We start from the raw sequence: 117,468 nt of genomic DNA, 5'->3' as shown, positions 1-117,468 counted from the left end.
GCCTGTGTTTATACCCTTTAGTGACAGCCTCAACATAATCTGAGCTTGCTCTACAGGCATGGTGGGATGATACTTCAAAGTAAGTACCTGCTAACAGACATTAGTCCATGTAAACAGGGCATACTCTACCTAAGCTGGGTGTGTGCTAGTATGTGTGTGTTTGTGTCTGTGTGCACATATATCTTGTTTGTTTGTGCGCAGGTAGGTGGAGTGGCATATTAATGTAATTATACACTGTTGTGTGGTGGTAGTTTTCTATCTGTGTGTAGTTGTAAAATTATGTCATGCTGTGCTGGACACTTCAGCGTGCACACACAAGAGTGTGTGTGTGTATGTGTGTGTGTGTGTGTGTGTGAGTGTGTGTGTCTGTTTGCATGTCATTTTGCCTCTGTGGTGGCAGGTGAGGGAGGCAAATGTAATGAGGCTGTCTCCCTTATGGTTTAAACATGAGCAAGGAAAGATGACACAGAAAGACAGAGAGAGAGAGAGAGAGAGAGAGAGATAGAGAGAGAGAGAGAGAATCAGTTTAGTTTCCTGAGACAGAGAAATAAAGAGGGGCTGAGTCTTCACCTGCATAACAGTTTTCCACATTTTATTGCAACGAAAACCCAGTGGTAAAAAGGTGCATTTTTACATATTTGCATAGATTCATTTTAGTAGTCTTTTATATAGTCTGTGTCGGAGTTCATAAGACATAAAAACATCATAAACAGCAGCTTACACTGCATATGGCAAAGGTTGCATTTTGGATTTTTGGGGCTTTTGGAACAATTTGAGATCACTCGTGACCCTGATGACCCTTTCATGTGTCACATATCTTGTTTTATCTTGCAGAATACATTTATATACTGCTGATGGAAAGTGAGGTTTGTTGAAATTGGGGTTCATGGAGGACCCTGTACCGCATCACTATCGTGCAGGAGACTGGAGTTTACTACCTGTCACAGACCTGCAGTTGAAGTAATCGTAACCACAATTTCTCCACAACCTTAATTTGTTTTCCTACAATATATATTTTATATTAATATGTTTAGGCATCTGGTCAAAGTGCTTGGTTAAGGTTTGGGAAAGATTATAGGCTTGGTTAACCCTCCTGTCGTGTTCGGGTCAAATCTGACCGATTTACAACTTAAAACAATCATAAATATTGTGTTTTACATCTGATTGCCTCAAGGCCTTATGATATCCTCCACACTATGCACTTGAACATATAAAAGTGATGATCACCTCTTTCATTGAATTTTTAGTGTTTTAATCAACCTTGTTACACCTGTGGTGTTCCCGGTCAAAAGTGACCGCCATAGGAAATGAATGGGTATCCAGACTATATTCATCCATCAGACAGAAAACATCCCCATACACACTACCCCAACTCACTCACTCACTCACTCACTCACACACTCACACACACACACATTTCAGACTGAACAATGTCTTTTGCAGGTACACATCTCTTTCCCGCGCTTATGTGCCGATCCTCCCACGTGAACCAACCTCCTGATGAAACAATGTATCATATCTTCACACAGACTAGACAGGTGTCTGTTATGTGAACCGATCTCTTTCCCACGCTTTTGTGCCTATGCCCCACGTGAACCACACCTTCCGGACTAATCAATGTATCTTCTTCACACAGACCCCATATATATAGCTTAATGTTTACCTTGCACTTCTTTTACTCTGAGCACAATGAGTAGGCGACTGACCAAGCGGTTCTCTGTCGAAGAGGTTCTGGTCCAGGTTTTTGGACATGATGAAGAGGGCACTGAAATTGAACCAGAGATAGAGGAGGATGCCTCGGAAGTGGAAGACAACACAGATTTTGATCCAGACTGACCAGTCAACAGATGGAAAGGTAGAGACACCTGAAGAACAGGCACCTGAGGAGACATTCCAGTCCAAGAGTGGACACTTGCTCTGGTCTTCATCCCCCCCAGGACCGAGGAAGTAGAACAAGAGTGGAAAACATCATAAAGATGATGCCGGGGCCAACACGGTATAGAATAGAAGAATAGAATAGAATGCCTTTTATTGTCATTGGACATCTTTTACATGTACAACGAGATGGATGACATCTCGTGTGGATGACATCAAGTCCAGCTTCCAACTTTTTCCCTCTTTTTCAACTCTTTTTCCCATTGAGGGAATTATACTGGAGTTGACAAACCTGGAGGGGAAGCGTGTGTTTGGGGACACCTGGAGAGAAATCCTTGATGTGTCTGCTTTCAACGCATATGTGGTGTGGACAGCCATCGACTCAACCTGGAATCAGGGGAAGAGTTTCAAGAGGAGACTTTTCCTAGCAGAGCTGGGGAAAGCTTTGGTGACTCCTCTTATTCAACGGCGCCAGCATATTGTGATGCCTATGTTTGCAAGGCCCACTCTGACCTGAGTGTCACATGCCACTCATGTGCATGAATTCAGATGCACACACACACACACACACACACACACACACACACAAACTTCATGGTGAGTTTGGTCTTTGGTTTTCCATTTATTTTACATTACATGTTCATTTTGTAATATATTTTCAGTGCCTATTTGTATTTTCACTGCAGTTAATTTATGTCTAATTCTATAAATTCATGTTAAACACTACTTTGAGACACCGTTCACAGCTAAAGAATGTTGAACAAAAATTTGGTGGTGAAAAATGGTTTTTGTGCTAATTTAAGAGCAGTTAAAACAGACCGGTCAATTTTGACCGGGAACACTAAAGTAAGGGGCGGGAGGTGAACACGACAGGAGGGTTAAATACTGAAAAAGCCAAAGTAGACCTGAAGAATCATCCATTACCTGCTGACTTTTCCAATTTTTTTCAAAATTTAACCAAAATCGCAATCTTACATTACCAAGTGTTTTAGTAGCCTAAATATAACAATACAAATATATTTAATGCAAATTAATTGTATATAAACATCATTTTTAGGAGGCAGGATCTTGCTGAGATAAACCCGTGTCAAATAAAACAGTTGTTTCTTTGAAGAATTTCCACGGATCAAGTAAAAGGAGAAACACTGTCCTGAAACAATGAAAGTAATCAAGTGAAACTGGTCCCGAACCAAATCAAATGATCTCATCCCTTTGTCATTTATTTTCACTTTTTCGGAAGAGAAAATTAGATTTAAGGTTCAATATGATTCACTGACTTAGATTATCTGTTAAGACAGATAACCTCCAAGTCCAGCACCTTTACCCTATACTTCCCAATGCTGCTGACAGGATATATATCAAGTGCACTTATCAAACACCATTATCACACCTTTGGATGCATTGATGGTCACCCAGCCTGTCCAAACCAGCCGGTTCATCCCTCACCACATCACCACAAATGTTTTTTTTTTTTTTTCTTTTTCACTGATAGAAATGAGACAGCCGATGATGAGAGGGTGTAAAAAAATCACCCTTGCAGACATCATTCCCACACTGAGACCTTTTTTTTTCTTTTTTTATATGATTTGCCTTTGTGTGTGACTTCCAGCATCCACCGTACTTTTGCACTTTTCTCCTTTGAATCCCTCCTCTGTTCTTCTTTTCTGTCACTTCCCGGTTCCCTCTATGTCCTGGCTCGTCCCTTATCGCTGTATGTTCAACATAGGCTGAGGGACTCCTCTCCCTTTCTCTGTCCTCCCTCTCTCTTTTCCCTCCTCTTTCCTGCCAAGACAATAGGCGGGCAGGATAACCCCTTACTCTAGAATTAATTATCTGCCCCTTTAATTCTGGGCCACGCTGATTAGCTCTGAATGTAAAATGGAGTCCATATTAACATAATATTTGGCTATCTCCTCTAAGCTGAGGTCCCTTGACCTTTTTAGCCTCCCAAGTCTCTCTCTCTTCCCCTCTCTCTCTCTCTCTCTCTCTCTCTCTCTCTCTCATCTTTTACTCTCAGGAGGTACCTGACAGTCCCAGCCTATGAATGTGATTTGAAGGGGTAAATTAGATTTTGCCTCTCTCTCTCTTTCGCTCACGTTTCCCATCCCTCCCTCCTCCTGTATGTGTATGAAACTAACGACAGTTCATTTCGAGGCCCAGGTATAATTATGTGTGCTTTTTTCCCCCCTCTCTCTATCATTGACTGCTCTGATGGCAAGGCTGATATGCTGTGTTAATATAAACGTTTAGCCGGGTTATTATGAGCCTTGAGAGTCGTAAAGGACAGCCAACCTCCGCGCTGAATGTCTCCCATACAGGATGTCCACCTTCACTGCCTTCTGCTATTCTTCCCTTTATCGCCGTCCCCCGTCTCTCTGTTCCCTCTATTTATCGCTATCTTGTGTCTTTTTCTATCTTTGTCTATGTCTGTTGTAATGTCTCCCTGGCAGAATTAGAGTGCTTTCAAATCAACTTTCTCAAATGGTTATGAGCGCTTGCCACAAGTAATATGGCTGCTGTAGGACTTGTGATAATGTCATTTGTGGAAATGAACATTGATGTGGAGCCTGAGATCAGGAGAGCACACTATTATGGCTTATTCATCACGTGGATGAGAACTGTAGCAGGAGTTCCAACCTTAGATACTATTTAACTATTAGACATGTATTTATCACTCTTACTAATATAAAATTTCTATATTAAATTTCTATTGACATCAACCCAGGAAAAAGCAGATGTTTGATCAATTTCTTAAAGGATATATTTGTATATTTGTTGTTCTAATATGAGCTTCTGCTGCGCTTACTCACACAGGGGCAGGATATATGTTCTTTTTTTTTTTTTAAATCTGTTCACAATGTCAGTGGAAAAATGGGTGTCAAATTAAAAAATTCTGTAATGTTAGGGCAATATGTTGACTGCATAGCCGACGTCTGTTTGTTGTGCTGTGATCTATTATTGTGTAGTCAGAAGCATCTTCTTCTGGTGCTTGACAGTCAGCTGAACAGCCACTTATTTAGTAAAAGTTTCCATTTTTGTTTTTTAGAAGGGTGTTTTTTTGTTTGTTTTTAGTTTCACATTAGTTCATCACCCTCCACACAAAATTACAAGCACAGGGGCCTTTGCCTTCAGAGAAAGCTCTGAATTAGACTATATGGCGTATCACTGTGTATCTCTGTGTTGGCTAATATATTTGATTTGATTGTAATTTCTTCCTCCACATATTAGCCTGTTGAGCATCACAGTTCACTCTTGACCTTGAAAGCACTGGTTTACAAAACTTTCTTATCTTAAGTTTCACTTTGTTCAAATTAGCTTATTTTTAATGTGGTTGCAATTGTAAAAGAAAAAAAAAAGACTTTTTATACAATCACCTACTTTTACCACCGGAATTGTGTGACTTTCAGGACCAAAAGGATTAGATGTCAAAATGTTTAACAGTAGATTCATTGTAGTCACAAATGGTGAGTTCTTCTGCTGCTTTCATCAAACACACACACACACAAACTACAGGCCTTTTTCACCACCACTCTGTCACTCACTCACACAGAATTAGCAAGCTGTTACAACATCCACGATATCAGCTAAGGAAATAGGCCTTTATTTGCTGAATAGTGTGTGTGTGTGTGTGTGTGTGTAGCTACACTCTACTTCCTCCCTCTCCTCCTCCTCCCCCTCCTTCTCAGGCTATTAGATATGGTGTGTGTTGTTTCAGCTCTAGGCAGGTAAACAGTCAGAAGGACATTAGCTTCCAATCAGCCTCCGCTATATCACCTAGAAGTTTAATTAATTTCAATCCATAGGGCATGCTGTGTATGGAAAGTCTGGATTTCTATGTGCGTGTGAGCATGCACGTGTGTGTTTGTGTGTGTCTGTTTCCATTTAGACTCCCTTATAACCCTTTCACGGTCAGGGTATCTAAAACTGCTGGAAAAGGTCAGCACATAATCACTCTCTTTAGCCTGCCTCACATTTTAATTGACTATCTCCCATGCCCCCTCCCCCCTCCACCCCTCACCCCACCTCACACACACGTACTGTACATACACACACAATCCCCCATCATTACAGCTGGTATGGATCCCAGTATGAATTGATGATCTCCTATCTAAAGCCTAATCACTCTGCAGGACCTTAGGGAGGCTCAGTGATCCGTTTCCCTCTACTACTCCACGGGAAGCTCACACTCACACGCTGAGCCTGTTGATGAGTAGAAAATGAGCATTCTACCTGGTTTAATATTGTCGTTCATCACAAATTCCTGTGAAAAATTGAAAAGGACATAAAATGGCGCTGGGAGACAGGCATCAAGATTGGAAAGATTGGTGGAAGTGAAGGATTAATAGTGGCATGCAGAGTCAAATTTAGATAAAAAAAATCATGATGATTTTCCTTTTATTGGCAAGTAATCACATGTAATGATGGCATATAGATATAAGATCTATGAGGCGAGGTGCATGGCGCATGCAGAGATATGTAGATCATGAGATTGCTTTGATCACTGGCATCCTTGTTAAAGTACCAGTGATTTGTGAGTCAAAAAAGAATAGATTTATTCCAAAAAATCTATATTTTTCTTATTTCTTTCTCGAAGTACATTCATAGTAGATCACATAGGTTTAAAATGAGTTTATTTTATTCAACACGTTGCAGGTCGTCCTGCGATGAGGCTCCCATATTCTCCACAAGACCAGGTTGCTTGCCCCAGAAGGAGAGAAGCTTTGTCCCCACAGGGTAAAGTTGCTGTTGACAATAGTCCATTGTGTGTTCAGTGCAGGCCAGGGAGTCAATCATGGGCCATCATCATTAGACTTTACTGGCAGTCGCAACAGGAGAAACAATTAAGCCAAACAAATAAGAAAAGTAGACAGTCGAGTGTGTGGGCTTGTCAAGTTTTAAGATGGACAAAGGACTTTTGAATGACACTGAACTAGGTGGAGTTCTGTTGGACAAGTTAAATAAACAAATTAACCATTTTTGATCATTACTCAGATATGAGTCAGTATAGTCCAAGAAAAAAGTCAAATTGTTGTTATAGTGGACACAAGAAGCATTAGAGAACATTCATTTGAAAATCCCGTAGTCCTCCTTAAAACCATTTAACAACAACAGGTAGATCTTTCAGGCATTGTCAGTTTGTTTTTTAAAATCTTTAGTTGTTAAGACAGATTGAGAGACAGACAGAATTCTGGAGACCCAGATATACAGACAGACCCTGGGTGGCAGCTATTCAAACATCTACATAATGCCCATTGAAGCACTATTTCCTGAAGGAGCAAGACAGGACACATGGACACTTACACATACACATGCACATGCACACACACACACACACACACACACACACACACACACACACACACATATACACAAACAAAGTGGCAATAACACAGGCCTGCTTTTGTCTCAGGCTTTTGGAAGTAGAGAAAAGGGGAGTGTGAAAATGAGTGAGCGAGAGAAAAGAAGCCCAGGATGAGGTGTGGTATTCAGCCTCGCCACAGGGGGTTAGGACAACTAGGAGACCAGGAGAGTCTGCCCATTGTCCACACATGCCACACGCAAACACACATACACACATACTGGACAGAAAGCAGGCTCCGCCACAGCAAAACCCAATATGTTGCAACATTTTGCCAAAGAAAAGTGAAAATGAGTGTAAATTGAGGTTATTTTCTCCACCTCTCCCTCACTGCCTCACACTTGTTATCCAGTCACCCTCGGCTGTGATGGGGGTTCATTCTACACCCCTTTCTGTGTCTGAGGTTCAGCACAGCCACCATATGCAGGTGCCACCAGAAATGTAAGTAAAGAACAGGGAGCTGGAATTACTTTTTGCTCAACTTGCCTGTTTTCTTTCAGATTTTTCATCCAATATCCATATTTGCATTAGCATGAATTGTATGGCCAATGTCTTACTCTTCTAGACTGCTCTCTTTGACAATTATTGGCTGCAAGACTGCTGCTACATTTTGAACAACAATGGTAACAGCACTTTAAGTTTAAGTAACTGATTTATTGCATATTTCTCAAAACAGCATGCAATAAACCGAGCCGGTCCCAAGGAGCAACTGAAGGCATGGATGAGGGACACACACTTTAATATAGTTATCATAACTCCTCCTAATGTGAAGCTCAACTAATGACCATTTTCTGATTACTTCTACCGAAGTTCTGTGAACAGTGGTGTATAATGTCTTCCATTATTTGTATAAAAAAAATACTAGTAATAACAAGTGATCAGTTTTATATACCATTATAACTGATTCCATAACATCTCTAATTAAATAAATAAAAAAGACATGGTATATGAACAACATATCTTCCACTCATTAACAGCTGTTTACTGTCTAGTCTAGAAGAAATTTTCCAAGTTTACCATCAAACTTCATTTCTTTACTTGCCAAGAGGCATCTCCAGCCATGGAAAACAACACCAATGTTAACTCTTGTCTCTATGACTTTTTTTTTCTTCTCCTGAAGTTAGAACACTAACCAGCCAACCCCCGGTTGGCCCCATCTCTTCACCTTCTGATAGCGAGTCACTGTAGCCTCCAATCTGCCCTAGACAAGTAGCGCTGTTCGTAAGGGCGTATCATAACCTTTTGAACTGTAAAAGCAATGATGTGCTGAAAGCTCTTGGCAATCGACAATCTTCGCTGCCCGCTCTTGGCGTGAAACCACGTTCAAGTGGCAGATGAAACGTACAAATAGCAGTTCATCTCTCTTCCAGTTACATTCACAAGGATGCAACTTTTAATGTCTTAATCTCAGCAGTACAGTCTTGTGGCACAATCAAATCGAACCTTGGTAATTCACTCTCAGCATGTCTGTACTTAGTAGTCTTTGCAAATCGCAGGCATCACAGGCCTTCAAAGATCAGCTTTTCAGCTTGGTGTTAAGTTTAATCTCATACCTGAGAAATAGTATTAATACGCTGTAGTTGGAATAGGAAAATGGCTTTTTAAAAAAATATATTTTCTCGTTTTTATTATTTGACACAAACCTCCTGGAGTGTTCTTGTCTCAGCTGCTTAGAGATGACACAGTCGCTTTCCAAAGTGTTTGTGGCAGCCTTTTATTCCTCTGTTAAGAGAGTCAAATAAAGCTTCTTTTGGCAAAAGAAAATGTCAAGTTTTGCTTGTCAGATTTGGTTGCAAACACTTTGCTGCAAATGTGTAAATTTGTGTGTCTGACAAGTGACTCAGCACGGACCAGATAGGTGCAGGACCAATCAATGTTTTCCTGCACCTACCTGCCTTGATTTAAAATTGGCTCAGTTTGCTTCTATTGCTTTTCCTTTTCTTGCAATGATGACAGTGTCATCTGACTTCACTACAACTTCAGAAATTCGGTAGTAGCTTTAATAGTAGCTCTAAATAATTAATCACCATGGATAAAGAACTCCACAACTGATTTTTGTGCTACTGCATTACAATTTTTTTTATATTCTGATTGAAGTTCAAGAGAGGTTTGGTTCATAATAATAGCAAGGCATTTCTACCAACTTTAGTCCCCAAAAAATATAATAGAAGACAAACTTCATTTTAACAAAAGAGAGCAAAAAAGTAGTGCTTTATTTCTCATGGGCAGTAAATCCTCATTTCAAAATAGTTGCTTTGAAAAAAAAACAAGATTATTATGTCATACAACCTAACCATTATCTAATGTAATAAACACAAGAAATGAATGTTCCAAGCAAAAATGTTCTCACTTAGTTTTCACATCCATCTACAGTTACTCAATTTCACACTTAAAGCAGTTGTTCCTCTCACATATCTCACTCCTCCTCCCACGAGAACCAACTATTACAGCCAAAAATGATGCACCTGTTAGTTATGGGAACAACACAACCGCACATGACTCATTACAACATTGATCAGTTGTGTATATCATTTTACAGATGTCATTCTGTGTTCGCACCACTATAAACGGGAGGCAAAATCTGTGGATGAGGGCCTTGAATAAGAAAACCAAACTGAAGTGATAGAAGAGGAAGCTTTCTGACACTATATTATGATCCAGTGATCAAGTATTACCGTAAATTTGGAACTAAATATGTGTACACTTCAGATCTCCATCCACAACATTATTAATTTCTCAAAAACCACAAAAACCCTATCTTCCAGGCTGGACAACAAAAAGACATTATCACTGTGTAGGAAGTTGATTACTAGTGTTTTGATCCAGTTCATACAAAAAATTTACATTTGTTATTTTGTTACCACTCAGTTTTGCACATTCAAACAGTTTTTTTGTACATTATGTTCTTGTACAGACTCATGTAGAGGTCAAAAAGAATCCAGAAGTAGCTGATACATAGTCACATACAGTATATCTAGGCCTGAGTATATTAAATAATACATTAGATGTACTGATTTCTTTGCAGTTGATAGTCATCTTCGAAGGCAGTCTTTAAAACATGCCTTACACTCGGTACAGTCAAAATCCAGTCAAAACTAAATGTGCAAAAATACTGGGAATGTGTGCTGAGACGGGCTGATCAAGGGATTCTGCATGAAAGCTTCGATCCTTTATTGATTTCACCTTTTTAAACTGCATCTCTCCTGAGGGTGAGATTCAAATTACGAGAAAGACACGGGTTAAAAAAGGATTTGCAAATTGACACATGGATAGGGAGAAATTGGACGGAGCTCATTATTAAAATGTCATTGCTAATATTTTGTACACTCACTGTTTATTAGTGAAGCTGAGGTCCTAATTTTAACTGTCTTCACGCATACATCATCTGACAAGACACAAGCTCCCTTTTCCTTTTGGTGTAAGGTACCCAGTACAAAGTGGGGACATGTAACACATCTGGTTGCTTTGAAAAAAAAAGTTGATAAGGGTTGATAATGATATAGAGAACTACAGCAGAAACTGTCATCATTTGTTCTTTGCATAGCACCTTCCAGTCTCACAAATCAAAACTCCAAACCAGAGGCTCTCCATTTGTCTCCAAGCATTTTGATCATTCTGCTTTATCAGTTTCAAAGACAATATCGCAAAAAAAAAAAGAAAAAAAAAAACGTGTCACAGGAGCTAGGCAATTGTGACACTTGGGAGAGAAAAGATAGAGCTTCGATGAAGGTGTTCATTGTTGTTAAGTGCCAAACATGTCTGTTTGTGTTCTCATTCTGTGCTTTGCTTTGGCTTATTCCGGCTGGTCCGCTGCTTTAAGTAGGTGAATGCAATTTGTAAATGTTGACTCCTGTCAAGTAAGCTTCTGTGTGCTTTCGCTAAGGAAAGAAAGCAAATGTCTTTGAGTTGCATCTGTGCAAATCCACACCACAAAATGACAATTCATTACAGTAATGAATGTTCCACAAAAAACGAAGTAACGTATTAGAAATGTTGTAGGTGTTGACTGTATATGACTCTGTACACACAATTTAAGTGTCATTTTACAAAGCAAATGTACATTAATATTAAGTACATGCTTTTGCTCTGTTGACTGCTGTAGGAGGGACACAAAATGGTTGCTTGAGATTAGTCAGATTGGTGAGCTGTGATGTTATAGAACCAAAAAAAAAAAAATTGTGACCGCTACAACCCAAGTCCTCATCATTTCACATTATGACCATCACTTAAACTGACTCACAACCATTGGCTGGGCAAATGTTCCATAATGTGCTTAACTGTAATGTGTTCATTACAGGTTGATTTGTGAGAAATGGAAACCAGGAAAGGAAATCATGTTCAGAGGGAGACCGAGCTGAGATGCTTAAGAGGAGAAAAATGGTGGTGTCAATCTTTTCTTTAATTGTCAGGAATCAAGAAGTGTGTGTGTGTGTGTGTGTGTGTGTGTGTGTGTGTGCCCCTGCGCACCTGCATCTGTTCCTATATACTCAACCACACAAGTGTTGTGTGCTGTATGTTTATGAGCGCCGTATAATGATAGATTCACAAGCTGCTCCCTTCGGACCGCGGCGGGCTCTGACCTTTGACCTTGAAGTCTCCAGTCAGGTTTAATGATCCAGTCCTCTCACACCCTGGAATATGTTACCGTGGAAACATAGCCTTTTCCCCCTCACTCATAATGCAGGAGAGTTCTCCATCCGTGACTAATTCAGTCTCCAACCAAGTCGGTGACCTCTGAAGAGATGTTTGCAGTCTGATCAGTATATCCACGGACGTACTGTTTGTCTCCCTGAAGCTGATGTTAGGATTTCTTCAGGTTAACTACTGCAGTTAATATAATTGACAGTGACCCCTGCAAAAACATCCCATGCAAAACATTTGCATTACACGCTTTAAAAAAATATCCTTAAAGGCTCTTTAGAGTCTTTTATTTTTATTTTTATTTTTTTTTTACTCTTTAAAAGCTTATTTTACATTGTAGCACATTTAAATCTAAATACATTGAGGGAATATCCAGTGACTTTGGACAAGATGCACCTCTTAAAGTGAATGTGTTGCCATATTGTATTTGTCTGCATTTATGTGTTCCATTAATTGTTCAAAAATATACTTTGTGGCCCGTAGTCATGTTTTACACATAGCTGTTCTCAAGTTTGATTCATATGTTGGGGAACAAGGCCAATTTTGTCATATCCATTAACACTAATGTCCACTTGCACATGACTGCATGACTTTAAATCTGCATATTACATTCGACATTAAAATAGAAATAATAAAAGTCATGGCAAGCTAAATGTTAGCCAGATAAAGTGAACAGTGTATGGATTCTGCATGTCCAGCAATAGAGAGGGAGGAAGGAATGGTCCCTTTTAATCAATGTGAGTAATATTTGTGTCTGTGAGCTGGGGACCAGCCACATTATCATGTCAAGTTACAAATTAAAATGCCTGGCCGCTAACAGACTGGGGATATAAATGGACCATCATGGCCATCTAAGTGTTCTAATGACATTTTTCGCCTGCCAGGCAATTAATTCTATCAATCTGCATAACCTTTCCCAAAGCTCAGAAAACAATGGCATTTTTATGGTTCAAAATGAATGGAGTCCCACTGAAAAGTATGCTTAGGCAATCATTAAATTATTTAACAAATGTATTTAATTGGATTTTGATGCCTGGGTGTCTGTTTCTGGAGCACCAGGGCCAGTGCGCTGACTCCAGCTCCGGCTAATTCAATAGGCTAAATGGAATCACTGGAAACACTCTGCAATCATCACTGCATTAGGACGCTCATTCCCATAATGTAAACATTGCTTAAGCTCTTGCCATTTATCTTCTAGTCTTTCTGTCTCTGTTTCCCCTTTATTTCCACCACTTCTCAAGACATTCTTTCGTCCTCCGTTTTAATGAAAGCTGAGGTTGAGTTCCGTTTTGGACTCAAGTGAATTCACAAAAAGCAATTTACCAAAAAGCTAGCACTTCTAGACGCATGAACTGCTTAGCTCCTCACTTTTCATAAATTAGGGGTGGAAGGCTTCCATCAGACAGGGTCTCAAAGGGATTGGGAAGGTGCTAAGCACGTCTGCCTTTAACGGAGGTGAAAAACAGACTAATTCATTAAGCATTGATCACCCCAAATGACAGCAAAGTGCTTCGACATTTAGCGGGCAAATAACTGACAAATTGGCACACAATTTTTGTACATTTCCAACTCTTTAATGGGTAAAGTATGGAGCAAAAAGGCAATAAAAATGTTAGCAGACAACCCGATGAACCCACACCCAGCCCATTATGTTCACCACTCCTTATGGCTAAACGCCCTTAATGTCTTAAACTGCGGGCAAGGGCTGCCCTAATGATGCATTTTGGTGAGTGTTTCTTACTTTTTGATCAAAATTACATGTTTTATTTGATTCTTTTAAATGCAGTTTGTAATAGGAGCCCCATTATGCAGTGGGCGAATGGACCCATTTTGAAGGGTTAGGCTTAAAGTACCTGAGTATGTATTTGAGTAAATGTGCTTAATCTTGGATGGCCTAATGTCATTTCTATCAACACTCCACCCTGTTCCGGCCTGTGAGATGAATACTGATATGACCTCATTATTGTATTATCATTGGTTGGACTGCATGGCTAGCAGACACACATTCATACACACTTCTGCCCACAGTCTGACATAGAAAAATGCAGCATGCAAACATATCAAATGTTTCAAATTTGGCAGCACACATAACTATATACACAGACACATAAATGGTCACAGACGGATAACTTCTGATTCTGTATTTTCAATAGATTCAGCCTTTGGCACAGCTTCTGCTCAAGGACAATTAAAAGGCGTTAGGTCATGTCAGTCAACACAGGATTTCTAGCAGACTGCATCAACACGAAACGTGTGTGAGCGTGTGTTTTTCGAGAGTGTGCAAGGCTGGAGCGGTGCTAGATGAGCAATGAGCTGACCTGAGCCCCAGCCAGACTTTATTAATCAAGGCAGGAAACGTGTGCAACCGCTCAAGCTTGGCCTAAAGACTTTGCTCGCTGTCTTCCTGTTATGTCTGTTTCTCTGTCTCAATGCTCTTTTCCTGTTTGTGTTGTTGGCCTTTCTGTGCTGGCAATGCCTACCTTACTGTCTCTGTCTCTCTCTGTCTCTGCTGATAAATTTTGTCTGAGAGGATCAGATAGCAGTGCAGGAATTTCAAAACAATACCTCTTTAAGCAGGGACTCTGAAAGGTGGTAATGATTTACAGCATCATACCTGTGGAGCCTCAAGAACTTGTGTCTCAGTGATTCATCTGTTTCATCTTCTCATTAATGGCCACAGATGGATTGATGCCTGGTACTGCTTCCCTTAAAACCTGGCTGTCTGTGGTATTCTGACCTAAGTTGTGCTCATTTGCAGTATTTTGTGGTTGGTTGTGATGAAGTGTTTGTGGCTTCCTGGGGCTATTTTACTATTTGGTGCTTATCGGGCTTTCTTCGTGGTATTTTACAATCGGTTGTGGTTGTTTGTGTTCTGCTGCTCTGTGTGATAAAGGCCATGTTTTCCATAAACCCTTGCTTCCTGCAACAATGAACTACTTTTAACAACTCCCTCATCCTGCCTGTTTGCAGTTATTTACTTAAATGGAAGTGATCGACACTGATCGCAGTCAAAGAACTTTTCTTGCAGATTTTCTCCAGAGTCTGACTAGCTGCACACAGATTCAGACAGGAATCCACCAGGAACTGTCATTCCTCCCAGCAGTAGTCTCATTTTTATACCATGATCATAGGTATGTCTTGAAATTAATGTAGTTAGGATTTATTAATTTATTAAAAGTACAATATCACACATAAAACCCCTGAGCTTAAGTTTTAGACCTGCTGCTAAGTCCTAGATTCCTAAACTACTCTAACTTCTTTTATTCACAAAGAAACCCCATTGTTAGCTTGAGTAAAGCAGATGGAATAAAGAGAAAAATAGCCTTGAAAAGTTTGTTTGAAACTCTGAGAAATCTAATGGCAGTTATAAGTGACTATTGCTCTTACTGAATATTGCTGACACGATTTGAGGAGTCTGCTGTCAAAAGAATAGGCTATGTAGAACCAGATGTAGCTGTAAAGTACATCTCACTCGGGGGGTCTCAAGACTGTTATACCAAAATGACGCAAACAAGGCAGAGAAGAATGATTAATGTGATTGCAAGAGTGATTGCAGGACTGACTGATGGTTGGCCTCTTTTAATAAAAAGTTTGTGACAAATAACGTATTTTTTTTTCGTCACAAGAAAAGGAGCAGAAGTACGGCAGAGTTGGGAGGAAAGTACTCAGACAAGTTGGTGCAATATTGACTGTGCCACCTGTGATGTGTGTGACTTCAAAGCTACAATTACTTTGAGCGGTTTTAAGACTGATACCTGCTCATGTTAAGAGGCAGCCTCTCACCTCCGGAGAGCTGCCTGCCAGACGAGAAATAATTCATTTTTAAGAAACTGAGGCAAGGGCAAATTCTGCTGCACAGTTCTCTTCACATCCATCTTCAAAGAGAACCAAGTTCCTATATGAAACAATGGAATATTTGGCTTCTTATTCATGTCATGGAGCTTTTTTTTTCTTTTCCCTGTGCAGGGTCCTTTAATTCCTCTATTGTTATTGACATGCCCTACTGGGAAGGCCTAAGAGGCTTTTTGGACGCCACTGGACACTCTTAAACATAGACCAATCAGAACTCACAATAACAAGTTGAACATTCATTCCAGAACTGCAGGGATTTTGGTATCAGGATGATCTCCATCTTTAGAGAGACAATAAAAAGTCCCAAAGACATCCTGGGTGTTTCCACGAGAGGCCATTTTGTTCGCTGCAGCTGTTTCCTCATGTCTCTTAAATGACAGCTTTTCTGCAGCCATTAACATGCATGCCACTGAAACAAGTATTATAGTTTAATTCCTACCATGAAAAGCTTCCAGAGGCATAAAAACGGAGCCACGATATGGACGGGGGGGGCAGGGGGGTGGGGGGGGTGGGGGGGGTGAAAAGACAGACAGGCTCCAGAGGCCTCATTGCTTGTGTGTTGCGTTGACTTAATGGCAAATGGATGTCATTGGAATTTCGAGCGAGGCAGCAAGATCTTATCGCGCAGATAAATGAATAAATATTTTACACTTCAGCTGGATTTTTTTTTCTGCTACAAGAAGGCTAGAGTTGAGGGGGGAGTCAAGTAAATTAAGAAAAAGGAAAAGAGAATGAGAAAGAATAGGAGAGAAATAAGAGCTTGGGATGTGAACTCTCCTAATGTTATTCAGAGGCAGTGAGTCATGTAAGAGAAAAGGATCTTTTCTTGTACCAGTCAAGGACATTATCTGCTCCTGCTAGCAGTTATTAGCATTAGCATTTATATATTCAATGCAATTTTGAGGTCTGGTGATACTCTGAGGGGTCAGGAGAGGAAAAAACGAAATGAGGGAGGAAGGATAAAAAAGGTCTTTTCTCTGTGCACAATTGGCACTAACCAGGACAGAATAACCAATGAGGTAAGACACAAGGACATTTCATGCTGGAATTCAATCTGTGATCGGAGCTCAAATTCTCTCCAACAACAGGAGGAGGCCACACCTTGGAACAAAGCAGAAATAATATGGTCAATTGCGGAATGACCGAGGGATGAATGTTTTGATTGTTTGAGATTGTGAACAAGTACTTGAATCTTAGATGATTGTACAGTATATGTTTGTCGATTAAAGGCATGTATTGTGCACTTATTTAGTAAAAGTTCTTAATATTATGCATTCAGTGAATAAAATCCAGACTCCAGAGACATGTGATAACGTTTGTGGGCCAGATTGTATTCGAAGCAAATGGTTTGAATAATTGAAGACTGGGTGTTAAATTGTGTTTTCAATGAAAGAAAAGTGGGGGGAGGTGATCCACTTGATGGACACACACACACACACACACACACACACACACACACACACACAAACACACGGTGTCTGGACGTGTCAGCTAATGGTTTATCCCCCCAGCAACAGAGGGTCAAAGATCATGAGCTCAACCACTCAGACGGTTTGACGCAGTTAAATGCATCATCTGTTCAATTTAAAGACAATAAAAGGCAGTTGAAATGGTCCATACCTCTCTGATAATTTCGAAAATTTGGGGCCATAATGACACAGATGATTGTAAGATTCTTCTTTTGAGACAAAAGCCGTCTTTTAACTGCTTCACTGATCTGTCTCAAAGTGTACAGCTTGATTTAGAAGTAATTATTGGCGTGCAGAAATGGTTAGCCTGTCAGGGAGAGCTACATAAACTGTATATTCCAGTAATAAATAAAATACCAATAACAATGATGTAGATTTGCTTAGTATTCTCGTATTTACCCTCCACCAACCCTCTGGTGTCATCCCTCTGAATAATGCATCAAAAATGCACTTCGCATTGATATTTTAAAATCGTATTATTTTATTTAATTAACCCATGGTAAATTGTTGTGCACTTGGACGTGCCATTTCAAATGCCTAAGCACCATTATACACTGAAGTTTCTTTGACTTGGAAGACAGTAAATACTCCCACCTCAGTGATAGCTCGGCATCGCATGCACCTACATCATTCTGAAGGCAGGTGGGATGTAATGCCCATCATTTCCACCGGTGATGTGCATTAAGGAAGCTCTGAAAACAATATGGGCTTTTTCTGTAGCGACAACAGAGCTGGGAAAAAAAAAAAGAAAAAGAAAAAAAAAAGCTTTGTGACTAAAACTACTTCAGTTCTTCATTTTAATACAGAGCAGAGACAGAGAGAAAGGGAATGAGAAACTGCAATCCATGAATCTTTTATCGACATTCATATTTCAATATACCACCTATGTGAAATATCATCTTTACATAAATTCATCCCTTAGTGTGTCCACAAAAATCATCTAATCTCAGATATAATGAGGCTCTTTATTCTCATCATCTTTGTGTTTGTCCCTCCCGCACCCCCCAAAACCTTCACCCACACACTCATCACACACATACACCCATAGCCCACCTTGTCCTAGACAGTCATTGTGCAGTTGTATTAAGTGGTAGGGGGCAGAAGAGGAGGGGATGGGGCACAGTGAGGGGGGGGGGGAGGGGGGGAGGGGGGGGGGGGGGGGGGGGGGTGCACATTCTCTTCTGAGGCTGACTTTGAGATTGTTATTATCATTTTCAAAGCATCAAAGCTTTCTCTCTCGCTTTCTCTCACTCTCTCTCCATCCAAGCTTAAAGAGATGAAAGTTTGCCTTTGTTCCATCCCCTGCTACATTACCTCTATGCATTAGGCCTCCTCTTTATCCGTGAAATTACCTTTTAGCTTTCTCATTCAGTGCAGGCAGTCTGCATGCGACGAGATGGCTCGCACTTTTTCACCACATCATACCCCCCCTCCACACACCTCTCTCTCTCTCTCTCTTCTAAAAAGATTGTTGCATTTGCAGTTTGATTTTGTCTACACCTCTCTCTCTCCATTTCACTGTATTTCTCTCTCTCTCTCTCTCTCTCTCTCTCTCTCTCTCTCTCTCTCTCTCGCTACTTGATATAAGGTCCATCTGTCCCTTCATTATATGGTTAGTGTTGTTCTTTGATCGTTCTATCTCCAAAGCAAACACAGGGGTCTGTGTTGTTCCCCCCATCACGCAGATGGCTCAGAGATGATGGCTGAGATGCTTCTGTTCTCGCTGCTGTTCAGAGAGCCACTTTCCCAGCCTCTTAAATCACTCTTTGAAGCTGACAGGAAGCACTCTAAGAGAGAAAAGTTGGTTGATCGTCATGCAAAAACACCTTCCTCTCCCCCCTTTTTTTTTGGTTATGAATGCTTTTTCCCCCTCTTTGATTCAGCTGATCTTGCTCTGTTTTTCTTTTTCATATCTATCTATCTATCTATCTATCTGACATTTTTGTGACAGTCTCTAAACTGAAATATTGGGAGCAGGTGAAATTACTTTTTAATACGGATTATATTTTTACAAGCCCCTGTAAAATATTCTGAAACTCCTAACTAACAGCATTACAAGCAGTGGCTGGGAAACAGTGTATAGGTCAGTGCCTTTGCAACCAGTGCCAAGTCAATAGATTTAATAAATGTTCCCATGTCCATAAAATGCTCATATAGGAGTAGCCACTTAGCCTGTGTGTTTGCTTTGCAAAGCAATCCATGTGAGTAAAAGTCCTTTCCACGCTCATAAACTCATCTCCAGAGAAGCACTTTAGACTAGGCATTGTTTGGCCGCAAGACAGAATTAATATACAAATGAGCAAAAGTGTATATGTGTAAGGGATGGGAGATACACACAGACAGAGATACACACAAATATTCTACACAGCTGGAATGACTCTTCGCAGACTAATGTAATTAATAGCTTTTTATCCATGTAGAATTTGAAATGAAGATGTAAATTGTTCGTTTAACATAGCCATAGGACATGGAGTCTTCTGCTGTCAGAGTCAATTACAGACTCAGCATAGTCCCAGACTTTATGAAAACCTAATCAAGATGTGGTCTGTGTGTGTGAGTGTGTGTGTGTCTGGAACCAAGATGAGACATGAAGTGCAAGCTTGTACGCATGCATTTGTCAATGTGTGTGCATGTGTGCGTGTGTGTGTGTGAATGTGTCAGTAGCTTGTGCCGTAGTGTAAGCAGAATGTTTTACACTGATTCTGGGCAGTTACACTGATATAAAAATATCTACAAACCAAATCTTATCAACAGAGAAAGAAGCTAGTTCCACTTTTGCTACTGTGGTGGAGTGGAGGAGGGTCATACAGTGATCTTTTAAAACATTTTTTTTTAACTTTTACTGCCACTTGAGCTATTTTCTGGTCATGCTGCTTTAGTCAGGGTGGTGTAAGATCTAACTAAATTGGCAGTATTTTATTGCAGCCTGATTTCACCAAATGGTATATAAATAACACAATTCTTAAGTCATTTTGTCTGTTATCACTATGCAGTTTTTGCTTTTTGTGTGTTGTTTCCCATGATTTCTCTACCAACTAACGCCAAACCCTCACCCTAACTAAAACAATGTTAAATGGCACGCAAAAAGTGGAAAATATGTAGATGTGTGCTATTTTTACGCCATCCCATGATACCACGTAGTAAATTCACGTTTTACATTACAGCTTGAGATCTGTTGAAGTTTTATTAAAACAGACAAAACAGAAGAATATAATGTTGCTATAACAATAGATAAAAGTACTTAGGGTGAGATAAATAAATTAATAAATATATAGATACAGATATATAGATATATAGATATACATAGAGCTGAAACAATTAGTCAGACAACAACTATACAACTCAATTTCAAAGCCAAAAAGTTTGTTAGGATAATAAACTGTCTATGGATTAGATTTGTCTTTTTTTAGGTTCTATAGGAGAAACCAGGAAACCATATTAACATTTTATGTGAAACATATAGACTCTATTCAGTTTTTCACCTGCTGATGATCAGTTGGAACTTTTTTTTTTTTTCAAAGTTTTCTATTTACCAAACAACACTGTTACTATTACTCAGAAAGTTGAAATCAGTAGTGAAAAATCATGTTAAACTTTCTATTGCGACTTGTCATGCCGATGTACAACTGACACAAATTCTGTTGACAGAACTCAAATACTTAAATGAGCTCAGTGGAGTAAGCCATGCGGGCGGAGGTTTTGCTTCTGCAGAAAGTCATTTATAAACGCCAAGGGTAGCCATTCATGCTCAATGATTTAGGACTTTCAAAACACATTTCTAGCTCATTTGAATAATAATGGTCATAAAAAACATTGCCTGAGGCGCAGCAAGCATACATCAACCAACAACAAATGCTTTCTGAAGTTGTCGAAAGGCCCACAAACACGAAAACAATTAGGACACACAACTTAATTTGCGAAGGGTATGTTTCTTTGTTACGCCATGCTCATTTTAATGAGTCTGGAGGCAGTAGTGTCCTGTAGTTTGTGCTGCTGATTGATTGACTGTTGCAGCCATACAGTGCAGGCTCAGGCAGACCTCTCTTAAAACTTGCTATGTGTATGTAGGTGTGCGCACGCCTGTTCATGCACACATCTTGCTTTCCCTGCTTCCTTATGCCTGACTTAATCGCACCAGGTAGATGATGATAAGACATTCAAGCACCCACATGCGTGGACTCACACAAAGACGGATCAAACAAACCTATCCACTTCAAAAAGATGACCTCATGATTGCTGTACATCAAAACTAGCATGCAATTAAGGTTGAGTAGTGTTCATCAGTCTGGCCTCGCTTTGTCCAGAGGCTTTTCATTGTCCATCACACTTAGTAGAAAACATCATTGTAGAGAATCATAAGATGAGTGCAATTACATATTGTTAGTGTGCTGTTAGAAAAAAAATCAACCTTTAACTCTTAAATAAAAAAAGAAAATATGATTTTACCATACATTCTTGCCATGCTGTTGACTTGACCCCAAAGATTAAAAAAAAAAACATGGGAAACAATACAAGTGTAAACCTCAACATAAAAGAAATAAATACACAGTATAATAACATAAAATATAATATGTTATTTGTTATATGATTGCATGTGACATTGTACTGATGTGCTTCTGTATCCCAGAAGCACATCAGTATCCCACACAGCCTACCACACACTAAAAACTAATTGTGTATGGGAAACATGGTATTATCCAAAGTATCTTTAAGTGCAAGTGGTTACAATAAGTTTGAAAAAGTGGTTGAAAATATAATTTCAACTAGACTGTCTTTTCTCTTAAGAATAGCTAAGTGCTTTGTAGGGGAGCATTTCAATAATCAAAATGTAATTGTCAAGTGCAAAAAAGATATTTTTTCTTTATTATGAGAAAAGGATTTGTAAAATTGAGTGCTTTTTTCTTTTCTTTTTTTCTTTTTTTTTGAAACAGGAATACATTATTTACCGAAATACTCCAGTGTTGGCATTGTCAGCCAGACCAACTAGACAATCCTTATCAACATTTCTGAATTGAGAGCAACCCTAAGTATGATAAATATGCTGGAAATTTTCAAGGGGAATGCTTAATTCATTATTACAACATGCCAAATATGTACATTTTCATGTGTGCTACGTGGAATAACAAGTAATGTAAAATAATGAGAAAAGATTCAGTAACAAGACAGCATCTCATAATTATGACAATGATCTAGCTTCCCCAAGATAACATGGCAGCTTGTTTGCCAGGTGGATGCCGCACACATCTGTAAGGTTTGAGCTTGAATCACAAAATGATTTCTCTCCTGTTCCATAGCTTGTTGTACACAGTGGCCTCAACTGCTGGCTTTTATTGTCTTTGTAAAAATGAAAATCACACATTGTCTGTCTCCGCTGGAGACCATGTACACGCATCCAGACAGTACATGCATCCACACATGAAACAACATGCTGAGACACACACATACACTTGCTGCACACAAGAGGACCATACCCACCGCAGCCTAGGTGGAAGTGACACAAACAAACACGCACAACTCACTGACTAAAAAAGCTCCCAGCAAACAATGCAAAGTGAAAAGATATTAATATTTAAATAGATCATTTGCAACATTGGTATAATTAGCGGTTCATATTCATGTATTCACTTCAGGGATATCACATTGAGACATGTCTACTTATTCAAATAAGATGCAACATGTCAGAGGGTGCATGTATGCAAATGCACATATGCCGCTAATTACACATTGCCTGTCACAAAGAGGGAGAGGCTTTCAGCAAAAATGTTCAAAGTTTTCTATGAACTGTTCAACCAGGCTGCTCAGACTGCTCAGGTCTAATTAAAACATGCATGTCCCCAAGGCCTTATCAAAGCACTGTAGAAATATGTACATCTCAAATAGAGGAGAATTAGCTAAATAAAGGACCTCCCTGGTGCTTTTGTCCTGCTCAGATTCCAGGCTTTGCGCTAACAAACTTTATTTCTGATTGATACTGATAGTCCACCGCAGGGATTTGAGAATATTTTGACCTGAGGCGGGGGACTTTTATTTTGACATCTCCTCCCCTGGCGAAATCCCAGATTTGATACTGCACTTGACACCAGCTGTATTGAAGGCTGTTGTGATGGAGATTGTTATTTTAATGAGGTGGAAATGAGAGGTAAACCTTCTAGGAAGTGTTTTCTAATTAACCAAATGATTTGGCCCACAGGGTTGGCTACTGACAAATTATACATTCTGTACCGCACAAGATTGATAACAGTATTTATTTTAAGGCATCAAAGGCAATTTTCTTTAAAAATTTAAAAAAAGAAAGAAAAAAGAAAACTATTGGAATCTTTACAAATACAGCACAAACATTTGACTGATTCTTACTGAGAACATAATTTCACCTGGGTTTGATTTGTTGTGAAAGACAACAAACCATCAAGGTGTAAAAGCCTTATTTTTCCAAGCTCTGTTTTATAAGTTACAATTTAAATCTTCAAAAAAGCCTTTTTTTTAACCAAACATGAAACAACTAAATCATCAGTCAATTCTCTAAAAGTGGACAGGTGTAGCAAATGCTCCTGCCAAACATGATTGTTGAGAGGGACATTTGTGTCTCACTGTCTTGCTTTCAAAAAGTACACATACATTTATGTTCACATACGTTTACATTTGCACATGGAAACACAATGGCTCAAAGTGCAGAGCTGTCCAGAAGCCTGTCTATGTGAGGAAAATGTATGCAGCCTCAAATCAAAGTGATGTTGCACACAGTAATCTTTCTCTATTAAGGATGTCACTTTTTGCAATCTTTTTGCAATTGCAGTCTAATATCCTTTACCACTCCACTGCTGGGATGGTGAGCTTCTGCGAGCGCGCATACACACACATACACTTACTGTCTCGTCACACACATCCACGGTGTGTAGGTATCCCGCTGAAGGAGTCAGTCATGTGTATCTTTCAGATAGGAGTTGAGAAAGCCCTTGATTAGGACAGGAAGTCATGTGTGTAAAATTCACACTTTTTCTTTTTTTTTATTTTTTGGTTACCACCGTCTTTCTATACATAGTGAAGGTAGTGTGTGTCTGTGTGTGTCTGTGTGTAGCCCACACGTCTGTAGAGATCATAATTAACTGACGTAAAGGTAAATAGTTATATAAAATTAATTACACGCTTACAGTGAATTCCTTTGTACCTTTTAAAGTCAGCTCAGTTCTAATTTCGGGGTAAAATAATTAGATCCGGAGCTGTTTTGGAAATGAAACGCCTTGCTTCTGCTATGAAAGGCAAATTATTTACACTTGGTTTGTTTCTGATGATAAAATTCAAAATGGAGACCCAACAGCCTTGTGAACTGGAGATAAAAGCAACTATTGTCCAATTCTACTGATCTTCCTCAGGTGTATTTAGATCTTTTTTTTCTTTACTTGATTAAACTTCATTTACTTAGAAACGCTCTGATTCCCATTGATAACTGCTAATATTTCCCTCAGCATGCTAATATTGACCATCACCCACCTCCACTGAAGGAACAGAGAAGTCCACCCTATTACACACATACATTTTAGATGTTATTATGGTGTATAGTGTAGTTAGGTAATTGTTTCTTTTTTTCTTTTTGATTTACCCACTCTTCAACTTGTTTCATATGTCTAATTCTGTTTGTAACTTCCTCCATTTTCCAAATGTTTTCCCCTTGGAAACACCCAAAGAATGAGCTCGTACTTGTTGCATCCAGCTGTGGGTTTATACAAGTAGGTGGAGGGAGCGATGAAGATGGAAGCAAAGGGATCAGGCTTTTCCAGTTGAGAAAGAACGTGAGGGTCACCAGTTACTCAAGACACAACAGGTCTTGTGACTGTCCTCTTGCGTTGTGGCATTATGGACTATTAATGCCGTGTCACTGGAGAAATTGCCATCTCGGCCTCTTCTGTGATGGATTTCTCCCTGATTGCTCAACATGAAAATGGTAAGAAAATACTTTTTTTTTGTTTGTTCTCAGGAGATGAAAACAAATGTCTACTATTTGAAGATGATGTTTTCGGTATAGTAGTTTTTCAGCTTCTCTAATTCTATTGTAGTTGTACTGGAAAAATCATTGTCATGTATTTTTCTTTTTTTTTTTCCACAGGAATACAACATAATCAAACTCTACTCATGGTTTTCTCCATGTTCGCAACAGCAATGCTGTACCACTTTGGTCCAGACTGAAAAAAAACTATCAGATGAATTGCCATAAAATTTTGCAAAGACATTCATGAGTTTAGTGATCCCCTGACTCTAACTCTAGCAGCACCCTGAGGTTTCATGTGGAATGTCTCAGCAACTATTGGATAGGTTGCCCTGAAATCTGGTAGACATTTTTTTTGTTCCCCCTCAAGGTGAATTGCAATAACTGTTGTGATCGCATAACCTCTCATCTTAGTGCCATCATCATGTCAAAGTTTCAGTTGGTTAACTATTTTGGTTTATGAACAAATACCGGTAAAATCAATGACATTTCTATAAGCCTCAGCTGTACTTTGTATTTTGGTGCCAATTAGCAAATGGTCAAGTAGCATTTGGCGTAAATACAGCCTCACAGAGCCACTGACATGGCTGCAGACTCTTAGACTTGTTCATTTAGTAAAAAGAGATGCAACATGACCTGAAAGTCATGGGTTGGATCCTTGTATTAACCCAGTGTATCCAGACTTCTATCCAGTCCTGTCAAACTGAAGCTACTGGGTCTGCAACTCAACCTTGCTATGAACGTCATCATTTGAACCAAGCACTAAAGCATCTAATTTAACAGGCAAAAAACACACCTGTAACCAGAAAGAAGAAGAAAAAAATCAGGATCAAGTTTTGTTAGAATGAAAACCTCCAGACTTTTTGGCCTTCATGTCACATGGTTATATCAAAAAAAAAAAAAGTGTAGTGAAGGCATTTTCAAAGAGAGGTATCCAGCCATACTTTGCTTTGATTCCATGCTGCTTAGTATATAAATAAGGGCAGTATTCATGCACCCTTATTACTGTTTGATATCACCTCTTATGGTGCAAAACATAGCCCACCTACATACCACAATTTGCAATACATTTAGTGTTATTGACCAAGGTCCAAAGGCGCCCTATAATTTAAGATACCAAGCACAGACTTTTACTGTGCCTCACTACAGGGTTCCTAATATCCTTTGGATTGAAGGTGCTTTAGTTTATGCTGCGAACCCGTGAAAACATTAGAGGGGTAAAAAGGTAAATATTTTCTCAATGCATATGGAGTTATCTGAAATCATGGCTCTAGTATTCCGTCTTCAAGTCTCCCTTCTCTCCCCTTCTCCTCCTTTCCTCTCTCACCCCTTCTTTCTCAGTTATGTCCCTCGCCTCTGGCAAATGGAAGTCATTTGTTTGTGTGAACTTCCCATAACCCGCAGCGCTTGAGACACTTATCATTCAGAGTGGGGTTGCTTCGTTCCGAGTTGTAATACCTCTTCTCTTCTCTTCTTTTCTCTTCCCTTCTTTTCTCCTCTTCCTTCCTCTTTTTCCTCTCACACCAGTGCCATGTCAGTTCCAGCTGAGTGTCACCATGGTTCATCATGAATGAGTCCCCATCTTTCTCCATTCTTGCACTCCCTCTCATACTCCCTTCTCCCCCATTTTCCGTTCTATAGTATGCCCCTTTCTCTCTCTCTCCCTCTCTCTCCCTCTCTCCAGTCTCATTCCCCACGTAATCTCGGGGTACACAGGGCCATTTTCATTACTGCACTACTCATCTTATCATCCATGCTGCCATCTCCTCTGTCTCCTGTCTTTTTTATATTCCTCTATTCTAACAAGTTCGCATCTCAGAAGCCATCAGTGGCCCACCCCTTTTCATTTCCCTAATGTACCGCCCCAAATGCACACACACACACACACACACACAGACCGTTGCCTGGCCCTAACCCCTAATTTCATTGCCCTAACCTGCTCCCCATCATCATGATGTAGAGCACACCCCAGCTCCCTGCAACCGTGTAAATCACTCTGTGTGTGCGGTGTGTGCATGTGTGTGTGTGTGTGTGTGTGTGTGTGTGTGTGTGTGTGTGTGTGTGTGTGTGTGTGTGTGTGTGTGTGTGTGTGTGTGTGTGTGTGCTGCCAACAGTACAGTGTTTTTAAAATTATTTATCTGTGTGCACATCTCTGGGCAAAATGAGCAGTAGCAAGACAAAACACATAACCTAAACGGGAAATGACAGTATTAAAGAGGAAGAAAAGGCGAGATAAAAAGAAAGATGGAAACAGAAAGAGGGGTGAGACTGAGAGAGACAGACAGAGAGAGGAAAAGAGTGATTTTTAAGGAGGGAAAGCTGTCATTGAAGGCCGAGGTGAGCCCTAACCCTCTTGCTTTCTTTAATCCCTCATTTATGTGAACTCAGCTTTGGAAATGAAGCTGTCACTGTATTTTCCTTCCCTTTACCCATGCTGTGGTATAATCAGAAACCACACATACATGCAACACACACACACACACAGCTGCAGAACGGAGTCACAGAAAATCACTCAGGAGAGGTTTTAAATTCATTCCAGAGCTGGAAGCAGAGATTCATAGAGCCTCACCTTGTCTCCTAGAGGAGGAATCATCGTATATGTTGGAGACAGTGGGGAATTATGGGTAAATGCACCGGTGAGGAATGATAGTCTGCAATCTCTGGCTCTAATCTGGGATGGTTGACACATGCCATTCATTTCAGACTGTACCACTATTTTCCTGCATGGTATAAGGTCTAAGTTTGTGACTTTGCAATCTTTTCTACCTATTTATCAGGTAGAAAATATTTGGATAGCAGCATATTTGGAAGCAACAATGTAACGCTGATAAAAAAAAAAAATGCTGAAACACTATTGTGCTGAAACACCTTTGTTGTTTAAATAATCTTGATGAAACATCTTTAATAGTTGTGTTGAACTGTAGAAAAGCCATATTATAATTTCCAAACATGAAACGTGTCAGTGTGTTTCCCAGTTTCATTGAAAATGAAACGATTGAAATACACAGTGTGCCATCTTAAATGCTGCAGCTAAGTAAGTATGCTCATGGTGTCAAAATGTAATTTAAAGAGATTTTTTTTTTTTTTTTAGTTACATTTAATTTTTATATTCATCTTATTATTTTGACCTAGAATGACAGAGGAAGGGCAAAGTACATTGATAAAGGGCAGCTTGTCGATTGCAAAACCACAGACTTGCACTGCCATCTAGTGGTTACAAGAGAAAGTGAGTAGGTGGTTTGATGGGTGGATAGAGGGATAGATGCATCAGTTACTTGATGGACAGATGACCAGAAAATGGGAAGGAAATTTCTGCTATCCATGTCCAGTGTTTGAAACCTTTGAACAGCTTCAATAATGATTAAATAAATATATGCAAAAAAAAAAAAAACCATGACAACCCAGGTTATATTTCTGCACTTGCTGAATATATTTTCATCAACAGTGTATTTTCATTTAGCATGTGAATTGAGCTTATTTTTTCTTCTTCTAAAATAAATAAATAAATAGAGCCTCTTGATATCTTAAGATGAATTTAGTTTTGATGTTATATAATTTCAAAGTTTTTGCACCAATTTCAGAATTAATAAATATGTGAGAAAAGTACAAAGTAGAAATTAGGATCATTTTGGAAATTACAACAAAGTTAGCCAGTAAACCTAAGATGCAACTTTAAAAAAAAAAAAAGAAAAAAAGACAAAAAAATATCATATTCCTGTCCATCCTTTGCTCCGCCATCCTCCTCTAACTCCTCATCCCTTTATTTCTCTCCCTCGTCATCCTCCTCAGGTGGAGCGAGAGCGCCATGCTGGTGTGTAATAGCGTGCTGTCAGTGTGGGCTGTGGTGAGGTGTGGGGAGGAGAGTGGTGCGTCTCAGATGAGATATGTGACTGGCATGCTAACACACAGTTTTATCTGAGGAAAAAGAGAGAGAGAGGGCCCCCACATCTCCTCACTATAGGCCTTTGATTAAAGCCCCCTGGGTACACACACATGGACACACTCCCAAAAACACACATATAGTAGAAGTGTACACACATGAGCCCATGTAGATTATAAATACATTGCAGGTAGGAGCATACACGCACATACAGTATATATGTAAACACACATCCTCCTGTTGTAGGTGGTGTTGTTTTGACCTAAGCCAGGAAGCTTGTCCATTATAGAGTTGATAGGAGGATTTGCCCATGTTGGTTCTAGACAGCATCATCTCCTCCGCCATAAATAACCAGAGTGTTTTCTCTGAGTCACACAACAATATACAGAGAATAAGAGCTCTCAGCTTTATCCTCTGGTCTCATCGGCTGCACACAAATGCTCACACACATACATAAACCCTGAGAAAATGACTGTGTGCGGATGGGCATAAACAAAATCACAGATTTAAAAGTACAGTTGGTCCCAGTACAGCTCAGTTTCAGCTTAAATTACTGTTTTACATTCTAGTTTGGCTTTAGGGTTTGTCTCAGAGTGTGCTTTCTCAGATGGACGGCGGGGGAAACTAGTTTGATTTTAGATGAGCAGCATCATCCGGCGGTGCAGTCTCAATAGCTTGCCAATAAAGCTTTGGATACAAACTGTACATCCCTGACCAATGGAACTGTGGGGGATCATGATGACTTCCACGAGGGAAGTAATGGACAAACCACACTCGGTATTATTGCATGTGGGGAAACCATATTGAAATACATTTCTGTCAATTTATCATCATCTGCCTGTCTATATTGTTTTCCTTTCAGGATCAAATATGAAAAAAAAAAAAGAAGTCAATTTTACATTTTTTTCTTTTGGCAAATATCTACTGAAATTATTGTTGTGGCTGTAGCAACAGATAAATTGGAAATGAGTCTTTTTTCCTATCTCACACTTTGTTTACTTTTTCCTATTTTACAAAAATCAGAAAAAAGAATGAATGAACACAATCTCATTTCACTGGGTGTACTGATGTGTATACAACATATACTATAAGTAGTCAATTCACAGCCGATGCTGTATTTTTTTTCTCTAGAGCAAGAGGTTGATACTGCACCATTCCATACTGTTTCCACAGAGATTTCAATTAATAGACATGGATCAGTTCATTTTAAATTCAACACTCAGAGAATCTTCAAAATCGCAATTCAATCAGTTTATAAAAATTACAAAATGTACACATCATCAACACAAACACAACCAAATAAAAAAAAAAAACACAGACAATTCAAGAAATTGAATAAAGCAAGATAGTTGAAATGTATTATCCAAACATTTGCAATCATCCACTTGACTATCTACAGCAAGTTATTAAAATATTATAATTTATCCACTTTCCTTTTTGCATTTAACATGAGGTCTTTATCAGTTATTTATAAATGACATTTCTATTCTTATAATTTTGACCTTGGCCACAAGATGGTGTTTTGTATATTTACACATTATCAGAACTGACCATTTGATATGCACAGGTGATAAATTGCACTTGAAGAAAGATGCACTGCATTTTCTGCACAAATCAAGCAAGACATTCAATAAAACCTACACTTCAAAACAAATCTTTGATCTGCAGACAATCTGAGATGGTCCACACCTTTTTCATTTTATCTTGTTTTTAATTTTAATTTACATCATGTTCACTTGCATGCGCTGTATCTTACTGACATGATAGTGTTTTAAAACTGAGTGAGTGAATCCTGAATTGGAAACTGATACATTAGTTGAAGGTGATCACAAAAATGCATGTCTGTGTTTTGTTTGTTAAACCCAACAGTAGTGTGTCATTAGGTCTCTTAATTTGAAACTGACATCTTGAACTTTTAAAGTGTCTTAGTTATCGTTGCATCACCTCGCAGGGAGAGAGGGGGGAGATGCGGGGTAAAGTCTAACCACTGACTAGACATTGTTTTCATAAGTTTTATACTATGGCTGAGATGATGAAAACAGGGCAAAGAAGCTCATCCCATGTCTGTTCTTTAACACAGTGCAGGGAGAAGTCAGGGGTCCGTCTGCGAGGAAGGCGAGGGGCTGGCTGGAGGACAAAGAGGCTGGGGAAAGTGTTTATACATCTCGGGTGCAGGACCCTGTGGGGGCGATGGGATGGGAGTGTCTGGAGAGGCTGCAGGAAGGGAGGCGGAGACAGTGAGACATTTATTTTTTTCTTTTTCTTGCTAATAAAATGTTTTTGTTTGAAAAAAAAAAAGGAATTTCTATATATATTTATAGTCTGTTAAATGCATCTACTCTGGCCCATGGGAAATGGGACATCTATAGCTGCTCCTTTATAAAAAGAGTTCCCATCAATCTTGTGTGGCCATTAGTTGGTGTAATATTGCCAAATGCATTTTTTATTTTAAAACAAATGCATAGAATGTGGCCAGTGCTCATCAAATCTTTGATTCATTCATTTTTTATGGATTTTTTTTTTCACATTCACAGGTTGCCTGTTTGGGTACCTATTTAGTTTCAACTGCTAATGGAAATGTACCTGGCTCACACTTTTGTGAGAAGAGATAAATCATTTATCAGCTTTGCTGTGATGTTTCTTGTGTGTCAGATGATTCGTACCTGTATGAGTCTGTGTGATTGCATGGACATCTCACAGTTGTCTAGTATGTGGCTCTTACCAATCTGTGGAGTGTGAGTGACAGGCATGGTGCCGATGACCAGTGTGTGTCCAGTCATAGGGTCCTGGGCCAGTTGGGGGTGTGCTGGGTGGTGTAGGTGTGTGGGCTCTGATATTAAGCCTGAACACATAACACAGAAACAACTCGTTAATCAACTATCAGCTTTAACAGATAGTGCCAGAGTTTAAACCACAACTCTAACACTCACACACTTAATAAAATGCTCCAAAACACACATTTCTTCTCGCACTGTGACATTTCACCTAACAAGCCCTCATCAGACCAAAAGGAATTGCATGGCTTTTTTTTTTCCAAAACTGCAAGAGTAATTCTCGGTTTTGGAGCTTTTAATTAATTGAGTGAGTGTCACATCAGTGTCACTCACATTACAAACCATTGCATTTCGCCATCTCTTTGTCCAGTCTAATATGTCAAAAAGTGAAGAAAGACCCTAGTTTTTGTGTTTTTAAACTATAGAGACATCATGTAATTTTATCATGAAATATATTTAAATGGGATATAGCATGTAAAATATAATAAAAAAAAAAACTACTGCTCTACTGCTAAAACTGCTCCTCTTTCAGTTCAAGTAATGGTGTCATAATTCTGCAGTTGTTTTTAGCATGTATGCCAAAAATTAACTTACTTTTTTATTTCCATACCTCAACTTATGCTTGATTTGTCTGTCAATGCCCTGTTTATAATGTTTTTGCTGCATTCTAGCTTTAATTTTAGACTTCCCTATTTATATACATTTAGATTTGTTTGCAGATGTCCGCTAGCACCTGTCTGTTTTGGCTTTGCCTAATATGTAGATAACGAAACATCCTTCTTCTAAATCTTTAACATTTTACCCATTGTAGTTATATGGCCAGGAAAACATTTCTGAGCATATATACTTCATTGCTTCGTACTCGCACAGTTCCTCCAGAGCATTTTGTGGGCTTGTTGAAGGTCACTCTATTTTTCTCTCTGCAGGTTTACAAGCACAGACATGGGCCCTGTCTCACCTCCCAGCAACATCTCATGCAGCAGGTTGTCTATCTTGGCCAGGCCGCAGAGCTTAATGAACTGGAGCTGTTCGATCATCTGCCAGGTGATGCTCTGCAGGGTGGGCAACAGGAGTAGCAGCTCTCCAAAACGACCCCTGGAGTCATACTGACGGTCATTAATGTAGTCCTCCAGACTCATCTGGACCTGCACACACACATACACACAATGCCATCCGTCGGTGTGAGCAAACTGCCTTTGTCCTTGTAAGTTGATTGATATATCAGTGATTTACTGGAAGTTTTAAGATACCTGAAAAGAACTGCAGCTCAGAGGCTTGACCTACCTGCAGACGCATGGCCTTGATCTTCGAAGGGTCCCTCAAAGACTTTGCATCTGCAGATTGGGAGGCCAAGGATGGAAGTGAGGGAGGGAGGGGCGGGGGAAGGGATTGAAGGACAGAAGGGTGAGGGAAAAAAACAGAAAGATCAAGGATGGAATTGAGGATATGAGTGGAATTGATGGAATGATTATGGTCAATCTGGGGCATGAAGGCAAAATGAGGGGATTTAGTGAACAGGAGGGAAAAGGGGAGCAGACTAGGCCAAGGAGACGTAAAAAAAAATGTATGGAGGGATTGTGATGTAACTTTGAGGGGAAATGTAGGGATAGGTTGGGAAAGGAGGGATCGGGATAGAAATGGCATTGGGTATCCGACAAGGTATCATTAAAAATATTTTGTTTGCTACTTGAAATCTTTTACAACGCATGATATGTTTCCACTTTTGTAATAGGAATGCACTGCCTTCTGTAAAACAAAACATTTATTTTGCATTTAATATTTATCCTTATTTAATATATTTTTAAAAAGATATGAGAATAAATCTGATAAATTTGTGGGTCATTACCTTATGCCAAACCCAATAATCATAATACATGATTGGGTGTCATAAAGGTCTGTTGAGCTTTCCTAATCCTGAACAAGTAGTTTCTGTAACCTAAAGCTGTATTGTTCTAGCTCTCCAAAAAAAAAAAAAAAAACACTATAGCCAGCTTTTCACTTACTGTAACAAAGAGGTGACAATTTGAATGGCACATACAAACAATATCTCCTTGACAGTAAAGAAAGAGTAAGCTGGAAAATCGGGTAACTACTCATCCCCAGGAAGAGTAAACTAGCACTGTCCCTCACAAATCCCCCAATGGCTAAACTACTAAATATTTTTAATTTTTTTTTTATTATTATTATTACCTGGGTCAAAGAAGACAATAGCCTTGAGCGCTGCATACTCATTGTCATCTATTTGAATATTCTGAAAGGGCTGGACCAGCTCATCCAGCACTCGGTTGGCTACCCTACATATCTCCGGTTCAGGGCTGTTTCTGTGTATCACACAGCCGTTACCTGCAGGCAAAGAGAGTATTGGTCAGTGGCTGTGTTGAAGAGACTTGAAAGGGAGAGAAAGGCATGTGGGTGTGTATCGGGAGGAGTGCTGGTGTGTGATTATGTAGAAGGGTGAGGGGAATAGTTTTAGCCTTGAGAGAAAGATAAGTCGAATCTTGGAGACTTTTGTTTAGCCTATGTAAGGGTTTCAGTCAAGCCTGCGGCAAAAGGGTGTGGGGGAGGGTCCTCAGAAGTATAACAATGCAGAATACATGTGCCTGAGTTCTTTAGTGTAGGCATTTGACAGATCTTCCTACAGTATGATGTTGGGATATGCCCCAGAAATGAGTAATGCTGTTTACAATAGACACTTTTGAAGTCACAGAGAAAGAAATATAAAGCTTTAGTTAATCATTCTCAGCTAACACAACATTTGATCAGTCTTCACTCTTCAGAGCCGAACCACCTAATTGCACCATGTATAAATAAGATGCCATTCTAGTGGTCAGTTTGTACCTAAAAGCAGGAAGTCCTTGAATGGCATTGACCTTTTGGCGACCCCAAGCAAGAGGTGTTCACCTGCGTGAGCCCTGAGCAAGCTCACCTGGAGACAAAGACACACACACCCACGGTTAAACAAAGAACACAAACAATGCAACAATGCCTCCCCTTTTACCCTTCCATTCATCACAGGGGGCCATGCTGCTAGTGTGGTATACTATATTTATTAGACTCTGTAAGCAACTTTGAAGTAACATCTATAAGACACTACTTAATCGTAGCTTCAAATATTCTCTCACCTCCAAGTGCACTGGGTTTAGTTAACAAGGATCTTTTTTCAGTTCAAGAGTGCTTTGATAAAACAAGCCCTTTTAGAGAGCAAAACACATTCATATACCCACAAAAGCTAAACACATCCAATATGGAAAGACAGTTCTGTAATATTGTATTAAATAAATGTGCTGGCGCTTGAGAGGCATTGGTAACATGACACCAAAAAAATGCAAGCAATAGCGTAATCACAGATTACCCATTGTGCATTCTGTTACCTGGTCGTCCAGCGGCAGTTCTCCAAAGGTAGGAATATATTTGGCCCACTCCACCAACACCAATAACTGCTGTCTCATTGAATCACACACATCCCCAACAGTGGCTGATTTCTGCTCTGATATGTCTGCTATTACAACTGGGGCAGTGATCTGGAGAAAAAAATAATAGTTTCCTGGGTCACAATTTGGGAAATGAAATTTCATTGTGTGTCTGCAATTTAGTCAAGCTGCATGATGTGCCGACTGATGAAGCCAACATCAGCTCACATACAACCTTATATTAGATGGAAAATAGGAAATTCACACGAATGATTGTCACCTGTTGGGACAGTGATTCCGCTTGGGCCAGAATAGTAATGGGTGGCAGGTCTTGGGAGTCAGGGATGCTTCTTCGAGAGCTGATCCGATCTCTCTCATTCTGTACAGCTAAAATAAAACAGATATCTAAAGTTACTGTGTGTGAGAATGAGAAAATTAACCGATTTTCAAACAGGAATGTGTCCTGCTAATATTGAAGTCTCTACCCTGGTGTATTGTTTTCAAGATTTTCTTTACATTGGTAGCTCTGAGCGTTGAGGGTTGGGGGCAAAAAGCAATCCTTGGAGCAAACGATGACAGCAGACGCTAGGGCGGTTAATATTTAGGAAAATAGCCATACAGGCTGGCATCAGCAAGAGGAGTCAAACGTTAACTAGTTGCAATCCAGAACAACATGTTTGAATAACACATGATTAGGTGTCATAAAACTCTGTGCCAAGGTTATACCCCTCATAAATACACACACACTAAGTAATCGCCTATTTTATGGCTGAGCCAATTTCAACCATCTTGAAACAGCTTGACGACAGCCTTTCCTTCAGAGCAACAACTTTTGAGTCTGTGCTTTCTCTTGGTGGCAAAAAGAGAAATAAACAACATCAAACATATAAAAATGTATTGATTAATGATATCCCAAAAATCTCTGCATGTACATGTTTTTGGTCATGAGGTGTTAACAATTCCGTGTTTCTACTTTCTGTCTTATCCAGAAGGAAGTTGCCATACCTTCTTTTTTCATGCCAGCTCTGAAGCATTTGTTGAGCCTGCAGAAACGACACTGGTTCCTCTTATCTTTATCCACAATGCACTGCCTGCTGAACCTGCATATGGCGAACGTACAATGATCTAAGTAGCTTTACAGAGTGAGACAAATGAAGACACAGTGTGCTGTAACATACCATAATGTTCTGTAGTGTGACATATATGATGTGATGACTGGATTGAAAAGCAAGTTATAAATACTTTAAGAGTTTTATTTTTATTTGCACAAGAACATATATAAGTGCACACTTATACTTGTATATTATGTAAATTGTCTTACAATACGCATATATATACGTATACATATATACAATTTAAGTGTAACATTCTTTTAAGTGTGCAGTGTTTTTTATGTGTGTATATGCGCTTTTTTTGTTTCCTGTACCTGCACGTGTAGACATGGCTCTTGCGTATGGAGCGTCTGAAGAAGCCTTTACAGCCATCACAGCTGGAGGCTCCATAATGTTTCCCTGTGGCTTTGTCACCACAGATTGCACAGTTACTGCTGACGACGTCTGGACCGGGCAGACTCGACTCTGTAGGCATGCTCTCTGAAATGCATAAAAAAAAAAAAAAACAAAAAAAAAAAACACAGGTAAACACACATGTATATATACATAAATGCACATGCTCGTACAGTTTTATAAATACAATGGTATAGACACAAATATTCAAACAAATAAAAGCAATGTATTGCAGCACACATCCAGAAAATGGTCATTATAATCACAATAAAGCGCAAATCTTATAACATGAGCTCGCTGTCAGCTACATTATTATATCACTATAGAATCTTTCAAATTATTGTGATGGCAAAAGTAGAAAAATGAAACAATTCAATGTACAATCGGAGGAATATGTGAGATCCTCTCATCTGATACCCCAAGTCAGATCTTTTGTGATGTTACATCATGCATTGGTGGAAATAGCCATTTTTCAAAAAAAAAAAAAAAAGAGTCCAAAGTGCACTATTACAATACATTGTAGATGTGTGAGCTTCTATAACTGCAAAGTCATTTGTGTGGTGTTTGATTTGCACCCTACATTACAGTATGTGGATCTCCTAAATATAAATCAGAATACATTGCAGTTCAGTTGTCAAATTTATCAAACATTATTGTCGACCTCTTTATTTTTGCCATCATCTCCTCATTGTTATCATCATTATCATAGTCATCATAATTAGCAGCAGCAGCAGCAGGAGCATCGTCACAATAATAAAAACCATAATCATCATCATTGTCTGCATATTTATTGCTCAGTCACAGCCCCCCAAATGGAATACAACATGAACGCAGCACGTGCATGTGAAAACTTCAACGGACAGATCACACATCTGTTTCAGTCCCACATCAGGCAGCGCCAGACTGAGGTGAGTCAGTGTTTGACAAACTTTCAGTTCACATGCTGAGGTGACATCGGTGTATTACTGAGATGCATGCTTGCTCTTCAGTGAAGTAACTTTATGATACATACGTGCTACTCTGACCTAAGCAGTTTTATTAACAAGCTTTTACAACCTCTACCCAACCTTTTTCTTTCTTCCACAACCACATATTTCAACTAGCATACAAAAAATAAAAATAAAAATAGTAGAAGAGGCGGATAGAATTCATTTCCCCAAAATAAGTGACAACTTACAGACAGACAACTGGATACATGCACTATTGCTCAGCATTAAAATATCATGAGTTTCCCCATCACTTAATTTAGACTTACACAGCATGTTATGTAAAAACTAACTATGTCTGATTTCCCTTTCTACAAAAAGCAGCTAATTTGCCTCCAGCTGGTCTCACTTCATTTCATCTGTAAATTTTTAGTCTCACAGACCTACACACCTCCTCATCCAGTTGTGAGACAGACATGACCCATGACACCAACTTCAGAAAAACACTTAAATAAAAGCTTGTTAAAGTTATTTGTAAACTGGAATCTTTAGAATGGCCTTAATTTCAATGATAGTAACTTTCATAGGTGTAGGTACTGATCTAAGATCAGTATGAATGGACGTGTGTGTGCACGTGCGCGTGCGTGCATACTTACATTTCCTTGAAATTGTTTTATTTTAAAACAGTGTGTCTATGCCCACCCCAATGCACCTGCTGGTTAAAAGATGTTTGTACTCCCATGCATGTCAGTATGTGCACATCTTATTTGTGTTTCCACGTGGGTTTTTGTGGCTGTCTGTCTGTCTGTCTGTCTGTCTGTCTGTCTGTCTGTCTGTCTGTCTGTACGTGTAGGTGTCTGCAAGCACTCACACTTACCTCCTCCTCCACAGAGCACCTCTGCATTCTCAAAGCCCAGTGTGCTGTATGAGGGATCCAGGCCTTCACAGTAGTTAGCTACTTCCATATCTAATAGAGATTTACTCTGAGGAGCAGGATACTTCATTCCTGTTTCCACCTGGTGTTCCTCACACTTCTCTCTTTTTCTCTTCCTTTCTCTCTTTCCAGCTCACTCGAAAGTCTCTTTTTCTCTTTTTCCCTATCGTCTTTCCTGTGCTTCATGTAATCCTTACAGACATGACAAGGGAGATCCCTGGCATAAAAGATCTATAATCCCATCTGATTGGGCCAGGAACAAGGTGAGGGGAGGAGCTGTGAGTAAGACTTCTCACTTTATTACACATTACTTATCTGTCCTTCTCCCTCACACTTATCACTGAGATGGATAGATAGTTCCCTTCTCCCTCTCTGCCTTTTTTTTTTTTTTTTACTATGAGATAGATTTCATCACATTTTAGATGACAGTTTGCACTTTATGTACATGTTGGTGAGCATCTGTGCGCTTGTATTTGTATGCATGATGGAGGTGGGTGGATGGCTAGGGGGTCTTCTTTCAGTCACAGACATTTATGAATGTTTGTGTGTGTGTGTGTGTGTGTGTGTGTGTGTGTGTGTGTGTGTGTGTGTGTGTGTGTGTGTGTGTGTGTGTGTGTGTGTGTGTGTGTGTGTGCCCTTCCCAGGCGTCCTAATCTAATCAATAGTGGAGTAATGGCAACACCACCTCAGCAGATACAATCTATAAAGACACAAAGTGGAGTGGAAAACACTGATAACTTCCATCAACTCTCCCACATATGCACTTCTTGGGTTTACATCTCACCCAGTGTTCATAAAACTTTATTCTACATATTACTAAATTAAGTGGCCATATACTGTAAACATCTCAAATGACATTAACCTCAGTGATCACACTCCAGCTGAAACCTTGCGCTGTAGTTTAATTAATTTAGGTTAGTTAATGCAATATTTAAATTGCCACATATTTTCCATATTTCCCGTAGGATAAATTTAATTTATTGGGTTTATTGTAGTTTTGCTCGCATGAAACCAATGAAGATGCTATTGCTGCTCTTAAGAATTTTCAGTCAGAATGATACATTCACTGTATCATTGGTCTCTTCCTTGAAGAATTATGAAAATGTTCTACTATGTTAAAATAGGGGAACTATGCTGAAACTTCCAATGAAGCAGCATGTAACAGGATGTGAACATAATTGTATACTTACATGAATGTCAAGTCTCTACAGGAAACAGAAAAGTGTTCGTTAGAAATGTATGTGAAAGAGGATCAGACAACATGAAACTCGGAAATCCTAAATACAGTTACAAGTAAACAGTTGTCAGTGAGCTGCCTCCTCTTTCATGACAGGAATGCTGTAAACACACTCAAATTTACTGCCATAAAACCAGTTAAAATGTCCCAACCTACCCATTTTACATCAGGAGTTTCATTGCACTAAATCTTATTGCCTGGTTTAAAGTTGATCCTTTTGGGGCATTGTGTTAGACAAGGCTGTAAAAGACAGCAGCATTGTGGGGGATTTGATGCCCTGCATCGGTAATGAGTGGTCCAGTGAGGGAAGCACCTACAGTAAATGAGCAGGCATGAGGATAATATATTGGCACTGTTTGCACAGTATATCAGAATGCACATTATTATGGCCTATTCAATGGATTTTAAGAGATGGAGTGATTAGTATCCAGTAACAGTGTAATAACAGACATATTAGCTAACAGAGGTTGCTGAAATAAAGGGGCTGAACAACAGAAACAAGAGAGAGGTAGGGGGGAAGAGAGAGAAGTGATAGAGAGTTTACATTTTAACTAGGCAGTGAGATCTGGCCTCTTGACTCATCAGCTTTGTGGAGAGTGAAGAATTTACCCTTAACAATCACACTCACAATCATGTAAAATGCAAAAGGTCTGACAGAAAGCACTGTAGCATGAGTTTACTACATTTACCATCACATTACATGTAGCCATACCTGCATTAAACTAGGATTTAAAAGTATAAACCTGGTTTGAAGGTACGAAAATACAGTATATATTACATATAATTTACGTAAGTGGTTTTCTAAGAGGCTATTATGATATATAGCTGGCTTTAACATACAAAAGCAAAGCAAGATCCATTGTGCTTTGAGGCTCAGAGAAAAAAAAAATCAGTGTTAAATGAAAAATAATAAATTACTTTGCTCCATAGCTATTGGTGAACAGGTTAAAAGCTTTGAAAAGCTCATCCTCCAGTGCAAGGACAACAAGCCTAGGAATTCAAGTCTTTATTACTGTAATGATGAGTGCCTTTTATTACTTTCTTTCTACATTTTGAATACTTGACAAATCATACCCTCCTCTTGATTGATTTGGATAAAGATACAATATACCAGACACTGAAGCTATTTAGAAAGGCAGCTTATGTTCGCTTGTATGGTCCTTTTTTTGCTCACTTTATCAATGGACTAAAAACTTATTCAGCCACCCAGCAAAAACCTAATGTAGAAGCCTACTGTAAAATGTTACAGTTGAATATGACTTAGAAATGTATAAAAAAAAAAAAAACATATCAATATCACATGCACAGAAACACTTAAAATAATAAAAGGTATTATGACTTCTTTAGCTGAAAACCAAGCAGGACATAACTGACAAACCTTGCGTGTGCTTAGCAACCAAAAGCTCTTTGCAGCCATAAAATCCAGCGCGAAGAGGCTATCTTTGTGTGAACTGGCTACAATACTGTCATCTCTGTTTAAATTAGAGGTTTTAATAGTTGCAGATAATGATCAACCTCCCAACTGACTGTAGTAAGCCACTACTTCCTGATATTTGCGTAACAGTAAAAGAAATTAAAAAAAACACAGTTTAGAAGAATATTTTTCATCTTCACTTGTTCAGTTCTTGAACCGCTATGACACAGAATGACACAGAATTTGTGCAAATCAAAAGAAATATATGACCTTAAGACCTTAACTTATACGTATACAACACTTAATAGCAGATGGTTTCCTTAAAGTTAAGAGTGACGTGCAGTCCTAGCAACCTCAACCGTTTTCCCATAAACCCTGGTCCCTGAGGACATTTAGAGAGTGTCATGCTACTGTATTTTTCCTGTATTCACACGCCACACCTCAAAAATCAATCAATAACTCTCTTTCACAGTCTCAACAAAATTTCACCACTGCAATCTACACATAGGTAGACTTAACTTACAGATTGTTGGATTTTTTTTTTATGTTTTATGTACTTTCAGTGGCATTATCGTTCGGTAGCACTGACTGTATCACTATCCTCCTGTTTAGCAATCTGTAGCACTCTAATACTGCTCTTGTTACAGATCATGACCTTGTACAGAATGTGAAATGGGTTATCACATGATCTTTATAGCACAGCATGCATGACAAAGTGAGACTGTCTTATCTGTTTTTACAAAATACTGCCTGCGGAAAGAAGGAGAACACTATCTCAGCAAACACACTCGAAAACACACACACGGATTTGAAAAAAAAAAAAAAAAGAAAGAACACATTAAAGTATATGTCCCACAGTTAAAAGGTACATCAGTTCTAGGTAAGGGAGATTTAGCAGAAACTGAAGACTATGTGAATCAGGAGTATCACCGTATTACCACCAAAATACAATACCACGTGATTTAGCAGAACATGTTACCAAACTTCCTTGAGAAACTGCTAAAGGTAAGCTTCACTTCCTCCACAAATGCAACAGCATAGCTTATAATTCCTCCAGCCAATGTGGATATTTTGTATTTCAATGACAGTATACTTTATAGGATAGTCGTGACTTACCCGTGTTTCTGTTTCTGTCTGGGATGTGCATTTATCCAGGTGTTACCGCTGCACTCCGGTAGTGAGCAGCCCCTCAGTGCCACATTAGCCTAAGTGACACTGAGAATGGGAAAATGGTAAAGGTGTTCGACAACATTAAAAAGGGAAGGTTGGAGAGCTGAGCGGCCTATAATTCATGGAGCAACACATTGGATGGCGCCACCATAGCGCAGTCATTAGATCGATTTACTAAACAAACTCAAACTAGGGTGGGGATGTTAAACAGTAACCCAGCGCCATAAAAACCAAAAGGAAAAGGATCACCAGGTGTGTGTGTTTGTGTGTGTGTGTGTGTGTGTCTAACACTACCTCTGAGGGCAGAAGGTAAGAGATCCAAAAAGTGTAAGGTAATGTTTCACAGAGTAATGGTGAAAAAGCAGTGATTTTAGAGATTTATTTTTCTTCAAGCTGCACACTCCAGCCATGTACACAGGGGTTAAATGTTAGCAAATACAGTATAAATATTCAATAAACATACATACATACATACATACATACATACATGCCTATATAGACATGCTTCTCACATGAAATTATGTAGAAAAAAAAAGTGTGTGGTATATACAAAGACAAGTACATGGCAAAAGTTTATTTATTCTATTAAAGTTAAAGCGCATGACTTTCCAGTCATGTCAAATTCTTTAAATAGTTTGATCCTAAGCCTCCCAAGCACTGGATGATGAACTCAAGGCTCCCCTGTGCACTTTACAATGTATTTCTTGTATGTGTATCCTTGTGTCTGCATTTATGGAGCTGCACCAGAACTCTGACAAGCAATACAGAACAATAATAAAAACAGTACAAAATACAAGTAAAGAAATGCTCCTGACTCCCTCACAAACAAAAAATCTTTCCAAAGACAGACATGTAGCAGCTTCTCCTCCCCAAGAAAGTGAGCATGTCCAAACAGTTAAAAGTGGTCAGACTCAGAAACACCTCATTGATATTCTCCAGCTTGGGGTGTTCTACGTAATAGAACCGAAACATGTGGTAAGGAATGAAGCAGACTACCATGATGAGGGCAAAGCACAAGCTCTTCAGCTGAGCCCCAAAGTCCTGCTGAGAGGTGCATCCCTGTCGATGCTTCCTGTATAAAACCCATAGGACGTTGGCTTGCAGGACTGTCAGCACGGTGGCCACCACTATGATTAGTGTGCTTATGATGTAATTGACCACCTTGGCCTTATCCTCTATGCTGCTGCCAAATTTGAAGCAAACTTTGTCAGTCAACGTGCTGTTGTTTTTCTCATTGTGTTTGCCATAGGAAAAATGGATGATGCAAGGGACCATGACAAGCACCACTATCCACACCACTGCACTGAAGAGGAGTGCATGAATCCTCTGGAAAGAGGCCAGCTGCTCATCTTTGCGGTAGAACGCCATCAGGCGTGTGATGAGGATGATCACGTAGAAGATAAAAGACATGTACATGTGGATGTGGATCATGCCGCTGATCATTTTACACATCCCGAGGCCCAGGTGCCAGTGCTCAGTCGCGTAGTAGTAAATCCTGAAGGGCACAGTGATGAGAAAGATGAAGTGGGCAAAGATGAGGTTGAGCACAGCAATGGACGTGATGGATGTAGAGCTTGACTTCAAGATATGCATCATCAGGCTCAGGCTGATGATCCCAGTAACCAGAACCACAGAGTAGATGGCCAAGAGGATTATGCTGTAGTTTTCCTCCTTATCTTCATTTTTTGAAGTTAGAGGTAAGGAGCTTGTGGAGTTTATGGTTGTTAATGGCATGTCCTGGGTGTCCGTGGACGCCATCTTAAATGGAGAAAGGAAGGCAGAGAGAAAGGGGGGACATCAGGTATCAATGAGAGCGAGAAAGGAGGAGAAACGGACGTTGAAGAATAAGCAATAGAGACAGAAACAGAAAATACACATCAGGGAAAACTGGTTTATCTAGCTCATTTTGGACTCTTAGACAAAAAAACCCTTATATCTACATAGTTTACATATAATATGTTGCTCATATCTGAACACATATGAAGATACGTATGTAATTTTAGAGTGACATGCTACCCTGCGTATCTTAAAGTTGTTACAGTTTTACACAGTATCAGTTTAACAGGAAATAGTAACAAAAACAAGCTCTCTGTACTACATAGTGTACATATGTGTGCCCTATGTAATACACCAGGCACCTAAGTGCTCAAATTAAACAAATTATAGCATTTAAATAGTGTGAAGTTTAGGAATAAAAACATTGTTCACAGTTTAATTATTACCATGAGAGCAATGTTGCAATGGGAATTGCAAACAAAGTAAAAAAAAGTTTACCAGTAAACTTACATACCTTTTAGTCAAAGATGAACCGGTTGCCGAGTGTTCTCATGCGCGAATACACAGAACTAAATTGCGTGAGTGTCCTCTACATTACATCACATTATCTCCATCAAACAATGGTGAAGTTTTCACTGTGTCGACGAGCGTAAAAAAAAGCTGTCTGAGAAAAGAATGTCTGTGTGTGTCCGTTTCTGCTTGGATGCATATGCTTGTATATCTATGTGTGTGTGTGTGAGAGAGAGAGAAAGAGAGAGAGAGAAATCAAGTGCGGATGTGTGCCAACTCTGCGTGAAAGTTAAGGTTGTGAAAATTAAGTGTGCTTGTGCATTTGCGCGTGCGTGTTGTCAGAAACCACAGTCCGGTTTTGCATACTGTGTGTGTGTTTGTTTGTGTGCCTGTGCTCTGTCAGAAACAGGAGGTTATTGTGCACTCATTTCAACATAACCACAGAGCTAGTTGCTTCCTCCTTCTGGTCACCACTCCACATCTAGCCGTTGTTTTGCATCTGCAATATACACTTAAACACAAATCATCAGAACATTATGTGGTACCGTACATAGAGTGAATTCCTAATAGAATTGTTGATTAGAGGAAAGGGGTGGTTAGGTGCATAAGGACAGGTATATGTAGAACATGTAGAACGTTTATAGGCTTATGAAGTTTATCATTACAGATTACCCTTTCCATCCATCCCATGATATTACCACAGGATGAGTGTCATGAAACAATTAAGTACTTTTCCATTACAGAATCCAAAAAAGAAAAAAATACATGCAGATTTGACAGATGCAGATACACTGCCAACACATACAGCCTCATCTGCATTATAATTAAAAAAACAAACAAGACGGTTAGCTTTTAACCAGAGTAACCAGGTTCATTTAACTTATTTATCTCATCTCGTGAAAAAAAAGTCAATAAGTCAATAATATTCTGCAAAAGACAGATTTTACTTGTGATCAGGGTTGAGCTGCAGATCAAATCTTACGTAAATATTAATCATAAATTACTGTCTCAAGATCGATGATACTGATAGATAAATATGGAAAATGCAATTATCTACACTATATCTATTCCATTATTTTAGTCAAAGTACAAATAACTTATAAATTATTATAAAGTTCAAAAGAAAGGAAATGATGGAGGAAGTGGTGGCACTAGCTGTTGTTACTGACAGATGTGTTAAACCCCATGAACATCTCAGTAAGCATTAAGTGCAACTCCAGCTAGCACTCACACAAAGGGGTGACTATACTGACTGTACTGTACTGTATCTGAAAAATTAAAGACATAAGAATTACTTATTGGCATATTCAGAAAACACCCTCCTGCCTAACTTCCTGACAGGGAAGTAGAGCAATCAAATTTGGCCTGGACTGTGTCTAATGCAACATGGCTCCGCATGGTAAGGAATTACCTGAGCCAAGATTAAACTTTTCCAACGAACATGAAAAGAAGCCTGATGCATATTGGCAGTAGATTCTTTGGTGAAACCTAAATGACTTTTGTTGTATAGATCAGATGTGCTTCATCTTGTTTGGTGTGGACCTTCCCAGGGTTACCACAGTGTAACATGGCTGTTTGAGTGTGCTGATATGGGGCTGCATGGATGTAGTCCCTGGTGGGGAGATGACACTTATAGATGGCACTATGACTGCGAGTTTGTATAGCCAAATACCAAGTGAAAAGATGACTCCCGGTCTCAAGAAGCTTGAAGGAAGGAGAGGAATTTTCCAATATGGCAATGATCCCAAACACACTGCAAAAAAATCTCAGTTTTATTTAATAACCAACGCCTTTTTATGAACATTCCTGTTTCCATTCCAGTCTGTTAGTTTTATTGGTTCATACCTAGTCACAATAACTTAAAATAACATCGCTTTTTTGTTTAAACAAGGATATGTTTTAGGCAGCTTTACAGGAAACAATGTTACATACTTCAAGAGTTATCAAGTTACCCTTCTTTGGTGGATCATAAATCAGCACCCCTGGCAAAGACATAATTCACAGTCAAATATTCAAGTAGTCTTAGTCAGTTCATCAATGATTAATGCAAAAACAATGTGCTTGAAACACAGTGTACAAAAGAATAGAGTTCAAACAGTACTGTGCAAAAATTGTAGACCACTCTGCAAAATGCTCTATTAAAACCATCTAACTAAGCAATAAGAGTTGATTACTTTAAAATGATGTGTTACTTGAAATCACATTGTAACACTGAGTAAAAACATGCAACTGCTAATGCCGGGAATACAACGACTTTTAAGAAGAACTCAGGGTGTTCAACTGAGAAGTAGGTTTCTGTGCAAAACCGTCATGTCATTTTCACAGGCAGTCATGTGGTACACTCAAGCAGTTTCTCCGAAGAAAATTTAAAACATCTAACTAATAAGGAGGGGATTTCCAACTTTTCCACTCAATTTAGCAAAGCAGTGTAAGAGTTTTGCACAGTACCAAATAGTAAACTTAAGAGAATTTAGAGTCCTAAAACAATATCCCATATTTTACATAAATAAAATCTAGTTTAATATAACAAATGCTAAATGAAAAGTATCTAAAAGAAAAAGAAAAAAAAGTCAAATACTAAATATTTGGTTTAACCAGCAGGTCTGCATATAAATGTGCACACAAGCACGTGTTTATTTAGGGGAAGTGCAACTTGGGTCCCCTCCACAGAATAAGTCTTTGTGAGGTGAGTATGTGTGTGATCACACTTAGCAACATCAGGAAGATGGTCATCGACATAACGATCACATAGTGGCTAATGCTGCAAGAGAAAAAAAGAAATATGTTTAATGTGTTTATGTGGGAGTTTGTATCAGTTTTTAATTTGTTATTAATTTGGAAACTTACCTTGTACCAATGTCCAACCAGCTGCCGTAGTCCTGCACCAGGAAGAAAAAGTGCTGAGGAAAGGAAGAGTGAGTTAAAGGCCATTTTTCTCTGAGGTTCACATTTAGTCTGTTTCACAGAAAAAGGCAGGCATCTTTAATCCAACTTTCAAACAGCGTCTTGAAAACGGATAAGAAAGGCCTTACCAGAGCCATCAGGTCAGAGATGACGAGGACTATGAGGAACAAACTAGAAAAGAGGAATAAAAGATGAAGGGAAGCAATAAGAGCAAGTAACAAGTTGTAATCAATATCCACACAAACACATTTACTTAATGCAAACCACAGAAGCTGCTATAGTATACACTGTGTAAAGTGTAAAGTCAAAACACATCATTCTGTTGGGAAGTGTGTGATTAAAGGCCGCAGTCAGAGGTTACCTTCTTGATGAAAGCTGCGTTGCGACTTGGATGGTCTCAAATGTACACATTACTATTATGAATGGAATGATAACCTGGATGAATAAAAGACAAATTACGGAAATTTCATTAAAGAGTCCAGATGTTAGCAGCATCATTCAATTAAGAATGATGCTGCTACCATTTTATTTGTCACACATCACAAATTTGGTAGCGATACACAAATGGGGAATGCAAAGAATTTGCGCAAGGCAAGAGAGTCAATATAAGACGAAGGTTAAATATATATTTAAGAATAAATATACTATGACAAGGCACAGCCTGCAAGACTAACTCTCTGGGGAACTGAAAGAAAGCTTGATGATAGGAAATGTGCAGCTACACAGCTGTTAATATAAAAAGAAAGTTTATCATTTGGTACCTTCCACATCATAAGCCCTCCCATGATGAAGGGGTTGAAGACAGTCAGGAAACAATAAACCGACGCAGGGTCAAAACTAGGTTAGCAGAGAAAGAAACAGATGAAGTGACTACAGACAGCTCTACCTAAAATACCAGAGTAATTCTAGAGTTACTACAATCTTTAATCATTCAGAGGACAAAGCTCTGTTCCAGGGATAGATATCTTGATGATCTGGTAGAGTCTTACAGTACAGGCTGACATACTGTAATGTGGCGTATGTCGTAAACAACCTCAGTTAAAGTACATAGGCGACACAAAAGACTAGCTGGTTTAAACAATGCAAATAAAAAGCCCAGACATTATGAGTCAGTTGTGGATTTTTACAGATCACTTATTTCCTTCCTGTATTAAAATGATGCATTGCTGATACTTTAAAAAGCACACATCATCAGTGAGACTCATTCCGGACATTCACTTCACCCATGCTGAACCGTGTGCAGCCACATACCCCCACACACCCCCACACCACTTCCTCCTAGGTACCACACACAAACAAACACAACTATATATGTGTAAATACAAATACTTATATACCTGTTAATGGAAGCTATGTTCCCTGTGCCGAAGAAAGCTGTTATTATAAAAAATACCTGAAGAAAATGTATGGTTAAGGAAAGAGCTCAAGCAATGTTAATTTAATCAGTTCACTGTTTGTAATTATGCACTTCAAGCTTCAAATAATTTTACCTTACATCTAATCTAATCTGATCACAAGTACACTATCCGTGGATACAAAAAAATAAGATCTCCTGATGTCATCCAACTTCAGTTGTCGGATCTTGGCAATGTCAATGTTTGCAGAGAAATCGATAGTGGAGAGCTGAAAGAAAAAAACAGAAACACACACACACGTACAGACATACCCAAGCACACAGTAATGATCTGAGACCTTACGTACATCGTGTAGAGCTTTGTGTAAACCTGCTTCACACATTACAGTATGTCATTTTGAGCAAGGATTTCCTTTGTAGTGGATAGTAAATAAATTGTAACACTGCAATGCTGAAGACCAGTAATACAGGTTCTAGAAATGAATATTGATTTAAAATCTATACAAAATACATGACAATATTGCTGTTGTATACAGCTGATAACACTGACCAACTTGGATCACTGGTTGTTGCAGCAGTTTTCCATTTAAAAAAAAGAATAAAAGTACAAAACTCTGTTTATATACTTAAATGCTTAAACTCTGTTTGTAAAAGAGCAATAGGTGACTTAAATATGGTGCAAGCCTCCCGGGACTAGTTACTTCTGACTATTCAAATTTGCAACCCCTCTTCTCATGTAGATCATGTTGCTCTAACAAATTTTCCAAGTAAACATAAACAAGGAAACATAAACATAATGATGCTACCTCTTGCCTGCCAGAGACACCCTGAGCAAGCATAGCCTCCTGTTCAATGTTGATCCACACAAACATCAACCAAGATAACACAGGAAGGAACAAGGCCTCTGACCTGGGATGGGAAAGAGGACACACATATTAGAAATTTGATTATTTTTCGCTAAAACTTTAAAACATGATTTGATTGTGTTTTTGCAGATGCATAATGTGTAATGCCATGTCTTACCCAGTGCTGAGCAGTAGGTATGTGGCCATGAGAGAGAGGAATATGCTGAGGAGTCGATGGAAAAGACGCGTAGAGCTCAACAACGGGACCAGCATAGAAGATCCTGAGAAAAGAGAAGAGAGAGAAAATGTGTAAATGTGTACTGGATCTGCAAATATAGGATTTGTCATTTTAACTGACTATAATCATTTGATTTATATCTTAAATATCTGATATATATATATATATTTAAAAACTGCACATAAGTAATATATAGATATGACAAATGTGATTATATTTGATACAATCTCTCCAGGAAAAAAAGTTAAATCTCATGTATCTTGTGTTCACTCTCACCCGCCTACCTAATGTGGTCCAGCTGATGACCTGATTAAGAAGTGGCAGGCCCTGTTTCTGCCGCAGACTGGAGTGCGTGAGGGATGGCACGTATGCACACACTGCCACATGGAGCATCTGTTGAATTTGACAGGTTATAATTTATTTTTAGAAAACTCAGTAACACAATCACACGCAGCGTGGCATGATTCTGCAGTTACCTGGGTAACAAACTGCTGTCTGTCACTACGGTGCAGCGGTGCTCTCTGTCCTGATGACCAGAGGTAACAGACTGAAGTGAAGAGAGCGAGTACACCTGCACAGGTACTGTGCAAAAACCAAAAAATATATATACATATGTTAGAGAAAAAATGTGGTGAATACAGTATCGTGGCTTTTTCAGTACATTTTAAGTGGGATTACACCGATTTTACATATCATATTCAGGGTGCTTGTTATAGGAAGCCCTGTTTAGCTTGTCAAAATAGTTGTATGATTGCTTCTGTGGTTCTGAATAAAGTTTTGTTTTTGTGTTTTCAAACCGGTTCCATTTTACTGTCATGATTTGGTCATATCCTGTTATCAATTTACAAAATTTATAATGAAAGCAAATTCTGGTTTAAAGGTGGCAAAATGAGTTATTGAGGTTCTAACAAAACAAGCTAAACTAAACTAAACTAAACTAAACTAAACTAAACTAAACTAAGCTAAACTAAACTATATGTGATTTTGCATACATTTGCTACATTTTGATATACATATATTTATGTGGGGGAAATATTTAGATTAACAGTGGTATTGATTCCAAACATATTCCCTTCTCCGTATTCAACAACACAAATTTCGCCACGCTGTGATGACATTTAGTATTTCTTAAGTGCAGAGAAATGCAATCTTTCCTTGTAATGGACTGACATGAACCTTTAAAATTTTGCAACCTTTCAGATAAATGTACGCAAATAGAGGAAGCACTCACACCAGATGTATGTTGGGCTCTCTACCCACAACAGGCATCAGAGGGAAAAGAGCCAAAAACAGACAGCTCAGGAACCAGCTCACTGAGCGGAACTACACAAGGACAGAGACAGTAATTTCTTATAGTTAGAGGCTGTATGTCAATTCATAATTTAACAAGCCGAGTAGACTGATGATATACAAGTGCAAGGGATGTCATAACATGAGCAAGTTCCCCACAAACCGCTTTGTTTCATTAATTTTTGTGCATTGCTTAACAATTTCAAAAAACTATTTTATTTATGTAATTGTGGTGATAAACCTTTTTGCACTTAAAAGTTAACAGTTAAAGACCAAGGACTCTATGTAAATGCAGAGGACTGTTTTAGAATGAATGAAATCACAAATCAAATGATTACAAATGTTATCAGGATGGTGTGTGTAAAAAACCTAAAATGCAGAAACAAATCTATTCAATCTATTTGATTGTTTTTATTCTGTTATCTATTAAGTAAGGTTATTTTGCATTTGTGTCCGGTAGACTCAGATTTTGTCACTTCCCTTTTTAATTACTGATAAAGGTGATTGGTTTAAAGATAATTTTTCCATGATGTGGCTAAAAATCCATCAGTCAAGAGTTATGTAATTAGGAAACTGTGCTACTGTGTTTCCTTTACAGGAAACTCCATCACCTATTCACTCATTTCCTGGAGACATTATTTTCTGTCCCCGTTTTCAGTTATGGAAATCAAAATATTTGATTACCATGACCTTTCCTGGTGTATGTGTATTTGTCAAGTTTTGATTTCTCAAATGTGCGTATTATTCTTCTTTAACAGTGGGAGCCATGATCTGCGACATAGTTACCTTGGCCTTGCCAAACAGTCCTGACAGGAAGGGCCAAAGAGAGAGGACAGCCAGGCCCACAGTCAGCACGGCACGATAGAAGAAACTCACCACCTGGGGGCAGCAAAGGTAAACTGCTGTCATCCACAGGAAACAATGACCTCATACTACACAATTTGTGACTTGGTGTACTGTATTTGGAGGTCAACTAAAGGCTTATGAGTAATGCTGTATAGCAGAAATATGCCTCTAACTGTACATTACAAGACATTAAAGACACCTACCAATAGCTCGATACCAAATGTCACCAGCATGAAATAGCCAAAACATTTCCACAGTGGAAGAGAGGGAGCGGACTGAATCAAATCTGTCAGAGTTCCAGACCTAAAATGGATTATTAATGGGATTATTTTTCTTGTTAAAAAAATGAAGAAAAAAGAAAGACTGCAAAGACAGCCTTTTTATCAATTTACAGAGGAGGAACATGAATAGATGCAACACCACTTCAAAGAATGTAATTAACACCTCACTACAGCAGTGCTAGACATGCATGAACAAGTGTGTGTGATAAATTAGAGCCACCAAAAAAGTGCTATCTCCATTAATTGTTATCTCTACACAATCATGTTTATATTTGCTGACATCCTGTGTCCGAGAGTGGTGAGAACAGCACACAGGCACTATGCATGTGTAAAATTGTGTGTGTGTATACATATTTGTATAAAATATAGGTGTGTTTTTATTTATTTCCCATTTTCTCAAATATGTGTATTACTCACTCTTTAAGAACAGAGTACCATATAGGGACAGGCAACAGGCAGTAAATATAGTAGGTAACAGGGCTTCTTTGGATGAGCAGGAACACAGTGATTACAACTGCCACACACATGCACAGCCTCGCCAGAGTATGGCTGGGAATCTGCAAATGCACACACACACACACACACACACACGTAACTTAATTAAGAAATTAGATTTTCATACACTTGTTTTGGTGTAAGGAATCGTAAAAGTCAAAGAAAGAGGCATTTTCTTATCCTATGCTCTTATGCTCTTATCTTATCTTATCTTATCTTATTATATTGTATGCCCTTACCTGTTTGAGGAGACTGGGATGTCTGTTGAGGCTGGCATGAGTCTTCAGTATGACTAAGACAACATATGAGGTCCAGCCTACAAATCCCAGAACCACACTGCAACCCAGGAAGAACCTGTCATAGGTATGGTAGTAAACCAGGCCCTCCAGGGAGTGGGAAATCAGAGACTGGCACAGGGAGATCTGATAGGAGACAGACGAGGGGATATGAAAGGCAGTGCTTTAGCAAAAGTGTGGAGAAAATGGAAAGAGGATTATTCAGAAAGCAATGTAAAGTAACAAAACAACAAACATATAGGTTTGTTAATGTAGACTGCATTTACCATAGTTTAGCTGGTGTCAGGCATAACAATGTCAAACATTTTTTTGTAAACAGCAGGTTCAAACATCAGCTTAAGACATAAAAATACACAAAATAAATCTATATCTCGAATTTAATTCCCTTGTACAGCTGTTAATTTGCCTACATTATAAGCTGCTGACTGTCTTTTCCCTGATACTCACAGCATCCTCATACTTCTCCAGCTGAATCAGTATTCTGGCCTTGTGGATGAATTCTGCTTGCTTTGACTCAGTCAGTTGTCTGGGAAAACAAAGAGGTGAAGCAATGAAGACAGAGTGCTTAAAACTGAATTTAAATGTGGTGTTAAAGGTGATGACTAGATAAAGTGCGCTTCACTTGTCTTCATACTTTCACAACCACAAAAGATAAAAAATGCCTTGACCTGCTAAATATAACAATTCATAACTGCCATCCGGTTAATGATCTTACTAAATGCTTTTTAATCTACTCTAACCAGACTAAATACACTAATCACATGATATGAAAGGAGCCTGAAATGAGCCCTTAGTAAATATGTTGTGATGAAAAGTGAATTCACGTTATTAATGCACTTGCTGTTAGTACTAGTCACTAATTCACTAATTGTACTTACTGGTATGGGGTGAACAGAAAAGACAACGTTGTCTCCTTTTTCTGGGTCATTTTCATCTACAAAAAATATGTATATGTCTCAGACACCATAGATTTAAATAACTGAATTAGTGTATTACTCGCCATATGCATCAGAGCAGTTGATAACTTAAAATAACATTGTGTAGCTACAAATAGGCACTGACCAACATGTCAGTAATAGCACGAGGTGCATGCTGTCATACCTTGAACTGCTCTAGTACTTGAACAGCATTAGTGTACATGCTCTCCGCCTTGAACAGGTCAGTGTTGTTAAGGTAGGGTAGAGGTAATACACCCTAAAGAGACACATATACACATAGATATGAACATAAAACATCCATAAAAAACTAATTAGCAATATTTAGAGAAAACAATGAAAATTGACAAATGTAAACTCAAAATGTCTTAACTCACTGATTTTCAACACCTACCAAAATGTACTTCCAAAATCTATTTTTGACAACTCTGAACAGTTTCATAAAACTTAATGAAGTTAAATAAATAAATAGAATACTTCATTTGTCTAGTTCTTATTTCTGAACTTACAACTGAGTTGACAGGAATGGGCACACCGATGAGAGAAGCCATGAGGGGAGCAATGTCAGCCTGCAGACAACAATAATGACTTCATGAATTTCACTTTTACTACCTGTTGTTGTGTTACATCACTGCTTTCATACGCTATGTAAATTTAGAAACACTGATGATTAATGAATCAGTGAGCTCATACTGCCAGGACCATGGGTCTCACCTGACTGACATCAACCCTACGGAAGTGCTCCAGTTTCCAATCTGAGACAAACAGTACGAAAGAACGTAGACCCAATAAAGCATGTGGCATAAAAAATTTAAAGGACAACTTTCTTGTTTTTTCATTAAAACAAAATAAAATACAAAATGTCACTGTCTTATATAGTACACAAAAACAATAGTTTAGTGGGGTGTAGGAGACAAGTCTGGGTTCTAGGGAGGAGTTTAAAAACCTGCTAAGTGCATGAGTTTAGCACCTTGTAGGTATCCATCATTGTACGGTTGCGGTTCAGTGACTCTCTGGGCACTGTTAACTCCAGCTCCCCACACCACTAATGGGGTGAGTGTCTCAGAGGGATGGCCTGCCCCGTGAGAACCTGGAGACGTATGCAAGAACACATGCGCAAATGGAAACATCTACACACTTCAACAAATTCTATAAAGAATCCAATCAATTCACACGCTGATTACTAGATTGTTTTTGTACTTTCTACTTACAGACAGTAAAAACACATCCATGAAAAACAAGAGTCTTACCCCAGTTTGTCATGCCATGATCAGAGGTGAACACATAGGCTGTTCTGCCATCATAACCAAAGAAGTCTTCTACTAGAGACACCAGCTCAGCTACGCCAGTGTCTACTAGACCAATATTGTCAAGGTACTCCCTAATTAAACAAATACACAATATGTTAATTTAATTTTATGTTACGCAGAGTGCAATCACATTTAATGGAAATGGCAACAAGAAATCTTATCTTACTGTGACAGCGGTCTGTGAGCATGTCCATTTGTGTCGATGCCCAGCAGGTGCAGGAAGAAAACATTCTTATCTTCGAGCAGACTAGCCCTCAGACTTGAGTTAGACTTTGCTGACTGAAAGAATGACTGTCACAAAAAGAAAAATGATTGGATAATAATTGGATTTATTCAAGGAAGCAATAATTAAACCCTCACTGATTGTACCAAATAAGTCTGGCACCATTGTACAGCCCATTTTTTCTAATAAAGCTTATAGCAGCTGGACTATAATCTACTCCGAGTGTCTTAACATCTTCTGAAAATGTGTTATTTGACCATAAATAACATAAACATGACACTGGAAAAAAAGCAACCTGCCAACCTTGCTGCATCAAGTGACAATGAAGATAAAAGTGGAAAATGAATTTAACACAGGGAAGTACTGGCTTAGTTTCTGTAAAAGTTACCAACTCGTATTTTCAGTAGGAGGTGAAAGGAAGAAGACTCTGTCTGTTTGTGTTAAATAAGGACACTGAACAAGGAATGTAGGTTGAAGTAAATTCAATTCACAGCGTGTTCCAGCTTTTGTGTCTCAGATTGCTTTCTTTCCTTCACAGAAGTGTTTAATCCAGAACCAATGCAAGCATAACGACAACGATTTCTAAACAAAAATATGCAAAAAAAATTGAACTTAATAAATCAGTTTTAATGATGATTATCATTAGTACTTCTACTACCATACTTTGAATTGAGTGAACACCCAGCTGTCCAGCCTGGAGGCATCGGTGGAGGCAAAGTCCTCCTCCACTGCTGGGTATGTGTAGGTGTACACATGGTCTCCACTAGCACCTGGAAGATGTAAGTGCAAATTTACTAGGATTTTTAAAAGAGATGTTCAACAATATCAAAAAAGCCTATGTAGTAATATGAATTTTTTTAAAAAGTCAAGATAAAATTCAGACTTCATCTGTGGCCTCTCATGTATATTGATTAGGCTTCGAGTGTGTGTGCATGTGTGTGCTTGTGTACCTTTGGCAAACATAGGCAGAATATCAGGGCTGCCCCAGCACCAGGTGTGTCTGCTCTCATTAAACACTGAATCAAACTCTACGGGATTCTCCTTCCAGCCTGAAAACACACAAACAAAAAGGTCAATGCACTTGCATTCACAAACAGGCACAAGAGTAGTCGCACACACAGACACATACAATGTGTGAGCAAAACGCTCCCTTTAATCTTTTACAAAGACTTTTCTGTTATTGGACTCACAAATGCACACCTACCCTTAGCAACAGCACTAACATCCTCATAGAAACCAGCGATGAGAGCAACGTGACCAGGCCGAGACTCAGTGGGCACGCGTGTGTGTGACACACCCCAGGTGCCCCTCTCCTCTATCATATTCCTGATATTGGGAAACACAGACAGACGTGCATAGCCAAACACCAGTTACTCAGGAGTTATGAAGAAATTAAGAGAAAAGACCCAGTATGATAGCAACACACAAAAAAACACTCATCGCAAATACATAGTGCTTCCAGCACTGGACTAATTAATACACACCCAAACACACCACACTCAATCTGAAACAGTTTCCCAACCTCAGGTATGGTGCCCTGGATGAGCCATCAGGGAGTAAGGTGAAGAGACTGTCAGCCCTGAGGCCATCAGCCACCACTAAAACCAGTCTGGAGGCAGGGGGTGCCAGCAATATAGCCTGGGGTGCCATGCCATGGACCAGGGGAGAGGTGAAGTAGATGTCAAAAATAGAAAGGAAGAAGACCACGTGGACTGTCAGTCCAACCAGGAAGAAGGTGATCATCCTCATTTTGAGTGTCAAAACCACACTGGGCCTGCAGAACAACCGGGTTTGGCTTAGATGAGACAGAGGAAGGAGATCCAGATGTGTCTGGAGGTGAAACAAGTTGAGAACAAGAAGACAGACATAAAAACAGAATAGAAATGAATGATGCAAAATTGAACAAACATAAAGTTAGACAGTTTAACTTTATATTTAGGATAAAGAGGTTAGTTCAAAGAGAGAAGGAGGTATTAGAAAGGTTTAGCATAATATAGACTGGTTAAGCCAAAGTGTATGCCAAGTAAAGGCTGCTTAAGGGCCGAAATAATCCTTCTGTCACCATATGCCATTAGCCAATGTACAAAAATAATGACTTTAATAGTTATTTCGGTACATTTAAATGGTAATGATTTGCGCCAGCATACTAAGTCATTAAATCTGTTCAGAGGAGATTGACTCAGAAAACGAGTTGCATCTTTAGGCCATATAAAAAAAAGAAGTCTTACCTGTATATAACGTCATCGGAATCCGACCAGAAAACCGGGGGGCACTGCCTCGTTGATGAATGAATGGGAAAGCAGAACTATCTACTACCATTTCACAAATTCACCTGTTAGGCACATTGATTTAGCTTCCATTTATCTTCGTAACAGGCAAATTATATATACAAAGAACCCGAGAGATTAAGGCTTTGTTGTACGAAACAAGATCAACGTAATCTTTACGTGCGTGCTTTTACGAAACCAACTGTCCCTCTTTTAAGAAGATTAGTTCAAGAAATTAAGGTACCATGAGCATTCACTTCCTTGTTGTGACATTGACGTTTGACGTGTGTGCTTTGCAGCTGCATTATGGGTACTGTAGTACAACATTTATTTCCCAGCGAGCTTCATTTTAAAATTGACTTCACTTAAATCGTTTTTGATTTGAGTTTTACTATGTAATTATTTGCGTTACACTGCAGTTTCACAGGAATTTGTTCTTTTCACAGCTTGTGGTTCACTGGCAACACATTAGCTAGCATAGGCATAAGCTATGTGTTGTCAAATGTACCCTGCCCAGTTTTCCTTTCTGTATTCAGTATCCAATCATTTTCTAGTATCCCATAAAAGAGGCGGGCATTTGGGAAACGTTCCTAAAACTTGGCCAATCGTAGCTTTGCATTCTTTCCTCTTGTCAAAGCTACCTACCAAACCTTGGCTAGCTTACTATCTATTCAGGAAGAGGTGGTTTTGATTAGCCTAGCTGGCTTAGATTGCTAGAAATCTTTATAGTGCAAAAATGGCGTCGGTTAACCCATTTAATCTCAGTGATTCCGAGGAAGAGGCTGAACGGCGCCCTAATGAAACAGTTGACACAGAGAGAAGCCCGAGTGACGGGGCGCCAGGGCCACCGCCAGGCAATCCTTTCTCCCCGCCTGCGGACGCGGAACCTCCGACGCTCCTGCTGTCTAGCAACCGGACGAGCCCCAGCGGTGAGGGCATCTCCTTCTCGGCCGCAGCCACCTCCGCTATGGCAGGCAGCGCCGAGACACGGGTATCAGTGGATGTCATTGCTGCTCAGCTATTACGGGACCAATACATCCTCACGGCCCTAGAGTTTCACACCGAACTGTTGGAAGCAGGCAGAGAGCTCCCGAGGCTGAGGGATTATTTCTCCAACCCTGGCAACTTCGAGCGACAGAGCGGTACTCCGCCTGCCAAAGACCAGGTCCTCGGACCTGGAGGACCACTGAGTAAGTAGCTGCTCCCATGGCTAGCCACGTAGCGTTAGCTTTTAGCTATCACTGTCATTAATGCTGCATTACGCCAAGTGAGCACACCAGCTAGCTAACATTAGCTTGGATTTGGAAACCAATTGATCAGGAGATATCCGCTTGCTGCACCTGCCCTCCCAGTATAGAGCCGACAGCCAACAAGCGGGTTTTGTGGGTCAGCTGTACTGGCTGACACACAGACTAAAGCATCACAGAAATGTGATCAGGCTATACCACAGTATTTAGCTGCTGACAAGAGATGTGCTGTGGAGATGGGTACTATGACAGGCCTGTCATTCTAGTGCAGTTAAGCCCTGTTGGAAAATATATTTTTCCCTTATCTGTAGGTCACATAGAGGTCAGAGGTCAGGATCAGCTACAGAAGAGGACAAAGAGAAGCAAGAGAAAAAAGGCTTTTATAATGTGCATTGCATTTTCAATATTCTATTTAGCTGTCAAGCCAATAAAGCAATTTTGAATTTGAAGGGAAGGCTATAGTTGGTAGGAATTTAATGTTTTGCTAAAGAAAATACGGCAGGACATTACATGCCTTGAACTGAGTTTGAACCAACATCATCTGGCTTAGGAAGACAGTGCCTTGTTTGCTGTTTTGTTGCTTTGTACCAAGTGTTTTGACCACGCCAGGGAAACAAGACTTTGTTTTGGGTTGCTGGTCATCCACTTACAGTGTTGCCTTTATGGAGTAGCCTGCAGTATTATACGGTGGCTGGACCCATAAACAAACATGCCATGCAAATGGTAACTATGGTGATAGCCCAAGCCTCAAATAAATAAAGCCTGCCATAGAGCAGCAGGAGTAGTAGTACCAATATCTACAACTCTGATGTGACAAAGCACGGGAGTGACTTGTGGCCCCATTTCACCCATTTGAGGTGAGTGGAGCAAATCTATTCACACTTAACACAGACCTGCAGGATAAGGCACTATAAAGCTCCCTCTGGTCTGAAAGTAGCAAATTGGCTACACTGAAATAGAGCTAAAATAGAAATAAAATACACCATGAGGATATTGTACCGTGGAGGATGGAGCTTCCAAAAGCCTTGTATAAGGTTTAGAGGATTGTATCCAAATTGAAAGTGACAAAGTTTGCGCTGACTGCACATTTTTAAAAACTGCATCCTCTTAATGACTCTTCAATTTTAATGGAAATGAGTCAGCTTGACATTCTCCACTGAAGCGATTGGATCTGGCTTGTCAAAGATATATATCTATAGATCCAGGAGAGAAAGGATTGGAAGTTAGTAACCCTGGGTGGATGGTGACACATCCACCCTATCTTTAAAACAGTCTGAGACACATGAGCGGAAAGCGCTTTAGTCTATGAATTTTCCTTTCCTTTAACCTGCCACTGAAAACCTGAAAAAAGGCCATTCAAATTAAGGAAATAAATATTACTTTCTGTTTGTGTCAAATCTGACAGTGGTATGTACTCTTAGAATCAGGGCAGAGTGAACTGGAAATGTTTCTTGGCACAGTTTTTAGTAGATGTGCAGGTCATACATTTGAGGACTTCTTCCTCAGCAATTCCCATCAAATCAGTGTTTTAGTTTATGAATGAATGGCTCAGGGAATTTACAGTATGTCGTGACAGTGGCACTGCAGTTGTAAATTTCTGGGGGATTTTTTGTTCCAACCTGAGCAACAAGTCTAGATGATGAATTTTCACTGTATAAACATCTGGCAGTTTACCAACTGAGAGAAGCATTTAAATAAATTCTGAAGAATGAGAGAATGTGGTTTTGTAACCAGAGGATTTCTCTTCCTTCAGGTGCAGTAGCCATGGACAATGACCTGATATCTCAGGAGACTGTTGTATAGTCCTAAGTGAGGGTCAAGGCAACTGGCCTCAGGCTAGTTTCAGCAGATAGCAGCCAGTCAGATTCACTGCATCTGTTGTCTGTCAGTATAAAACCCCACCCTGTAGAATTAAATACAATACACTGACTTTATATATGACTACAGCAGCAGCAGTGATGTTCTAAGGTGGTTGCGTTATCATACAAACTCCAAAAAGGTTGGAACAAGGGAACAGAATAAATGTTTAATGAGGGCGTCATCAAAAGTCATGACAGGACTTGACAGCTCTCCTGTTGTGAGGCAGACAGGAAGGTCACGGAGAAAACAGAATCACGGTCTCATTAGCTGTTGATGACATCAGAGGTTCATAAAAATATTAAATCCTGGACGGCGCTGCAAAGTCAAATCTACCATATGCAGACAGAAATAAATGAAGCAGCTGATGGGAGTCAGGAAAGCACTGGACTCAGCCCGAGGCCACGTCACTTTTCTTTTCAGTATAATCTGATAGCCAAGACCTCATGTGATCACTGGAATGATCTTTTTACTCATGTTCGAAGGGCAGAATCCCCCTTCCTTGCACTGCAACATTAAAATACAGTTAAGTAATTGTTGAAGGGGAAGAGATATTCATACAATGTCTTCTCCTGTTGACAGAGTAGCTATCTGTTCAGCACTTTCAAAACCTTGCCTTTTACTGTGTGATGCTAAAGGATTTTACACCATTATAGCCCTACAAAAGAAACAACCTCTACAGTACCTTTAATTTACTTAGTATTGAAATCAATCCAGTCTGCAGAGTGTTATGCCCTCAGAGGGCATTGAAAGGATGCATGGCGTATCATATGATTAAATGGACTGTGTAACACCTTGTGACATGGCACAGCATGATAACCTCGCAGTTAGAGTCCAGCTAGTCAAAAGCATGATACAAGAAATTATACATAATCTGGTGAGTGTGATGCTAGTTTGCTTGGCTGCTCTGTGCTCAGCCTGTGCAGTGCTATATACACTTCAGATATTTGGTAAGGGTTCTGATCATCAAAAGCAAGAATATAAGCATGCAGCCTTCAGCTGACCAACCAGAAGTGTCACTGATGTGATCATTATGAATACATGACCAGTGTCTCTTACTGCCATAAGCACCTGATTGCACTGAACATGGGTATGGATAATGATTGTGTTACAAGCTGCATTATATCTGCAGCTGTTTCTCTAAGCCACGTGACACATCAAGTCATCTCTCACCACTTTGCTAATATGCGGCAAGGAGGCTTGAAGGTTTTGCTCTCTGCCCCTCATTGGCTAGTTGGGTAATTATTTGCTTCAACGTATTTACAGGGTATCATGCAAGTCACTTAAATTACCATATACAAGGCCAACACTAAGCTGCCATATCTAAGAAGTATGTGTGGTTTGCCATGTAAGACGTAATATGGGATAGCAGAAAGTCACTATATAATCTCAGGGCAAGAATCTGAATGTTAATTTGTAGTTGCAGCCATCTACCATCTGTTACTTCAGATTGGTTGAATATCACGTGATAAGTTGGGTTAGTTAGGCTAGGTTGTTGGTAACCATTATTTATGTGCTCTCCTGTTGCATGTCTGCAAATGTGGCACAGCGGCAATCCAGGTCAACCACACAGCAAACACAGTTTTCATGGTCAGCACAGTTAAGGTCCAGTTACACCAGTTCATTTGATCAAGATTTAGAGGTAGTCATTGTCAGCCTTTTGAAACTAAATTACCGTTTGTACCTCTCCCTTAATAGCATTCCTATTAGCTGGCCCAACCTCACATGCTTTCTCTCTTTTTCTCACTTTATAATCTCTCTCCATCATTTCCTCTGTCTGGGGTAGGGAGTTGGTATTGTGTGAGAAGGTGATTAATGATATTGTTGGAGTGTTGGCCAGGCTCCATGTAGTTCTGGACCAGCTCCGACTGGCTGCCTGTTCATAACAGTGGCTTTAATTAAGCAGTGTGTGTGTGTGTGTGTATCTGCGAACACAGGTGTTTCTGTGCATGTGTATGTTAGTGTTCATGCGCAATGGTGCATATCACAACATGGGTTATTATTGTGTTTTAGTATTTGATTGGCACTGGTGCTAACTAAGCACAGCGAGTGTGGTACCTTTTCCCATTTGTATATACGTATATATTTGTTTATGTGTAGAAGCATGTCCCATGTGATAATCATATGCTCAATTTATACCCTAGGGCCTAGGCTTATTTGTTGTCAGCCTTTGTGGAATATATTTTCAGAACTTTGATATTGTGAGAGAAATGTGCACCTGCCTGTGCAGGACTTGACAGTGCAAGTGTTTCACTCACGTTTGCGTTTAAAAATAGATGTGTGTGAACTGTAAGATGTAGTTAGGGGCACGTGTGAATCAAAAGTGTTAGAAAATTCAACCCAAGCAGTTCCAGTTTTTTTGGTTGATAACACAACGATGACATGGATGCAACCACTGCACAACCAGTGCTGTCTGAAAAAAAATCATGTGATCCACTCATCAGTGCAAAGGACACTCTAGACACCACTTCATAGCGTTGTGTTCATACCGTTTATACAGTTTAAAGTATGAATAATTACATAATTAAATAAATAAATACAATCTGAAGCAGAAAGTCTTTTTGTGTCACTGTGTCTTTGTATCCCTTTATTAAGACTCATGAAAAAAAGAAGTGTGGAGCCCTGCTGTGCATTCTTTAAAACTTGTGCCCCATTGTTTCATCCCATTTCTATAGCTGCATTCTAAACAGCTGACAGTCTTGCCGGAACATCCCCTCCATTTAAAATAAAAGGTTATTGGATACCTGGTAACCATCCGTCCACTCGTCTCTCCTTATCTGCATGTATCTTCGTATTGCACCTCTCTCCATCTCCAGTTTACGGGCTTTGTTTATTCTACTTACCAATGCACAAAAACTATCCTCTGTGTCCATCTTTCCTTTTCCTTGTCTCTAAAAAAACCCCTCTTGTTTTCCTCTCAATCGTTTTTGTGATATATTTTTTAAATCGCAAACTAGCTGAGAGATAAAGAGGCTTACTTACTCAGCACACTGATAAAGGCTCGTTTGTAATGAGTGATTGAATGTGAGATTGAATGTGAGACAGTGACACTCATACTCAAGAGCACACAGATAGAGATTGAGATCGAAAGAGAGGCTGTGCATGGATTTGTGTGTCTATATTTGTGTGTGTTTGTATAGCACAACCTGCCTAGCAGGAGTGCAGTGAAGAGCTGTGAAGAGTCACAGTCTAGACAATGCACACCACAGGCATAGGACTGAAAGGTCAGCCATGAAGAAATACTTGTTTTTTGCAAATTAGGCACACACGCAAAAGACATCTGTACATGCTCCTGCACATTGTTTTTATTTTTTTTACTCTCTCATGCACACTTACAAATGCACTGTTATCCACTGATGCACCAAATAGATTAGAACTACTTACAGCAAGCATTTTCACACATTATCAGGAGGTATTGACAGTTGGAAGAATTCTCTACAGGGAAAGGGATTAACCTGACATGAGCATGACAGAACAATGACACACACACACAGATACTCACAGCAAATTAAACACTGTCACTTCACAGTCACAAGACTGGGAGTGTGTGTGTTGCATGGTCAGACATTTGAAACTGCATGGTCAGACATTTGAACATGCCACACATAATATGCTGGTCTCTATGTAGTGAGTGAGGACACTCACTGACAAAATGCGTTCCCTTGCCCCTTACCTTAACCTTAACCATCACAGCTAAATGCCTAAACCCAACCCTTATCCTAACCTAACCCTAACCCTAACCTAAACCTAATTCTGACCTTAACCCTAAAAACAAGTCTTCACCCTCAAATATCCCTTTGGAGCTGTGAGGACAGTTTTTAATTAAAAATTGTCCACACAACCATAGAAAGACATGTATGCACAATTTTGAGTGCAAAGTCAAAGTTCACCATGCAAATCTACCCCAAATTTAAGGTTGTTAACATCTAGTATTTATTATTTAATAAACACTGGTTTCCTTTGGCATTCTCCTCTAAGTTTCCCTTGCTACTAAAGCCACTTTTTTTCAAAGGCCTCAGTGATTTGAATGATACCAAGTAATCATCTACTCCGAGGACAGTTTGAGAAAAGAAAGGAAGATTGATAATATAAGTTTGTAAGGTAAGCAGGCATTTATATGAATCACCATAGCTTATTCTAACACCCAGACAAAACCCAGGACTTTACCCAGGTCACTAATGGGTGCCATCTAATTTGTAAAGAACCGTAGTGGTTCTTTTTTTAAACTTGTTTTAATTGAGCTCAAAACCGGTGATCTCAATCTGTAGTGTGTGTTTTTGCTCTAGGTTGAATACTAAATCATAATATCCATTTGTGCACCAACAATAGTTTTTGTCAGGTTAGGAAATTATTTCTTGAAAACCGGCATCGTTATTCACTGTCATTGCTCCTTAGCTTTTCTAAGCAATTGCTTTAGGGCTAACAAGACCACATGCTACATGTGGCTTGACCTTTTTACTGTGCCTTGATATCAGAGAACAAATAGGCCAATCTTGCTCTTGTATTGCAGTGGAAGGAAAGCTAACACCATTGGCTAAGCCCGGTCAGCCTAGCTCAGTGAAATAGGATCACAAGTATGTTTATGTGTCAGCTTTATCTTTTCTTTGAGTGAACAATACTTTTGGCGTTCCTACACCCAGGTGTAAGGTTGTTGTTTTGTGCTGCTAGTTTGGAAATGGACGTTTCCATCAAGTGAAGGTCTCAGCAAAGATTGATTTGTTTTCCCCACATGTGCAGTGAGTCAAAGCGTTCTTGGCTGAAGCATAACCTTCCCACATTGTTTTTAAAGGTCTCTGCTTTTAGCTGAATCTAATAAAGTTTCCATCTGTTTTTTTAGAAGGGTTAGTCACCATCCTTTAACTTAAGTGTCAGAATGCTTCCAGCCTGGTTAAGAGTTCTTAAGCAAAATACTGAATCCTTACTGCAGTGGGGCTACTGTGTAACTGACCCTGTCCCTGCAGAGCTCCTCTCTGTGTATAGCAGTATTTCTTGAGAGTCAATGTATTGTCACATTTTTACGCTAAAGGATTCAACAGTGGACTTATCTGTGTGGTGGACTTGTCTCACTGCTGTCTCTGTATTTCTGTTTAGATCGAGCAGGCAGCATCAGCACTTTGGATTCGTTGGACTTCGCCCGCTACTCAGATGATGGCAACCGAGAGACGGACGAGCGAGTGGCGGGTAAGATAAACCGTGCTGTCAAGGGGCTGAAAAGCGAGAGACCTGGCTTACCTTGGGCAAATAAGAGATGCACAGAGAAGATAACAGAATGCAAGGGTGGCATAGAAATAATATGATTGACACCCCGGCAGCTGGATCATAGACTGTAATGGTGATGTCAGTTTAATGCAAGCTAAAATTTTAATGTGTTTATATTCTGTCACAGTAGCACTGCATCTGCTTAAGTAGTAATTACAAAATAAAGAGCACAATTTTAAACACATTTGATCCACTTCCAACATGAAAATCCAGTATGTTTCTTTAACTCAGTAGAGGTGTCCTCGCATCCTCAGCTGTCCCACTATTGAGTCAGTCTGTGGTATTTTAGGTACAGGACGTGTCTCAGCATCGTTTGAATTCACACTCCCTTCCCACCTGTGGCTCTGTCGTGACACAACATTAGATAGTTTAAGTCAAATACATTAACAGTTGAGTCTGACACTGATGGCACCTAATTGCAGAGCACTGGGTTTAACAGCTGCTGCTAAAATACAAGCAGCATCTTTAAGTTAATTATTTCACTTTAACGTTACTGCAGAAGGGACAGTGCTACCATGCAGGGACCATTCATTTCATTTGAACTTATTCTCCCTCTTGTTTTCGTCTTTGTATTTTATAATCAGTAACATGAAAACATTACTTCTTAGCCATAGTACAATGGTTTACATTATCCATTGCCAGCTTTCTGTAGTCATCCACCCATCTGGTCAGTGTTAGTCAGTGAAGCCCTAATCCATAACTGTGGCATGGATTTATTGAATTGTGCACAAACTGTTTAAACACTGGCATACTTTGTGCATTATGTTTTCTTTTTCTTTCTTTCTTTCTTTCTTTTTTTTTTTTTTTTTTACTGTGGTTTTACAGAGAGATTCAACATGACTACTGTAAAAGAATTAAATCTATGATTTGTAAATGTAATGTGTATATTGCATAGTAAATAAAGGATTTTGTACAGGGCAGACTCTCAAGTCAAAGACGCCTAAAATGTAAACAGTGAAATAACTTGCTCATGGTTTGGGGCTTGTGTCAGTTGATGGATAGTAAACATACAATAGTACAAGGGCACAATTTAAAAATCATGCAGCAGAGATTTTGGTTCCATTCTCCCAGCTACAAATTATGCACCTTTTCAAAAATGACTATTATTAACACACTGCCCACTTTCCCAAATTGGCACCCTCCTCCCCTCCTTCACCCCCCCCCGACTCTCCCCCTTCCCCTCGCCACCCCCCCCCGACCCGTTCTTCTTGTCAAGATGCCTGCCCCCAGCTGTCTGACTCTGGGTTTTCTGGCTTTCTCCTGACGTTGATCAAACCCCAGTGAACAATACTGGACAAGTCACTCCATCCAGACTAGCTTTTTTGCTTTATTTTCTTTTTCCTCTCCCCGTTATTCAGTTCTTGGTTTTCCATTTTTGTTGCGCTTGCATGCTGTGCACTCTTGATCTGCTGAAAATGTTAGGGATGAGGGAGTCAGGATAGGTGAATTGTGTTGCTCAGCCTGTATTTGTGACATTTCTTTTAGTAACTGAAAATTGAAAATGACCTTTGGAGAAAATTACACAACCTAGCCTATCATTAAAAAGGACCGATAATTACGTTAACCTGCTCTTCATATTTCCGTTGGTAGTGGCTTAAGACCAGTTGAACCACAACCCTAGAAATTAAACAACGGATTTGGGGGACAACAACAGGATCAGATCAGATCTTATGGCAGATTTTCAGTGCACAGCTATGCAACATAGTTTTCCAGCTCCATCGCTTCTTACTTTTTGCGTGTGTTTTTTATCTTAACGTGTCCAAGATCTTGTGTGTTCTTTTTCTTTATTCAGCGTTAGTTTAGTCTTTCAATTTCCTTTGTACAAATGAAAGATTTCATCCAAATGTCTGCTGCTTCTGATTGTACAAGAAGTCAGAAACAGCTTTGTTATGTTATTATGAATTATGTTAAAAACAATAACATGTTCTCAATGGCATTTTGATTCATACGTTTTATAGCTCAGACTGTGTTGTTCATAGTATGATGGCCTAGGTTATTGAGAAGTAAAAACCTGAGCAATGTCCTTTGAGTGGCTTGAAACCAAATTATTTAATTGCTGGTTAGTAAGGCATTTGCCTGGAAGAAATCCTGTGTCAGACAGCTCCTAGATTGTCAACGCTACATTTCAGTAGCATGAATAGATTTATTCACCTCAGCTACAACTGAAGTAATTTGACTCCCATTTTATTTAAGTCAAACACATAAGTGCTATAAATGGGAGAAAAACAAGGGCAGGAAATCCTACTGTTGAGAAATGTCTCAATGCATTACACACTCTTGTCAAACAAAATTGTCATACAGCCGGCTTTACCATGATCCTCTGCTGCATGCGTTCCTTAGACCCATGATTTGCATGCATCCTTTTTTTGGTTGTTTTGTTTTATGACTCTTAAGAACTTTTGTGTGGTTGTTTTGTTTTTCATGCCCATCTTTGTTTTATTTGTTTGTTCCCTGTCTTTGGTTGGATGCACTTCCTGTGTGTGTGTGTTGTCACTTCCTGTCCAGTGCTGGAGTTTGAGCTACGGAAAGCAAAGGAGACCATTCAGGCTCTGCGCGCCAACTTGACTCAGGCAGCAGGTGTGGCGTACTTTTAACTTCTTCTCCACCTGAACCCTCTTTTGTTACAGCTTTCTTCCTTTCTGTTTCAAAGAGAATTCCTTTAGCTGAATGGCGCCTAGCATACTTTCAAACTCATCCGACATTTTCTTAATTTTCTCAGAGAGCGAAGTGCCCTCTCAGGAGAGAAAAAACTTCAAGTCGAGCCCTGAAATTCAGGTGGGGAATTTTATTTTTTAAGTGCTGAAAATGCAAAGATTTGTGAATTTTCCTTCCTCATCTCAAATGAATCAGAAGATTAGATGCGTTCCTTGAAACCCCTGTGAGGGTATCGCTGCTAGGCCTTGAGTAAATAATTTTACAGCTTCTCTTTCCTCTCTACCTCAGGAGCCCATACGCCCACTGGAGAAAAGAGCCTTAAATTTCCTTGTGAATGAATATTTATTAAAAAACGAATACAAACTTTCATCCATCACCTTCTCCGATGAAAACGACGATCAGGTAAAGGTTTTTCCTGGCTGCCTCATGTTTTAAAGACAGAATAACAAATGTCTAAATGGAGTTTAGACATTTGACTTAGACTTTTTTTATATAATTTATTTCTCCCTACTTTACAGTAGAGTCTTTATACCTAAATAAGAGCTATCCGACTTACATGAGGACACTAGTCTAAGAGCTGGGGTAGGGTCATGTGACCATAAATAAATTCAGCAAATGGGATCAACTGTCCTGTTCTTATCTTGCATTGTGCCCTGCATTATCTATGCAGAGGACACCCCCCACTTCTGCCACATCTTAGTACTATTTACTTAAATTTTGATTTCTGTTTCTTTCCAGGACTTTGAGTTGTGGGACGATGTCGGCCTCAATATCCCCAAACCCCCTGACCTATTACAGCTCTACAGGAACTGTGGCACCCCCCTCCCTTCGCCTCGGAATGTGGTTGATGTGTCAGTAGGGGTGGATTTGGGCGATCTTCCAGGAAACTGCATCACCCAAGATCCCCCAAAGAAGCCTGACCTCTTACAACAGGTATGCACATACACACACGTATAGGTGGAATTCTTTGAAGTGCTGAATATTTCATCCATGTTGGACTTTTGGTGCTATCTCTGGGATTCTGTGACATATTTTGCTTTTGCTTCATGAAATGCTTTGTGATAATAAAATAGTTGCAGTTCCAAAGTAAAGTTAGCCAATTCATTATCACAGACACGCAACCCTTTTCTTTGTATGAGTTAAAGTTCTAGACAGAAGGTGGCTGAAATATCTGTGCATTTTTGAGAAGACAGTTTCCCCTGAAGGTTAATTGCTTTGAGTCATCACAGTCACATTGTTTCAAAAAAGGCTGCTCCGAAAAGTGGCTGCTTCTTCCAGTAATTGCTGAGATATCACCAACTCATGAAAAGTTTTGACTTACTGGAGTAGCAGCTCTTAAGCTGAGGTTATAAAGTGTCTGTGTAATTTTTTTCCCCCCTCTATAGCAACAGACAGAAGTCGTGCAAGAGTTGGAGTACCAGATCAGCCTCCTCAACAATGAGAAGCAGAGCCTAGTTGAGCAAATCAAGAAACTGCAGAGGTGTGTGCATGAGTGCATATTTGTGGTCATATACCAATAAATGAGTCTGTATGTAAGAGTGGTGCAGTTGTGCTACATATTTTTATAGTCATATGACCACTGTTAGTATGCCATGTTGCTGACATGGTTTCCTTTATTTATGCAGCATTTATGCGCTAAACCTGAACATGTTTTCATCACTTGAAGTCCACATTATCACCATAACTGTGACCAAAACTGGCCATGAGGTGGAATCAGTATGAAAATTTGGAATCAGTATGAAAAGGCACTGCAGCTGCATGTTATTACAGAGGAAACCCTGCTCTGATACATAAGTGCAGCTTGTTTTCCTTCCATATGGAATCTTTAATTGCCACCGTTATGCTTCAGACAAATTTACTTTACAACAGTACATAATAGTCAAGGCATTTTACAGAACTGTTTTACCACTACTTCTGGATGGTAGACCTTTGTTTCATTGGCTCACATTACATTAATAAGAAATATGTAGTGGTTTTTTTTTTTTTGACAGGCTCTCTCATTTCCTCTATCTCACAGTGAGATTCAAACACTGAAAAGGACTGTGTCCTCCCCACCTCTGGCCACTCTGGACCTGGGCTCCCAGAATACATCTAATCCCCCCTCCTCTTCCGCAGCTGCCTCCACTACTTCCTCCACTGACCCGCTTTCTGTGGTATGTGGTCAGTTTGAATATGCACAAAATCATAGAAAATCTGCAAAACATTCACATGATTCCAGTGTGTTTGCACATTTGTTGAGGGACCCTTTAACCCTAACTTAATCTTGTCTTACCCTCAGCCTCCTACAGACAATGGCCAGTATCTCGATATCCGGGGGGTTTCAGAACCAGAAGCTGAACCGGAGCCCCCCTCTACACAGAGCACATCACAGTCCCACCCACAGTCCCACAGCAAGCTTAAGAGTAGGCCTCCTGTTCAGTTTGATAAGCCAAACAGGTGAGTGGAAAGTCAAGGATCTTGGAAAACAGAGAATGTCAAAGAATGAACTAAATATAGTCCTTTTATCAGTGATTTTATATTTGTCTGTGTGTTGCTTGACAGTTATGGGTTGTAAAGTAGAGTCTCCTTTTTAATCCTTTCAGATTTTGCCATCAGTCACTTGACTCAAGAGTTACAGAAAATAAAAATATTTAATGTCTATGTAGTTACCAAACTTCACCACTAGATGGAAGTAGTTAACAGACTATGTAGACACGGTCAATACAGCTTTTATTAGGCGAGTTGCTGCCCTCTTGAGGAAAAATGTTTTTGGCATTTGCTTCATTTCCTCAGATCCCATGGTAGCTCAAGTGGGAATTGAACTTTTGGTCATGTATAAACATTTCTTGCCACAATCCCACCCATGCTGTAGTATGTTTGGAGTTGATGACTAGTGGTCAAAGGAATACTCTGTTTTCTCTATACACTCATATATTTCACCTTTGAAAATGTCCAGCTCATGCTGTTGAACAGGCATGAGTGCTGCTATAATGTTTTGTGGCCAAAATCAATCTAGCTATATTTCTTTTTTAACTTCCCTGAAGTACACAGCAGTTACATTGGAGAGTTGCAGAAATAAGTTCTCAGGGGAATGTCCAGAGTTCTTGTGCAGTACAGGTTAAGCAGTGTGGACTGTAGTGACTGTTATTCGTCTCCTGTTGGTTGCCGTGTCTCAGGAAGTTATCCCCGGCCTTCCAGCAAGCCCTGCTGTCTTTCTGCAGAATGTGCTCAGACAGCCGCCTGGGAGCAGAGGTCAGCACACACACACTCTTTCACTTGGATATAAAAACAGTTCATTCACGACAGCTCAGTATATAACTCTCCCTCTCGTTTACAGGTGTCTCGTATAGCAGACAGCGAGGAGAGTGTGATGTTAATGCTGGGCCGCTGTCTCCCTCACATCGTCCCCAATGTCCTCCTTGCTAAACGAGAGGTAACCCCACTTTTGCTGCTCCTTTTGCTCCTCATCTCCTCCTTATATCCCCTTCATTAATGCCATCATCACAGGCTTCTTGTCTTATTGTCCAATAGATACACACACAACAGCAAGGCTAAGCAGGGTGGAAATTTAGAGAGAGCTGCAGAGAGCACAGTCATCTTCATCTTATAAATTCCCATCTAAACTACACCTTTATTGATGAGCATTGAACCATTTTTAATTTCTTAATAATAAGTGTCATGGTTAAAGGTGCTATGTGTTGCATAAATTATCAGTATGTTTACTTGTGATACTAGACTAGCAAGTTAATGTCAATATAATGTCAAGATCAGCTTGACATCATAATTATCATTAGTATTGCCATTCTGTTTTGTCAGCTCAGTTTCAGATACAACGTTCTCCATAAACCGCATAAAAAACAATGTTGCATCTGTAGTCAGAATTTTTGTCTCTGTAGCTTCGCTCAAGTTGAAAGTAATTTTTCTGTTGGTGATTCACCGATTTCACCATCTGCTATTGTGAGAAAGATTTAGTTCTGTTTGCACTGAAGGAACACCACCCTCTTCTTGATTTGTGCCACAAGGCATTCCCAAACTTCAGCTAACATGCAATGTAGTGTCAAGCACAGTGTAGAGGCTGCCAGTCTTCTTGGCAGTGCTCAAATTGGGGTGATTGCTGGTTTGTTTATGATAATCACACTAATGTCCCAAACCTAATCAACTAATTCTGCACCCGGCACTTTTATCCTTTTTGCCATTGCCAGTTTTGACTGTGTCTTCTGCTCTTCTGCCAGCAAGCTCTGTAAATACAGAGCTCATTAAGAGATTTACACGGAGACTAACGTAACCTGCAAATATCCAGCTGACTTGTGTCTATCTATTGACTTGGAATTTCACCTTATTTTATGATGGTGTTTTTTTTTTTGTTTGTTTTTTTACCAGTGTCTTCGTCATTTCTCCTCTGCTGTCTTTGCCCCCCCCACCCGACACTCATGTTTGCTGTCCTTTTTGCCCTCACTGGTTTTGTTTTTATTCTTCTCTTTTCGTCTCACTCATTCTCTCACTCTCATGCATGCCTCTCTTCTAGAGAATGGTTGCACATCTTTGCCAGGTGAGTCTTTCACGCACTCATCTGCATGGTTCTCTCATGACCTATTGACCAAAAATATGTAACAAATGCCCAGCTCCTGTTGGCTACAACTGATGTTGCTTAGGCTCTGACTTGCCTGAATGTTTCAATTTCTTTTAAATTATTAAAAGCTCAAGTGCTAATGACTGTCTTAAAAGCAAATATGAAAATTAATTTGTAGCCAAAATATTAATTGACATGCAATGATGGCCTAAGGTATACAGTTTTAGCCTTAGGTGGGTCTTGTACTGTACGTCTCTTAAACCCAGTGTATCTTTATTGTTTTCTGATTGGATCCTTGTCTGTTTTATTTGCTGCAACTCTAATCACTTTAAGTGCCTAAATGGCTCTTGAGATTTTGGAGTTATCTTAATGAATCTGATAACACTTTCTGGCAGTCTATTTAAAAGTAGCTTTATACTATATTCTTGTGGCTAAATGAAACTAAAGAATGAGATGAGGTGTGCAGTGACTCCAGGTCACTATATGCAAATCCCCCCCTTTCTTTCTAGAAGTGTTGAGGAAGAGGTTTTCTTTTGTTTTCACAAGCTGAATGTTAATGTCTTCTAAGGAATGAAGAAGAAGTAGATTTTGAAATAGATTAGAAATTGCCAAGCTCTTACTCCTTGCAAGCTATAATGCAGACACCTGCACAGGTGTTCGCTCTACACATAACTGCTTGCATGCAATTTGTATCTGTATGTGTGTGTGTGTGTGTGTGTCCGTGTGTATACAAATGTTATGTGCTTAGGTTTTGCACACAGTGTTGAAACATGACACGAGATATAGACTGGGGTGTTTGAAAGAAGTACATCTGGTTGGAGTAGTTCTCAGTCAGGGTGCTTTGCATATCATGGTTATGGCAATTTAATCAGCTACCAACAGTTATAGAGAACTTAATCTCTTTGTGAAATCAAGATAAACAAAGAAAAAATTCAGAACACAGCAGAACACTTAGGCCTCGGAGGGCTTCTTGAGCGGTGTGGACTTTGTACTATGTCCGTTAAACTCATGACATCGCATGCGCACACATTTACACGTACAGCTGCTCACACTTCCACATTGCAACTTGAAGCTTTCTAAACCCCATAAGAGACACACCTTTAGTTGTTAGAATGTGACACCCACTTAAGAACAAAAGGTGTTTGACTTGAAACGGTAGAATGATGCATTGCGACTGTGCCTGCCACCTGGCTGTATTATCATACACTGTAAATCATTAAACATTATGTTTTTTTTGTCAATATACTGCACTTTAAAGTAGCTTAATGAGATGTGCATTTTTTTGTCTAGCTCTGCAATCTTTGTATTTTCCTTTCTATGCAAAAAAGACTTAGTTGTGGTCATTTGCTCTAGAACTGTTTCCGTAATTCCATTTAATATACAGCAAAGGGTGTATAGGCTTTCAAAGAAGTGGCATCAATATAAAGAGAGTAAATATAATCCTCAATGATTGACTTCCTTTTTTCTCCCAGCCAGATTAACCGTGATCTTTAACAAACTACTGGCATGATAAAGAACAGACTGTTAAACAAAAGATCTTTTGACAAAAGGTTAGGGGTTCAGGTATAACTCAAATCACAGAAAAAACTCTGAAATATAATGCATTTTATTGTTAGAATGGAACTGTAAATTTAAAACATAAACCATTAAAAGAAGAATAGACAGGAGAGACTTGATGATAATGATTAAAACATTACAGAAGCCCAAATCTTGGAATGTGACAAATTTGTTTCCCTCACTTAAAAGGGTGGGTCACAAAGTTTTTCATTGCAATCCTTTTAGTATGTATGTAGAAGAAAGAACATGACTAAGAGTCTGCAGCCATGCTAGCAGCTCTGAGTCTGTATTACAGTGGCGCTTTAAGCTAAACACTAACGCCATTATGCTAACATGCTAATAGTCAGCAGGTGCAATGTTTGCCGTTTACACTTTAGCTTGTTAATGTTAGCATGCTGACATTTGCTAATTAGCACAAAATACGAAGTACAGTGGTACTGGTGGAAATGGGGAAATGAGGATTACCAAAGTTATTACAGTTCATTCAGAGGGGGACATAAAATTGTGTACAAAATTTCTTGCCAATCCCGTCAATAGTTGTTGAGAAACTTCACTTAAAAACACAAATGTCAATCTCATGGCAGCGCTAAAGGAAAAGTCAGGGGATTATGTGTCTATCAGTCCTGGATATGTTGAGATAATTCATAGAATAATTGAAAACTTTGACCTGTTGGTGGCATTAAAAGAAAAGTCAGGTGATTAGGATTCATTCTCTGGGGACCATGAATGTCTGCACAGGAATTCATGGCAGCCAGTCGTTATTAGTTGTTAAGTCTGGACCAAATTGGTGGACTAACTGACATTCCTAGAGCCTAGCATGGCAAAAAAAAAAAAAGATCAGAAGAATAGGCACATAAAAGACAGAAGCCTGTGGATGTCAATGGATGCAGGCTCTTGCACATAGTGGTCCTTTGGTTGAAATGTGCAGTAGCTCTGCGCTTTGAAGCAGAGCATCAGGCCCCTTGGCCTCTGGGTCCTGGCGTCGTGCTGTCCACCCTACCTGCCCACAATGTTTACCCAGAACTGGTCAGATGTTTAACCTCCTGAAGGAGTCTTCACATCAGAAATACAGGAGTTCACACAGAAATAGAACAGGGTCAGCGTGGGTTCTGGCTTTTCAGATGTGTGCTCTTTATGAATTTCTTTATTTGTTTTATCAGGCCTGTGCTGTTGAGTCTCCAGAAATGTCTCTTGTGAAGACATACGGTATTTTCAGAGTCCCAGGACAGACATTTATTGAATGTGACAGTTAAATTTGGCTGAATTCAGTTAATTTGCAGGTTTTTGCCGCTTTTGCTCGCTTGAACTGATTTCACCCTCATTGAACTTGTCATGAAACCACTTAAAATGACCCTCTGATACTTAAATGCTATATTTTTACTTTTTTTAAAAGATAGCCAACATGGCACTGACTTCAGAGTGTTGGCCCAGGATTGAGTGAGTGACTCATCACAGCCTATCTTTACCCAACTCTCTCTGTCAGGTCCATCTGTCCATCCAGCGTTGGGGTTTTGCACTTTCTTCCAGCACTTGGCAGGAAAATATGATATCTTCCCTGAAAAACAGTTTGTTTGAAAAAAAAAAAAAACAACATATTTTTAACTCTGTATGCAGTCTTTAATTTGGGTGTGTGTGGCAGGAATGTAGGGCTGACCACAATTTGGTCATGGAGGCCCTATATCAAGGGCAGCTGAGTTCTCTCCCCTCTGTCTGGAAGGCCCATGAACTCTGTCCGAACTCTGGGATAGAGCTGTGTTTTAGCAGGGTAACTCAGCGCATTAGGTATATGTGTGTCTGTTTGTGTGCAGCTGTGTCCTGGGTGTGTGCATGCGCTATTAAAGTTTCTACAGGATGTGTCTCTAATTGTGCGTGTGTGTGACTCCAAAGCCAAATGAGACAAGGTATTGAAGGTAAGCATGTTTTCACCAGTGTTGGCAGACTCCTGTTGGTTTCAAAGGTGGCCCCTGTGTTTCCTTTTTAACTGTGACTCTCCTTTTTTCTCTCCTGTTTTTAATAACCCTCCTCCCCATTCCCCCTTACTCCATAGACTTCCAGGCCTGCTTGACTGCTACCAATCATCCTTTCCCTGTGTGTTTCATCCTCACTCTGCTTTTGCAAGGTAGCCTAAACTGATGTCACTTCTTCCTGTCTTCTTCCCCTTCTCCTTCAGGAGTTGATTCCACTCATCTTGTGTACCGCCTGCCTTCACCCAGAGCCTAAAGAGAGAGACCAGCTCCTCCACATCCTCTTTAACCTAATCAAGAGACCAGACGATGAGCAGAGGTGTGTTTAAACAGGATGATATGCCAATAGATTAAAGTGCTGACCGACTTCTCACTGAGATGTCAGTGTTTAGCCTCAAGATAGGCAAACTACAAGCATGTGTTCTCATATGTTTCTGTGTGTGCGTGTGTCTTTCCAAAGACAAATGATCTTGACGGGGTGTGTTGCATTCGCGAGGCACGTGGGTCCAACCCGCGTCGAGGCTGAGTTACTTCCTCAGTGCTGGGAACAGGTACGGTAGACGCACTGCAGGTGCCCTTTTGTTATTGCATGCTGCCACTGACTTTCACACCTGCTCCAAAACAAAAAAAAACAGACCTTGTTCTAACTTTTGAGCTGATATAAGTTTTCTAAATCAACTACTCCATTTTCATAGATAGAAGTTAATGATTCATTTCCAGTCAAGACATGTTACGTTATGCCTTTATAGAAAATGTATTACTAGAGAACATAAGACAGCACTGTATATTCAGATTTTTATTTCTGATTTCCAAGTTTAATTTTAAAATTATGTATTCATTATTAGTGTGTATTATCTATCTTTACCTTACTTTTCTTGGCATAGTTAGGACTTGGTAGGATTTCATTGCTGTTGTATTTTTTTTTCTGATGTCTCTTGTGACACTTCCTTATGGGGCATGTCTCAGTAATCTCAGAGAAATCTCAGTAATCAGCCATGGCTACTTGTTGTTTTTACTCGCATATATAGATTTGACAATTTTGTTTTGTGACCACACCATTCAGTACTGTTGTAATTGCATTCTGTGATGCGGAAATTCACTCCACAGTGTCCCTGACTCAAACATGATAGCAGTTTTGTTTTCATTGCCACCTGTGTCACCTCGTGAAACATATTTATGACAAACAAAATCTGCTGCCATGGCAACAACAGCTGCCAGCAGTTTGGAGGCTGAGAATCTGCCCAGAAAGATAAATAGTGGTTTCTAGAGGGTCAGCGTGTTGATGATACTTGAGTTGTTTCCATTCCACGGTGGCTGTACTTCTGTCTGCTTCTCTCCTCTTTTCAACTTCTGTTCCATTATTGCTTTCAACACTTTTTCCTCTATATTTTGTTCTCTTCTGCTGCAGATTAACCACAAATATCCAGAGAGGAGATTGTTGGTGGCGGAGTCCTGTGGAGCCTTAGCACCATATCTGCCTGTAAGAATATCTTGCACACACAGAAATGAAAGGGGCTGTACATGAATATAGATGAATAAAATATAGGTTGCTTATCTGTCCCTGCAGAAGGAGATCCGTAGCTCCCTGGTGTTGTCCATGTTGCAGCAGATGCTCACTGAGGATAAGGCTGACATGGTCAGAGAAGCTGTGGTCAAAAGTCTGGGTATTATCATGGGTTACATAGATGACCCTGACAAGTACTCCCAGGTATGTGTGTTTGGAGGGGAATCTGTGTAAAGACTCTTTTTGCTACCACCTGGCATTTAACTGTCATGATTGCTCCAGGAGTTTGGAACAGTTCCTCTTGCTGTTGAAACATTGTTCCGGAAACTTCTGTGTGTTCCTTCCAGGGCTTTGAGCTGATGCTGCTATCCCTTGGGGACCCGTCAGAGCGCGTGGTCAGTGCAGTCCACCAGGTTTTTATCCCTGCCTTTGCTGCCTGGACCACAGAGTTGGGTACCCTGCACACTGCACTCATCCCTTCTCTGTTGGCACGAATAGAGAAACTACTTATGGTAAGGTCCTGTGTGTTGACATTTCATACTGTTGTTTGCAGCACATGTATGTATGTGGGCATAGCCTGTCATTTCCAGGCCAAAGATCTTAAGTTTAAGTTTATACTTTAGTGATCCCTCTTGGGGAAATTACTCTCTGCATTTTACCCACACAAAGTGAACAAAACACACACACAAGCATGCACATGCACTAGAGACGCTGTGGCAGGGGGCTTTCCTAGAAGGAGCCCCACACATGCAAATAACTGTAATACCTCACTTTTGCTCTTGTCATGTCTACCTGTACCTCCCTCTTTCTCTAGCAAGGAGAACATGGTCTGGATGAACACAAGTTACACGTGTTCCTGTCTGCCCTGCAGTCTCTCATCCCTCCTCTGTTTGCTGTGGTGCTGCAGAATGCGCCTTTCACCAGCAGAGCCAAACTCCATGGAGACATACCTGCAATAGAGGGTATAAGAACTGCACTCAAACACAGACACACACACACACACACACACACACAAAAGGCATGTAGATGTAAAATAGAAGATATTTACTTTAGATGCCAAAGCCTAAGCCTATTCTCCAAATTCCAACTGTTTAACAGTCATACATTTTCTACTGGAGTATTGGTTTTTAATGTTTTGATTGATTGATTATTAAAGCAATACACTTTCTGAGTTTCCATTCTTATCCTGTGTCTTGCAGTGACACGGTTCCCCAGGCCAGCTTCTCCCCTCCAGGATGTGGCTACCATCATAGGCAGCAGGGAGATGCTGAGTGCCCTCCTGCTGCTCTATGACCACCAGCTAGAGCACGAAGGAACCACTGGCTGGGACAGCCTGTTATGGGTGGTCAATCAACTGTGAGATATGTGCACATACACGTACATGCTTACTTACATGAATATAAATAGGCATCTGTTGATACACAAATATGAACACGTACTGATTTCCATCTGTCTGCTCCGGTTCCAGCCTTCCTCAGCTCATAGAGATTGTGGGTCGGATCAATGTGACATCATCGACTTGCGTCCACGAGTTCTCTCGCTTCTTCTGGAGGTTCTGTCGCACCTTTGGCAAGATCTTCACTAACACTAAGGTAAAGCCATGTGACTTGTCAAAACTAAATATTGTGCCACAGCCTTGACTTTTCCCATCTTGTAAAGATTTCCATCAAAAGTCTATTTTACCATAAATGTTAATGATGGTAAGTGGATAAATAAATAGTTTATTTATCCTCATGACCTTTTCAGGTTAAACCACAGTTCCAGGAGATTCTCAGACTGTCTGAAGAGAATGTTGGTAAGGGACAGCTTCAACCTTCACACACCTACACACACACACACACACACACACACACACACACACACCTACACACACACACACACAGCGTTCTGATATTTTCTCAGTTCTGCAGAGAAAATGTTGGTAGGTGGAGTTCAGACACTGTTGATGTAAACAAGCAATTTGGAGTCAGTTATGGGTGTTCCCCTCTTTTTTTTTTTTTTTTTTTTTTTTTTAAATTCCAGGCATGGTTCTGTAGTTTAGTGCTTGGTTTCATCTGGCTGCCAAGTGATTTATCTTTGGTATTGTGGCCGTTTATGAAATGTGTTTTGTATTGATGCCCGGCCTGTGTTTAGGTCATCGTGACCTATACATAGCATTTGCCCTTTTCAGTAGATTTTTGAGAAACCACAACGTTATAAGTGGTAGAAACAATGTTACACTCACAGTCACGGCACCAAATGCATAGCACAGCGTAGTAGTCTGTACCTCATCTCATCATGTCCTGTCATGTTCTGTTGTATGTTGAGGTATTTTTAATTTCCCTAATTAACTGAGCAAAAAAGATTATTGTGGTTCACAATATATCATGATATGCCCAGCACAGTTGTGATAGTGCTTAATAGCAGAAAAATAGTGTGAGAAGAGCATAAAAAGTAAAATCTGGACCTACAATTGTTCATACATGGACAGAAAAATGTCCATCTCATAAAAGGTGATGGAGATGGACATTTCTACACTAAACAGTATCAATGGACAATAATGCAATGCATCCACAAGATTTAAAGGTAATGGCTTGATGCCAAAAAAAAATTTAAAGGCTGCAGTTGAATTCGGATGTATCACTCATTCTCTTGTCACCTAACTTCTTCTCATTTTATTCCTCCGTCAGATGCTTCAGCGGGGAATGGTATTCTCACCAAAGCCACAGTCCCCATCTATGCCACTGGAGTGCTAACGTGCTATAACCAGGTAACTTAATAGCAATCCTCAGCCCAGTTGTAACTGTTGAAAACAGTTGAGGAGATCACTTTCCTTGATGGAGGAGGTTTCAAAGTCAAAAATAAAGAATATATGGACATACTGTACAGCCAACAGTAGGGTTTGTTCATAAAATCTTCTCAGCCTCTTATTGCGGCTGATGTTACGCTAAAATGGCTGCTTGATGATATAAGGACTGAAAACAGTATAGATCTATTAATAAGCATAATTTAAATAGAGCTAAGCTAGAGTACCTCAGGGTTCCATCTTTGAACCTCTTGTTTTTGACTTACATGAATTTCTGCTGATGACATGTCTCATTTCGTCTCATTGTCTCTATGAAACTTTTAACACATTGATTCAAGAAGCAAATGAAGAGCTGTTATCTATTTCTAAGTGGTTTCAGGCTCTCTCAGTGTAAAAAAAAAATTCTAATTTTTAACATTTTGTAACAAAAATAAAAAGTACACAAAGGAAAGGCTAAAATAATCATGGACAGTGTAGAAATAACTCTGGCCCCTTATTTTAAATTCCTTGCAGTCACAGTACATGAAAAATTAACATTGAAATAACATATTGAAATTTACTACCAGATGATTCAGGTTTGTTCACTAATTAATCATTCCTCTACTTTATTGTAGTGCTGGTTACTGGCTGCCACATGTCCCACTTATCGTAACAAGATTTTCCTAATTCAAAGAAATTTTCTCTTCAAAAGTACATTTTTATTTTTACAATTTTAATGTTAACATAACCAGGCTTGTTTATCCATGTATAAATGTGTACATGTACCTCATGACTAGCCTAGGACTTTCCAGAATTTTTTGAGAGTTTGAGAGTTTTCCTCAAACATTCACTCATACTCTACACCTTACTGTTTTTTTTTCTTTCTTGTTTTTTGTGCAAATAAACAGAGGAATCATACCTAGTGTTTTTTATAGTATCTATGTCAATAAGTTATTTAAATGATTTCTTCTATATATTGTGCTTAGTTGACTTGTTGAGTTGTTTTTGTTTGGACCATTATTTTTTTCATCTATGAACGTAGAGTGTGGACCACATTGCACTTTGGGTTATTGTTCTGTGTCACAAGGGAAAATCCACTCCAACAAACAACGAGCCACCACATGTTGTTTGTTTTGATTTTAACAAAATGATGCAGCACTTGGAGTGCTATTTTGTGTGTTAACTTTCAGCACATATCAACAAAACACGTTTAGAGCAGGCCATTCGTCTGATATTGAAAGTGATAAAAGATGCCCCAAAATACATTAACTGATCTGTAGAAAACTATAAACACTTGTGCATGTACCAATGTAAATGTTTTTGTTGCCCACATGACGTTACTCACATACATGCTATCATTTCCCTAAAGGAGGAGGATCGCAAGTTGTTGGTGGGTTTCCTAGAGGATGTTATGACAACCCTATCACTGTCCCATGCACCTCTTGACAGCCTTAAGGCCTCCTTTATAGAGCTTGGGTAAGACATACGCGCACACACACGCACACATGCACACACAGTAGATTTAATCTTTTATGTGTTGAGACACAAAATAGCCCCACCTTTTTAAAAAACAAGACTTGCATCAATACACATTTTCATCTGTACAGTGTAATTAATCTGCAGTGCTGTTGATACATGTGTCCAAAATTTTACTCACAGTTTGAAAGTCAGTTGATGGTTGTCGGTTGCCACAATATTGTCCGCTATTTTTGTTTTGCTTTGTTTCAGTGCCAACCCAGTGTACCATGAATTGCTGCTTACTGTTCTGTGGTATGGGGTGGTCCATACTTCTGCACTGGTCCGGTGTACTGCAGCACGGATGTTTGAGGTACAAAACACACACAAACACACAGATAGTATATTGAACCAGTTTGATATTTGGCTTTTTAATCAGATTTTTTTTTTTTTTGTTTGTTTTATAAATACTACCTAAAAATTTTTTTACCACATTTGTTTTCACATTTCTAGCAAGACATGAAAAGGAATGACTAACTTTGCTTCAGAGTGTATTCTAGTAGAAGTATATAAGTTTTAAAAAATGGTAATTTAGACGAATTTGCTGTTTATGTTAAGCTTCTTTTATTTTGTAACCGAATGATTGTAATACTTTCTAAACAGAATTATATGTACTGTAGTAGTGAGCTAAAATTTTCTTGTGAATTCCTACACTATAGATACTATTCTCATGTTTACCTATGTGTTGTTTATGTGCTAGCTCTGCTTGCTATTGCTGCTGTTTAACATGCATTTAATATTTAGCTACTCTGTCTTATGAGTATGAGTAAAGACTCCTGTAGCTTCTCAGCACCCTGGATTCAACTGTATGGCTAGACCCTTTACATTAGACTTTTCACTGTGCACTGGTCTCAGAAGTGACTCCATAAATATCTGCTGCATGTCACAGAAAGGGGAAAGTCAGCAACTTGAAAATATAGTCGAAAGAGTTCAAGGCCTGTTCTTTTTCAATGTTGTTGGAAAGTATAATTTAATCAGAAATGTTTTCTTGGGATTTTTTTTTTTAACTGTTATGAGTATTTCAAGTCTTGTGGAAATATAATCCTGCTATTATTTTTAAAGGGAGATGACTATTTCCATGTTTTCTTCCTTGTAATTTAATTCCACTGATTGTATCAATTTTTAAGCAAGTCCTGGCCTAAGCCATTGGAAACAGCCACAGCAAATCACATCTCCCCGTCCTTTGAAATCTGTGCACATTTTAAGGTCAAATGTTGGGATGGGGATCTTGGCATAGCATTAGAACTGGGCCTACATTGATCTAAACTTGGGGAAGGAGGAGTGGTAGGCTGTATTCATGTCCCCGCCCCCTGTTTTGTGAAGTACTTGCCCTTTCCCAACACACCTCACTGTCACCATTCCATAGTGTATAGCTGTCCACCATTGTGAAAACCGTGGGCTGGAAGGTGGACCTCTACCACAGATCCCAGATCAGATCAGTTAAAGTGAATGCAATAATAATCTGACCTGGAGTCTGTGGAAAGAGTCCACAGCTTTTTGCTCACCATACTGTAAAAGTATTTGTGCAGTTTAGCTATGTTGGCTTTGCCATTTCTTCTGCGTGTGCATGTGTGTGCGTGTTTGTGTGCGTGTGTGAATGCGTGTGTACACACACTTGCTTGAAACATGCAGTGCCGTTCCGTGCCTTGCAGCTATGGTTCTTGTCATTGTATATCACTTTCTTCCTATCTGTTTGTGTTTGTTTTTCTTTTCCCTCCCCTTTCTGTTTTGCTTTTTGTTTTTTTTTTGTTTTTTTTCTTTTCTCTCTATCTATTGGCGGTGTTGCTCGCTCTTGTCCCAATGCCCCGCCCACCTCTGTGACATCACGGCTGGCTCTGTCCAATCCGATCAGCTGCTGGTGAAGGGGGTGAATGAGACGCTGGTAGCTCAGAGAGTGGTGCCGGCTCTCATCACACTGTCCTCCGACCCTGAAATGTAAGTGGAACATCAACAACAACAACAACAACAATAATAAACCACGCCGCGTCTCTCTCCCCCCTTCTCTTTGCCGCCTATCACATTGCAAGAAGTCCATACCTGCCAGGAGCAAATTCAGCTCAAAGTGAACAAAATTCAAAATCGTCATTGAACAATCATTTATCCTTTTTTTCTGCCATTGTTACAGCCATGGCCAATTTTTAGTAGGATTTGCTCCTGTTTAGGTTTAGGCTGTGCCATGTGGTGGTTCACTCACCATAGCCACTGTTAACACTAACACTGCATGTCAGCGTCGTCAATCTGCAACACTAATCCACGCCAGCTCTCGTTGCCTCATCAGCCTGCAACACTAACCAGCAATCAGCCAGACTGATGTACGTGCACGTTGCTGGCATGTGGCAATAGCAATCCCAGCATGCTCATCTGGAACCTGTCACCCTCCTCGTCCTCCTCCTCCTCCTCCTCCTCCTCCTCTTCCTCTTCCTTCCCACCACACTCAGTTGAAGCAGGGCCCCTCCTCCTGACTGACCCATCAGCTAGTGGTTGGTTATCTCGTCACTCTATTTTTCTCTCTATCGCTCTGTCTCTCTTCTATCTTCCCTTCTATTTTTGCCTCCTTCTTTCACCTCTCTCCTGCATCCCTTTATATTTCCCTTCCTCCTCCTCCTTCTGTCTCCTCCCACCCTGCCTCTCCCTCTCTCTCATCCTGCTGTGTGGTGGGTTTGCAGTTGGTTCTCCGAGGCATGAGTGAAGCATTAGTAGATCGCCGGGCGGCTCCGGCCCTTATAACTCTGTGCAGTGGGCCTGAATTGTGAGTCAATCGACACAAGAAAACCTCTCTGTAAACACTGTCATTTTGTGGGCTGCATCCTTACAGTGTGATGAAATGTCTTCCTGTCCTGCTCAGCTTGAATGGGCACTAAAAAAAAAAAAAAAAAAAAAAAAAGAAAGAAAGAAAAGCCTTGTGACCATGTGGCAACAAAACCTTAATGTACGTCAGAAAATTTTGCCGTTGTGGCAGCTTCTTTAAACTCTTTCACTGGAAGAGGAAATAAGAGCCTTAAGACGTTCTTGACCTATCCTGTTTCCTGTCATCAGTACTCACTGATCATGTTTTGATGACAATGAAAGGATTTAAAGGGATCATCCTTCGTGTTTATGACCAGACATAATGATGAAATTGTGGTGACACTGTTGGAATGCAGCCCTTTTCATCTCATAATTTTCTGGATTGAAATACACATTGATGGGCACACACTGTGTCCCCTACTTCTATTTTGTTAAAATCCTGACAAATCTTTATTTTTTTGGAACTTTTAAGATTTTTGGCATTGCATCTTTCACACATCTTGCCATGTCAATGATCAGCGGACTGCGAAATGAAAATGAATGCTTAGAAACGTAATGAGAAATGAGTTTTACTCCACTAGTTCCATGTGTATCTTTTTTATGTTTCCTGCTACTGCTGACAATGATTATCTAATATCACCCTACTAGCCCCCCATTAACCTTGCTCATTGCAGTTCATTTAACCATTGATTATTGTCAGAAGTTTTAAATATGTATTATCATGTTTTTGTATCTTTTAAGTCAGATTTGAGAAATCAGATAAAAAGTAGCTGTGCCCCCTTCATCTTCTGGATTGTTAGCTTTTAGCCTTTAATTATATAAACTGTTAGATCAAGAATGATATGGACGATATATTAAGATATAAAGTAGACATATCTTTTATATATGTATCTAATGTGTTAAATTTAGATCTAGGTCCACTCAAAAATTCCTTTGCTGATCTTAATACTGCAGATCAGCAGAGCAGTTAGGGGTATGGCGTTTAAGGTGAAGCCCAACTTGCAGCCGTCAGTAAAAGATTGATGTTATTGATAATGTCACACAGTTGGTACTGAGTTCATTTTGTTTAAATTTCACAGCCTCTGGTCCTACAATAATTTTTAAATTTAGCCACTGCAGTCATCAGTAATGTCCTACTTCTTTGTGGCCAAGAAAGGCTGGTGCTTTTGTAGTAATGGCATAACCTTAGGCCACCTGAGTTGTCTTAATGTGGTTAAAACCCAACAATCTGGTGATTCAAACATTTTAAATGAAATCTTCTACTTATTTACAGATAATATTTGACTCATTCTGATTCTTGTAATTCTAATGGAGAACATGGAAAAAAAAAAACTGGTACAGTGACTATGAGTGATAATATTATCTTGCTCTCCTGCTGATTTTAGCTCAGTGAGGATATCCACTATTCCTGCCTTTGGTACCATCATGGAAACTGTCACACAGAAAGAGGTAGGAAACAGTAGATGTCAAACTCTACTGTGCGCACAATTTTAATCAATAACTTTGTAGTCTTACAATGTATAAACCACTGTTGCTTCCTGTTTATATGTGTAGCTGCTGGAGCGTGTAAAAATGCAGTTAGCGTCCTTCCTAGAGGACCCTCAGTACCAAGATCAGCACTCTCTGCACATGGAAATCATCAGGACATTCGGAAGAGTTGGACCTAACGCAGAGCCCCGCTTTAGAGATGAGTGTACGTAAAAGATAAGAAGTGTCACAAGTGCTGAACCCGGTCTACATTTTTTCTCTCACATTTTTTTTTTTGCCCTCCCCTGTAGTCGTGCTGCCACACCTTCACAAGCTTGCTCTGGCTAACAACAGCCAGGCGGTAGAGAGCAAGAGGATTGACATCGCCACCCAGCTGTTTGAGGCCTACAGCGCCCTCTCCTGCTGCTGTATCCTTCTATAAATCATGCTTAATGGTTTCTCTTGAATTGGGATTATATACTGGTCAAGCTGGATTTACTTTTTATGACTGGATTTTTATCTATAGCATTAACACTGGTCCATAAACAGGTAATTGTAGCTGTTAAGACAGCCGTGTGAAACCTAAGGCGGAAATGTGTAGTTCACTTTTCCGGAGAGGTCAGCTCACTCAGATTTTTAAAACTACTGTGCTGTATGTATTTCCAAAGGATTTACTAGAAGTCTGTGTCAGTCTTGGCTAAGGTTCAGGGTTAGCTGTTGTAACAGTGAGTCAGTAGGAAATCTGCTAGAATAACAGGTCAGATGCTAGCTGTAACTGGTCAGACGTTCTCCGGAACGTGCCCGTAAAACTGCGTGGTGGTACGTATCACAGCGTGGCCGCCGGTGTCTGAGTGTGTGGTTCGGTGTGTATGTATGTGTTGGCAGAGGTTGTCTGTCATTTGGCAGGAGGAGAAAGGGAAAATAAGCTCCCTCCATTTTGGGGCTAGAGGTAATTACAGGGTTGCTTAAGCAAAGGAAAGGATGAGAGCGGGAGAAAGAGCGTGAGAGGAGGGAAAGGACTGAAAATCAACTTCAGTCCTTGGTAACAGTTCCCAGGATAGGTCTCACGTTTACATTACCTCTGCTCTGCCTGTGTCAGCCCTCTTTTCTGTCGTTCTGTGTTTCTTTCTTCTCTTACTGTTTCTCTTTTCTCACACTCATTTTCCTCTCTCAGGTCTGTCTTTCCTCTGTTAACCCCACCCACTTCTAACTCACACATACACACACACACAGAAAGAGGACAGCTGGTCTGGGGTTCATTCCTGTGGATCTTTGTCAGGCTGTGATTTCACAGCACAGTAGTGTCCAGGAGGTATAGCCCTAACCTCAGAGGCTTTACCTCCCACTGCACGTATTTTTTTTTCTTGTAATCAGTGTGACAAGCTCTGAAATTGTACATTCCCATCTCTAAAAATATAGATTTGTCCACTCTGTGTCCCTTATAGTTCCATTGGCTATAATAAGTGGCAGAACACATGCAGTAGTGTTACAGACAAGCAGTGTTGTCCTGAAAATTTAAGTTTGTGTCACTTCTCACTTTAATGTGAGAAGTGTTGTTAATCTATATATTCAGCCATGTTCAGTTAAAATAGGTTGGTTTTGCTGTCTTTTATCATTGTTTTTATTCCCCACTTTGTCTTAGAATTGTAAAAAGAATATGAGAGGATACACTTTTCAACTGGCATTTTGAATTTAGTAGTTTTCAGTTCCACTCCTTAACTTCCCGTGCAGTTATTTCTGAGGAGGTGATGGTCAACCACTTCCTCCCTGGCCTCAGGTGTCTCCGCGCTGACATGGAGCAACTCTCTCCTGAGCATGAGGTCAGGAGACCTTCAGCAATGCATGCACTCAAACACACACACACATGCAAAAGCTTAAAATGCACACATGCCTACACAAAATACAGTATCCCCATCTGCGTGCTCACACACTGACCGGAGACTGTCTCCTCCTTTGCTATCTCGTACTCCCAGGGGATCTCACGCAATAATGGTAAAGACAGACAGTCTGACTCTTCACCTCTTTCTCAGACACACTCATACGCACACCTCTGCCATATTTATTTGTGTCTGAGAATCTCACGGGATCAGTTTCATGTGAGAATTTTCCCAAGGTGACTAACGATCAGCTGACTCTTATCCTTTCTGGACATCCACGCTATCTATGAGGGCTACGTACTAGATTCTAAGACAGGAATCATTTTCCCAAACTGGAACCTCTATGCAGGAGAACATACAAATGCATGTTCTCCTGCTTTTATTTTGTCATGACAGAAATTCGACCCACAATCGCCTGTTGCGTACCACTCCTGTAGTTAAAAACATGCTGTTTGCAAGAGTTGTATAGATGCCGTTATATTCCAAGAAGAGACCTTTTGGTAAATCATGGCATTTCCGAAACAAAGACCTTTTTGTGAAGACAACATTCTCGCTTAGTCTGTCTTTGTCATGTCCTTCCACAGGTGATTCTGAGTTCTATGATCAAAGAGTGTGAAATCAAGGTGGAAAACAGAGGAATGGCGGATGCACAAGGGTGAGAACAAAAAAACAGTTCCGTTCACACAATCACCTGTTCTGAAATGATTTGCAAAATATTGGTTTTTATTGCATGAGGATGCTGTGACAGGAACGTGACAGCTTTTAAGTGGTAGTTGAAAAGAATTTGGAGAGGGAAGAAGGAGTCCTACTGTAAAGAAGAGGGGTCACTAAACAGTGTTAGGGGTGGGCCCATATTTGTGGGTTTTACTCCCCAGGGGAGAGGAGAACATATAAGAGTGTTGGAACCACGCTCATTATGTGGGTATCTTCACAGAAAGAGAGAGGAGAGGAAACAAAATGAGAGGAGTTGTTTTGGTGAAGCTAAGAGAAGCTGGGACACCGGCCATACTGTGGGTGCCTTTTGAAAAGATCTTTCACCCATCTTGTTAACATGTGTTCCGGATTCATTAAAGTGTCTTAGAAGCGTGTACATGTCTGCATGTGTGTGTGTGTGTGTGTGTGTGTGTGTGTGTGTGTGTGTGTGTGTGTGTGTGTGTGTGTGTGTGTGTGTGTGTGTGTGTGTGTGTATGCTCAGTTTTGGGTGTGTTCTCTCAAACCCTCAGTTAAACTCTGAGCTTGTGCCAAGAGATTTTTGTTCCTCTTTCATTTTGGCCTATAATTGATAATTTGGGTCTTTATTTTCACAGCGATTCAATTTTATTTTTAATGTGTCTGTTAAGACATTTTGAAGAATGTAGGTTTACATAATGCTTAAGCCATGTTGGTTTACTTCCTGCTAATATTATGAGATATTATGGAAACCCTAATATTTTTGTGGCTAACACAGCTTAGCAAACCTCCTGGCAGAAACAAAACTTTTTGAAGTGGCATCACATAAAATTGATATATTTGTTTGTATTTTACTGTAAGCTCTAATGTTTAGCTACAATACTCCACTGTATTAAATTTCTCAAATGCTGATGTACATTTCTTCAGGATGTACATCGGGATTTCGTATGAATACCTACAAGTAAATTTAATACACAGAAACACAGGCAGTTTGCAGGAAGGTTGGGCCACAAGACATTTTCGTAACAAATTCTTGAATTGTTTCCACATACCAGGGTTTTATCTAGAACCCATGTAACAATGTTCAGAAGTTCAGTAAATTCACTGGCTTAAGGTTGATGTTAGGGTTAGGACATGATGTTTGTCCTTCTGTTTAATCAAAGAGGGCAGCTTGGCAGAAATGTGTAACTGCTCCGCTGTGTCACTCTGAATCCCAGCTAATTCAAAAGAGGAACTTGCAGAACCGTTAGACTGTAAAAAAATCAAGAGAGGCTGTACATGCAAACAGCATTTCCCTTCCAACGAAACAGAGGGACATAATCTTTTCAACAGATAATGGATCATTTCTCTCAGCTCATATATGTTAATAAAGCAAGGATAAACCTTGTCGCTTCATCATGATCAAGTTCAACTTTTACGCTATTTATTTTATTTATTTATTTTTTGTTTTGTTTTGTTTTGTTTTGTTTTTTTATTATCCCATAGTTCCATGTCCATTGCCTCCAGTTTGGTGGGTGAGGATGCCAAGACCAAGTTCCTGAGCAAGATGGGTCAGCTAACCACCTCTGGCGCAATGCTGGCCAATGTCTTCCAGAGAAAGAAGTGATCCCGAACCCCAACCCTGACTGATCAACCACCGCACTTAAGTGACGAACCCCTGCTGTCTTTGGGAGCATTTCATTTTACTGGAAAAAAAAAGCATCGGTTCGGCTTAAAGTGCTGGAGGGTCAAGCGTATTGTTGATTCCATTTCAAGAAATGAAGTTGCGTTGTTCTAAAATCTTCGGTGAATTAGGACAACCTTCTATTTAAGGGTGAAAAGCAATGTTTTGTTTTTTTTTTTCAGTCACAGCTGAGGTCCCCCCCTCTGCTCATTTTTCCTCTCCTTAATTCTCAGTCATAACCAAGGCTTTGTCAGAGACTAGAGATTTGTTTTTCCGAATCAGTGTTCTTAACATTGACATTTCAGAAAAAAAAAAATGGGAGGAATGACAGGAAAAAGCTAAACAGTATTTAAATTCGCCCAAAAATTATAACGAGGAACTAGTTTCTTGGACCTTTTTCAGAACTTGAAAGTATCACCCCAATAAAAATATAATTTTCAGTGCAGTCAGTGCTTCTTGTTTCAGAAGGGTATGGGTTTTTTTTTTTCAATCTCCAGGAAACAGAACTCTGAGCATGGCCTGCTGGATTTCGTTTTGAATTTTAAATGCCGTTTCGGAGGAAAAAAAGGTTGTATGGCAGTTGAGTTAACCTGCGTTTGTGAGTGAAATTATGCGGCAGGATTGAACCACAAAATGGCACTCAGTCTGTTAAGAATGCCTTGTACAGAGCATCTGTACGGCTCAGAAGTAACGCCTACTTGAAGCTATTAAGGAAAAAAAATGTCTTGCCTTTATTTCTTCAAAGTCTGTCTCTGGTTTTTGTTTTGATAGCTTCTATTTTATAACTTATTTAATGTCTTAATGATGAAAAAAACATACTTTATTCCAACTTCCAAAGAAATTTGCACTTCACTTTACTATTTTGTTCTTTATTATATATATATATATATTTGTTTTAATTCAGAGTCTTCTATACATGATGAACATTATCACTACTGTTGATGGACTTTTTTGTTTATCCGTTCTGGCAATGTGAAGTTGAAGAGAACACTGATCACAATTATTCTCTCTCTGTCCGTTGCATCTCGTCTCTCTGTGTTACAGTGTCTCTGATAATTGTCCTCTTTTTTTTTTTTTCTAAAGTGGGTATTTCGTTTATTATTTTTTTTTCTGTTGTTGTTCTTTTTGGATATGCTCTAAGAGAAACAGTAAATAACTGTATCATACACTGAACTGAAGAGGTTGGTACTCATTATGTATATTTGAAATCGGTGTCATGGTGTAATAAAAGATGGAGATCGGTTGTGTATTTAAATGTAATACTGGGAGCTTCATTGTATGTCTGCGTGTTTTTACACTTACTACTTTGTGTATATGGAGAAAGCATCTGGAGTTCTGATAATGGCTCACGGTTCAAAGTGTTGACAGGTGTTGAAGGCAGTAAAACAAAGCAATTTAACAAACTCTCACTCCTGCCGTCCCTGCCCCTCAAATCCAACCCTTTGATGTGCTCTGTTGTCTGCTTAGTACAACAGACCAAAGTCCATCTTCCGGGACATTCCCAACAACTTACCCCAAATAAATGCGCAAATAAAAGCACAGATCTGCCGTCAAGATTGCACCGTTTCTCAATCCATGCTATCTAATCTTTTGAAAATTATGACTTAGTGTCTATAATGTGATTAATTTTGGCTTAGGTCTAAAGTAAGAACACGATTTCAGTCAAAGAAGTGAGCACTTCTCCTCAGGGAACCTCAGGAATTTAACAGTGCAAGTAAAACACAAGCCATCTCTTAGTGACAAAGTTGAAAACGGAAGTAGGTCAGGCAGGCCTGTGGAGCCGCACTCAATTTGTGGTTGACCTTTACGTGAGTTAGCTAACACCCACTGATAAAGAAGAGAATTTGCATATTCGGGGTAATATTCAACCATCATCAGTGATAACTCAACAGGTGGACAAATAATTGATACACTTCAGGGGTGGAACTTGAATCCATGACGTGGTGTGTGTTGTCTCGTCATGCCTGTGTGTCCCTGTCTGTGTCTGTAGGCACATGTGTGTAGAAACAGATACCTGATGCCTGTAATTTGCATTCACAGTGAATAGTGTTGCTCTTTGTATGTCAAAACACCCTTCCGCTTGCCAACACCCTTGCTTGGTTTTTCAGTGTGGGTGTGCAGAGGCCATGCAAATATCTATGTGAACCTGTACTGATGTATGTTCACATGTGTGTTCATAAAAATTCTGCTGGCATTTTGTTTGTACGTAGAAATGGCGTCAGCCGGCAACAGTTACTCACATTGGTGACTTGGGTGACTCACGGATCACATCTGTTTCCAAAGCAAGCAGAAGCAATGCAGATCCACTCCTAAAACCACCGGAACATAGTGGCTGGGCTTTAATGGTATTATTCCACTGTGTGTCCTGTGTGTATGTGAGGGCCATGTGCATGTTTTTCTGCCCTATGTGCTTTTCAGTTTGTTCGAGGGAGACTGTGCCGAACCCTTGAAACTTCCTCCAAAATATTGGTACCAAAACAGGCTTGTGGCTGCTTTCTTCTGTGGAACGAGTAATGAGTGTGTTATATTAATGAGAACCATACAGCAGCTTATGCCGTGCGTATATGTGTGTGTGTGTGTGCGTGCATTTTTGCATGTGAGCTGTCTGGAATAAGCCCACTTCATGAACTTTGACTTGTTGTATGTGATGCTAAGCAACACAACCCACATACTTACAGAGCTCCACAGTCTGCGCTCTGACCCAGGTCATTTGAAGTGGGCTTGCTTGTAAACCAGCGTGATGTCTGCCTGCAGTGGATCTACATTTTTATACATCAAAATAAGCTACACTGTGACCTCTGTGCTTGAAGTGGAGCTTAACAGGGATTTCTTAGCGCTGCTGATTTTATGTCGTTGTTCGTGGACAACCTCAGTGTGAATGTTTGGGGTGGGTTCAGAGTCAAGCTGAGATTTCTTACTGCTAAAACAAGGCAAATTTGACTCTTAATTGCTACTGTGCAAGCTGCAGAGGCCCCCACCACAAAACAGCCTCTCTCAGCAGATTTTTTTTTTTTTTTTTTTTTTTTTTTTTACCGGAAGAGGGGGAAGAGGGGGGACAGAGCCCATTACCTTCACTTTCATTAGTCTTCCTGTTTCTTTGCTATTAAACTCCTTTATGAGTTACTTCTGCCAATTGTGTTGATCATGAGATGTTCAGCTGGTGCTTTAGTCATTCATTGTCAGTGGATACACAAGATAACCCTTGTGCTTATTTTTCTGAAAACATCTGTAAAATCACTAATTCAGAAACTGCAACCGCAATGTTGCACATTAACACAAGTATCAGTAAAAGTCTTTTTTTCTCTTTTATCTCTTGGTCTAAATCCCTCTAGTTTGCGACAGCAAGTAAAGATTGCTTCATTTATTTACAACTTTCTTTTTTTTCCCCCATTGTTCACCACCTCCTCTCTCGTGCCGGTCCAACCCTGTTCTATCCATTGTTTATGCAATTTAATATTTGCATAACTGTCACCTTGAAGAGAAAAATATTCTCCACTCTCTCATACCTTCCCTCTCTTAACCTGCCACGGTAGGCGAGGTCTAATCTGCTATGCAAATCCAGAGGGGAATACATCTTTCTGTCTTTTTTTTCCCCTCTTTTCCCTACCAGCAGAGAAGAAATGCAGTATTTCCTGGTGGCAGTCACTACTATTCTGCTAAAGAAATGATATTTGTAGTCTGCAGAGATGATCACAACAGTTCCAGGAACCAAGCTCCAGGAATTATGCTAAAAGCAGTGATGAATGGCACATATGCAGGAAGTGAAATCTTTGAAAGCGACCACATGCTTTGCCTTTAGTGAGTGGGTTCATATCTGAATTCACCTGTGGCCTGAGCAGCCCCCTGTAGCAGGAACAAATTGAACGTGGAAGGTGGTGGGGGCATCAGTTTCACAGGGGGTCCATCCTTTAAACATAGTTGGAAACATCAACAACGACACACAAGAGATTACCAAGGTATTGCCATAGAATTACTTGATTAAGTCTCTTGTTTCCAAGATAATCTGAAAATTGTGGTCCACTCACACCTGGCCCCCTTGGTCATTTGATGACAATGGTGGGGCTCCAGCAGCAGGGCTAAAGTTAGCTCCTAGCCTTCAGCTGTTGCTGTGGACTATGGCTAAATAAACTGGGTATTACTTACATTAGAAGACCCTTTTTTGTGTGTCAGCCATTTTTGTTTTACTATATGTTTGCTGTTACACTGCACGGCTCAATGAAAAGCATTTTTTAGACCTCTCTGTAGCCTTTAGTTCCACATATTTCTGTATCATGATATAGTTGAATATTATTTGTGGCCCACATGATTCAAGCAACTTTTTAATTTTTGTTTGTTTGTTTAGTTGCAAAAACTACATTATCTACTACTTCACATCCGTATTGCAGCGAATTATGGGTAATTAAATCAGTGAAGTCTAGGGAAGTGTGCACCCTCAAGCGGAAGTCTGCATAAATAAATTGAGGCCTCTTTGTGGACTGGGTGAATTGAGGGTTTGGAGCCCCAAAGGTCCTCAAAGAGTCTTAAAGTGGGATGAAGTCCAGACATTTGGATTCACCATAACCATTTGTGCTGCGAGCTTGACCTTTAACCTCATGGGTCATCCTCATAGACTGCATGCAGAAATCCTTGCTCTCACTCAAGAGGACATGCGAGATTTGATGGTTAAATCGAAATTAGACTTCAAAAATCAGAATTAAATGATCCAGTCAAACAGGTTTTATTTGTGTAATCTCAAATGTAAACATGAGATTCAAAATAAAGACTGCAGGCTGTACTGTCAATATAGGAACATGTAGTGACAGTACATTTCTAATTCCAGTGTATAAAGGTTCATGTTACCATGATAATCTTAAATCACTAAAAACAATCAGGCACTCGAATTACCACATACACACTCATTCAGAAAGAAAGAAAGAGAGAGAGATCAGTGCACAGAGGCAGGAAGGGTGAGAGAGAGGGGAACGGGGGGATGGGGGGGTGGGTGAACTTTTTACATATGACAACGTGGGAGGAGTTCCCACCCTCCCTCACTCCCTCACCGTTTTTACAAGCTGTTGCATGCAGCCTTCTCCACAACGCGTGGGTGAAAGCAGAGGGAAGATGAGAGGAGAGGAGAGGTGGTAACTGCAACTGCCTAACCGGGAATGAGGGCGCAACAATTCCCCGGTGAGAAGCTGTGGAGGCTCCGCCACATTTATGCGCGCAAGAAGAAGTGAATTACTGTGAGGAAACCTGAGGAAGAATCGTGTTAAGAGTTATCTTCTTGGCTGAGAAGGGGGAGAAGAAAAAAAGTTTGCATCAGAAGGAGTCTTCAATATCCAGCAGAGATGAGATTAAACTTTTCCACAAGTTGGATATTCCGAGGCTGGATAACGTGTGTACTCGTCACCTTTTACGCACAGGTAAAACACATTTCTGCCATTACAAGCATTTTAATTGATTTATCTAATATAAAAATTAAGGAGTGTATTTAAGATTAAAACAGCTGATAATTATTTTATTGCGTGCTGTATCTCCTATGCACTACTTTTCAGGGGCTGTCAAGCGATGCATGATGATTTATTTTTCTTGTGTAGACAGAGATTTGTAACAGTAAACCGAAATATGTGTCAACACATCAGATGATTCGTCTGAACTGGTCAGAGGGGAAAATGAGGGGAAGGGTTGAATTCTTACGCCGGGACACTGACTGGAAACAGTTGTGTTTGGGTCGCGTCCACCTCCCCTGTTCTGACCGCAAAAACGCCGCTGGCAACTAGATGTTCTTCTGTCTCCACCAAATATTCTCTCCTTGTCCCCAGTGAGAGGTGGGGGGGATTGCTCATCAGGAACGTCATTAGCTCAGAGGAGGGGTCTTCAAAATGAAGAGCAGGGACCAATAAGGGATCCAGAGAGGTTGACACTAGTTTTATACCTTTACTAGTTGGAACTGCAAGAATGTCATTGTATTATGTTTCACTGTCACCATCACCACAAGGCCATTGGCAGTACATCATACATAGCATCAGGTTTTCTTGTTTTCATTGACTGTATCAGTGCCATACCTCAAAGGCACAAATAAAATCCTTGGAATATAACTATATAATGTCTCAGCTAATCCAATGGCACTGTTTAATTTTGGGGGGGGTGAATGGGCGATGGCATTTTGTTGTCCAAGCAGCTAACTCTGTCCAGGTGGAGCAGTTTATAAGATGTGGTTGTGGTGGTGGGACGGCTGGGCACCAGTGATCTATCAGTGCCTGTCTGTCTGCTTTACCGTAAGTCAGGCATCGTTATGACTTTGACTGGAAGAGACGCAGTTCCTTCCCTGTTTTTCTTCTCTGTTTCACCAAAATGTGTTGCAAGAGATAATGCTTGTCCAAGCTGAAATCCAGAGGTGTTTTCAAGTTACAGTGGAAAACATGTCAATATGTGGAGACATCTACGTTTTAAGGTGACACTGCAAAGCTTTGGCTTTGGTTTGTTCTCACCATGGTCTTGCCATTACTGACTCACAGTATCCCCAATGAATTCCCCTTCATTTTCTCGGTTTTCAACCACTTCTTCCAGTCCCGTTCCAGATTCATTTCAAACTGTCTGTATGATTGAGCAACACAAGATTACTTCAAGATGTTCAGAGCTTAAAAGTCAATATATCACAAAAAAGCTGAGCCTTGGTGGATTCCTTTCCTTGCCTATAACACATGGCTCCTTCTGTGTACTTCTATGTGCCATCTATTTGTCCACCTTTCTGTCATCCACCCGTCAACTACCTGTTCCTATTCCTTCACTATTCAACCAAAAAAAACCCTTCTTCAAGCATTTTCTTAGTCATGCTTTTTCTCAAACCTCCTGTGTATTCATTCACTCATCCATTCATTCATTCACCCATTCATCCATCCATCTACCCGCCCACCATCACATTAGTAGTCAGTGTTATGTCTACCTTGGCTTGAGCAATAACACTACATCGCCTCGGGCCTGCAGATCCAAACTTGATTTAATTATTAAGACAACAGACATTCAGCTGATTTATAAAGTATCTGGCCTGATAATGACAATAGAGCTTTATGTGGCAAGAGGTGGAGGAATTATAATTGTCTTCAGGCCTTTAGCATGTTGCTCACACACCCAGATTAAGCTCTGTCAAGTTCCCCTAAAACAATTAGCGGAGATTATAGTTGTTTAGTGACTTTTTTTTCCCAGTTTTTTGCAGTATCCCTTCTTCCTTTCAGCCAAGTTTCTTTAAGTTGTGCTTTTACATTTTTCTATTCACCCATAGTGGCTATAACTTATCCTGCTTATTTTCTAGGTCTTTCTTTTTATTCTGAAGGAGCCAGTGTGCCTGCTGAAATTAAGAGAAGCACAGGCAGTCTAGAAGAAGAATAAGACAATGCAAAAGGTTTATTATTAACATTATTATTCATTTCTGAGTAATAATCCACAAAATCTTTTAGAGGCTCATATGGTTTAAAAGTTTTTATCAGTCCAACGTGAGGTTTTCAAAACTAGTAAAAATCTCAATTTGTGCAGGCGAAACTTCAAAAGGATTTATTTTATGGCCTTTGAAGGATTAACCACAGGTGTAAACATTCTACAAAGATTCAATTGTTGCGCAATATGCTTTTACAGCACCTTATCATGGATTGCTGGAACCCCTAGAGGCCCAAACATCACCACTGTGCTTCTTTAGGCTCGTTGCCAGTGGCTGCTGTGGCCGTTATGCAAATTCTCTCCTACACTGAAATCAAATGGAATGCATTCCGTGTCACAGTACTGTGTGATCCTATCACACAACTGGTGAAGAATTTTTAAAAGATAAGACAGTGAGGAAAAGGTTGATAAAAATATATATATACATATATAAGGTGGCAGTTCCTTAATTCAATTCAATTCAATTCAATTCAATTCAATTTTATTTATATAGCGCCTTCCACAATCAAAATTGTCTCAAAGTGCTTTACAGAGACCCAGAGCCTGACCCCAGAGCAAGCACTTAAGGCGACAGTGGCAAGGAAAACTCCCTTTTAACAGGAAGAAACCTTGAGCAGAACCTGGCTCAGATGGGGGACCCTCCTGCCGATGGCCGGGCTGGGTGAAAGGAGGAAAAGGAGGACGATAGGACAGCTAGGAATGGAGGAGAGGGGGAGAAGGACATGAAGCATAATACAGACAACAATTGCACTGGAACTCTTAAATACCCTTTTGTTTTTTTATTCCATTCAAAGCTGCCCACTCATTCCATTGATTTGACTATTTTCCCTTTCCCCTCCCTGATCTCTTGGTTTTACAGTTTCTCTTAGACACACACAAACACACACATTCAGACATAACTGTGTATTGGAGTACATACAGCTGATAAAGTTAGCTTTGAGGTTGGATGTTCTATCTTGACCGATATGACAACCTATAATCATATAGGGTGGATCAGCTCTTTTCCTCTTACGTATATATTTAGTATGTCAAAACATACTGCCTCACATAACTGAGACCCAATGTTTAGATGTGGCAGTAACAAAAACACAGTTCCTAGCATTCTTTTGGCTTCCTGTGCGCTCTTGGCTCAATTGTGCAGATTGACCACCTCTGTCTTTACACGTGTCCCCACATATCTACCTATCTAGCTATCAATCTATGCAATAACTTAGCATGGGAACCTTTCCCACTTCTGTCACTCCTGTCTGCTGCAGCACATGGTCCACATTAGTGCTGTGGTCTAAGCTATGAGAGCTGTGCATCATTATCCCTCTGGTTAGAGTATAAAACAAAGACTGGCTGATTTGCGAGAGGCTGAGTGGAGGTAATTAAACGCTTGCCAGCGTTCATGTTGTGCTGTTTTTGCCCGAGGCTAGACAGACAGACACTGAGACTAAACAGATTTTAATGTGGAGGTGTGAGAAAGAAATAACAAGGAAGTGAAAGGGGCAGGGTGTTAAAGACAATGTTTGAGTTAGAGCCCTATATATACATTTATTTTTTTGAGCTGATATTACTGTATATCTTTACATTTTCAATTTGAATATAAGAAAAACAGTAATTGTTCCTCCAGAATTATTATTGAAATTTTTCAACAAAAGACAAGTTGCCATCCTCTGTACATTTAGTGTTAGAGGAGACTCCAGGATACATTAAGCTTTTAAATGAATAAATAATTTCCAGATCAATTTGAATTTTCAACAATACATATTAATGAATGACTACAATGTCTAAAGTAATATTTAATTAATGCTGTTTTTTTACTATTCTATTGTATTCTATTTAGGAAGCCTAGACATAGTGGAAGTGAAAGGCATGACCGGCTAATAGAAGTACAATGCTGTGTGTATCTTTATGAATCAGTTGAGTAACAGACACGCAGATGCAACATGGGAAAGAAAAAAATAACCAGTAATGCTGAGTAAATTGAAAGACAATTCTTTTCAGGAGGATGGATTTGTCACATTTCGCTCTGCAGTATCGGCATTTCTTTATTGTACAAATTACAGTACATAGTAGCGTATATTATTTCATGGGGAAAGAAAATAAGCATTCAGAAGTGCTGAATGTGCAAAAGAAAGAGGTAGGTCTGAGGTCAGAATGTAGTCTCGTCTATAGGTTGTATTTTCATACATTTATATATAGACACTGTGGCTTTGGCATAGTTTCTGTCATAACAGCCAGATTCTCTAATTCAGCAATGTGGTGAGGAGTTTGCCAGCCCCTAATTTGGGGTGGCTGGTGGGTGTGTACAATATGTACTGTAAGTGTGTGTGTCTATGTGTGAGCTTGCTTGGCTTACCTTTGTGGCCTTTTTACTAGAGTTCCCAGATGTTTCACTACAACAAGTGTTCTGGTGCTCTATGCTGATGCTGTAGCTTTCTCTGGTGAGTGACAGCAGGAGACTGACCTTTTAGGAATAAGCTTGCCATTTAGCATGACAGCTGCCATGAGACCTCACCTTTTTATCATTTACGTAATGGGCAAGGTGACAGATTGCTTACTCAAAATCATTGTAATTATATTTAAATACCTCACTAGTGGGAGACCGGGAGAATATCTGCAGCCAACTGTTTATTAATTTCAAGCCAACTGGAGCTGATTGCATTTAATTCCACTTCGTTCACTTTACGTAATCGGGTACAATTGGGGTTTGGTTTTCTGGTTTGGAGGCTGTATAGCGCTGTGGTCAAGTGCTTCTGAGAGTGCGGAAAGAATTCCTGAGCATGTCTTGGAAACGTTATAACCATCCTCTTCCTCTCATTACTCACTGCCATCTCAAAATATCACGTGTGGATTTGAACGATGAGCTCCAGAAGGAGAAGGACGGCCACTGTAAAGCGTGGCATACCTTGAGGGAAAATGTGAAGGAAAAACCGAAAAGGAAAAAATGGAAAATTGATGTTTCATATATATATATTTATTTATTTATTTATTTATTTATTTTTCTTTCTTAGCATGCAGTCCCCAAAACTCTTCAGTGTGATGAAAAACACTACTTAAAAGGTGAAAGATGCTGCGAGAAGTGTAGACCAGGTAATAATGCACACACACCCACACAAACATGTTTCACTATCTTATCCCCTTCCTATAACTTTAACCATCACAACTAAATGCCTAACCTCAACCCTAACCTAAACACCTAAAACCAGGTCTTAACCCTCAAAAGCAGTCTCTACCTGTGGGGACATCAATTTTTGTCCCCACAGTGAGACAAGTCCCTATGGGTTAGTGGGCATTCAGGTTTAAGACCCATATCCACACACAGACATACATGCCCAGGGATAGAATGGAACAAAGTAAAGCAGAAGGAACTAGTGTCATCACATTGCATGTCTGGTTAACTCAATGGAAGCAGCGTACAATGAAAATAGATTTCCATTCACAAAGATTCTAAATTAAAAGAGGAAGGATGTTTAAAAACAGAACATTTGGCTAAAAATGTCTCTCTCTCTCTCTCACACTCACACACACACACACACACACACACACACACACACACACACACACACACACACACACACACACACACACACACACACACACACACAGACACACACAATTAACACCGATCCACTAGAAGCAGCCACTACTTTAAAAGAGGAAAAAGGCTCTAACTTTATGTTTCCTTCTCCTTTTCTCTTCTTCCATTAAGTTTTTAGTGGTCACTGTGATTATGTGCAGATTGTTAAACTCATCTGAGTTTTTTCCTCCCTCCATCTGTCTCTCTCTGTCTCCTATTAGGCTTCCGTGTCTTTGCCGACTGCAGCGATTCCCACCAGACTAAATGCATTAAATGTAATCGTGGTGAATATCAGCCCGGCTGGACTGCAGAGAAGCGATGTCTCCAGCAGAAGTTCTGTGACCCAAGTCAGTACCAACATCTTGAATAAGGGTTTCGATATCCTTAAATTAAAATTATTATCGATAAATATTTTGTCAACCCCTGTTTACTTACATTTGAGAACAAGAACACAACACCCTTGATACTGTCTCAACAGAACTTAAATGATTAAAGTTTTACAAACTGTATTACTGTATTGATTTGGGAGTTGTCTTTTTGTAGTCAAAAATATTCTGATCATCATAGAAAATATTCCAGTGTATGACTGCGATGACGTGAACTCAAACTAGTATAAAACGTGCCGTCCAGGAAAGTGTCTGGTGGGCTGAAAATGAAATTGCATTTGCGTCATTATCAGAATTATCTGTGATTCTTTGTAAGAAAGCCAGTTCCAGACTATACACCAGCCCCATCTCAGATCCGGATTCAGCCCGCGGAGTGGGGTTTTTAGATGTGACACACGTCATTATCCCTTTCAAGGACTTGAATCTAAAATTACCCTGAACTACTCCCCTCTCTGACTTCCAGTTAAGGGTTTTATGGAGAGGCCTGAAAACCCCGTGGCAGAGGTGCCGTGTCGATGCCGCACCACCCTCCAGTGCTGTCCCATCAACTGTGAGTTCTGTGAGAGGATACCCACCTGCGGTGCTGGATATGGACTCGAGGAGGATCCTGGTGAGACACGCAAGATACACTTCAATCATATCCTGCAATTACAAAGGGATATAATATATGTTGTTCATTTCAGAGTCTAGTAATGGAAGGAAGATCTGTGTTCCATGTAAGAGAGGCTTCTTCTCCACTGACAACAATGGCGAACAGTGCAAACCATGGACTAAGTAAGTGTATGCACACGCACACGCACACACACACACGCACACACACACATTTTTTTAGCCTGGAATCTTTTGAGGTGAAAATGCAGCTGGGTAGATCTCCTCACCACCAGCCAGCTGTTATGACTAATGTGCTCTCCATTTCCTCTGGAACCCTGGACCAGACACCAGCTTCCACTGCCGGCCGGATCTATGTTGATGATGATGATGATGATGGTGGTGGCGATGATGGAAGGAGAGATAAAGAGAAAACTTTGTTTTTATTCCATCTCTCTCATTTTGTCTCCTACGTCAACACAGATCCGACCAGTGGCAGAGGCTGTTAGTTGTTGGTACACTGTATTGGGGGGGAAAAAAACATACAAAAAAATATATATTCCTCTTCACTCTGTGATTTTGTGGTTTCATGTTCTCTCCCAGCTGTAAGGCTGAAGGCAAGAGTGAGACACAACCAGGCAGTGCTCAGGCCGATGCAATATGTGGAGCCCCTGTGTCTGGTAAGACATGCACACTGCAACCATCCAAATACAGCTCAATGCATATATACTCAAATAAAAGTAATAAAATAGAAAATCTTGTGTCTGATTTATTGTATGATTATATTTTTTTTTTTTGGCAGACATCATGACTGATAGTAGATGTAGAATATAACTGTGAGTTTTGAATTTATGTTTCTTGCAGGTGCAGCACCCTCCTGGGTCATAGTTTCAGTTCTGTCAGTCATCACTGTTCTGTGTCTCCTCATCCTGCTCCTCTTCTGCTACAAGGACAAACTGAAATTACTCTCTTGTAAGTGGCTATATTAATCTCAAAATTCTCCTCTAGATTGTTGTTTCATTAAATATCTGTCTAGAGTATGTTGTAAATATTAATTTAAAACAGTCAGGCATTTAAATGGACAAATGGTGAACATTGCACAGTATGAACTAATCATCTAATCACATTAAGAATACATTGCAGTACTGTTTTTTTAGATTTGACTTGCTGCTAAGATTGGTCCTCAAATTATTTCTTTGCAAGTTCAAGAGCCTCTTTGTCAAACACTGTAGCCGTAAATCATTAAGATTCCTTCATTCATTATTAAGGTACAATATGTTGTGTCTTTGTCTAGTAAATCTGCGTTCCTGTGTTCAGAATCTGAAGAGGACTAGGATACAGCAGGTAAAGTGGAATTTCAGTTGAAAAGCAACGGCTAAGACAAAGAAACCAAATTTATTGCGGGTAGTCTCGCCTACATATTGGGTAGCTTGTGAAATATTTGATCAAATGAATCAATTAGAACAAATAAGCATTTAAGTCTCTTTCTAAATTGTGGACATGTGAGAAATTATGCATTTTTTTACAATTCAGATAAAAAATCAAATGTTATTTACAGTGCTTCTTTCTGTGTTTCTTTTTTTCCTAGGAGACCTTGGCCCCTCTTTATCATAGCGGAGGTCCCAAGTGCACGCCATGTGAGACGACCAAACTTATCTGCCAAGCACCACAGAGCCCCACGGATGAGCCCCCATGCACATTCCCCACCCCTGTTCCCGATGTCAAGGTCTCACTGCCATTCACAGGGGAAATTACAGGGGAAGAGGGAACCAACAGGAAGACGGCAACTGAGGATCAGAGCGAAGGGTCTGGAGAACCAGAGGAGGTGTCAGAAGAAGAAGAGATCATGAGCGTGTCTCCTCTTTTGGCAGGCTCTTCCGTGTGCGTCATTCCCATTCGTGAGCCGCTGGAAGTAGGGGAGAATGAAGACTGTAGCCAGGCTGTCAGCCCCAGGACTCCTGGAACCTTCTCAGGTGGAGGGCTGGATGGAGAAAGGTATGCAGACGAGAGTGGGAAAGAAGAGAAGATTGAGAGTATAAGGGCAAACAACGGTGGCGAAAAGGGTGATGGAAATCGAGAAAAGATGGGTTTGTGCAAGAGCGAAACAGGCGCTCCATGTCTCGTCTCTCTTTCTCCTCCGCTCCTCCACACCTCCTCTGTAGTCCCTCCATCCAGTCCTCTTCCTGAGCTCTGCCTGCCGTTGTCCCAGGCAGTATCACCGGAGTTCAAACCTTACCTGAATGACAAGTCGCTGGTAAAACAGGAGGAATTATACAGGCTGGCAAGCACGGACTCCACCTCATCAGAGCATAGTACAACCTCTGAAATGACCTCAGTCAGCCCCTTGATGACTTCCTCATCTGTTGGCAATCTCTATCTGGACAAGCCCCCTGAGGCCTCTAGCCCAGAGCAAGGCCAGGGACTTTCCTGGGAGGACAGTGGTGGAAACAAGCTCTCTTCTGAGAGGGAGTCAGAACTGGAGTGCTCACCTGAGAGCCTCCATAGTCAGCTGGCTGAACCAACTCTTACCTCAGGTAGGGGAAAAAATAAAACATTGAGAATTTAAACAAAAAAAGAAGAATATAAATGAAATATTAGTCATACAAAATTAGAAGTACTAAGTCAATTATATGATTTTTTCAGTAAAATTATGACTGTTAAGTAAAAAATTAAACATAATACTCCTGACTCGCTGTCTAAAAATTTTGATTTGCTCTTAACTCTTAACTTAGTGTCTTATTAATATGACTTACTATCTCAAAATTATGACTTAGTATGTAATAATTGAATGTAAAAGTCCAAGTCTAATGAGATCATTATTCTCAATTACCAGATCAAAAGTAGTATTACCATTAGTATTTTTATTTTTATATTATAACTTTCCTTGGCAGAAATGGGCTTCCATATATCTGTGTGTAGATTCCCAGAAAATTTAGTTATTTTTATCTTGACTTGGGCCAATACAAAGATGCTATAGCCTCTTAGCTAAGTCAGTGAGAACTGACTTTTACAGTGGTTGTGTGCTATAGGAATAATGGCTCATTACAAAGACTTTGAGACCGCAGTTGTGTTTGCCAGGTGGACTCTGTGTTCTTTGTTTGTGTAGGCAGTCACCACTGTATTGCCACAGGGTTGCACCCATACGTGATTTGATACACTGCATAGCAGTGTTCCCTTTCCGCAAAATAGGTGGGACTAGCCACCAAGAATAACAGAATATAATTTATGTTGGTTTTAATGGAAAGTCTTACTGTCACATGGTTGAACTTGTATTGTTCTCACAGAGGCACTGAACATGCTGCCAAAGAGAAAAATCTCCGGGAAACATATTTGTGTATTGTGCCTCAGCCACCGTGTGGTTATGGTTAGTTATAAAAGCAGCATTATCAGAACAGTCTGATTGGGGGACAGTGGTTAGCTCGAACTGGGGTATCATTAGGTGAACATGCTGAACACAACTTCTAACAGAAGACTGGTTTCAGCAGAAGAATAAGAAGTTTGTGTGATTGTTTCCAAGAAATATGTTTTATTAAAGCCAGTATTGATAGTTAAACCCTGAATTTTGGGAGACCACACAGGAAGCAGGGGATGAAATATGTGTGTGTTTGATGTGCTAGTGAGTCACAAGAACCACACTCTAGCATACAGTGTTAAGAGTGTGTGAGTGTGCATCAGTGTGAACTATGCCATCTACAAAGCTCCTGTTTACACGGAGTTCCATAGGGTTGCGCAAAGTGACCGCAGCTTTAATTGAAGCAAGATGTCTGCATCTTGAGTAATACTTTTATAACCCTGCCCACCCAACAAAAACACATATATGTACACACACACACACACACACACACACACACACACACACACACACACACACACACACACACACACACTCACAAACTTGTGAAGACTTTTTTTGGACTCTCACTGACAACTGGGCACTTTAATTACATGTTTGCTGGCTTGAAAGGAACACCATTTCCCATCATGCAGTAATAGCTGTTGATTAAACGGACTTCCCGCTCAGGCTATTTAAAGGTTAAGCAAGGGTCAAAGGTTTCACCTGTCTATCTGAAATACACACATATACCCACACACACACACACATATATATATATATATATATATATATGTGTGTGTGTGTGTGTGTATAGATAGATAGATAGATAGATAGATAGGTAGATGGATAGGTGGATAGATAGAGAAACACTTTAACCTCAAGTCTCACATGGCTCACACATAGAAGCTGCCCAATATACTGTTGGCTGCTTGGAAGGACTACTTTTGGAAGTCATCTGCCTTTTCTCAAGGGCACATCAACAGTGCTAATGACCCATATTTATACTACTAGGGTTCAAGTTTACCCCTGTCAGTAAAAAAACTGTATCACTAGAATTGTTAGGGATTGGGAAAAATCAGCTTGGTATTAAGAACGGATAAACAAAAGAAACCAAGCAGATTCCATAGAGCTTTGTTTTCAAAGTTGTGGTGAAATGACATAGTTTTAAGCTAGACCTCTCAGACTGGTATTCCGGGAAAGGCTCTCAGACAGGGGAACACAGAGACACACACACTCACAGAGAGTGTGTGTGTTTCTGTGTTTGTCTGTCTGTGCAGCTTTATAGAACAACGTGTGCTTTTTAGTGCATGTGTGCGTCTGGGTGTAAAAGTGTTTGCTAGAGCCTGTTTGCTTACATTCAACGTGATTATGTGTGTATATATATGTGTGCGCACACATGGGTGAATAAATGGGGCATGAGCCATGAGTCACAGAGGGTCTGCTTGTTCTGTCAGCTGGAAAGTCAGACAGACGGCTGGATAAAATAGGAACCAGAGGCTTAATGTGTTGAAAGATGGCTTACAAAACAACAACAAAAAAAAGTGCACAGTTTATTTCACAATTCACCTTATTGGCTCAAATCCATGTGAGAACATCACATGGACATCAGTAGATCCGTACAAGTTTGTGCAAAGGATTCTGAGGCAGGAAATCACACTGTAAAGGCAAGCTGAGATAAGCCAGTTGCTTCTTTTTTTTTTTTTTGGAGAAACATGTTATTGGATGGAGTAAAGGTTAGAAAAAGTTGAACAGCATTTATTCAGCCATGTCTGTAAAACCCTAAACCCTTGACAAATGGCTTGTTTTCAGAGGTTTTGAATTTCTCACACTAAAAAGTGCTGGACCCTGAAACAAATTTGGCAAAAAGGATATGATATGGCAGTCTATGTAGCTGTGGCCTTTCTGTGGTCATCCTGCATGGTCATTACACCCACTGTCTACTTGTCATCTGAGGTTAGCCAAGATTTAGTCCCTTCTTCACATGTGTCATGAATAGGGGAAGCTTTGTCTGCCTATGTGCTGGGAGACAGTGTGTTACACCATAATGTATACATTTGCAATAAAGAGGTCACTGTACTTCCCATTTTCTAAACCAGGGAGGGAAATGTTGATTCATGCCCCTGCAAACCAAGGTACTTTACTTTTCTAAAAAATGTATGAACCAGGCAAATAGTATTTCTACATACCTTTCACCTCTTCTCTTGTGCCTTTTGTTTAACTGTTTTCGATTTCTCACAGTCTCTTCTTTTTCTCCCTCCCACATTTTTGTGTTCAGGTCAAGTGTCCGGGAACCACAACACCACCTTCATCTCCAGCGGTCAGGTGATGAACTTCAGCGGTGATGTCATCGTCGTCTATGTCAGCCAGACGTCTGTTGGCAGTGACGGGGTGGGGCAGGATGATGCCTTCGGAAGCCCCGTCCAGGAGGAGGCCAATGAGACTGGTCCATTTTTCCAGGGCAGCCTGGGGTCGCAGGGGGAATCCAGTTCCCACGTCACATTGCAAGACGAGACACTGCCGGTCCAAGAGGTGATGGAAGAGCGGGCATTGGTAAAGTGAAAAGTGACCAATGGCTGTGTCATCTCGATAACTATCAGATACATTTTTTAAAAAAAAAAAAGGAATGAGGTCCTTGGTAATGAGATTACAAATGTTATTTTAAAAATAGCATTTGTCCGACCACAACAGGTCTTCATAAAAGAGCAAGGAAAGGAAGGCTTTCAATTGAAATGAAGCTGATCGATCATTTGCTCAAATGTAATCCTCAATAATTGTCCCATTTCACACATTCGTCACTGAATCTTGCCTCAGGCAACTCTAAGGTGCCTTTTTTCAGCTTCCAGTGGAAAGCTGTAGGCCTTTTCAAACGGAAACTTCATACCAGACAGAGATGGGGAATTTTGTTAGGAATTGGATATGGAACTAGAGTTCAGACTGGAAGAACGTCATGTTTTTATGGTTGTATGGAAACTGCAGCTGGGTCCTGATACAAAGAAGTTACTACATTTCCTATTCCCCACCTTTCATCATAAAACAGCCCAGGTTAAAGTCTGTAGACTCCTAGTTTTTAAACCATTCTAAATTTGACATTTGGATGATTTCAGCAGTTTCCTTACATAACAAATTGTCCACCATGTGGAAATAATTGTCTTTGCTCTCACAAAAGCATGCCAAGGAAGTAAATATTTTCGTGGAAGAAAATTCAATCTACTAGCTGCATTAAGATCCAGCAGAGTAGAATCAAAGTTTTTAAAAGAAAAAAAAAATAGAAAAAGGGTTTTAAGCATTTCACTGAGTGACATTTTTCTGGTTTGCAGGGTTTAATAAAAGCTATTTTACAGTAAAAAGACACATCCAGTTTTGGTACGATGCTTTTTTATCCTGTATGTAGACTTTTTTTTTATTCTCTTCTTATTGCACCACAGGTGCAGTCTGTGTTTAAGAAAAAAAAATGCTATGCATTTGATAAGCTATTTTATTACCTTTTTTTTGTTTCAGTATGTTTTCATGTGCAAACCTTGATGAAGAAAAGTGAAATGTCAGCCTGTTTATAATATTTTGTTTTAAATAATTTTTCAAAATGGATTGTTTATGTAATATTTCAGAAGATTCATATGGGATCAATGTCTGTATATATTTCAAAATTAAAAAAAAAAGAAAGCATGATGTATTTGTGAAACAAAAATGAATATTCCCTTTGTGCTTGCTATCATTTGATTTGTGGTGTGGTTGTTTTAAATCAAGTGGAGCCATTAACAGCTGGTAAAATTCACACATTCTAGGATAGGGACTGTTCAATTACAAGCTCATCATTTGTATGCAGCCTTACAATAATTATGTACATATCAATCATAGTTATTGCAATGAATGACTGAAAGAATATTTTGATTGAAATTAAATATGTTTTGCATCTCATCCTTTTAGGGATGGCTGCCATCCTGCCCTCTGTGGTTTCTCTCTGTCAACTTTGCTATTCTGGGATCGGCAAATTACAATGAAAGAGTCATTTATCTTTTCAAGATGATCTATAATCTTTGTGAAGCAATGCTAATTACACATGTGGTGAGGCCTCTTTGTCTCCGTCGCTGTGTTGACAGACAGACAGACATGCAGGCTTTCATCAGGCCTGGGGATGGCAAGCAGCTGTGAGAAGAAACTAATCTAGCAGGCAGACCAGCTAGCGTCACAGAAAGACCACATGAGAGGAGCTGGCAGCACTCATTTAGACCTGGTTTGGGTCAGCAGGAGTATGTTTATATATGTGTGTGTGTGTGCATCTCAGCTTATTTTATGGTTGTTCGTGAAAACAGGAAGTTATGACTAGCTTTCACATGGTTTACATGAGATCTGGCTGGCCCGGGCCAACACAGAACCTGACTGTAGGTTTCAGTGATTTCAGCTTTCCATGTGTGTGTGAAAACAGCCTCTCATTCGACTGAAAATGCGCAGGAAGTCCCAAACCACTGCATGTTGCTACAGTCCACCCCCTAGTGGTAGCAGCATGTTAGGACAACAAATCTCAAGCCAATATCATTCAGATCATTCAGTACTTTTGTAAGCAGGATCAGCATGAATAAAGGCCGCACATAAGAATTTTAAATGATAATAAAATAAAAAAGGGAGGGAGCCAGGGAGGGAAGCCAGTCTTGAATGATGGTCCAGCCCTTTCAGCCCTTTCACTTCATTTGAGGGATCAAATGAAGTGAAATTGTTGCTCAAATCAGTAATTAGGACACACAAGGGTAGGTGATAAGTTAGACCTTCCTGCGGAAAGCACCAAGAAATCCCACAGCGGTGAAATGCTGAAATTACAGTCGCTTCACCTGCGGATCCAGGTTTTGAATTTCAGCTGCAGACTCTGCTGCAAGCAGGGATCGCTATAGCTAAAATTAGTTGCTTTTCACTTTTTTTTTTCTTTTTCATTTGGTAAATAAAGTATCACAGATACTTCACAGTTGATGATTTTGCTTGCAGGACAAATGATGAGCTTTGACATATGAACCAGCAGATACAACTTTCTTAAAAAATTTTATAGGTTAATGCATCAGTAATTTTGCAGGGGATGAAATTCATACATAATGATCTGCTCTGATACTTCTGTACCTAAGAGAGATATGTAATTCTGGCCTTTTACATTCAGTGGAGTATTGTAATATAATGACATTGCCACATTTACTCAAGTAAAAGTTTGAAATATTTCCTTAAAAGTGATTTTTGGGCAGAATGAGGGACAAATAGAAAAGATAAATGGCTCTTTCTGATAACACAAAACATTCCCTGTTACTTTGGCTTATTAAAACACTGCAGCACATGTCATGTGATTGCTCACTGGGAACCATGTTGAAATTCTGCCTTAATTGATTTGTACAGTGACACACTTTCAACAGACGGGGATTTGTGTCTAATTATGGCTTCCCAGTGCACTCGAAGCCATTTTAAGGTTAAATAAGGCAGTGATTCTTTCTCTATCTCAATCATTTCTGTTTCATCTTGGCGGACCTGAGTCTTGAGACGTCAGTGAAATAAGAAGTCGCTCAAATATTTGGAGGAGCAATTTTTATTTCACCAACTGCAGAAATGCAAGCGATCAGGTAAGAAACTCTTCTCTTCTTATGTAGGATAGAATCATAGAAAAAAATATGAGGTATATATGCTATATCTGTCTCAGTTAAGAAGTGTTTTTTTGTAATATGGTATTATTTCAGTTGTTCAAAGCCTGTGACCTTTAACTTCACTTTGTATGATAACTGAAGTTTCTGGTATCCACTTTGGTGGTAAACCTCACCCACCTCGTAATTTAGAAACTGAAAGGTAAAAAAAAAAAAAACATGTCACATAAACAATATTTTTATATCATTCTGTTCTCTGATCATTTATACCTCATTCCTCAGGTCTCTGTTTGTCCCAAAGTGGTCTTCAGATGTGGTTCTGGAGGGAAAGACGGCTATGGTGACGGGGGCTAACACTGGAATTGGGAAAGAGACAGCTAAAGACCTGGCCGGCAGAGGCAAGCAAACAGAGCTGCACACTTAAAGACAAAATAATGAGTACCATGATGACTTATACTCTTAGTATTACTAAGATATTCTTATTTCGAGTATGACTCAGAGTACCTGTATGGAAATCATTTAAAGCCTAACAAGCTCATGCAAGAATAACAAATACAAAGGAGCTGGCTCAAGTATTAAACTGTTGGACGTAAGGCTTACAAGCACAAGAGAGTGCTGCCACATGTGCTGACAGATAAACACTAAGACAAAGATAAATGTTTAAAGGCAAGCTCAACATCACCTTACCGTGTTCAGATTTCAGCATGCATGTACATGCAAGCAACAGTCGCCACTGAAGAGCTATTAATCTCTGTAGGTGCGCGGGTGATTTTGGCATGCAGAGACATGGCAAAAGGAGAGCAGGCTGCTCGTGACATCATGAGAGAGGTGAAGGGAGCCAAGGTAGTCGCCAGGCAACTGGATCTGGCTGACACCAAATCAATCTGCCAGTTTGCTGAGAATATCTACAATAGTGGGTGGCACACACATATACTCACAAAGACTCCAGAATAGTGTATACATTGTTTTTTTTTTAAAATAATAACAGTAATACAGGTAACACATTTTCTGTTTTCCAGCTGAAAAGGCTCTTCACTACCTGATCAACAATGCAGGTGTGGCTATTTGCCCTCATGCAATGACAGTGGATGGATACGAGATGCAGTTTGGAGTCAATCACTTGGGTAGGAGATTCAATTATTGAAGAAATACATCAGGGTTGGGGAGTTTGTCATGGGTCGGTTTATATTTTGTTCCTGCTGTACCTTCCTCTCGACTTCCACCCACCTTTTCCCTCCTCAGGCCATTTCTTCCTGACCTTCCTGTTACTGGACTTGCTGAAGCACTCAGCCCCATCCCGGATTATCAACGTGTCTTCGGCAGCTCACGCCATGGGCAAGATCCAGTTTGATGACCTGAGTGGTGAGAAGGACTATCACCCCGTTAGGGCCTACGCACAGAGCAAGCTGGCCAACGTCCTGTTCACCAGAGAGCTGGCCAAGAGGACCGAGGGTAGGGAATATGTTTGTGACCGAAAGAAAAAAACAGGATTATGCACCATGTTTGTTTGTCTTTATGTCTCTTTCTGTGCCTCTTTGTCTATTCTGCTGTGCATAAAAAATGGATCTGCATCTCTTGCCAGTGTGAGTCTCATGCTCCAGCCATAACTGCTCTGGGCAAGAAAAAGAGCATGGAGAAACATGTTTGCAGAAAAAACAACCATCTTAAAGAATTAATCATCACTCGACTTATCACACTTTGTCATTCTTACTATTAATGCACAAAATCTACATAGATAAGTAGGAGTAAAGTAAGATTTTTGTAAATTATGATATTAAACAAACTACATGTGAATTTTATTCTGAAGTAAAACTCAAAGTTATTGGACCATGGACTCTGGTGTTGAGCTGATTCATTTCATTGTAACTTCTCACACTATGTAATCTGTGTTTGACTAATGCTGGCATCCCCATCAAAGTCCTAAATTCACCCCTTTCCCTCCAGTCCAAGGTGTGACGGCTTACTCAGTGGACCCTGGAATGGTGAACACTGAGATAACCAGGCACATAAGGCGCCCTCTTGTGGATCTATTCAAGACCTTCAGTTTCCTGCTCAGGACCCCGGCAGAGGGAGCCCACACCATCATCTATTGCACCGTCACTCCCGAGAACCAGTTGCGCACTGGAGGATACTACAGGTCAGTTCTGAAATGCTGTTGCAGTAACAGCAATACCCAGGTCTATCAAGTTCAAATTATCCATCAAGCCATTTGATAACTTGTTACTATATGTTTTATTTATTTATTCTTTTTAATATTTTTTTTTATGCACTGACTGGAGAGCACTTTAAATTTCATTGTACCTGTGACAATGACAATAAAGATCTATTCTATTCTATTCTATTCTATTCTATAATGCCTCCTACAAAATAAAAGCAGGCAACATCTTGTGACATTTGCTGTCAAGGTAAATACATGTAGACCCTTCATTTTCCTCATTTATTCATACAAATCAATCACAAACAGAGGAGGATTTGAAAAACAAAAACAGGCTGAGAGAATTAAATGGTTGCATGTGTAACAGAGGTAACAATTCATTTTCCTTTCCTTTCCTTTCCCCTACAGGAACTGTGCCATTGCAGAGAGCTGCAGGGCAGGTCAGGATGATGGCACTGCCTTAAAGTTGTGGGCTGTGAGCTGCCACCTGCTAGGCATACGCTGGAGATAAACTCACAGCCTTGACAGCGTGTGCTCTCCCACATACCATAAGTCAGTGTTCACAGGCTCATGCAAAGATAACGCTGATGCAATAAATATGGTGATGCTAGACTTGTTGAATGCTGAAAATGTGCTTTATGTGGATGGAGAAAATTTGTGTAAGTAGGCAAGCAGGAAAAAATTAAGATAAAATTAATAAAAATAATACAGTTTGAGGGTCTTGAAGTCTGCCATGCAAAAAGGTTGGAGAAGGAAATTATCACAGTAAGTGCAAATAAAAAAAAAATCACTGATATTCAACACTGCTTTTCTTTTTTCTTTTTTTTTTTCCAGTGCACACCTAATTTTGGAAATCCTCATGACTGGGATTAGGTATTGGCAGTGTGTTCCAATTTGATTTGGGAGGACCTCAAGTGGCCAGGAAGGAGTATTGCGACATTATCACAATAAAAGTATTGTGAGTTGCGCAATTAGTGCTGGAACTTTAAGGGGTTCATCTGAGGGCATTGTGTGTTTCTGTGGTGTTTTTATTTATTTTTTTTTGCGCTTCATATTTGACGCACTGTGCTAATACACTGCAGTGGTGACAGAAAATACTCTCCTGGGTCAGCTCACTCCACATAATTGAAGTCTTTCCGACAGCAGGGGGCAGCAGGAGAGCCCGCTCCCCAGCCCATAACTTGTGAATCAATTATGCGTCAGCTCGTTCGTGATTGGTCCAGCAGTGATATTGTGCTGACAAACGCGGCGGGGTGGGGAGAGATAGCAGGCACGAAATCCACTGAAGAACTGTTGAGAAGATTGGAGGTGGTATTTTGTTCATCTATTGCCGAAGTCCTGCTGTGGGATTTTTAATTTCAATTTTTATTTAATTTTTGTTTTTGTTTTGCTCTTGAGGAAGAATGTACTGCAGGTAGGAATAAAATGCACATAAGGTGAGGTTGGCTGGCTCTATTAATAAAAGGAATGTGAAAAATGTAAAGGGGATTACACTGCACCGTGCCACCAGATTTGGCAGTACATTGTACCTGTGTAAATATTAGCAGCTTGAGATTCAGATTTCTTTGCTTGTAAATTATTTGAAATGCAGAGTCATTTAAAAAATAGTTTAATTAACCACCTTGCTCATGGGGATGTGTAACAGTGAGTTTAAAATGAAGATTTTCTGGCAATTTCAAATCATAATCACAATCAGGGAATATAAATATAATAACCATCTACTACATGATTGTTGTATTTATATAACAAAAGCTGATTTGCACTTAAATGTCACAAAAAATGTTTGTTTTTGATGAAGGGTCACTGTAATCTCCACTTCTTCAGTGGATCATGTTGGATTTTTCTGTCAACATTTTTCCAAATTTTTTTAACTTCTAAGGATAATTTGAGGGATCATGATTTTGAAAATTACACACACACATATATATCTGTTTTCTGTGATTTATCCTTTATTTGTTGTTCAGTAATGTGTGCTGGAACCGGTGGTCATCTGAGGAGAGGCTCGATGGAAAAACAGCCATCATTACCGGAGCCAACACTGGTATTGGCAAAGAAACAGCGAGGGACCTGGCAAGAAGAGGTACCGCACAGGCTTGTCTGCCCAGCTGTATGTCTGTCACTGTCTGACTCTTTCTGGCTCAGTCGCATTGATACATACCTGTCTCTTTGTTTCTTTTCTTGTTCTTTCTTCCCACTTTTTTTTTTTTTTTTTTTATCAAACTTTCAAACTGTGACTTACACACACTTTTCAGTGGAATTAAGAGTTCCTAATGCTTGGGTGGTTTAAAGCTATAAAGCGTGGTCTTTAACTGTGCTCTCTGTCCCCAGACCTCCACCATAGACTTAGGTTTAATCCTACTTGTTTTCTTATTCAATGTGACTATATGCATGCTTTACATATTCCAAGACCAAAGGCAGACAGGAAAGAAATATGAGGCTGTGTCAACTAAAAAAAAGCTTAACACTTCACAAATCCACGAGAGAGACAAATGGCAGTGATGGGAGACAGACGAGGCATCAAAGGGACAGAGGGAGCATTGTCCCCCTCCCGAGCCAGACAGGCAACAAAGAGAGGTGGGAGGGTGCACCCAGCAGTGCACACACACACAGACTGACAAAGACACACACACACACACACACACACACACACACACACACACACACACACACAGAGTAATATGAAAACTGGTTCTGCATATGCGATTCAGTTTGTTCATTCGTCTGCACTTGAGAGGCTCAGCATGGTATGAACCTCCTCTTTCTGAAAACAGCTGCTGGTGTGCATGTTCAAAGATCTTCTTTTATTTTGTAAATGGAAAGACGTGTCTTTTTTTAAAAAATAACTTTGTGTTTAACCTATAATGTGAAACAGGAAGTTTTGTTTATTATTATTATTTTTAAATACATTTGAAAAGACGATTCTTTAAAAGTAAGAAAGAAAAACATTGACAGGATGGAGGAGATGTAACACGATGCTTCTTGTGTTCTGGAGAATGCTCTGACAAATTACAGTATCACCTTTCAGTAAATGGGATTATGTAATAGTATGATGACAACATGATTAGCTTTGCAAGGATTCATAAGAGA

General features: G+C 39.8%; 7 protein-coding genes across 15 annotated transcripts in view; 4 read left to right on the top strand and 3 right to left on the bottom strand.

Annotated features, from left to right (window-relative positions):
- Positions 1 to 30,441: 30,441 nt before the first annotated feature.
- On the bottom strand, positions 30,442 to 42,630 carry hnf4g (hepatocyte nuclear factor 4, gamma). Of its 2 annotated transcripts, XM_041066204.1 has the most exons (12): positions 42,374 to 42,630; positions 39,797 to 39,811; positions 36,668 to 36,833; positions 36,247 to 36,341; positions 35,522 to 35,628; positions 35,203 to 35,352; positions 34,670 to 34,757; positions 34,022 to 34,174; positions 33,116 to 33,165; positions 32,790 to 32,976; positions 31,780 to 31,899; positions 30,442 to 31,271 (listed from the first exon to the last, which is right to left on the bottom strand). In XM_041066204.1, the coding sequence occupies exons 3-12, from the start codon at positions 36,826 to 36,828 to the stop codon at positions 31,150 to 31,152; spliced, it is 1,233 nt and encodes a 410-aa protein (XP_040922138.1). In that variant the 5' UTR covers positions 36,829 to 36,833; positions 39,797 to 39,811; positions 42,374 to 42,630; the 3' UTR covers positions 30,442 to 31,149. The 2 variants fall into 2 exon arrangements, with proteins under 2 accessions (XP_040922138.1, XP_040922137.1); XM_041066203.1 differs by lacking the exon at positions 39,797 to 39,811.
- Positions 42,631 to 42,810: 180 nt separating this feature from the next.
- Positions 42,811 to 44,940, bottom strand: LOC121200736 (probable G-protein coupled receptor 141). The gene is made up of 2 exons (XM_041066205.1): positions 44,718 to 44,940; positions 42,811 to 44,185 (listed from the first exon to the last, which is right to left on the bottom strand). The coding sequence occupies exon 2, from the start codon at positions 44,183 to 44,185 to the stop codon at positions 43,247 to 43,249; it is 939 nt and encodes a 312-aa protein (XP_040922139.1). The 5' UTR covers positions 44,718 to 44,940; the 3' UTR covers positions 42,811 to 43,246.
- A 741-nt stretch (positions 44,941 to 45,681) lies between these two features.
- Positions 45,682 to 58,258, bottom strand: pign (phosphatidylinositol glycan anchor biosynthesis, class N). 3 transcript variants are annotated; one of them, XM_041066174.1, is made up of 29 exons: positions 57,959 to 58,258; positions 57,253 to 57,504; positions 56,935 to 57,056; positions 56,681 to 56,779; positions 56,394 to 56,500; positions 55,674 to 55,798; positions 55,448 to 55,578; positions 55,168 to 55,287; positions 54,912 to 54,952; positions 54,707 to 54,766; positions 54,364 to 54,456; positions 54,141 to 54,196; positions 53,710 to 53,788; positions 53,206 to 53,388; positions 52,889 to 53,028; positions 52,394 to 52,493; positions 52,131 to 52,223; positions 51,286 to 51,377; positions 50,531 to 50,636; positions 50,339 to 50,447; positions 49,995 to 50,097; positions 49,778 to 49,880; positions 49,154 to 49,240; positions 48,955 to 49,010; positions 48,379 to 48,454; positions 47,979 to 48,052; positions 47,746 to 47,788; positions 47,561 to 47,613; positions 45,682 to 47,474 (listed from the first exon to the last, which is right to left on the bottom strand). In XM_041066174.1, the coding sequence occupies exons 2-29, from the start codon at positions 57,477 to 57,479 to the stop codon at positions 47,351 to 47,353; spliced, it is 2,802 nt and encodes a 933-aa protein (XP_040922108.1). In that variant the 5' UTR covers positions 57,480 to 57,504; positions 57,959 to 58,258; the 3' UTR covers positions 45,682 to 47,350. The 3 variants fall into 3 exon arrangements, with proteins under 3 accessions (XP_040922108.1, XP_040922107.1, XP_040922109.1); XM_041066173.1 differs by having other exon boundaries at positions 45,683 to 47,474; positions 57,253 to 57,560; XM_041066175.1 differs by having other exon boundaries at positions 45,683 to 47,474; positions 57,253 to 57,368.
- Positions 58,259 to 58,651: 393 nt separating this feature from the next.
- Positions 58,652 to 91,725, top strand: relch (RAB11 binding and LisH domain, coiled-coil and HEAT repeat containing). Of its 6 annotated transcripts, none has more exons than XM_041065805.1 (31): positions 58,655 to 59,187; positions 66,193 to 66,282; positions 68,866 to 68,937; positions 69,080 to 69,135; positions 69,304 to 69,417; positions 69,754 to 69,948; positions 70,401 to 70,495; positions 71,033 to 71,168; positions 71,294 to 71,451; positions 72,171 to 72,246; positions 72,332 to 72,427; positions 73,520 to 73,543; positions 77,292 to 77,404; positions 77,546 to 77,636; positions 78,494 to 78,565; positions 78,653 to 78,793; positions 78,937 to 79,101; positions 79,404 to 79,551; positions 79,789 to 79,945; positions 80,058 to 80,181; positions 80,336 to 80,384; positions 81,259 to 81,338; positions 82,723 to 82,829; positions 83,082 to 83,181; positions 85,535 to 85,617; positions 87,041 to 87,104; positions 87,210 to 87,348; positions 87,434 to 87,550; positions 88,854 to 88,942; positions 89,584 to 89,654; positions 91,154 to 91,725. In XM_041065805.1, the coding sequence occupies exons 1-31, from the start codon at positions 58,734 to 58,736 to the stop codon at positions 91,272 to 91,274; spliced, it is 3,597 nt and encodes a 1,198-aa protein (XP_040921739.1). In that variant the 5' UTR covers positions 58,655 to 58,733; the 3' UTR covers positions 91,275 to 91,725. The 6 variants fall into 6 exon arrangements, 5 of the variants coding, with proteins under 5 accessions (XP_040921742.1, XP_040921739.1, XP_040921741.1 ...); XM_041065804.1 differs by lacking the exon at positions 85,535 to 85,617 and adding an exon at positions 84,721 to 84,803 and having other exon boundaries at positions 58,656 to 59,187; XM_041065807.1 differs by lacking the exon at positions 73,520 to 73,543.
- A 4,673-nt stretch (positions 91,726 to 96,398) lies between these two features.
- On the top strand, positions 96,399 to 109,256 carry tnfrsf11a (tumor necrosis factor receptor superfamily, member 11a, NFKB activator). The gene is made up of 10 exons (XM_041065481.1): positions 96,399 to 96,733; positions 101,744 to 101,822; positions 102,531 to 102,656; positions 103,159 to 103,305; positions 103,379 to 103,469; positions 103,887 to 103,963; positions 104,148 to 104,255; positions 104,578 to 104,627; positions 104,872 to 105,817; positions 108,893 to 109,256. The coding sequence occupies exons 1-10, from the start codon at positions 96,659 to 96,661 to the stop codon at positions 109,174 to 109,176; spliced, it is 1,983 nt and encodes a 660-aa protein (XP_040921415.1). The 5' UTR covers positions 96,399 to 96,658; the 3' UTR covers positions 109,177 to 109,256.
- A 2,862-nt stretch (positions 109,257 to 112,118) lies between these two features.
- Positions 112,119 to 115,086, top strand: si:dkey-73n8.3 (uncharacterized protein LOC100150965 homolog). The gene is made up of 7 exons (XM_041065483.1): positions 112,119 to 112,208; positions 112,509 to 112,624; positions 112,984 to 113,139; positions 113,246 to 113,350; positions 113,469 to 113,678; positions 114,171 to 114,363; positions 114,790 to 115,086. The coding sequence occupies exons 1-7, from the start codon at positions 112,195 to 112,197 to the stop codon at positions 114,890 to 114,892; spliced, it is 897 nt and encodes a 298-aa protein (XP_040921417.1). The 5' UTR covers positions 112,119 to 112,194; the 3' UTR covers positions 114,893 to 115,086.
- Positions 115,087 to 115,578: 492 nt separating this feature from the next.
- zgc:112332 (uncharacterized protein LOC553712 homolog) overlaps positions 115,579 to 117,468 on the top strand; it is a 7,253-nt gene continuing 5,363 nt past the window's right edge. The window contains exons 1-2 of the mRNA XM_041065482.1: positions 115,579 to 115,795; positions 116,346 to 116,461. Of these exons, the coding sequence (XP_040921416.1) occupies positions 115,785 to 115,795; positions 116,346 to 116,461 (127 nt within the window). The 5' untranslated portion in view covers positions 115,579 to 115,784. The remainder of the gene's footprint in view (positions 115,796 to 116,345; positions 116,462 to 117,468) is intronic.

This window comes from Toxotes jaculatrix, chromosome 20 (assembly GCF_017976425.1).
Source record: "Toxotes jaculatrix isolate fToxJac2 chromosome 20, fToxJac2.pri, whole genome shotgun sequence".
Taxonomy (NCBI): Eukaryota; Metazoa; Chordata; class Actinopteri; family Toxotidae; genus Toxotes; species Toxotes jaculatrix.
The sequence above is the reverse complement of the archived record's forward strand: the minus strand, read 5'-3'. Positions and strand labels throughout refer to the sequence as shown.

Excerpts from the sequence above, each read along its gene's own strand:
- tnfrsf11a (XM_041065481.1), top strand. The coding sequence starts at position 96,659 with ATGAGATTAAACTTTTCCACAAGTTGGATATTCCGAGGCTGGATAACG. Across the intron at positions 101,823-102,530 it reads CTGCGAGAAGTGTAGACCAG|GCTTCCGTGTCTTTGCCGAC; the intron begins GTAATAATGCAC and ends GTCTCCTATTAG. Across the intron at positions 103,964-104,147 it reads ATGTGGAGCCCCTGTGTCTG|GTGCAGCACCCTCCTGGGTC; the intron begins GTAAGACATGCA and ends TGTTTCTTGCAG.
- relch (XM_041065805.1), top strand. The coding sequence starts at position 58,734 with ATGGCGTCGGTTAACCCATTTAATCTCAGTGATTCCGAGGAAGAGGCT. Across the intron at positions 78,794-78,936 it reads ACCCTGACAAGTACTCCCAG|GGCTTTGAGCTGATGCTGCT; the intron begins GTATGTGTGTTT and ends TGTTCCTTCCAG. Across the intron at positions 79,552-79,788 it reads AGACATACCTGCAATAGAGG|TGACACGGTTCCCCAGGCCA; the intron begins GTATAAGAACTG and ends TGTGTCTTGCAG.
- LOC121200736 (XM_041066205.1), bottom strand. The coding sequence starts at position 44,185 with ATGGCGTCCACGGACACCCAGGACATGCCATTAACAACCATAAACTCC.
- pign (XM_041066174.1), bottom strand. The coding sequence starts at position 57,479 with ATGAGGATGATCACCTTCTTCCTGGTTGGACTGACAGTCCACGTGGTC. Across the intron at positions 53,029-53,205 it reads ATCCCAGTCTCCTCAAACAG|ATTCCCAGCCATACTCTGGC; the intron begins GTAAGGGCATAC and ends GTGCATTTGCAG. Across the intron at positions 52,494-52,888 it reads TGGTACTCTGTTCTTAAAGA|GTCTGGAACTCTGACAGATT; the intron begins GTGAGTAATACA and ends AATCCATTTTAG.
- hnf4g (XM_041066203.1), bottom strand. The coding sequence starts at position 42,404 with ATGCACATCCCAGACAGAAACAGAAACACGG. Across the intron at positions 36,342-36,667 it reads AGCCATGTCTACACGTGCAG|GTTCAGCAGGCAGTGCATTG; the intron begins GTACAGGAAACA and ends CGCCATATGCAG. Across the intron at positions 32,977-33,115 it reads TCAAGGCCATGCGTCTGCAG|GTCCAGATGAGTCTGGAGGA; the intron begins GTAGGTCAAGCC and ends GTGTGTGTGCAG.
- si:dkey-73n8.3 (XM_041065483.1), top strand. Across the intron at positions 112,625-112,983 it reads TAAAGACCTGGCCGGCAGAG|GTGCGCGGGTGATTTTGGCA; the intron begins GCAAGCAAACAG and ends TAATCTCTGTAG. Across the intron at positions 113,679-114,170 it reads GCTGGCCAAGAGGACCGAGG|TCCAAGGTGTGACGGCTTAC; the intron begins GTAGGGAATATG and ends CTTTCCCTCCAG.